We start from the raw sequence: 144,179 nt of genomic DNA, 5'->3' as shown, positions 1-144,179 counted from the left end.
GTCTGCTCCTAGACCACAGGAAGTAGTTACAGAGCGTTTCCTGTGGAGCAGTGGAACTCAGACCTGCTCAGCCAAGGAGCCAGAAGATCCACAGTCCACGCCTGAGCAAGATCTTTGAGTTGGTTAAAGTAATTATCTACAACCCCAACTCCAAAAAAGCTGGGACACTGTCTGGACTGTTGAACTGTTTGGCTTCAATTCTAACATTATGTCTGGAGGAAACCAGGCCCCGCCCATCATCTATATGCCCAATCCCATCAGTGAAGCATGGAGGTGGCAGCATCATGCTGGGGGGGCAGCAGCAGGGACTGGGAGACTGGTAAGAGTTAAGTGGAAGCTGAATGGAGAAAAGTACGGACATATCCTTAGTTTTTCATAGACTGGTGAACCTCAGCCCATCTTTACTTCTGAGAGACTCTGCCTCTCTAAAATGCTCCTTTTATACCCAGTCATGTGACTGACCTGTTGATAATAAACATAATTAGTGGGGATGCTGAGTAAGCATCCACACTATTGATATTTGCATCAGCCATTTGTTGATTAATGGAGATGCTGAGTGGGCATTTCTCAAAGTTCACCCATTTAAGCATTGACCTTTTGTCATTAAATAGCACTGTTTTTGTAGTTTTTGCCCATTGAAGCCACTTCTTGTTGCCACTTTTATCCCATTTTTGCCCTTTTTTACCACTTTGTTGCCATTTTTCACCCATGTAAGCTACCTGTTGCCATTGAACACCACTTGCTTCCTCTTTTTTTGCCCGTTTTTGCCACTTCTTTTTGCCACTTTATCCCATTTTTGCCTTTTTTCACCACTTTCACCCATTTCAGCTACCTTTTGCTACTAAATACCACCTGTTTCCTATTTTTTGCCCGTTTTGCCACTCTTGACTGCTTGTTGCCCATTTTAGTCAATTTTCACTCATTTTTTTGCCACATTTGGACCATTTAATGTCACCTATAACTCATTTTTTGTCACTTCTTACCCATTTTTGTTGCTTTTTGACCATTTTTGCCACTTTAACTTATTGTTATTATACTTCAAGCTGTTTGTGCTTCACCACTTAGATTGTGGCTCTTGCAGAGGTATTTTCCAACAGTTTGGCTCTTTGGTTGAGTAGCACTGCTGTGAACAATATCCCCACCATCTTTAGCACAATCTCACACACCTTTAGCCTTTAGACCCAAGAGGCTACTCTGTCAATAAGACAGTGTTTAATTTTTTTGTTAACTAAATTCTATATTTTAAACAATGATTTAACATTCTTCACCAATCAGGTTTTGCACTCCTCAGCTTTTATGTTATTTTCATGCTTATTTAAGCTAGTTCTATGATTTTTCAGGCAGTGAAAGCCATTTTTCAGCTACTTTTAGGCTACTTTCAGCTATTCTTAAGCTATTTTCAGGCTATTTTCAGCTATTTTTAGGCTACTTTCAGCTATTCTTAAGCTATTTTCAGGCTATTTTAAGCTATTTTTAGGCTACTTTCAGGTATTCTTAAGCTATTTTCAGCTATTTTAAAGCCATTTTCAGCTATTTTTATGCCATTGTATGCTATTTCATGCTGTTTTTATGCTATTTTCAGCTGTTTTTATGATACTCTCAGCTATTTTTAGAATATTTTCAGCAATTTTTAGGCTACTTTCAGCTTTTTTAGGCTATTTTCAGCTACTGAATGCCATTTTCAACTACTTTTATGCCATTTTATTTCATGTCATTTTTATACTATTTTCAGCTATTTTTGTGTTTTTGGCTATTTTCAGCAGTTCATCCACAATTCAGCGCTCAGCATCCCCGAGCAATTTGAGCTGAAATTGCAATGTTAATTTTATTAGTGTTAAAATGCTCCTCCAGCTGTTTTTCATTAGTACCACTTACTTTTCCAGCCTTCTGTAGCCCTGTCCCTACTTTTTTGAGATATGTTGCTGCTGTCATATTCAAAATGAATTAGTATTTTTCCTGAAATGGTAAAATGTCTCAGTTTAACATCTGATATGTTGTTTATTGTGAATCAAATCTGTGTTTATGAGATCTGACAATCCTTGACTTCCGTTTCATTTACATTCACACAGTGTCCCAACTTTTTTGGAGTTGAGGTTGTAAAAAGTTTAGAAATAGAGGCCCTGTTATTGCTGATTTAAGTCTGTAATGAAGCCTCCTGCCACTCTGGTCTGAGGGTTCCTTTCAGTGTTTAGTGTCCTGGTTCTGAAGTGGTCCAGGATCAGGACTCACCTACTCCTCCATCAGAGCGAATCATGTGACTGAAGGAAGAGCTGCAGACACGTCCTTCAAAATAAAAGCACATAACGGGCTTTTTGCCAAACTTTTTTTCCAGGGAACACTCCCGACCCACTGCAAATGGCTTTGGGACCACTTATGGGTCCTGACCCACCAGCTGAGAACCAAGGGTTCAGAGAAAGACCTCTAACAGCTGAACCACGATGGAACAGTGATGGCGTCTCACCCCTCTCTGCCTCTGTTGTGGATGGCGAGCTCCTCCGTGATGCCCTCCTCGGATTTAAAAGCCTCCCAGTCCATCTTGGACTTCTCCAGCGTGCTCATCTTCGGTTTCTTCCCCCCGATCCGGCTCAGCAGGCTGTTCATGCCCGCGGGACGCTTCACGCTGAAAGCACAGGAGAGGAGACACTCAGCAGTCACAGCCAGAAAACTTCATTTATGACCACGTATGAAAGTCCACTACGTCTTTACTAACAGTCCTGGTCTCTGCTGGACACATATGAAAGTCCACTACGTCTTGACTAACAGTCCTGGTCTCTGCTGGACACATATGAAAGTCCACTACGTCTTGACTAACAGTCCTGGTCTCTGCTGGACACATATGAAAGTCCACTACGTCTTGACTAACAGTCCTGGTCTCTGCTGGACACATATGAAAGTCCACTACGTCTTGACTAACAGTCCTGGTCTCTGCTGGACACATATGAAAGTCCACTACGTCTTTACTAACAGTCCTGGTCTCTGCTGGACACATATGAAAGTCCACTACGTCTTTACTAACAGTCCTGGTCTCTGCTGGACACATATGAAAGTCCACTACGTCTTGACTAACAGTCCTGGTCTCTGCTGGACACATATGAAAGTCCACTACGTCTTGACTAACAGTCCTGGTCTCTGCTGGACACATATGAAAGTCCACTACGTCTTTACTAACAGTCCTGGTCTCTGCTGGACACATATGAAAGTCCACTACGTCTTTACTAACAGTCCTGGTCTCTGCTGGACACATATGAAAGTCCACTACGTCTTTACTAACAGTCCTGGTCTCTGCTGGACACATATGAAAGTCCACTACGTCTTGACTAACAGTCCTGGTCTCTGCTGGACACATATGAAAGTCCACTACGTCTTTACTAACAGTCCTGGTCTCTGCTGGACACATATGAAAGTCCACTACGTCTTTACTAACAGTCCTGGTCTCTGCTGGACACATATGAAAGTCCACTACGTCTTTACTAACAGTCCTGGTCTCTGCTGGACACATATGAAAGTCCACTACGTCTTTACTAACAGTCCTGGTCTCTGCTGGACACATATGAAAGTCCACTACGTCTTGACTAACAGTCCTGGTCTCTGCTGACCACATATCCCTGATTTAAGAGGCTCTTAGACGGTCTAACACCCGTATTCTCCCGTCCCCTCTGATACGGTCATCTGCTCCATAGACCTGGACCAACACCGCTCACTTATGAGGGTAAGGTAGTCCCTGTAGGAGAGCTTACTGTTCTAGACTTCATTCACAATCTCAGCCAAACTACAATACCCACAATCCTTCAGCATGGCAGCAACATCTGTGATTGGTGGAAATGTCTAGCGAGACTGTTAATGACAAAACCATCTAAGCTGAAAGCTGCTTTAACGACCCTCCTCCACCCCAGCTCCTCCTTCATTCTAACTCTGACTAATAAATAATAAATATGAGAGACAGAACGTTCATCCAATCGGTTTTATTTTGAAAGGTCCTTCCCAGACACCGTCTCTGGGCTGTAGTCCATGTGGATGTGAAATCTAAGACCATGGAGATGTCCTTTATGTATCTTTGAGTTTTTGGCTGAAAGTACCTACATGAGGAAGCCAAGCGTTAACACGCTGCGATTTAAACACGTGAGCCAGTTTCTCATGGCTGTGTAATTGTGGAACGCCAGAATGAAGTGGCGTTTAATGTTCATAGTAATTAACGCCGTCTGAGCCCGGTCAGGCTGCAGAAAATGAGAAACCAACTCTGCTGTGGTCTCACATAGAAAATCATTACGTACCAGGACATGATGAATGACTTTTATTTAAAAACGCTTTATTCTGTTGAAATCACTGCAGAGAAAAAGCAGCTTTCTGACTAGCAGACGGAGCAGTGGAACGGTCTCTAAGAGGATTATTCTACCTTTAAAACAGAAACCAGGCTGAAGTTTAAATCAGATGTGTGAATTTTCATGTTTTCAGTTTAATACATGGTGAAGACTGTGAGGGTGGTGACGCACGACGTCATTAGTTCATGAAATTCTAGATGTTTCCATCAGTGGAGTCTAGTTCTGCTTCATCTACCTTAGAATGGACCCTGATAAACCCAGAGACTGGACCCTGATAAACCCAGAGACTGGACCCTGATAAACCCAGAGACTGGACCTGATAAACCCAGAGACTGGACCCTGATAAACCCAGAGACTGGACCCTGATAAACCCAGAGACTGGACCCTGATAAACCCAGAGACTGGACCCTGATAGACCAGAGACTGGACCCTGATAAACCAGAGACTGGACCCTGATAAACCCAGAGAATGGACCCTGATAAATCAGAGACTGGACCCTGATAAACCCAGAGAATGGACCGTGATAAACCCAGAGACTGGACCCTGATAAACCAGAGACTGGACCCTGAAAAACCAGAGACTGGACCCTGAAAAACCAGCTGGACCCTGACAAACGGAGACTGGATCCTGATAAACCAGAAATGGACCTGATAAACCCAGAGACTGGACCCTGATAAACCCAGAGACTGGACCCTGATAAACCCAGAGACTGGACCCTGATAAACCCAGAGACTGGACCTGATAAACCCAGAGACTGGACCCTGATAAACCCAGAGACTGGACCCTGATAAACCCAGAGACTGGACCTGATAAACCCAGAGACTGGACCCTGATAAACCCAGAGACTGGACCCTGATAAACCCAGAGACTGGACCCTGATAAACCCAGAGACTGGACCCTGATAAACCCAGAGACTGGACCCTGATAAACCCAGAGACTGGACCCTGATAGACCCAGAGAATGGACCCTGATAAACCCAGAGACTGGACCCTGATAGACCCAGAGAATGGACCCTGATAAACCCAGAGACTGGACCCTGATGGACCCTGATAAACCCTGATAAACCCAGAGACTGGACCCTGATAAACCCAGAGAATGGACCCTGATAAACCCAGAGAATGGACCCTGATAGACCCTGATAAACCCAGAGAATGGACCCTGATAGACCCTGATAAACTCAGAGACTGGACCCTGATAGACCCAGAAAGCTCTGCCTTTTATCCCCTGTTCTGGGATGCCCCGCCCCCCTAGCATCTGCTGCCATCTGTGTATAACTGTAGTAAACAGCACAGCTCTGTCTCTGGGAGGTTAATAAGGGAGGGTGCTGATGGCTCCTTCCTGCTCTGATTCCTGACCCCCTACCTCTCAGTCTACAGAGATAAGGAGGAAATACTTTGTGGTCCTAGTGTACTTCCTGTCTGATAAAAGATGATTTCCTGTTTCCTGTCTGTCGTCTGGGGCTTTGGTGGGAAAAAGGGCACATCCATAAGACATTAATTACCATGGCAACCAAAGAAAGGAGTCACACATGAACAGTCTCCTGGTAATAACATGCAGTTCCTCTCATGTCCACTAGAGGCAGTGTTTAAAAGCAGCACTGGTCCCATCCACCCCATGTTTATTTCTATGAGGGGTGGCAGTAACAATAATAAAAGTGGACTACACCCTGAAAATTCTCTAGTAATGATTCTAAATGTTCTTCTGGTTCTCAGCCATCGTGTCTGTGATAGTACCTGGGTCCTGGAGGAGTAGGAGGTCCACTTGGTGATAGGTTCTTCTTCTCTTCTTCTTCACTTTCTTCCTGTTTGGTGCTCTGACTCTTCAGGAAACTCTTTGCCTCCCTGGAGTCTGCAGACACCTCTTTATTTACCCTGAAAGACCGACACAGACACAGAAGGCTGAACTCAGACAGGAAACACCCAAAACTCCACCAGTCTGATGTGCAAAGGATGACATCACGAGAAAGGCTAGGGAGGAATGTTTTTAAACTCCTAAGGATTACATCATCACAAAGGCTAGGGAGGAATGTTTTTAATCTCCAAAGGGTGACATCATCAGAAAGGCTAGGGAGGAATGTTTTTAAGCTCCTAAGGATGACATCATCAGTAAGGCTAGGGGGGAATGCTTTTAAGCTCCTAAGGATGACATCATCAGTAAGGCTAGGGGGGAATGTTTTTAAGCTTCTAAGGATGACATCATCAGGCTAGGGAGGAATGTTTTTAAGCTTCAAAGGATGAAATAATCAGGAAGGCTAGGGAGGAATGTTTTTTAGTGTCAAAGGATGACATCATCAGAAAGGCTAGGGAGGAATGTTTTTAAGCTCCTAAGGGTTACATCATCAGAAAGGCTAAGGAGGAATGTTTTTAAGCTCCTAAGGATCACATCATCAGAAAGGCTAGGGAGGAATCTTTTTAAGCTCTTAAGGATTACATCATCACAAAGGCTAGGGAGGAATGTTTTTAAGCTCTAAAGGACTACATCATCAGAAAGGCTAGGGAGGAATGTTTTTAAGCTCTTAAGGATGACATCACCAGAAAGGCTAGGGAGGAATGTTTTTAAACTCCTAAGGATTACATCATCAGAAAGGCTAGGGAGGAATGTTTTTAAGCTCTTAAGGATGACATCACCAGAAAGCCTATGGAGGAATGTTTTAAGCTCCTAAGGATTACATCATCAGAAAGGCTAGGGAGGAATGTTTTTAATCTTCAAAGGATGACATAATCAGAAAGGTAAGGGAGGAATGTTTTTAAGCTTTAAAGGATGACATCATCTTAAAAAGCAAGGGAGGAATGTTTTCAAGCTCCTAAGGATGACATCATCAGTAAGGATAGGGGGGAATGTTTTTAAGCTTCTAAGGATTACATCATCAGACTAGGGAGGAATGTTTTATAGCTTCAAAGGATGACATCATCAGAAAGGCTAGGGAGGAATGTTTTTAATCTTCAAAGGATGACATAATCAGAAAAGCAAGGGAGGAATGTTTTTAAACTTCTAAGGATGACATCATCAGAAAGGCTAGGGAGGAATGTTTTTAAGCTTCAAAGGATGACATCATCAGAAAGGCTAGGGAGGAATGTTTTTAAGCTCCTAAGGATGACCTCACCAGAAAGGCTAGGGAGGAATGTTTTTTTAGTGTCAAAGGATGACATCATCAGAAAGGCTAGGGAGGAATGTTTTTAATCTTCAAAGGATGACATAATCAGAAAGGTAAGGAATGTATTAAGCGCTTTAAAGGATGACATCATCAGAAAGGTAAGGGAGGAATGTTTTTAAGCTTTAAAGGATGACATTATCTCAAAAAGCATGGGAGGAATGTTTTCAAGCTCCTAAGGATGACATCATCAGGAAGCCTAGGGAGGAATGTTTTTAAGCTTCAAAGGATGACATAATCAGGAAGGCTAGGGAGGAATATTTTTTTAGTGTCAAAGGATGACATCATCAGAAAGGCTAGGGAGGAATGTTTTTAAGCTTCAAAGGATGACATCATCTGAAAGGCTAGGGAGGAATGTTTTTAAGCTCCTAATGATTACATCATCACAAAGGCTAGGGAGGAATGTTTTTAAGCTCCTAAGGATGACATCATCAGTAAGCCTAGGGAGGAATGTTTTTAAGCTTCTAAGGATGACATCATCAGTAAGGCTAGGGATGAATGTTTTTAAGCTTCAAAGGATGACATAATCAGGAAGGCTAGGGAGGAATATGTTTTTAGTGTCAAAGGATGACATCATCAGAAAGGCTAGGAAGGAATGGTTTTAGGCTTCAAAGAATATCATCATCAGAAAGGCTAGGGAGGAATGTCTTTAAGCTCCTGAGGATGACATCACTAGAAAGGCTAGGGAGGAATGTTTTTAAGCTTCAAAGGATGACATCATCAGAAAGGCTAGGGAGGAATGTTTTTAAGCTTCAAAGAATGATATAATCAGAAAGGTAAGGGAGGAATGTTTTAAAGCTTTAAAGGATGACATCATCAGAAAGGTAAGGGAGGAATGTTTTTAAGCTTTAAAGGATGACATTATCTCAAAAAGCAAGGGAGGAATGTTTTTAAGCTCCTGAGGATGACATCACTAGAAAGGCTAGGGAGGAATGTTTTTAATCTTCAAAGGATGACATAATCAGAAAAGCAAGGGAGGAATGTTTTTAAGCTTCTAAGGATGACATCATCAGAAAGGCTAGGGAGGAATGTTTTTAAGCTCCTAAGGATGACATCATCAGTAAGCCTAGGGAGGAATGTTTTTAAGCTTCTAAGGATGACATCATCAGTAAGGCTAGGGAGGAATGTTTTTAAGCTTCAAAGGATGACATAATCAGGAAGGCTAGGGAGGAATATGTTTTTAGTGTCAAAGGATGACATCATCAGAAAGGCTAGGAAGGAATGGTTTTAGGCTTCAAAGAATATCATCATCAGAAAGGCTAGGGAGGAATGTTTTTAAGCTCCTGAGGATGACATCACGAGAAAGGCTAGGGAGGAATGTTTTTTAGCTTCAAAGGATGACATCATCAGAAAGGCTAGGGAGGAATGTTTTTAAAGCTTCAAAGAATGATATAATCAGAAAGGTAAGGGAGGAATGTTTTAAAGCTTTAAAGGATGACATCATCAGAAAGGTAAGGGAGGAATGTTTTTAAGCTTTAAAGGATGACATTATCTCAAAAAGCAAGGGAGGAATGCTTTCAAGCTCCTACGGATGACATCATCAGGAAGCCTAGGGAGGAATGTTTTTAAGCTTCAAAGGATGACATAATCAGGAAGGCTAGGGAGGAATATTTTTTTAAGTGTCAAAGGATGACATCATCAGAAAGGCTAGGGAGGAGTGTTTTTAAGCTTCAAAGGATGACATCATCTGAAAGGCTAGGGAGGAATGTTTTTAAGCTCCTGAGGATGACATCATCAGAAAGGCTAGGGAGGAATGTTTTTAAGCTCCTAAGGATTACATTATCAGAAAGCCTAGGGAGGAATGTTTTTTAGCTTCAAAGGATGACATCATCAGAAAGGCTAGGGAGGAATGTTTTTAAGCTTCAAAGGATGACATAATCAGAAAAGCAAGGGAGGAATGTTTTTAAGCTTCTAAGGATGACATCATCAGTAAGGCTAGGGAGGAATGTTTTTTTAATCTTCAAAGGATGACATCATCAGAAAGGCTAGGGATGAATGTTTTTAAGCTTCAAAGGATGACATAATCAGAAAAGCAAGGGAGGAATGTTTTTTTAGTGTCAAAGGATGACCTCATCAGAAAGGCTAGGGAGGAATGTTTTTAAGCTTCAAAGGATGACATAATCAGAAAGGTAAGGGAGGAATGTTTTAAGCGCTTTATAGGATGACATAATCAGAAAGGTAAGGGAGGAATGTTTTTAAGCTTTAAAGGATGACATTATCTCAAAAAGCAAGGGATGAACGTTTTTAAGCTTCAAAGGATGACATAATCAGGAAGGCTAGGGAGGAATATTTTTTTAGCTTCAAAGGATGACATCATCAGAAAGGCTAGGGAGAAATGTTTTTAAGCTTCTAAGAATAACATCATCAGAAAGGCTAGGGAGGAATGTTTTAAAGCTCCTGAGGATGACATCACCAGAAAGGCTAGGGAGGAATGTTTTTAAGCTCCTAATGATTACATCATCAGAAAGGCTAGGGAGGAATGTTTTTAAGCTCCTAAGGATGACATCATCAGTAAGCCTAGGGAGGAATGTTTTTAAGCTTCTAAGGATGACATCATCAGTAAGGCTAGGGATGAATGTTTTTAAGCTTCAAAGGATGACATCACCAGGAAGGCTAGGGAGGAATATGTTTTTAAGCTCCTAAGGATGACATCATCAGAAAGGCTAGGAAGGAATGGTTTTAGGCTTCAAAGAATAACATCATCAGAAAGGCTAGGGAGGAATGTTTTTAAGCTCCTGAGGATGACATCACTAGAAAGGCTAGGGAGGAATGTTTTTAATCTTCAAAGGATGACATAATCAGAAAAGCAAGGGAGGAATGTTTTTAAGCTTCTAAGGATGACATCATCAGTAAGGCTAGGGAGGAATGTTTTTTTAATCTTCAAAGGATGACATCATCAGAAAGGCTAGGGATGAATGTTTTTAAGCTTCAAAGGATGACATAATCAGAAAAGCAAGGGAGGAATGTTTTTTTAGTGTCAAAGGATGACCTCATCAGAAAGGCTAGGGAGGAATGTTTTTAATCTTCAAAGGATGACATAATCAGAAAGGCTAGGGAGGAATGTTTTAAAGCTTCAAAGAATGACATAATCAGAAAGGTAAGGGAGGAATGTTTTAAGCGCTTTATAGGATGACATCATCAGAAAGGTAAGGGAGGAATGTTTTTAAGCTTTAAAGGATGACATTATCTCAAAAAGCAAGGGATGAACGTTTTTAAGCTTCAAAGGATGACATAATCAGGAAGGCTAGGGAGGAATATTTTTTTAGCTTCAAAGGATGACATCATCAGAAAGGCTAGGGAGAAATGTTTTTAAGCTTCTAAGAATAACATCATCAGAAAGGCTAGGGAGGAATGTTTTTAAGCTCCTGAGGATGACATCACCAGAAAGGCTAGGGAGGAATGTTTTTAAGCTCCTGAGGATGACATCACTAGAAAGGCTAGGGAGGAATGTTTTTAAGCTTCTAAGGATGACATCATCAGTAAGCCTAGGGAGGAATGTTTTTAAGCTCCTAAGGATGACATCATCAGTAAGCCTAGGGAGGAATGTTTTTAAGCTTCTAAGGATGACATCATCAGTAAGCCTAGGGAGGAATGTTTTTAAGCTCCTAAGGATGACATCATCAGTAAGCCTAGGGAGGAATGTTTTTAAGCTCCTAAGGATGACATCATCAGTAAGCCTAGGGAGGAATGTTTTTAAGCTTCTAAGGATGACATCATCAGTAAGGCTAGGGAGGAATGTTTTTTAGCTTCAAAGGATGACATCATCAGAAAGGCTAGGGAGGAATGTTTTAAAGCTTCAAAGAATGACATAATCAGAAAGGTAAGGGAGGAATGTTTTAAAGCTTTAAAGGATAACATCATCAGAAAGGTAAGGGAGGAATGTTTTTAAGCTTTAAAGGATGACATTATCTCAAAAAGCAAGGGAGGAATGTTTTCAAGCTCCTAAGGATGACATCATCAGTAAGGCTAGGGAGGAATGTTTTTTAGCTTCTAAGGATGACATCATCAGTAAGGCTAGGGAGGAATGTTTTTTAGCTTCAAAGGATGACATAATCAGGAAGGCTAGGGAGGAATGTTTTTAAATGCAGTCTGCATGCGTACAGAAGGTTAAACAGTCAGAGAAACCTCCATATTCATAAATAGCCACATAGAGAGCTCTAGATCATGGATAATCATCCACCCTGTGGCTGTTATCCTGTTTTCCCCAACCCTCTCTCCCTGATTTCCAGTCTATCCTCTGAGCTTTCTCTCAGATAGAGGTCTATAAAGACCCACAAATGAATCAAAACCAAACATCCTGGACAGAAAACCTGAAACCAGGACTCCAGCCTCGGCTATCGCCAGGAAAAAGGCATACAGACAGACAGAAAAGCACTCAGAGACCACCATCCATCAACAGGTATCTCTGAAAGCACCTGCAGAGCCCACTGTGGACCTGAACCTCCATGTAGACCAGTGATAGACCAGGAGGACTGGAGCACATCTGTGAGTGCTGGTGTTAGATATCAGAGCTATAAGAGGAAGTTCCTCTGGGAACATCAGCTCTGCTCCAACTCCACAAACACCAACATCCATCATGGCAGCAGTGAAGGGCTCTACATGTTCAGGATGCTGATTACACGCCACCATAATTACACCCCGGGAGAGGGAGAGCGCCGAGAAGAGGAGGATTTACACCGGGAGGAAGAACACCAGCGGAGACGGGATTTATAGAAGGTTCAAACTTTGGGATGATAACTGAGCAGACAGAACCAGGAGGGCGGGGCTGTGGGAATACTTTCTCATGTCTGTGTAATTACAGAGCTCTCAGAACCAATCAGAAGAATTATAGACAGAATAAAACTCAGATGGATGTAAACATGGAGGAGGAAGCATGCTTCCTGTCTGCGGGGCGAGGCGCTCCGTCACATCCGCCATGTTAGGCTGTCATTAAACCACTGAGGACCACATGGAGGACAGAGACCAGGGTCAGATCCTCTACAGGTTTAGAGGACTACATGAAAGACAGAGACCAGGGTCAGATCCTCTGCAGGTTTAGAGGACCAGGGTCAGATCCTCTACAGGTTTAGAGGACTACATGAAAGACAGAGACCAGGGTCAGATCCTCTACAGGTTTAGAGGACTACATGAAAGACAGAGACCAGGGTCAGATCCTCTACAGGTTTAGAGGACTACATGAATGACAGAGACCAGGGTCAGATCCTCTACAGGTTTAGAGGACTACATGGATGACAGAGACCAGGGTCAGATCCTCTATAGGTTTAGAGGACTACATGGAGGACAGAGACCAGGGTCAGATCCTCTGCAGGTTTAGAGGACTACATGGATGACAGATACCAGGGTCAGATCCTCTACAGGTTTAGAGGACTACATGGAGGACAGAGACCAGGGTCAGATCCTCTACAGGTTTAGAGGACTACATGGATGACAGAGACCAGGGTCAGATCCTCTACAGGTTTAGAGGACTACATGGAGGACAGAGACCAGGGTCAGATCCTCTACAGGTTTAGAGGACTACATGGATGACAGAGACCAGGGTCAGATCCTCTACAGGTTTAGAGGACTACATGAAAGACAGAGACCAGGGTCAGATCCTCTACAGGTTTAGAGGACTACATGGAGGACAGAGACCAGGGTCAGATCCTCTACAGGTTTAGAGGACTACATGGAGGACAGAGACCAGGGTCAGATCCTCTACAGGTTTAGAGGACTACATGAAAGACAGAGACCAGGGTCAGATCCTCTGCAGGTTTAGAGGACCAGGGTCAGATCCTCTACAGGTTTAGAGGACCAGGGTCAGATCCTCTACAGGTTTAGAGGACTACATGGATGACAGAGACCAGGGTCAGATCCTCTACAGGTTTAGAGGACTACATGGAGGACAGAGACCAGGGTCAGATCCTCTACAGGTTTAGAGGACTACATGGATGACAGAGACCAGGGTCAGATCCTCTACAGGTTTAGAGGACTACATGGAGGACAGAGACCAGGGTCAGATCCTCTACAGGTTTAGAGGACCACATGGAGGACAGAGACCAGGGTCAGATCCTCTACAGGTTTAGAGGACTACATGAAAGACAGAGACCAGGGTCAGATCCTCTACAGGTTTAGAGGACTACATGAATGACAGAGACCAGGGTCAGATCCTCTACAGGTTTAGAGGACTACATGGATGACAGAGACCAGGGTCAGATCCTCTATAGGTTTAGAGGACTACATGAAAGGACAGAGACCAGGGTCAGATCCTCTACAGGTTTAGAGGACTACATGGATGACAGAGACCAGGGTCAGATCCTCTACAGGTTTAGAGGACTACATGGAGGACAGAGACCAGGGTCAGATCCTCTACAGGTTTAGAGGACCACATGGAGGACAGAGACCAGGGTCAGATCCTCTACAGGTTTAGAGGACTACATGAAAGACAGAGACCAGGGTCAGATCCTCTACAGGTTTAGAGGACTACATGAAAGACAGAGACCAGGGTCAGATCCTCTGCAGGTTTAGAGGACCAGGGTCAGATCCTCTACAGGTTTAGAGGACCAGGGTCAGATCCTCTACAGGTTTAGAGGACTACATGAAAGACAGAGACCAGGGTCAGATCCTCTACAGGTTTAGAGGACTACATGAATGACAGAGACCAGGGTCAGATCCTCTACAGGTTTAGAGGACTACATGGATGACAGAGACCAGGGTCAGATCCTCTACAGGTTTAGAGGACTACATGGAGGACAGAGACCAGGGTCAGATCCTCTACAGGTTTAGAGGACTACATGGATGACAGAGACCAGGGTCAGATCCTCTACAGGTTTAGAGGACTACATGAAAGACAGAGACCAGGGTCAGATCCTCTACAGGTTTAGAGGACTACATGGATGACAGAGACCAGGGTCAGATCCTCTACAGGTTTAGAGGACTACATGGAGGACAGAGACCAGGGTCAGATCCTCTACAGGTTTAGAGGACTACATGGATGACAGAGACCAGGGTCAGATCCTCTACAGGTTTAGAGGACTACATGGATGACAGAGACCAGGGTCAGATCCTCTACAGGTTTAGAGGACTACATGGAGGACAGAGACCAGGGTCAGATCCTCTACAGGTTTAGAGGACTACATGGATGACAGAGACCAGGGTCAGATCCTCTACAGGTTTAGAGGACTACATGGATGATAGAGACCAGGGTCAGATCCTCTACAGGTTTAGAGGACTACATGGAGGACAGAGACCAGTCAGATCCTCTACAGGTTTAGAGGACTACATGGATATTAAGACCAGCAGATCCTCTACAGGTTTAGAGGACTACATGGATGATAGAGACCAGGGTCAGATCCTCTACAGGTTTAGAGGACTACATGGATGATAGAGACCAGGGTCAGATCCTCTACAGGTTTAGAGGACTACATGGATGACGAGACCAGGGCAGCATTGATCAGTGTGGCCTTGAAGTCAAATTCTGATAAGAAAATAAACTAAAAATGAAGTAAACATGATATGAAAGCATGAAAAATTAAGATTTCCAATCATTTCAGGTATATCTTAATTTTTAGCAAGAATTTGTTTTATTATATTTTAGAATTGGTTAAACAATAAAGAGATAAAAATGTTATAATTGCTTTAAGAAGAAGCATAAACTTTGATTCTTAGTTTTTCTGAGTGAATCTGAGATTAAATAAACACGCTGCTGTACTAAATTCTGGTTAGAGCTGTAGTTTCATTTAAAAGGAGACAGTGAAATCTAAATAAAGCATCATTCCTGGTGCATCCTGTTGGAGTCTGTCGACCAGCCCTCACTGAGCACAGCCTCGCTTTGCACGATAATTATGAATTTTTTTATATTTCCTTCACAAACACTCCGTTACTTTTCTCCAGAACGGTGATAGACTATGTGCGGCTCTTTTGTGATTATTTGTGTCTCTTTTATGTCTTCATTTTAAATATTATTCCCCAAAAAAACTTGAAAAAGGGAAACTTTTTTGCCCATTGTTAACATATTTTTGCCACCTTTCTCCAATTTAATCTACCTTTTGTTATTAAATATGACCTTTTTCCTACTTTCTGCCCATTTTTCTCAGTTGCTGCCCTTTATCACTATTTTCTTTGGCCCCTTTTTTGCCCATTTAAGTCACATTTTACCATTAAATAACAGTTGTTTCCTTTTCCCCATTTTTGCCTCTTCTTTTGCCAATTTTTTTTAAGGTTTATTTTTGGGCATTTTTGTGCCTTTATTAGACAGAGGAGGACTGTGGATAGAGTCAGAAACAGGATTAAGAGTGGGGGAGAGGCATGCGGTGAAGGGCCTCAGGCCGGATTCAAACCCGGGCCGCCCGCGTACATGGGTAGCGCCTTCAACCACTAGGCCACCTGCTCCCCTTCTTTTGCCAATTTTTTAACCATTTTTGCCCCCCCCCCAACCACTTTTTGCCCTTTTAAGATGCCTTTTGCCATAAAATACTACTTTCTTCTTTTTTTTACAACTTTTGCTACTCTTGACTGCTATTTGCCCATTTTAGTCACTTTTCACTCATTTTTTTCCTTGTTTTTCCCACTTTTGGACCATTTTTTGCCAGTTGTAACTATTTTTTTGTAACTTCTCACCCATTTTTGCTACTTTCTTACTCTTTTTTTCCACTTTTTCTCCCCTATTCATTCATTTTTGCTGTTTCTGGACCATCTTTGCCATCTTAAACTTATTTTTATTCCAACTTTAAGCAATTTTTGCCACTTTTAACCTGTTAGATTGTGGCTCTTACGGATGTATTTTTCAACAGTTTGGCTCTCTGGTTCATCAGGGTTGAGTAACGCTGCTCTAGAATATCTGCGTACAGGAAGTGAAGCGGTGGTACCTTTGGCGTCTTACCTGACTTCTTCTCCAGCGAAGTCAAAAACTTTAGTGATGGTGATTTTAGCAGCGTCTTTAGTTTCTGTTCTGGACGGAGTAACTTTCAACGACGGCGACGACGACGAGGAATCCTCCTGAGGAGCGAAGAAGAGTCATCAGAGAGGAGACAGAAACAGTATGGACCATCAGTGCTCTGGTTTATGGTCAGCCAACGGGGTTTAGTCCGACATGAGAGATCCAGAATAAAGAAACAAGCCGTTTCCTTATCACTGATTAAAACAGGAGGGCAGAAAATGAGAAAAAACCTTCTTTGATCCGTTCAGGCTGATCAGGAACCAAAACCTGAAAACAAAAACCTGAACCATTTTCAGTTTTTATTTCCAAAAAAACAACTAAAGAATTTTAAAATGGTTTAATTTTTATTTTATTGTTTTTGTGTCCTGATCAAAACAGGAAGGTTTAAGAACGGAATAATGTAACATTCTTTTATCAGAACACCTGAAGCAGGTCACAAATGTAGGGGAAAAGAACGTTACATCCCCAGTGTTCTGTTCTTTGATCTTTCTTTAATGATCAGAGCAAGAAAACAATCACACAAAAAACTTTTGTTTTTCAAACATTCTTTTCTTTAAAAAAACAAAAACAAAAACAAGCTTGTTTCTTGATTTCTCATGTCAGATTAAGTCTCAGTCGGCCGTAAACACACGGACCGGTTTAGTACCTTCTGCTGTACGCCTGGTTCCTACAGGGCCGTCTAAACGTTCTGGTCACAAACACGCCCCCTACAGGCTACAGACATATTTACCGTGTGCGTGGTGCTCGGCTGGGAGGCTGGTTCGGACTCTTTGGGTCTGGATCCGACGTCAGACAGGAAACTGGCCCAGAGGTCGTCGGATTTCTTCTTTTGTCTCTCCTCATCGTCTTCCGTCACCTTGGTGGGTTTCTCCTCCTCCTCTGGTTTCTGCTGAGCCTCCTCTTCTCCATCGCCCCCCTCCTCCTCTTTGTCCACTTTCAGGACTCCTTTCTTCCTCTTCCTGTGAGAACAATCATCATCAGACACCAAAGATCATCAGAATGACCTCTGACGAAAGAAGCCCAGGCTCATATTTACAACCTGATTCAATGATCATTCTCGACTGAGCCTAAACATTTGAAACAGATGATCTTGTTTGTGGTTCCTCCTGGAAACGACATTTTAACTGAGCGTAAGACCTGACACCAACCCCACACACATTTGAACAGACTAACTCCACGGCTGCATGCCCTACCTCACGCTGAGATCTTTCCTCTTCTTCTTTTTCTTCTTGTCGTCTCTGTCAGGATGGGGGACGTCATCGTCTCGATGCAGAGGCTCCTCCCTCTCACACTCATTAATGTCGTCCTCGCTGAGGTTATCATCTGAGGACAACGACAAGCAGCAGGAATTACAGACAAGCCTTTAAAATCTGCTAAATGTCAGCTGATAGACCCAGAGACTGGACCCTGATAGACCCAAAGACTGGACCCTGATAGACCCAGAGACTGGACCCTGATAGACCCAGAGACTGGACCCTGATAGACCCAGAGACTGGACCCTGATAGACCCAGAGACTGGACCCTGATAGACCCAGAGACTGGACCCTGATAGACCAAGAGACTGGACCCTGATAAACCAGAGACTGGACCCTGATAGACCCAGAGACTGGACCCTGATAGACCCAGAGACTGGACCCTGATAGACCCAGAGACTGGACCCTGATAGACCCAGAGACTGGACCCTGATAGACCCAGAGACTGGACCCTGATAGACCCAGAGACTGGACCCTGATAGACCCAGAGACTGGACCCTGATAGACCCAGAGACTGGACCCTGATAGACCCAGAGACTGGACCCTGATAGACCAGAGACTGGACCCTGATAAACCAGAGACTGGACCCTGATAGACCCAGAGACTGGACCCTGATAGACCCAGAGACTGGACCCTGATAGACCCAGAGACTGGACCCTGATAGACCCAGAGACTGGACCCTGATAGACCCAGAGACTGGACCCTGATAGACCCAGAGACTGGACCCTGATAGACCCAGAGACTGGACCCTGATAGACCCAGAGACTGGACCCTGATAGACCCAGAGACTGGACCCTGATAGACCAGAGACTGGACCCTGATAGACCCAGAGACTGGACCCTGATAGACCCAGAGACTGGACCCTGATAGACCCAGAGACTGGACCCTGATAGACCCAGAGACTGGACCCTGATAGACCCAGAGACTGGACCCTGATAGACCCAGAGACTGGACCCTGATAGACCCAGAGACTGGACCCTGATAGACCCAGAGACTGGACCCTGATAGACCCAGAGACTGGACCCTGATAGACCCAGAGACTGGACCCTGATAGACCCAGAGACTGGACCCTGATAGACCCAGAGACTGGACCCTGATAGACCCAGAGACTGGACCCTGATAGACCCAGAGACTGGACCCTGATAGACCCAGAGACTGGACCCTGATAGACCCAAAGCTGATAGACCCAGAGACTGGACCCTGATAGACCCAGAGACTGGACCCTGATAGACCCAGAGACTGGACCCTGATAGACCCAGAGACTGGACCCTGATAGACCCAGAGACTGGACCCTGATAGACCCAGAGACTGGACCCTGATAGACCCAGACACTGGACCCTGAGAGACCCAGAGACTGGACCCTGATAGACCCAGAGACTGGACCCTGATAGACCCAGAGACTGGACCCTGATAGACCCAGAGACTGGACCCTGATAGACCCAGAGACTGGACCCTGATAGACCCAGAGACTGGACCCTGATAGACCCAGAGACTGGACCCTGATAGACCCAGAGACTGGACCCTGATAGACCCAGAGACTGGACCCTGATAGACCCAGAGACTGGACCCTGAGAGACCCAGAGACTGGACCCTGATAGACCCAGAGACTGGACCCTGATAAACCCAGACACTGGACCCTGAGAGACCCAGAGACTGGACCCTGATAGACCCAGAGACTGGACCCTGATAGACCCAGAGACTGGACCCTGAGAGACCCAGAGACTGGACCCTGATAGACCCAGAGACTGGACCCTGATAGACCCAGAGACTGGACCCTGATAGACCCAGAGACTGGACCCTGATAGACCCAGAGACTGGACCCTGATAGACCCAGAGACTGGACCCTGATAGACCCAAAGCTGATAGACCCAGAGACTGGACCCTGATAGACCCAGAGACTGGACCCTGATAGACCCAGAGACTGGACCCTGATAGACCCAGAGACTGGACCCTGATAGACCCAAAGCTGATAGACCCAGAGACTGGACCCTGATAGACCCAGAGACTGGACCCTGATAGACCCAGAGACTGGACCCTGATAGACCCAGAGACTGGACCCTGATAGACCCAGAGACTGGACCCTGATAGACCCAGAGACTGGACCCTGATAGACCCAGAGACTGGACCCTGATAGACCCAGAGACTGGACCCTGATAGACCCAGAGACTGGACCCTGATAGACCCAGAGACTGGACCCTGATAGACCCAGAGACTGGACCCTGATAGACCCAGAGACTGGACCCTGATACACCCAGAGACTGGACCCTGATAGACCCAGAGACTGGACCCTGATAGACCCAGAGACTGGACCCTGATAGACCCAGAGACTGGACCCTGATACACCCAGAGACTGGACCCTGATAGACCCAGAGACTGGACCCTGATAGACCCAGAGACTGGACCCTGATAGACCCAGAGACTGGACCCTGATAGACCCAGAGACTGGACCCTGATAGACCCAGAGACTGGACCCTGATAGACCCAGAGCTGATAGACCCAGAGACTGGACCCTGATAGACCCAGAGACTGGACCCTGATAGACCCAGAGACTGGACCCTGATAGACCCAGAGACTGGACCCTGATAGACCCAGAGACTGGACCCTGATAGACCCAGAGACTGGACCCTGATAGACCCAGAGACTGGACCCTGATAGACCCAGAGACTGGACCCTGATAGACCCAGAGACTGGACCCTGATACACCCAGAGACTGGACCCTGATACACCCAGAGACTGGACCCTGATAGACCCAGAGACTGGACCCTGATAGACCCAGAGACTGGACCCTGATAGACCCAGAGACTGGACCCTGATACACCCAGAGACTGGACCCTGATAGACCCAGAGACTGGACCCTGATAGACCCAGAGACTGGACCCTGATAGACCCAGAGACTGGACCCTGATAGACCCAGAGACTGGACCCTGATAGACCCAGAGCTGATAGACCCAGAGACTGGACCCTGATAGACCCAGAGACTGGACCCTGATAGACCCAGAGACTGGACCCTGATAGACCCAGAGACTGGACCCTGATAGACCCAGAGACTGGACCCTGATACACCCAGAGACTGGACCCTGATAGACCCAGAGACTGGACCCTGATAGACCCAGAGACTGGACCCTGATAGACCCAGAGACTGGACCCTGATACACCCAGAGACTGGACCCTGATAGACCCAGAGACTGGACCCTGATAGACCCAGAGACTGGACCCTGATAGACCCAGAGACTGGACCGTGATAAACCCGATACTGGACCCTGATAGACCCAGAGACTGGACCCTGATAGACCCAGAGCTGATAGACCCAGAGACTGGACCCTGATAGACCCAGAGACTGGACCCTGATAGACCCAGAGACTGGACCCTGATAGACCCAGAGACTGGACCCTGATAGACCCAGAGACTGGACCCTGATAGACCCAGAGACTGGACCCTGATAGACCCAGAGACTGGACCCTGATAGACCCAGAGACTGGACCCTGATAGACCCAGAGACTGGACCCTGATAGACCCAGAGACTGGACCCTGATAGACCCAGAGACTGGACCCTGATAGACCCAGAGACTGGACCCTGATACACCCAGAGACTGGACCCTGATACACCCAGAGACTGGACCCTGATACACCCAGAGACTGGACCCTGATAGACCCAGAGACTGGACCCTGATAGACCCAGAGACTGGACCCTGATAGACCCAGAGACTGGACCCTGATACACCCAGAGACTGGACCCTGATAGACCCAGAGACTGGACCCTGATAGACCCAGAGACTGGACCCTGATAGACCCAGAGACTGGACCCTGATAGACCCAGAGACTGGACCCTGATAGACCCAGAGCTGATAGACCCAGAGACTGGACCCTGATAGACCCAGAGACTGGACCCTGATAGACCCAGAGACTGGACCCTGATAGACCCAGAGACTGGACCCTGATAGACCCAGAGACTGGACCCTGATAGACCCAGAGACTGGACCCTGATAGACCCAGAGACTGGACCCTGATAGACCCAGAGACTGGACCCTGATAGACCCAGAGACTGGACCCTGATAAACCAGAGACTGGACCCTGACAGACCCAGAGACTGGACCCTGATAGACCTAGAGACTGGACCCTGATAGACCCAGAGACTGGACCCTGACAGACCTAGAGACTGGACCCTGATAGACCCAGAGACTGGACCCTGATAGACCCAGAGACTGGACCCTGATAGACCCAGAGACTGGACCCTGATAGACCCAGAGACTGGACCCTGATAGACCCAGAGACTGGACCCTGATAGACCCAAAGCTGATAGACCCAGAGACTGGACCCTGATAGACCCAGAGACTGGACCCTGATAGACCCAGAGACTGGACCCTGATAGACCCAGAGACTGGACCCTGAGAGACCCAGAGACTGGACCCTGATAGACCCAGAGACTGGACCCTGAGAGACCCAGAGACTGGACCCTGATAGACCCAGAGACTGGACCCTGATAGACCCAGAGACTGGACCCTGATAGACCCAGAGACTGGACCCTGATAGACCCAGAGACTGGACCCTGATAGACCCAGAGACTGGACCCTGAGAGACCCAGAGACTGGACCCTGATAGACCCAGAGACTGGACCCTGATAGACCCAGAGACTGGACCCTGATAGACCCAGAGCTGATAGACCCAGAGACTGGACCCTGATAGACCCAGAGACTGGACCCTGATAGACCCAGAGACTGGACCCTGATAGACCCAGAGACTGGACCCTGATAGACCCAGAGACTGGACCCTGATAGACCCAGAGACTGGACCCTGATAGACCCAGAGACTGGACCCTGATAGACCCAGAGACTGGACCCTGATAGACCCAGAGACTGGACCCTGATAGACCCAGAGACTGGACCCTGAGGCTAGCTGGTGTAGTTCTGACGTCTTTGTCGTGTTTTTTATATTTCCGCTGGGCTCGGTTATTATAATAATAAATATAATAATGATGATAAATCTCACCTGAGGGGACGTAGTCTGCGTCCTCATTAGAGGAGTATCCATCAGAGTCATAGTCAGAGTAGTTCATCTTCGTGGATCTGGTCTCCAGACTAACCTCGGTCTACTGAAGGGTTAATTTAAGACCGAGAGGAGGGTTCAGTCTGACGGAGACAAACGGAGATAACCGGCTAGAACCAGGGCTAGAACCAGGACTAGAACCAGGACTAGAACGCGGAGAAACCCTGAACACACCGCTGCTAACAGAGATATCCTCACACTGAGACACACGGTGGGACTTCCTGCAGCACGACGGCAACCCGAAAGAGTCAAAACGGTCCTCTTCGCTTTGTTTGTGTGGACGACGAGGCGCTGTGGACCTGGACTACCGCCCCCTACCGGCCTGGAGTGAGAGTGTGGATTTATTGATAGACTGGTTTTACTCCAGAGCAGGACTACTGAGGTCCCAGCAGAGAGACTAGACCTGTGGCTCTGTTATGTTTTAATCTCCAGAATCATTCCCCCAGAAAACCTGAGACAAGAGAAACCATGAGCTCAGAAATCCACCAGTTTGTCTCTCAGACTTTCACACGGCTTTAACTGTCAGACTTCATTTCACATTTGACCCATTTCCCCCTTTATACTTTTCACCCATTTAGCTACCTGTGCCATTAAAACACCTTTCCCTGCTTTTTTAACCTATGTAAACTACCTTTAACCATTAAAACACCTTTCCCTGCTTTTTTTTAACCATTAAAACACCTTTCCCTGCTTTTTTAACCTATGTAAACTACCTTTAACCATTAAAACACCTTTCCCTGCTTTTTTAACCATTAAAAACACCTTTCCCTGCTTTTTTAACCATTAAAAACACCTTTCCCTGCTTTTTTAACCATTAAAAACACCTTTCCCTGCTTTTTTAACCATTAAAAACACCTTTCCCTGCTTTTTTAACCTATGTAAACTACCTTTAACCATTAAAACACCTTTCCCTGCTTTTTTTTAACCATTAAAACACCTTTCCCTGCTTTTTTTTAACCATTAAAACACCTTTCCCTGCTTTTTTAACCATTAAAAACACCTTTCCCTGCTTTTTTAACCTATGTAAACTACCTTTAACCATTAAAACACCTTTCCCTGCTTTTTTAACCTATGTAAACTACCTTTAACCATTAAAACACCTTTCCCTGCTTTTTTAACCATTAAAAACACCTTTCCCTGCTTTTTTAACCATTAAAACACCTTTCCCTGCTTTTTTAACCATTAAAAACACCTTTCCCTGCTTTTTTAACCTATGTAAACTACCTTTAACCATTAAAACACCTTTCCCTGCTTTTTTAACCATTAAAAACACCTTTCCCTGCTTTTTTAACCATTAAAACACCTTTCCCTGCTTTTTTAACCTATGTAAACTACCTTTAACCATTAAAAACACCTTTCCCTGCTTTTTTAACCTATGTAAACTACCTTTAACCATTAAAAACACCTTTCCCTGCTTTTTTTTTACCTATGTAAACTACCTTTAACCATTAAAACACCTTTCCCTGCTTTTTTTTTACCTATGTAAACTACCTTTAACCATTAAAAACACCTTTCCCTGCTTTTTTAACCTATGTAAACTACCTTTAACCATTAAAAACACCTTTCCCTGCTTTTTTAACCATTAAAACACCTTTCCCTGCTTTTTTTAACCTATGTAAACTACCTTTAACCATTAAAAACACCTTTCCCTGCTTTTTTAACCATTAAAACACCTTTCCCTGCTTTTTTTAACCTATGTAAACTACCTTTAACCATTAAAAACACCTTTCCCTGCTTTTTTTTAACCATTAAAACACCTTTCCCTGCTTTTTTAACCATTAAAACACCTTTCCCTGCTTTTTTTTAACCATTAAAACACCTTTCCCTGCTTTTTTAACCATTAAAACACCTTTCCCTGCTTTTTTAACCATTTTTTGCCATTTCTTGCCCATTTAAACTACCTTTTGCCATTAAGTACCCATTCTTTCCCATTTTGTCACATCTTTTTGATACCTTGTTCACATTTTACCCCTTTTGTCCCATTTTTAACCATTTTTAAAATCATTTTTTCACAACTTTTCGCCCATGAAATACCACTTGTTTCCTCTTTTTTTGCCCTATTTTGCCACTGTCGACTGCTTTTTGCCCATTTCAGTCACATTTCTATCATTTTTTGCAACCTTTAACTTATTTTTATTGCTACTTTGAGGCGTTTCTGCCGCTGTTCACGTCTTAGATTGCGGCTCTTGTGAAGCTATTTGTCCCTTTAATTGAGCAGGGTTGAGTAACGCTGGGTTACAGAGAGGGAATCTTTAATTTACTGTATTTATTAATGAATTAAAACAACATTAAACAAATTACAAATGTTGACAGTGTTTTTATAAATTCTATCCATTTTTACAGAAGTAAGCATGAACCAATCATCAGAGATTGTCAGTGAAACATTTCTATTTTCATGGAGGGTTTAGTCAGAGTTCATATTTATAATGATTGTATCTGACGCTGACTCAGGCTCAGGTTCCTGTCCCAGCACTAACTAGTTCAGCAGAGTCTGAGGGGTTGTTGTTTCAGTAATGGGCTCTTCATCTTCCTAACTTCCTCTGACTTTGTGGTCAAAAACATTTTTATCTGTCCCGCCAAAGTAAAATAACCTTGATCTGCTGCGGCGCTGTGGACGGTCAAACTGGAGAAAATCCAGTTAAACAGACGGAAATAAAGAAAAAGAGGGACGGAACCAAAGCTGGTTAACGAACATAAATGAACAGCAGGTCTGAGGAGACTCCGGTCTATGTTCAGAGCTGGTCCAGGACTTTTAGATCTACAGACTTTCAAACCCAACAGCAGGTCCTCCTGGAGTCTGAATGGTTCATGTTCATGAGCAGCAGGGGGCGCTGTGTGTGTATTCATCATTACTGACACACACTGATCCACTAGGGCTGAATGCATGGAGGGTTTTAACATCAGACAAAGACCGGCCAGGCCTGGGCCCCGTTCTCCATGTGGTCCTCAGGTCCAGTCAGGTCTAAGGTAAACGTGTCACTCTGTATGATGAAGACAGTCAGGTTAAACGTAAAGTTAGGGGCCGACAGAGAATAAAAGCATCAGAGAGAGAAATAATAAAGTCCCTGTAGAGGACCCTGGTCCCAACGCCAGGTCCAAGACCCTCATAAAGCCCCCAGATGTCCTCACATCAGTCTAATGAGATTCTAATCTGAGATTAAACCTCAAAATCTGAGATTAAGAATAAAAATCTGAGATTAAAAATAAAAATCTGAGATTAAAACTCAAAATCTGAGATTAAACCTCAAAATCTGAGATTAAAACTAAAAATCTGAGATTAAACCTCAAAATCTGAGATTAAAAATAAAAATCTGAGATTAAACCTCAAAATCTGAGATTAAACCTCAAAATCTGAGATTAAAAATAAAAATCTGAGATTAAAACTCAAAATCTGAGATTAAACCTCAAAATCTGAGATTAAAAATAAAAATCTGAGATTAAACCTCAAAATCTGAGATTAAAACTAAAAATCTGAGATTAAACCTCAAAATCTGAGATTAAAACTAAAAATCTGAGATTAAACCTCAAAATCTGAGATTAAAACTAAAAATCTGAGATTAAACCTCAAAATCTGAGATTAAAAATAAAAATCTGAGATTAAACCTCAAAATCTGAGATTAAACCTCAAAATCTGAGATTAAAAATAAAAATCTGAGATTAAAAATAAAAATCTGAGATTAAAACTCAAAATCTGAGATTAAACCTCAAAATCTGAGATTAAAAATAAAAATCTGAGATTAAACCTCAAAATCTGAGATTAAAACTAAAAATCTGAGATTAAACCTCAAAATCTGAGATTAAAAATAAAAATCTGAGATTAAAACTCAAACTTAAATCTTTTAAAGGTAGAAATATGAAATCTAAAGTCAAAATAATGTTTTTAACAGGTAAAATATGGGATAGAAAACTGAATCCATGATTTTTAACAGACAAAAATGAGATAAAATTTCAAATTCATTAGTTGTAAAAGTCAAAATATGAAATAATGTTAAAAATCGTGAGTTTTAAAGGAACAACATGAGATAAAAGTCAAAATCAGGAGTTTAAAAGGTCAAACAGGATTTAAAATTAAAAATCTGAGATAAAGGTCAAAGTTAGGAGTTATAAAGGTTAAAATAGAAATAAAGGGCCAGAAGCAGAACTTTTAGTCAGATGCTAAACTGAAAATATAGAGAAATGCTAATTTCTCCCACATTCCTGACTTTTATTAAATTATTTTTGCTGTTTCTAATGTTTATGACTCACTGGGGATTTTATAAATCATCCAGCTTTAGTTTATATTTTTATACTGGAGGAAATCTGCAGGCCTCAGACTGGTGGACCAGTTCTAATAAAGATATGATCTGGTGGGCCGGGGATAACTGCTACATGGCCGGATTTGGCCCCCGGGCCTTGAGTTTGACACCCCCAGCTTAAACTAAAGAAATGCTGTGATTAATCATGATTAATCATGATTAATGGAGTAGCATGAGTGCCTATAAAGGGTTAATGAAAGTCTTTCTGAAGGAGGCGAATGAAAACAGCAGAACTCTGATTAGACAGGAGACGATGCGTTCAGGGACACGTGTGAGAAAGTGAACAAACAGAGGTCTTTAGTCCTCGTTCCTGGCTCTGATCCAGGACTAAAGACCACAGAGGAGGACTACAGGTGAGACGGAGGAGCTGCTGAAACGCTCAGACTCCGCCGTCCCCTTTATTCTGGACTGTCGGGACAAAAACAGGCCGTTTGGTCCCCAAACAAAGGAAAGTCATCATCTGTGTTTGTGAGTGTCCGCCTCCGTCAGAAGACGTCCTCACAAAGACAGCGCCCATTAGAGCGTCTCTAAATGACACATAATGAGCGCTGACGGAGGCGCCGTGGAGGTGAAAGAGCCGTGATTACCGTCATTAGCACATATTAGTAAAAACGAGGGGGGTCAGGCCCCCTTTAATGGAGGATCCTGATCCGTCGCTTCTCTCACGTTCTCCTAACCCCGGAATATTTTCACCAAATCAAACTGCTGCTGACGCTGAAACAGGATGTAAAACCAAGAATCTGAGCTAAGAACGTCAGAATGTTTCATCAGAGACAGAAGAGAGGAGCTGGGGATGATTTTAAAGTTCTGACGCTTTTAAAAGAGAAACGAAGACATTTTATCAGCTAAACAGTTAGCACGGGTTCAATTAGCACTGTTAGCTCGTTAGCCAACATGAGGGAACTATTTATACGCCAGTTCAGTTTTACTGAACCAAAGAGCCAGACAGCTGAAAATACCGCAGCTAGAGCCCCAGTCTAAGAGGGTAGAAGTGTAAAAATGTGTAAAAGTGGCGGTAAAAATACGTTAAAGCTGGCAGAAGAGCGTCCCCAGAGTCTAACACTTTGATTTTGGGGTCATGGCCTGAAAGTTTGAGAACCCCTGGATTACCGTAGCAAATAGCTCTACCAATGATGTTTCAGGGGCGGAGCCAGTGGTAACCAGTGGAACAGGGCCGTCTGGAATCTGATCGGCCTCCTGAAATCCCGTTTACCTTGTCAGCCGTTAACCATTTAGGAGTTCTCAGTAACTCAGCGTCTCTCAGCAGATTATTGCTTTAAATATCCACGAGGAGAGGAATATGAAAACCACCTGAAAACTGTGAAAAACTGGGTTCAAGGGGCAGAAAAAATACGTGAAAGCTGGAAAAAAGTGGCAAAAAATGGACGACAAAGCTGGAAAATAGGCATTAAAAGGCAAACTGTGTGAAAAGTGACAAAAATGGGCAAAGAAGTGGCAGAAATGGTGTGAAAATGTGGAATTCACTGACAGTAGAAGAAAAACACTTTCAGTTTAAGAAGATGTATAAGCCGACAACATGGGAATTATATAAAAGCATGTCCTGATGGAACAGCTGTATTTATGGATTTTTCAGGGTTTATTTGATTTGGACTGGGCTTTATTATAATGCCAACTGGTCTGATGTAAGCGGTTACTGGTCTGATGTAAGCGGTTACTGGTCTGATGTAAGCGGTTACTGGTCTGATGTAAGCGGTTACTGGTCTGATGTAAGCGGTTACTGGTCTGATGTAAGCGGTTACTGGTCTGATGTAAGCGGTTACTGGTCTGATGTAAGCAGTTACTGGTCTGATGTTAGCAGTTACTGGTCTGATGTAAGCAGTTACTGGTCTGATGTAAGAGGTTACTGGTCTGATGTAAGCGGTTACTGGTCTGATGTAAGCGGTTACTGGTCTGATGTAAGCGGTTACTGGTCTGATGTAAGCGGTTACTGGTCTGATGTAAGAGGTTACTTGTCTGATGTAAGCGTTTACTGGTCTGATGTATGCGTTAACTGGTCTGATGTAAGCGGTTACTGGTCTGATGTAAGCGGTTACTGGTCTGATGTAAGCGGTTACTGGTCTGATGTAAGCGGTTACTGGTCTGATGTAAGCGGTTACTGGTCTGATGTAAGCGGTTACTGGTCTGATGTAAGCGGTTACTGGTCTGATGTAAGCGGTTACTGGTCTGATGTAAGCGGTTACTGGTCTGATGTAAGCGGTTACTGGTCTGATGTAAGCAGTTACTGGTCTGATGTTAGCAGTTACTGGTCTGATGTAAGCAGTTACTGGTCTGATGTAAGAGGTTACTGGTCTGATGTAAGCGGTTACTGGTCTGATGTAAGCGGTTACTGGTCTGATGTAAGCAGTTACTGGTCTGATGTAAGAGGTTACTGGTCTGATGTAAGCGGTTACTGGTCTGATGTAAGCGGTTACTGGTCTGATGTAAGCAGTTACTGGTCTGATGTAAGAGGTTACTGGTCTGATGTAAGAGGTTACTGGTCTGATGTAAGCGGTTACTGGTCTGATGTAAGCGGTTACTGGTCTGATGTAAGCAGTTACTGGTCTGATGTAAGAGGTTACTGGTCTGATGTAAGCGGTTACTGGTCTGATGTAAGCGGTTACTGGTCTGATGTAAGCGGTTACTGGTCTGATGTAAGCGGTTACTGGTCTGATGTAAGCGGTTACTGGTCTGATGTAAGCGGTTACTGGTCTGATGGCGGTTACTGGTCTGATGTAAGCAGTTACTGGTCTTATGTAAGTGGTTACTGGTCTGATGTAAGCGGTTACTGGTCTGATGTAAGCGGTTACTGGTCTGATGTAAGCGGTTACTGGTCTGATGTAAGCGGTTACTGGTCTGATGTAAGCGGTTACTGGTCTGATGTAAGCGGTTACTGGTCTGATGTAAGCGGTTACTGGTCTGATGTAAGCGGTTACTGGTCTGATGTAAGCGGTTACTGGTCTGATGTAAGCGGTTACTGGTCTGATGTAAGCGGTTACTGGTCTGATGGCGGTTACTGGTCTGATGTAAGAGGTTACTGGTCTGATGTAAGCGGTTACTGGTCTGATGTAAGCGGTTACTGGTCTGATGTAAGCGGTTACTGGTCTGATGTAAGCGGTTACTGGTCTGATGTAAGCGGTTACTGGTCTGATGTAAGCGGTTACTGGTCTGATGTAAGCGGTTACTGGTCTGATGTAAGCGGTTACTGGTCTGATGTAAGCGGTTACTGGTTTGAAGAAAGGTGCAGGTGTTATAAGCTCGCTTCATCCTGCTCCTTTCCAATCACCGTAATGGAATGAATAAATAAAATGAAATGAAAATAAAAAATGGTGAAAAGTCTGAAAAAAGTGGCTTTAAATGGCAAAAGGCAGCTTCAGTGGGAAAAAACAGTAAAAAAGGTGAAGTGTAAATAGCAAAGATCAGAATGAAAGAGAGAAAAACTGGGGAAAAAGGGCAGAAACGGGATAGAAGTGGAAAAATGGGCTCAAAGCTGATTAAAAGTGTCAAAAAAGGGAAAATGCAGCTAAGGAACGTAGAGACAGAAACAAAGGCCGACATTACAGCTGAATCAGCGTGGGAAACAAACTGATACATGCGACGGGCTACGGAGCATTTCTGAGGTCAGAGTTTCTCTGAGTGAAGGTTTTAGAATAAGACGTAAAAGAGACACACGCTGAGTATCACTGATCTAGGTCCAGGGCCGTAGCACAGGGGGAGAGGGTCCTGACCACCCAGGCCCACATTAGGGAGGGGGCCTTGAGCAGTCTGGAATGAACAGTTTGATTTAATCTACTTCTTTAGTCATTACTGTCATTACTGAATCAAAGTGAAGTCAAAAATCTGTCAGACTGAAGTCTGTATCAGTTAGAGTAAAATAAATCCTGGGGGCTCTGCCCCTCCCTTAAAAATGTCCACATGGTTTAGTCCAGCTCTGCGAAATAATGCAAGTAAATTCAGTTTAACCACAGTGAAAATATCACTCATAAATGTGGAAATCATTCTTCAAAAATAAATATATGCATAAATATTTGTAAAATGTGATACATTTGTGGCCTGGCTGACCAGTTGGGGGGGGGGGGGGGGTAATATCTTTCTAGGAGCCCTAAATCCCTAGGTACGCCCCTGCCTGGTTCTGGTAAATCCTGCTCATTTATCTCTGGGTGCTTGGTCTGACCTCCTTCGTCATGAACTCCAACATCTCTGCTCGTGTCATGGAGCCAATCAGTCCGTGGTCCTGCTGGGGAGTTTGGAAGTCCAGGTTCCCTGATAGTACTGGGTCTACAGACGCCCTGAATCTGCGTCGATACGGTTTCTAAGAAAGTCCTGTCCTTCCGTTAATGACCTTCTTGGAGCAGAACTTCCTCATGGATGGGGCCAGGGGTTTTCTTCTGGACATCAGTGCAGTCAGAAGTTTTCCCGGACTAAGGCTGGTCCCAGCAGCTACTTCCTGTAGAATGATCGAGGGGCGGCTTATCTCTGTTTTAAGTCCTCTTTATTGTCAGCTCCAAACAGACAGTTCTTCCCACAACATACAGCAAATCCCCGAGGTTTTCACACTGCCCCAAAACATCCGGTCTGCTGTCGTAAAAGCGCAACTGTCGCAAAACTGTAACCATTAACACCGCTCAGTCTCATATGATCAATATATGACACTTCCTGCTGATTGAAGGTCCTGATAACCCATCCCAGATGGGGGGTGGCGGTGAAACAGATGAAGATGACTGGTTTAGGTACGTCAGAGAAGGGTGTCTCTGCTGTTAGAGAACTTTTCTCCATGAGGAGGTGGGGTGTGTTCGTGCTGTTGTGTCTCCATGTTTGCTCCGTAACCAGGAAGAACGTTCCGGCTGGTTACAGAGACACGAAGGACTGAAGCGTCTCCATGTTTGCTCCGTAACCAGGAAGAACGTTCCGGCTGGTTACAGAGACACGAAGGACTGAAGCGTCTCCATGTTTGCTCCGTAACCAGGAAGAACGTTCCGGCTGGTTACAGAGACACGAAGGATTGAAGCGTCTCCGCAGCACGCCGTCCTGATGTGCCCTCCTCCTGAGCAGCTCGCTGACACTCGTCACCGACCCGAAATAGACTTTTAATCTGAAACTTCTGCTGCGTTTCCTGTTCCTGCCTTTGTGTGAGAGCCGGCAACTGTGGCGGATCCCGGGATGATCCCAGCCTCTCTAAATGCTAATGAGCTGTTTGTGCGGCCTGCTTCACACCAGCAGGGAGGAACAGGAAATAGAACCTCGCCTCTCCGAGGAGAGGCCACAAAGACGCAGCACGAGCTTCGATGTCAGCCTCAGATTTAAGAGCCGGATCACCCGAAGAGACCTGAGGAGCTTTTTAAAAAGTTGACATGATTACAGAGGCTCTCAGCGGGATGTGGTGGAGATAAAGGAACGCTCTCATTCTTCATGGTGCATGTGTGACAGGACGAACATGGAGATCTGGTAGGATAGAAGCCAAACAGGCTGAACCATCAGATGTGTCAGAGACTCTGATTGGCTGATCATACAGAAACATGATGATCAATAATCAGACCGATCACTAGACGGTCCCAGATCTGCTGTAGAGGGTCAAACATGAGGGTCAGTTAGGAATGAGTCCATCACATCCCTACATGTTCCTCTGTTACCATGACGATGGGTGCGTTCATCCCTGAGGGGGAAATTACATGTTTGTCCTGGTTTCCTGTAGGGAGCGCTATAACAATTAATAAAAATCATAAAATTCTGAAATATTTTCAATTTTTACAAATTAAAGTTGTTCATGATTGACATTTTCAAGGCTGTGATAATCCCCTTAAAAGAATAATATAAAAATATGGAGCATCAGAGTTATAAGGGTTATATAAATACGTTTGATAGGATCAGGTCTGACCGGATTAATTTAAACAAAATTATTCATTTCCCACCCTCTGAGAGTTATTACAGATACGTTCCCCTGCCTGGATATCAAAAACAAAATCCTGTTTTCATGCATGAGTTTCTCTCCTATCAGAGTTTGACATCTTTGACTCAAACCCAGAGAGGAAACCGAATATCTCCAGTTATCTAAGTCCCCTCTTTAGCATCCTTTAGTAGACAAAGTCTTATAAAGTGCCCTCTTTAGCATCCTTTAGTAGACAAAGTCTGATAAAATGCCCTCTATAGTATCCTTTAGTAGACAAAGTCTTATAAAGTGCCCTTTTTAGCATCCTTTAGTAGACAAAGTCTGATAAAATGCCCTCTATAGTATCCTTTAGTAGACAAAGTCTTATAAAGTGCCCTCTTTAGCATCCTTTAGTAGACAAAGTCTTATAAAGTGCCCTTTTTAGCATCCTTTAGTAGACAAAGTCTTATAAAGTGCCCTCTTTAGCATCCTTTAGTAGACAAAGTCTTATAAAGTGCCCTTTTTAGCATCCTTTAGTAGACAAAGTCTGATAAAATGCCCTCATTAGTGTCATTAAGTAAACAAAGTCTTATAAAGTGCCCTCTTTAGTATCCTTAAGTAGACAAAGTCTGATAAAATGCCCTCATTAGTGTCATTAAGTAAACAAAGTCTTATTAAGTGCCCTTTTTAGCATCCTTTAGTAGACAAAGTCTGATAAATTTCCATCATTTTTGTCATTAAGTAAACAAAGTCTTATAAAGTGCCCTCTTTAGTATCCTTAAGTAGACAAAGTCTGATAAAATGCCCTCATTAGTGTCATTAAGTAAACAAAGTCTTATAAAGTGCCCTCTTTAGTATCCTTAAGTAGACAAAGTCTGATAAAATGCCCTCATTAGTGTCATTAAGTAAACAAAGTCTTATAAAGTGCCCTCTTTAGTATCCTTTAGTAGACAAAGTCTGATAAAATGCCCTCATTAGTGTCATTAAGTAAACAAAGTCTTATAAAGTGCCCTCTTTAGCATCCTTTAGTAGACAATGTCTTATAAAATGCCCTCTTTAGCATCCTTTAGTAGACAAAGTCTGATAAAATGCCCTCTTTAGTATCCTTAAGTAGACAAAGTCTTATAAAGTGCCCTCTTTAGCATCCTTTAGTAGACAATGTCTTATAAAATGCCCTCTTTAGCATCCTTTAGTAGACAAAGTCTGATAAAATGCCCTCTTTAGTATCCTTAAGTAGACAAAGTCTTATAAAGTGCCCTCTTTAGTGTCCTTTAGTAGACAAAGTCTTATAAAGTGCCCTCTTTAGTGTCCTTTAGTAGACAGAGTCCTATTAAGTGCCCTCTTTAGTGTCCCTAAGTAGACAAAGTCTTATAAAGTGCCCTCTTTAGTGTCCCTAAATAGACAAAGTCTTATAAAGTGCCCTCTTTAGTGTCCCTAAGTAGACAAAGTCTTATAAAGTGCCCTCTTTGTTGTCCCTTAATAGACAAAGTCTTATAAAGTGCCCTCTTTAGCATCCTTTAGTAGACAAAGTCTTATAAAGTGCCCTCTTTAGTGTCCTTTAATAGACAAAGTCTGATAAAATGCCCTCTTTAGCATACTTTAGTAGACAAAGTCTGATAAAATGCCCTCTTTAGCATCCTTTAGTAGACAAAGTTTAATATAGTGTCCTCTTTAGCATCCTTAAGTAGACTAAGTTTAATATAGTGTCCTCTTTAGCGTCCTTAAGTAGACAAAGTTTAATATAGTGTCCTCTTTAGCATCCTTAAGTAGACAAAGTTTAATAAAGTGCCCTCTTTAGCATCCTTTAGTAGACAAAGTCTTATAAAGTGCCCTCTTTAGCATCCTTTAGTAGACAAAGTCTTATAAAGTGCCCTCTTTAGCATCCTTTAGTAGACAAAGTCTTATAAAGTGCCCTCTTTAGCATCCTTTAGTAGACAAAGTCTTATAAAGTGCCCTCTTTAGCATCCTTTAGTAGACAAAGTCTTATAAAGTGCCCTCTTTAGCATCCTTGAGTAAATATCTCCATCACCCCCTTGTGGCTGGCTGCTGAAATGGCAAGAGGGACTAAAATCATGGCTGATATCTAAAAAAAAAACCAAACAAACAAAAAAAACAAAAACAAAAAAGGTACACTTCAAAGTAAATTTAAAACATTTAAATCGATCTTATTTCAGTAGAAAGTGAAATAAATATTTGATTTAAAAAAAAAAGAATTTTCTGGCTATAATTTGTGTTTTCAGGCTTTAAAGCATGGTTGTCAAACTCAAGGCCCGGGGGCCAAATTCGGCCGGTAGTACTGTTATACCTGGCCCGCAGGATCAGATCATATTTTTATTATAACTCGCCCGTCAGTATGAGGTCTGCAGATTTCAAAATATCCTTGTTAAATCATAAAATATTGAAAAACTAAAGAGTAAAAATGTATCAGATAAAAAGTCAGGAATGTGGGGGAGAAACGTATTTGTGTTTTCAGTTCATACTTTCAATATTGCGTCTCAGAATCACAACTCAAACCTATGATTTTGACTTTTTATTTTATAACTTAACCTTTCCAATTCATAATTTTAACTTTCATCACACATTTTGACCTTTTTGATTCACAATTTGAAATTTAAGTCATATTTTGACCTTTTTAACTAAATATTTCAATTTTCATCTCATGTTTTGACCTCCTAATTCCGAACTTTCAATTTTAATCTCATATTTTACCTGTTAGACTCAAAATGTATGATTTGAACTCATATTTTGACCTTTTAAACTCATAGTTTTCATATATTTACTTATAAAACATTATTTTGACTTTTGATAATGTGTTTTTACCTTTTGAACTCATTCATTTAATTTTTTAATCTCTGAGTTTGAACTCTTAAACTTATCATTTTGAATTTTTCAAATTTCGAAAGGTTTTTTGCCCATAATTTATCACTGGTGAAAATGAGGTTGAGAGTTTATGGTTGACCCTGTTAGACCTTCAGGTTAGACCTAAAGTCAGGACCCGGCCCCTGCTTTGACTGAGTTTGACACCCCTGCTTTAAAGGGTTAAGATGTGGAGATCCTTCCTGTCCCCCAAACTGTTCCTAACTAGGGATGTTGTTTAAATAATGATGAGGATCTGAATAAACCTGGATCTTTATCAGAGGAAAACAGAGTAAATAATCTAAGAAGCAGCAGTGTTGTTCTTTCTTCAAACGGGACGGCTCGTCACCCTCGGGGCTGCAGATCTGGGCGTCCTGCTGAGGACTTCCTCTGTACCCGTGCTTTCTGTAAATGATCCCATCAGTGCTGGCCTTTCCTCCTCCCCTCCGTCAGACCTCTGTTCCCGCTCACCCTCAGGTCTGTCTCCTTTGATGATGAGGACAGGACGACCCGTGACGAAGACGCTGGAGACGACCCCGTCCCCTAAGTCTGAGCAGAGACTAACAAGGCTTTGGAGTACCAGCTCAGGTACCGGTCTCTGTGTGCTTCCATTAGATACGTTCTGATTTTAACCCCTTAGGCCTTTCAGAGTAATGAAGAACACAGGGCCCACCAGTCCAGACCAGACCCCCTGAGGATGATTATACCTGTATAAACGAGGACAGAGAGAGGCTGTCAGAGCGGGAATTTTGTGCAAACAGAGGAATTTGTGAAGCCGTTGTGGTTTTTGTTCTCTGTTGAGAGGAACGTGAAACAAATCCACCACGCAGAGCGAGCAGCGACCTCAGAGACTCTCACTGAGCAGAAACACCCGTCCGAGGATTTATCAGAGGGACTGGTCCTGCTGTGGTTCATTCTGGTCTCAGTCTGAGATCCAAAGCTGATTTAAGGACACAGATCAATGCAGATCAATGATAACTGTGTTCACATCTGTTTATACCTTCACTGTGACTGATTCAGAGCTCAGCAGCGCCCCTTATTGACAGGGGGGGGGGGGGTGGAGAAAAACCAGAGCAGGTATCTAAACCCTGACCGATGTTAACCTCATTAACCCCGCAGCACAGAGACAGTCTCAGAAACTGTCTCAGAGACCGCTTGTTTTAATCTCCATCACATCAGACATCAGCTGATGAGAGGAGCAGAGTAATGGAGGTCACCGTTAGGTCGGTACCTCGACTTTAGGATCACAGTTTGGAGGATTAATAAAAAAACAACATAAATCCTGGATCTAAAGTTCTAGGTTAGGCTCACAGTTCAAGTGTCTCTGAGAATGACCTGTGATAGCCGTTACAACCTGGTGAATTTAACACGAGACAGCTCTGTCAGTGGACAAGAACTGATAAAGGGCCCTATAAAGCATCCTTTAAGAAGTCAAAGTCATGACAAGGGCCCTCTAAAGAGCCCTTAAGGTAGTCTAAATCTGACCAAGCTAAATATCTACTGCCCTACAAGTGGACAAAATACAACAAAGGAGCCTCTTTAGTGTCCTTCAACAAGACAAAGTTTAATATAGTGTCCTCTTTAGCATCCTTAAGTAGACAAAGTTTAATATAGTGTCCTCTTTAGCATCCTTAAGTAGACAAAGTTTAATATAGTGTCCTCTTTAGCATCCTTAAGTAGACAAAGTTAAATATAGTGTCCTCTTTAGCATCCTTAAGTAGACAAAGTTTAATATAGTGTCCTCTTTAGCATCCTTAAGTAGACAAAGTTTAATATAGTGTCCTCTTTAGCATCCTTAAGTAGACAAAGTTTAATATAGTGTCCTCTTTAGCATCCTTAAGTAGACAAAGTTTAATATAGTGTCCTCTTTAGCATCCTTAAGTAGACAAAGTTTAATATAGTGTCCTCTTTAGCGTCCTTAAGTAGACAAAGTTAAATATAGTGTCCTCTTTAGCATCCTTAAGTAGACAAAGATTAATTTAGTGTCCTCTTTAGCGTCCTTAAGTAGACAAAGTTTAATATAGTGTCCTCTTTAGCGTCCTTGAGTAGACAAAGTTTAATATAGTGTCCTCTTTAGCGTCCTTAAGTAGACAAAGTTTAATATAGTGTCCTCTTTAGCGTCCTTGAGTAGACAAAGTTTAATATAGTGTCCTCTTTAGCGTCCTTGAGTAGACAAAGGTTAATATAGTGTCCTCTTTAGCGTCCTTAAGTAGACAAAGTTAAATATAGTGTCCTCTTTAGCATCCTTAAGTAGACAAAGATTAATTTAGTGTCCTCTTTAGCGTCCTTAAGTAGACAAAGTTTAATATAGTGTCCTCTTTAGCGTCCTTAAGTAGACAAAGTTAAATATAGTGTCCTCTTTAGCATCCTTAAGTAGACAAAGATTAATATAGTGTCCTCTTTAGCGTCCTTAAGTAGACAAAGTTAAATATAGTGTCCTCTTTAGCGTCCTTAAGTAGACAAAGTTTAATATAGTGTCCTCTTTAGCATCCTTAAGTAGACAAAGTTAAATATAGTGTCCTCTTTAGCATCCTTAAGTAGACAAAGTTTAATATAGTGTCCTCTTTAGCGTCCTTAAGTAGACAAAGTTAAATATAGTGTCCTCTTTAGCATCCTTAAGTAGACAAAGATTAATATAGTGTCCTCTTTAGCGTCCTTAAGTAGACAAAGTTTAATATAGTGTCCTCTTTAGCGTCCTTGAGTAGACAAAGTTTAATATAGTGTCCTCTTTAGCGTCCTTAAGTAGACAAAGTTTAATATAGTGTCCTCTTTAGCGTCCTTGAGTAGACAAAGTTTAATATAGTGTCCTCTTTAGCGTCCTTGAGTAGACAAAGGTTAATATAGTGTCCTCTTTAGCGTCCTTAAGTAGACAAAGTTTAATATAGTGTCCTCTTTAGCGTCCTTGAGTAGACAAAGTTTAATATAGTGTCCTCTTTAGCGTCCTTGACTAGACAAAGTTTAATATAGTGTCCTCTTTAGCGTCCTTAACTAGACAAAGTTTAATATAGTGTCCTCTTTAGCGTCCTTAGGTAGACGACGTCTTATAAAGTGCCCTCTTTAGTGTCCTTCAAGAAGAGTAAGTATTTTTAAAGGCCCTCTTTAGGGTCCTTGACTTGTCCTGATGACCTTTGAACTCTGTTGAAGACAGCAGATGATGTCAGGACTGCTCTGTACAATGATTGGTCAGGATCACTCTTGTGTGACAGGTGTGGGCTGAGAGGGGACTAGATAATTATTCTGTAGTCTGACTTTCTGCCATCATACGAGACAACCAACAATTGTGAGGTCTGACGGGGCCCCGAGGACAAAACAAGGGCCGACCCTAACATGACGGCCTAATCCCATTGGCTGATCAGATCCTGGTTTACCCTCCACCAACACTGAAACACTCCCACTCCCATGAACGGCTGTAGTCAGTGGACACAGATGTGATCCAGACCCAGAGGGAGGAAAACCATGGAGGGAAAAGGCCACAGTCTCTCCTCCTGTGTTCTCTCTGACGGCGTGTTCAGTGATCACACTGAGAGATGATGAAGAGGAGCAGGAGCTCGTCTTTTTGTTCCTTCAACAATGAACATAATTGGTCTTCATTTACAGCTAATGGTTTCTTCTGCTGGACAGCGAACATGATAATAAGACGACCATTACCTCTGAGGGTTTGTAGGTGACGCTTAGAGATGTTATTCAGCCTGTTCTAACAGGTTTACTCTGCTCTTCACCTCGTAACTCTTCATCACCTGCTCTTACACACCTCTGCCTGATCTCCTGGGCTGAACCAATCAGAGATCACACATAAACCAGGTTCTGACCTGCCCTGGTTGAAGGGAGTCCTCTATAGTCAGTGTGCTCTTTGAGTTTCTTAGGTCTGGAAAATAAAAGCAGAGTATGGGAAACCTAATCATGGAGTCAGTCCGCTTTAATTCACCTATGACCAAATCCTAACAGTTTTAATTCACCTATGACCAAATCCTAACAGTTTTAATTCACCTATGACCAAATCCTAACAGTTTTAATTCACCTATGACCAAATCCTAACAGTTTTAATTCACCTATGACCAAATCCTAACAGTTTTAATTCACCTATGACCAAATCCTAACAGTTTTAATTCACCTATGACCAAATCCTAACAGCTTTAATTCACCTATGACCAAATCCTAACAGTTTTAATTCACCTATGACCAAATCCTAACAGCTTTAATTCACCTATGACCAAATCCTAACAGTTTTAATTCATCTATGTCCTAACAGCCTGTCATGACTAAACGTGACAGTAGAGAGTATCAGGGACAGGTCTGCTCGATTACACTGATTTATTTTGTAGATTTCCTCTCTAGGTCCATCATCTTCTCTCTCTGAGGTCCGGTTGTGATGGCAGCAGGGGAAGAAAGTCCACCGAGATGTTCCACTCTCCAGCGGTGTTTTCCAGATCCTCCCGAAGGATTCTGAGGCGCTCCTAAACCAGACTGGATCTATTATCCCTCCAGAGAGTTCTGGGTCTGCGCTCCCAGTTGGAACTCCCTGGAAGACCTCCACAGGGGGGCACGCACATCTATGAATGTTTGACAGGCACGACTAAACATGCAACAGACATGGTTCCTGAAGACACTGCCCCCTAGCTTTAGGGGGAGTAACAGTTACACAGATGCACCAGACGTTTCAGCGTCACGCTCCTGTCAGGTTCTGTCTGTTCAGCCGTCCACGGTGAAACCTGACTGAGCCTCTAGGATAAGACCATAGCTACAACCCTGACCTGCAAATGTAGCAAAGAAAACAGTCTGGAAAAGCTCGTCCTCCATGTAAACATGCTAACACAGCTATGTAGCTACAGCTAAAGCTTACAAATCTACGTTAGCTTACATAGTTAAAGCTAGCCTGGCAAAAGCAAATGTAGCATAAGCTAAAATAACTACATTACCATTAGTTACATCGCCTTCTGCTAATGTAGCTACAGCTAAAGCTTACAAATCTACGTTAGCTTACATAGTTAAAGCTAGCATTGCTAAAGGAAATGTAGCATAAGCTAACATAACTACATTACTGTTAGTAACATATGCTTCTGCTATTGTAGCTAAAGCTAAAGATAATACATCTATGTCAGCTTACATAGCTAAAGCTAAGTTTTCTAAAGCTAACATTGCTTAAGCTAATGTAGCTTAAGCTAACATAACCACATTATTGTTAGCTACATCTGCTTCTGCTAATGCAGCTAGAGCAAAAGCTAATACATCTATGTCAGCTTACATAGCTAAAGCTAAGTTTTCTAAAGCTAACATTGCTTAAGCTAATGTAGCTTAAGCTAACATAACCACATTATTGTTAGCTACATCTGCTTCTGCTAATGCAGCTAGAGCAAAAGCTAATACATCTATGTCAGCTTACATAGCTAAAGCTAAGTTTTTCTAAAGCTAACATTGCTTAAGCTAATGTAGCTTAAGCTAACATAACCACATTATTGTTAGCTACATCTGCTTCTGCTAATGCAGCTAGAGCAAAAGCTAATACATCTATGTCAGCTTACATAGCTTAAGCTAAGTTTTCTAAAGGTAACATTGCTTAAGCTAATGTAGCTTAAGCTAACATAACCACATTATTTTTAGCTACATCTGCTTCTGCTAATGCAGCTAGAGCAAAAGCTAATACATCTATGTCAGCTTACATAGCTAAAGCTAAGTTTTCTAAAGCTAACATTGCTAACATTTTAACTTCAGGTAATGTAATTAGATTACTTTGAGCTACATCTGCCTGTGCTAATGTTGCTAGAGCTAAAGCTAACAAACCTATCTTAGCTAATATAGCTAACACTGTGGAAGCTTACCTTGCTAATGTTTACCTTGCTAAAGCCTACATTGCTAAAGCTAATATCTCAAAATTGGCTTGTTTTGTTTACATCTGATGCATGTGGGCTACGTAGTTCTATCATGTGGTTGGTGTGTGAGTGCTTTAGTCTGTCTGGAACTCTGTTCATTCTTGAAAAAGAGATTTTTGATGTCAGTGAGGTTTTCCCCTGCTTAAATAAAGGTTAGATTAAAAAATGGCTTACAGAAAAACTTTACTGATATAGCATGCCCTCATTATCTTTGGCTACATCTGCTCCTGCTAAAGCTAACAAACCTATGTTAGCTTACATAGCTTAAGGTAACATTGCAAAAGCTTACATTGCTAAAGCTAATGTTACCAAAATTGTTAATCCTGTGTTAGCTTACATAGATAAAGTTAACATCGCTAAAGCTAACATTGCTAACTCTAACAAACCTGTTAGCTTACATAACTGAAGCTAACATGGCTAAAAATAAAGCTAATGTTACTACATTGGCTAATGTTGGCTAAGTAGCTAGCGTAGCTCTGTTAGCTTTCGCTAAGCAGTGAAGACGGATTTATAGAGCAGAGAATTTTATGTTTTTACCGCTGACAGAGATTTCACTATAAAACGCTCTCTTGGTGCTAATGCTAACAGCCGTTACTCACCAGCGTCTGCTGTTTCTCGCCATCATTCCTCGTTCTTCACTCTGTCGCGGTCGTCCTTCCACGGCGTCATAGAGGCAGGGATGATGTCTGAGCTGGACAAACTCTTCCTCTGCCTCCTAAACTTCGTCACCGTGCTCCACCTTCAGCGTTAGCTTACATCTGTGACATCAGCAGAGCTTTCTCTACTCTCATTGGCCAATGTCACTGAAGGCGCAGAACAAGGCAGAGAGAAAACGCCAACATTGTAGACTTCCTGTTAGGAAGCTGGCCCTGATTGTTGTTCACTAGGACACGCAGGATGAATCCATCCATTTTGGGGCCCACAGGTCCCAGAGCCCAGCCACTGCCAGGATGTAATTGTGGTGTCTGATGGAGTCTGACCTCAGCATTAGGGGGGCGCTTTTAGTCATTAGGAGGCCTCAGACAAAGACCAACATGAGGCCTTTCCCCGCTTATCTAAAATCAGTCAGAATAAAAAACAAATATTCTGAATCAGCTCTTTCAGGTCCCAAATCCAGAGAACTACAGGACAGACCCAAACGGTTAATCTGAACCCCCCAGGATCCCAGAGTCCTTCATCAGAGCTAAGAAGAGCAACAGAACCCAAACATCTTTAATTATGAAGATCCGGGTTCCTCCTGAGAACTAAAGTTATAAAACAGTCAGCACACCTCAGCTCTATCAGCAGACGAACAAACCAACAACCTCCTTTGGTAGAACCCACCGATCTAGAAGCTGCTGACTACAGCCAGAAACAGGGTCCAGTCTCTGGGTCTATCAGGGTCCAGTCTCTGGGTCTATCAGGGTCCAGTCTCTGGGTCTATCAGGGTCCAGTCTCTGGGTTTATCAGGGTCCAGTCTCTGGTTTATCAGGGTCCAGTCTCTGAGTTTTTCAGGGTCCAGTCTCTGGGTCTATCAGGGTCCAGTCTCTGGTTTATCAGGGTCCAGTCTCTGAGTTTTTCAGGGTCCAGTCTCTGGGTCTATCAGGGTCCAGTCTCTGGGTTTTTCAGGGTCCAGTCTCTGAGTTTTTCAGGGTCCAGTCTCTGGGTCTATCAGGGTCCAGTGTCTGGGTCTATCAGGGTCCAGTCTCTGGGTCTATCAGGGTCCAGTCTCTGAGTTTATCAGAGTCCAGTCTCTGGGTTTATCAGGGTCCAGTCTCTGAGTTTTTTCAGAGTCCAGTCTCTGGGTTTATCAGGGTCCAGTCTCTGGTTTATCAGGTTCCAGTTTCTGGTTTATCAGGGTCCATTCTCTGGTTTACCAGGGTCCAGTCTCTGGGTTTATCAGGGTCCATTCTCTGGTTTACCAGGGTCCAGTCTCTGGGTTTATCAGGGTCCAGTCTCTGAGTTTATCAGAGTCCAGTCTCTGGGTTTATCAGGGTCCATTCTCTGGGTTTATCAGGGTCCAGTCTCTGGGTTTATCAGGGTCCAGTCTCTGGGTTTATCAGGGTCCAGTCTCTGGGTCTATCAGGGTCCAGTCTCTGGGTTTTTCAGGGTCCAGTCTCTGAGTTTTTCAGGGTCCAGTCTCTGGGTCTATCAGGGTCCAGTGTCTGGGTCTATCAGGGTCCAGTCTCTGGGTCTATCAGGGTCCAGTCTCTGAGTTTATCAGAGTCCAGTCTCTGGGTTTATCAGGGTCCAGTCTCTGAGTTTTTTCAGAGTCCAGTCTCTGGGTTTATCAGGGTCCAGTCTCTGGTTTATCAGGTTCCAGTTTCTGGTTTATCAGGGTCCATTCTCTGGTTTACCAGGGTCCAGTCTCTGGGTTTATCAGGGTCCATTCTCTGGTTTACCAGGGTCCAGTCTCTGGGTTTATCAGGGTCCAGTCTCTGAGTTTATCAGAGTCCAGTCTCTGGGTTTATCAGGGTCCATTCTCTGGGTTTATCAGGGTCCAGTCTCTGGGTTTATCAGGGTCCAGTCTCTGGGTTTATCAGGGTCCAGTCTCTGAGTTTTTTCAGAGTCCAGTCTCTGGGTTTATCAGAGTCCAGTCTCTGGGTTTATCAGAGTCCAGAGTCTGGGTTTATCAGAGTCCATTCTCTGGTTTACCAGGGTCCAGTCTCTGGGTTTATCAGGGTCCATTCTCTGGTTTACCAGGGTCCAGTCTCTGGGTTTATCAGGGTCCAGTCTCTGAGTTTATCAGAGTCCAGTCTCTGGGTTTATCAGGGTCCAGTCTCTGGGTTTATCAGGGTCCAGTCTCTGAGTTTTTTCAGAGTCCAGTCTCTGGGTTTATCAGAGTCCAGTCTCTGGGTTTATCAGAGTCCAGAGTCTGGGTTTATCAGAGTCCAGTCTCTGGGTGTATCAGGGTCCAGTCTCCTTCCTAGTTTACAGGTAGATCTTTAGACCGGCTCACATGGACAGCAGTCTGTCTGAAGTTTTTTGTGAGTTCCTTCCTCTCTTCTCTTTGTTCTAGTCCTCTTTTCATCTCTGACTCCTCATGTGACCTCGGCGTGACCGCCCCCCTCTCTCCTGGCGTCTGCTCCATCATCATCATCATCATCATCATCATCCGGTGCCCTGGCTCTGTGATAATAATGCCCACCATCATGTCTGATATCTGTGACCGTCATTACGGCTGGTGTCAGTAAATCCTGAGGGAGGGGGTTCCAGGAAGGTGTTTGTTATCACAGCTTCCTCTCTCTCTGTACTGAAGCTGCTAAAGCATCACCTGAGGGTTGATAACATCAATGTGGAATAAATATAATGATTTTAGTGCTCTTCTCCCCTCACAGGACATGTTGGGATGAATGTCTTCAGTGTTTTCTTGCTCTGAGCGTCAGTACAGGTGCTAATAACCTTTAAATGTTAGCGTGATTATAATTAAACTAATACATTAACTGTTATGGAAGCAGGAAAGTGCTCCTCTCATTATGAGCTCAATAAAGCCAGAGGAGAAACCAGCACATCTGTGTTAGAACCATGTGTATGGAGTCATTATTGTCGCAAAAATCAAGAGCAAATTTTCAGAGTGTGGCGTACTGATTTTAAAGAAGCAGAATGGATGTGAGGGGAAGAGAATGTTTGACCTCTAATCAGACATTTAGAGCTCTAACAGAGAAGATCTCAGACCAGGGAGGCCGTCTAGACCACAGAGGGGGTTTGGATGGAAAGACTGGAGAAAATCTGATCCAACATCCATACGTCATGACCTCAGGACGTTAAAATGTGTTCCTGAGTTTTACAGCCATAATGACCATACCTTTCTCTTTGAGGTCCTCAGGTTCCTGCAGGTGGCTCTAAGTTTGAGTCCATGCAGACTCCGGTGGATCCTGTCTCTGTGTTGGACTCTGGTTTGTGGCGCCACCTGTCTGCCTGTTCTCTCAGGTAGAACCTCTGTGGTCTGAAACAAAGAGATGAAACATGGTTTTAATCTTCTGTTTAGTCTGAGGGTGTTTTACTGCTCTGCTACAGGAGGGAGAGGTTTGATGATCCACAACAGCCGTCTGATTAAAACCTGCTCAGAAACCTCAGATTTACACTCTAATAAAGCTCCAGTCTCAGGGAACGTGGACTTTCATCAGGACGGATCAGAGGACTGCAGATAAGCCACGGCAAGAACACAGCAACAGTTTCAGCAACGCTTAGCAAATAAATGGATAAATAAAAAAAGATAAATGAGTAAATAAATAAATAACAAACAAAAAAAATAGATAGATAAATAAACAAACAAACAAATAAATGAATGAAAAAAATTAACTGATAAATAAATAAATTTATAGATAAATAAATAAACAAACAATGAATGAATGAATGAATAAAGGAATGAATGAATAAATAAATTGATAAATAAATAAATGAACGAATGAATAAATACATAAATAAAAAAGTAAATAAATAAATACATAAAAAAATTGATGCAGAAATAAGTTAATAAACTCATAAATAAATAGATAGATAAGTAAACAAACAGACAAATAAATAAATAAATTAAAAATAAATAAATAAGTAAATGAATAAATCAATCAATCAATAAAAGCTCATCTTAGATCTGGTTGATAAACAATAATCTAATCTACTGGACAAAACCGGACTGGACCAAACCGGACTGGACCAAGCTGGACTGGACCAAACAAGACTGGACCAAACCGGACTGGACCAAGCTGGACTGGACCAAACCGGACTGGACCAAACCAGACTGGACCAAACCGGACTGGACCAAGCTGGACTGGACCAAACCAGACTGGACCAAACAAGACTGGACCAAACCGGACTGGACCAAGCTGGACTGGACCAAACCAGACTGGACCAAACCGGACTGGACCAAACCACACTGGACCAAACCGGACTGGACAAAACCGGACTGGACCAAACCGGACTGGACCAAACAAGACTGGACCAAACCAGACTGGACCAAGCTGGACTGGACCAAACCAGACTGGACCAAACAAGACTGGACCAAACCGGACTGGACCAAACCGGACTGGACCAAACCGGACTGGACCAAACAAGACTGGACCAAACAAGACTGGACCAAACAAGACTGGACCAAACCGGACTGGAAAAAAACGGACTGGACCAAACAAGACTGGACCAAACAAGACTGGACCAAGTCAGACTGGACCAAACTAGAATGGGACAAACTAGAATGGACCAAACCGGACTGGACCAAACTAGAATGGACCAAACCGGACTGGACCAAATCGGACTGGACGGAACCGGACTGGACCAAACCGGACTGGACCAAACTAGACTGGAGCAAACCGGACTGGACCAAGCTGGACTGGACCAAACCAGACTGGACCAAACCGGACTGGACCAAACCACACTGGACCAAACCGGACTGGACAAAACCGGACTGGACCAAACCGGACTGGACCAAACAAGACTGGACCAAACCATAGTGGACCAAACCAGACTGGACCAACCCAGACTGGCCCAAACAAGGCTGGACCAAACCAGACTGGACCAAACCAGAATGGTCCAAGTCAGAATGGACCAAACCACATTGGACCAAACCATACTGGACCAAACAAGACTGGACCAAACATGACTGGACCAAGCTGGACTGGACCAAACCAGACTGGACCAAACCAGACTGGACCAAACCGGACTGGACCAAACCGGACTGGACCAAACAAGACTGGACCAAACCAGACTGGACCAAAACAGACTGGACCAAACCGGACTGGACCAAACCAGACCCAAGTCAGACTGGACCAAACTAGAATGGGACAAACTAGAATGGACCAAACCGGACTGGACCAAACTAGAATGGACCAAACCGGACTGGACCAAATCGGACTGGACGGAACCGGACTGGACAAAACCGGACTGGACCAAACCAGACTGGACCAAACCTGACTGGACCAAACCAGACTGGACATAACTGGACTGGACCAAACCAGACTGAACCAAACCAAACTGGACCAAACCACATTGGACCAACCCAGACTGGACCAATCCAGACTGGACCAAACTGGACTGGACCTATCCAGACTGGACCAAACCATATTGGACCAAACCAGACTGGACCAACCCAGACTGGCCCAAACAAGGCTGGACCAAACCAGACTGGACCAAACCAGAATGGTCCAAGTCAGAATGGACCAAACCACATTGGACCAAACCAGACTGGACCAAACACGAATGGACCAAACCAGACTGGACCAAACCGGACTGGACCAAACCGGTATGGACCAAACACGAATGGACCAAATACGAATGGACCAAACCAGACTGTACCAAATCGGACTGGACCAAACCGGACTGGACCAAACCAGGCTGAACCAAACCAGACTGGACCAAACACGAATGGACCAAACCAGACTGGACCAAATCGGACTGGACCAAACCGGACTGGACCAAACCAGGCTGAACCAAACCGGACTGGACCAAGCCAGACTGGACCAAACCAGACTGGACCAAACCGGACTGGACCAAACTAGAATGGACCAAACCGGACTGGACCGAATCGGACTGGACGGAACCGGACTGGACAAAACCGGACTGGACCAAACCAGACTGGACCAAACCTGACTGGACCAAACCAGACTGGACATAACTGGACTGGACCAAACCAGACTGAACCAAACCAAACTGGACCAAACCACATTGGACCAACCCAGACTGGACCAATCCAGACTGACCAAACTGGACTGGACCTATCCAGACTGGACCAAACCATACTGGACCAAACCAGACTGGACCAACCCAGACTGGCCCAAACAAGGCTGGACCAAACCAGACTGGACCAAACCAGGCTGAACCAAACCAGACTGGACCAAACACGAATGGACCAAACCAGACTGTACCAAATCGGACTGGACCAAACCGGACTGGACCAAACCAGGCTGAACCAAACCAGACTGGACCAAGCCAGACTGGACCAAACCAGACTGGACCAAACCGGACTGGACCAAATCAGCCTGGACCAAACCAGACTGGACCAAATCGGACTGGACCAAATCGGACTGGGCCAAGTCAGACTGCACCAAACCACATTGGACCAAACCAGACTGGACCAAACCGGACTGGACCAGACAGGACTGGACCAACCCAGACTGAACCAAACCAAACTTGACCAAACCAGGCTGCACCAAACCAGACTGGACCAAACCAGACTGGACCAAATCGGACTGGACCAAATCGGACCAAACCAGAACAGACTGGACAAAATCAGTATGGACCAAACCAAACTGGACCAAACCAGACTGGACCAAACCACACTGGACCAAACCGGACTGGACCAAACCAGACTAGACCAACCCAGACTGGACCAAATCGGACTGGACCAAATCGGACTGGACCAACCCAGACTGGACCAAATCGGACTGGACCAAATCGGACTGGACCAAACCAGACTGGACCAATCCACACTGGACCAAACCAGACTGGACCAAACCAGACTGGACCAACCCAGACTGGACCAAACCAGACTGGACCAAACCAGACTGGACCAACCCGGACTGGACCAAATCGGACTGGACCAAATCGGACTGGACCAACCCAGACTGGACCAAATCGGACTGGACCAAATCGGACTGGACCAAACCAGACTGGACCAATCCACACTGGACCAAACCAGACTGGACCAAACCAGACTGTACCAAATCGGACTGGACCAAACCGGACTGGACCAAACCAGGCTGAACCAAACCAGACTGGACCAAGCCAGACTGGACCAAACCAGACTGGACCAAACCGGACTGGACCAAATCAGCCTGGACCAAACCAGACTGGACCAAATCGGACTGGACCAAATCGGACTGGGCCAAGTCAGACTGCACCAAACCACATTGGACCAAACCAGACTGGACCAAACCGGACTGGACCAGACAGGACTGGACCAACCCAGACTGAACCAAACCAAACTTGACCAAACCAGGCTGCACCAAACCAGACTGGACCAAACCAGACTGGACCAAATCGGACTGGACCAAATCGGACCAAACCAGAACAGACTGGACAAAATCAGTATGGACCAAACCAAACTGGACCAAACCAGACTGGACCAAACCACACTGGACCAAACCGGACTGGACCAAACCAGACTAGACCAACCCAGACTGGACCAAATCGGACTGGACCAAATCGGACTGGACCAACCCAGACTGGACCAAATCGGACTGGACCAAATCGGACTGGACCAAACCAGACTGGACCAATCCACACTGGACCAAACCAGACTGGACCAAACCAGACTGGACCAACCCAGACTGGACCAAACCAGACTGGACCAAACCAGACTGGACCAACCCGGACTGGACCAAATCGGACTGGACCAAATCGGACTGGACCAACCCAGACTGGACCAAATCGGACTGGACCAAATCGGACTGGACCAAACCAGACTGGACCAATCCACACTGGACCAAACCAGACTGGACCAAACCAGACTGGACCAACCCAGACTGGACCAAACCAGACTGGACCAAACCGGACTGGACCAAACTAGACTGGAGCAGGGAGCAGCTTTCATAGACAACCATGTACCCCCCACATCCAAAAATCCCCCAGATATCTCTTTAATGTTTTATCTGAATGTTCCTGTCCTCTCTGGACCCAAGCATAGTTTAAGCATGAACACTGTTTTTATTTTCACTCCGAACCCTCGGCATCGTCAGAAACGGCCCAATCGTGGCCTTTCAGTGGAGTCTATATGCAGAAATCACTACTTGCCCCCCACCAGGAGATCTCTGCTGCTGTTTGAACTAAAACCAGAGTCTGGAGCTTCATGAAGAGTTCTCAGCGATCACTGATCAATATTTTTATAAATCTAAATGTGTTTTTGTGATCAGATCTTTGAAACTGCTCTGACATGTCCAAAAGCGTGTGTGTTCCAGGTTTCAGTCATGTGGACAGACAATCATGGACGAATTTTTCCTGGCTGAAATGTAATCTCGGTCTCCGACGGCGACAAAGAGCAGAGTGATGACTGTATTATGGGCTGTATTATAGGATATTATTATGGCATATTATTATTGACTTTCATTATGGATGTGTTCGTGACCTGCAAGAGGGAGGGGGGAGGAGGGGGGGTGCTGACGTGCAGAGGAGGGAGGGAGGCTGGAGAGCATAAAAGCTGGAGGAGACCTGAAATCATCCCAAACTTCACCAAGAACAGACTCACTGCTGAAACACGCCGAGACAAAGACAAAGGTGAGATCCTGCTGCTGTGACCCGGTCTGGAGTCAGAGTTAAGAACCAGATCCTGCTGCTGTGACCTGGTCTGGAGTCAGAGTTAAGAACCAGATCCTGCTGCTGTGACCCGGTCTGGAGTCAGAGTGAAGAGCATCTTTATGGGTTATTGCGTTCATCTGAAGTCTTCTTCTCTGTCTTTCAGATGCAGAGGTGTTTGGGTTTCTTCTGCGTCTCTCTGATCTTCTGTGCAGCTCTCTCTGAGACCATCGGGCTCGTCATCGCGGTAAGGACGGTTTCTTTTTATACTGAGAAGTTTAAATCTAAATTATTAACAAAAAGAGGATTGTTTTTATTTTGATGTGCTTCAAATAGAACTGCATAATGTGCCTAAGGAAAAAAAAAGACAAAATTAAACAAATAAAATCAAAATAAAGCTGAAACAATATTTGGTGAATAAAATGGAAATGTTCAGAAAAAACATCAAAACTTTACTATAACCTTATTCTGATCAATCTGACTTTATTCTGGACATTTTGACCGACCAATCAGAGCAACAGAGGCTGGCTGCAGCAGTGTTAATTTGGTCGACTAAAACTCTGACTAAAACTATTCAACAGTCTTTATTTCCATGACAAAAACTAGACTGAGACTAACAAAACTAGATCTGTGATGACTAAAACTAGTCTAAGACTAACAAAAATAGATCTGTGATGACTAAAACTGACAAAAACTAAGTTTAATTTTCTTCAACTATAACTAGACTAAAATGTTTTGAGTTTTTCTGTGACTTAAACTAGACTAAAATGTTTTGAGTTTTCGTCGACTAAAACTAGACTAAAATGTTTTGAGTTTTCGTCGACTAAAACTAGACTAAAATGTTTTGAGTTTTTGTCGACTAAAACTAGACTAAAATGTTTTGAGTTTTCGTCGACTAAAACTAGACTAAAATGTTTTGAGTTTTCGTCGACTAAAACTAGAGTAAAATGTTTTGAGTTTTCGTCGACTAAAACTAGACTAAAATGTTTTGAGCTTTTGTCGACTAAAACTAGACTTAAATGTTTTGAGTTTTCGTCGACTAAAACTAGACTAAAATGTTTTGAGATTTCAAACTAGACTAAAACTTAAACAGGAAGAAATGACTAAAATCTGACTAAAACTAAAATGCATTTAATTTAAAACTAAAAATAGCTGCCAAATTTAACACTGTTTTGCAGACTTAAACACATGTCCATTACCTACTTGGTTTTTGTTAATGATTTTTTTTTTTTTTACATTTTGAAAATATTTTTGGTTATTTATTTTTATTTGATTTTCATATTTTTTTAATTATTTTTATTTCTTGTTTAGTCTTTATGTTTACTTCTATGTTTTTTATAAGGTAATACAGTGTACAGCAAACAACAGTGTTTCATCGTTGTTAATAAATTTCACATTTTTAGGGAGAAAATATTTTCAAAAGTGCCGATGTATTTTGACCTTCTGCTGTTCCCAGAATGCTTTGCGTGTAGCTCCCGTCTGCTGGAAGCAAAGCTGGAATACGTCGGCACTTCTAGAGCTTGTCCATCAAAAATCAACAGAGAGGAGAGCTGGTTTTCTGTTTACCCCCTGAGCTGATGGAGTCCAGTTTTAATAGAAAGATAAGAGTACAGCAGACATCTATGAGGATGGAGCCATCTTTAAATAAAAATCAAATGTTCATTAGAGCTGCAGATCACAGATAAAGATGTCTAAGTGCTCGTGTGTTTATGGATGTGTGCAGAGAGGTAAAGCTCCATCAGAGAGTAAAATGTCTGGTACTGGTTGATCCAGTTAGGGCTGAACACTTTTAGAAAATAATCTAATTACAGTTTTTCCCTAATATTGTAATTTGATATGTGATTATTCCTTACCTTTCTTTTATTCCTAAACAAGGGCTGAACAATTCTTTAGAAGTGTAAAACTGGATATGAATTATTGCATTGAAGGGTTTTTGTCATAAGAAAAAAGTACAAAAATGAAGAAGGTAGGATTTTTGTAGACTATTCAAAAAAAGGACCTGAATGATTGCATGATATTATAAATATCATCTCTGCTGCTGCAAAAAGAGAAAAATAAAACTGGCATTTTTTTTTATTAATTGTCCAGCCCTAGATCCAATCAGCTTTTATTTCCTGTATAACCTGTAAAAAACAAACAAACAAAACAAACAAACAAACAAACAAACAAACAAACAAACAAAACAAAACAAAAAAAAAAACCCAAACAAACAAGGACAACAAAAATATGAAATTCTCAAACTCAGAGATCACTAAAACTCTAGAGATCCTAATTTAAGCTAAAAGTGTGTAGAACCGATAAAGTCTGACTGAAACAGGATGTTTTTGAAAATCCCTCTCTACGGTTGAATCACTCAGAAACAGGAGAACAGTCATTTTATGCCTCTTTTTTCTCACATTCCTGAAATCTGTGATCCTGTGATTTTAACTCACCTGTATGAGCTCATCCAGGTGGCCGGTTAATAGATTTTTACTGGTTCTTACAGCATTGTTACCCATAATCAGAGTAAAATATGTCTTAATGCTGTTTTAGTAATGCTGTTTTAGTGACGCTGTTTTAGAATGCTGTTTTAGTAATGCTGTTTTAGTAATGCTGTTTTAGTGACGCAGTTTTAGAATGCTGTTTTAGTAATGCTGTTTTAGTGATGCTATTTTAGTAATGCTGTTTTTGTGATGCTGTTTTAGAATGCTGTTTTAGTGATGCTGTTTTAGAATGGTGTTTTAGTAATGCTGTTTTAGTGACGCTGTTTTAGAATGCTGTTTAAGTAATGCTGATTTAGTAATGCTGTTTTAGTGACGCTGTTTTAGTGATGCTATTTTAGTAATGCTGTTTTTGTGATGCTGTTTTAGAATGCTGTTTTAGTGACGCTGTTTTAGTGATGCTGTTTTAGAATGCTGTTTTAGTGACGCTGTTTTAGAATGCTGTTTTAGTAATGCTGTTTTAGTGATGCTGTTTTAGAATACTGTTTTAGAAAGCTGTTTTAGAATGCTGTTTTAGTAATGCTGTTTTGGAATGCTGTTTTAGTAATGCTATTTAAGTGATGCTGTTTTAGAATGCTTTTTTAGAATGCTGTTTTAGTAATGCTGTTTAAGTGATGCTGTTTTAGAATGCTGTTTTAGTTTTGCTGTTTTAGTGATGCTGTTTTAGAATGCTGTTTTAGTAATGCTGTTTTAATGATGCTGTTTTAGAATGCCCTTTAGAATGCTGCTTTAGTAATGCTGTTTTGTCCTGATGATCCTGCAGGCCAAGGAGAAGCGAGGCTGGACTCTGAACAGCGCTGGGTACCTGTTAGGCCCACGTAAGTCCTGCAGACCCCCTTATCTACCCAGACTGACTCAGACTGTCTCCTGTCATCATGTGATCTAGATTTATTTTCATCATTCTGAATGGGAGACAACAGTAACCTGGACTAAACTCCTCCTCTTCATCGTCTGCATGTTTTAGTTTTGCTTTCTTGTCCTCTGTCTCCTCTTCATCTCTTCCTCTGTCTCCTCTTCATCTCTCCCTCTGTCTCCTCTTCATCGTGCTCTCACAGCTGCTCCCGACCATTGTTGGTTCTGCTCTCTAGACTCTCTGGTCTCTCTGTGTTCCTCCAAACTTTTCCTGTCCTCTAGTCCTCTGAGGACCTCTGCTCCTGGGGTTTTGTTAAACCAATAAGCCAATAGGAAACAGGTGGAGGATGAACCAATCACGTTAGCTCTGCGCCTTGTTGCTATGCTGTTTTCAAGGAGACAGGTCTTTGAGTCCCAACAGTCTGTCCTGTTGGGTTTTAATGCTGGGTGTTTAAATAGTCATAATTATTAGAATTTTTAACCCTGAAGAGTTTCTTTAATATCCAAACACTTTTATATAATATATATAAATACTTTCTCCACTTTAAACCGGTCTGTCTTTAAAACTACTCCATATTTAATATTAATTATATTTCTGGGGATTTTAACCCTTAAAAGGCCAGTATGTTTAAACAGCTTCACTGTTTTTAACTAGAAAAGCACTCAGAGAGCGCAGACCTCCGCCGTTAGCCCTATCTCCTAATAGTACAGAATCCCAGCATTGTGAGCATTCTCGCTACGATTCAAAACTTTGAATAGAAACACACCCAAAAATGCTGCTGGGATTGAAGTTACTCATGTCCGTCATCTCCTGGTGTAAAGTGGTAACAGCGCAGACCTCCGCCATTAGCCCTATCTCCCAATAGTACAGAATCCTTAAAAAAATTCCTGGATCCAGACGGTGATCCGGATCAGTCCCAAAATCTAATCAGTTCTTACTTATGCCATTTCTGACATTTCCTGAATATGTCATCAAAATTTGTCGATTACTTTTGAGTTATGTTGCTAACAAACAAACAAACAAACAAACAAACAAACAAACCCACCTGATCACATGACCTCCTTGGCAGAGGTAATAAAACAAAATCACAAAAACTCAAATAATAAAAAATACACACACTCCATTATCCATCATCAACAATGGCACAGTTATCATTTCAGCAGCGAGGCACGCTCACAGAGAACAGGAAGTGTGACATTTTCAGCATGCTTTGAATAGGAAAACATAGTGCCACCTGGTGGACACATATAGAAATGTTAAATCAAAAGCCAGCAGTCCAAAATAAAATTTTTGCATAAAGGAATATATTAGTTTAAGTTAAGGTAAATGTGTATCAAAAATGTCATTTTTAGTGGTTTTCAATGGGACATTTTTGGTCCTTCAGAACAAACGTGTCAGTTTTTGTAGCTTAGCCTTTTTAAGCTAATTTAAGGAACTGAGGTGATAATTCTAAACATTTTTAAAAATGAATATCCTCTGGAAAATTTGAGCTTTATTTATTCAACACAGCCTAAACAGCTTCAAAAAACACTGAATGAAAAAATCTTCCTAGGATGTCTTCAGGGTTAAATACGTCCTCAGCGCTGTTTTTACCACGCTGCTCTCTGTCTGAAGGACCCAGGGATGACGTCCTTTATTATAAATACAGGACATATATGCATGTACAGAGCTTAACAAATGTTTGAGACCACCCTAACCCTAACCAAAGTCAGGTTTCTGCCACAGCTGCCCTAAATGAACAGCATTGGTAATTACCAAAATCATTTTTGATCTTTCTGCAATGGTTAATACACCAATATGTAGAAGCTCTTTAACCCAAATGATATTTTTAATGCTAAAATAGAATTATTATTGTTATCCATGAATTTTCAAATTTACTGATTTACAAAGAAACTGAAAAAACAGTAAAGCACATTAATATTTCTGATTAATATGTCAGATTATAGTTATTTACTGTCATTCCTGAAGAGAATGAGTTTTAGTGGTTGAATGTTATGCTTGATTCATTTCTGACTTCTCAGAGAAGCCCAGTGAGCCGGCTCAAATTTGGGTGAATTCAGTTTGAAATTCCCCATTCCTGTTCAAAATGGTAAAACGTGGAGAGCTGACTGAAAACGAAGAGTCCGCATTAAAGCACTTCATGATGCTGGATGGTCTCTGAGACAGATATGACAGGTGGGCTAATACGTTTGTTAAGCTCTGTAGATACACATCTATAACGTTAATATAAAGAGAGCGATGTTAGAGCTTCTTATCTGAAGGTGGTGTTCCTTTAACACAGGGGTGTCAAAGTCTACCACAGAAGGGGCCGGGCTCTGAATTAAGGTCTGGCCTAACTGGGTCCACATTTAACCAAACTGTCCACCAAATTTTCACCAGTAATGAATTATGGGGGAAAATAACACCGATGATAAATGAGTTTGAGATTAAAAAAGTCAAAATGATTAGTTAAAAGGCTCAAAATCTGAAATAAAATGTCAAACGTATTAGTTCAAAAGGTCAAAACACAAAATTGAAAAGGTTAAAATACAAGACAAAAAGCCCAAACAATCAATTGAAGCCATAATTGTCTAATGCAAAATTAAAAATATGAAGTGAAAACACAAATGAATTTCTTTTTCCACATTTCTTTTTGTCTAATTATTTTTATTCTCTGTTTTTTTCATGTTTATGACTGAAGGATGTTTGATACCATCCAGGTTAAGTTTACGTTTTTATACTGGAGGAAATCTGCAGACCTCGTTATTTAGGGCCAGTTATAATAAGGATAGGATGTGGTCTGTAGGGCCGGGTCTAACTGTACCACGGGCCAGATTTGGCCCCCGGACCGTGAGTTTGACACCCCTGATTTAACAAACATGATCATCTGTACTGATATGAAGCTAATGAGGTTAGCTAAACAAGCTCGTCTGAGGCAGATTCTTCATGTTGTCCTCTCCAGCAGAGAGCAGATAAATAATATTCTCTGGTTTCTGGTGGAACACAGGAAGTCTGGTTAAGTCCACTCGGACAGAAAGAACCGGAAGTCGCACCCACATTTCATGCAAAGGATCATGGGAGTTAGAAATAAGGTGCATAGATCAGTAAAATGATTAACCAATAACAGGACACCACCCTGGAAACTCAGTCTGAGGATAAGGAAGGGTCTGGGTCTCCTTCAGGGTTTCTGGGATGATGGGGGTCTGGATCTCCTTCAGGGTTTCTGGGATGATGGGGGTCTGGATCTCCTTCAGGGTTTCTGGGATGATGGGGGTCTGGATCTCCTTCAGGGTTTCTGGGATGATGGGGGTCTGGATCTCCTTCAGGGTTTCTGGGATGATGGGGGTCTGGATCTCCTTCAGGGTTTCTGGGATGATGGGGGTCTGGATCTCCTTCAGGGTTTCTGGGATGATGGGAGGGTCTGGATCTCCTTCAGGGTTTCTGGGATGGGGGTCTGGATCTCCTTCAGGGTTTCTGGGATGATGGGGGGGGTCTGGATCTCCTTCAGGGTTTCTGGGATGATGGGGGGGGTCTGGATCTCCTTCAAGGTTTCCGGGATGATGGGGTCTGGATCTCCTTCAGGGTTTCTGGGATGATGGGGAGGTCTGGATCTCCTTCAGGGTTTCTGGGATGATGGAGGTCTGGATCTCCTTCAGGGTTTCTGGGATGATGGGGTCTGGATCTCCTTCAGGGTTTCTGGGATGATGGGGGTCTGGATCTCCTTCAGGGTTTCTGGGATGATGGGGGTCTGGATCTCCTTCAGGGTTTCTGGGATGATGGGGGGGAGGGGGTCTGGATCTCCTTCAGGGTTTCTGGGATGATGGGGGTCTGGATCTCCTTCAAGGTTTCCGGGATGATGGGGGGGGTCTGGATCTCCTTCAGGGTGTCTGGGATGATGGGGGAGGTGGGCTGGATCTCATTCAGGGTTTCTTGGATGGGGGGGGGGGGGCTGGATCTCCTGCAGGGTTTCTGGGATGATGGGGGGGGTCTGGATCTCCTTCAGGGTTTCTGGGATGATGGGGGGGGGGGAGGTCTGGATCTCCTTCAGGGTTTCTGGGATGATGGGGGGGGGGAGGTCTGGATCTCCTTCAGGGTTTCTGGGATGATGGGGGGGGGGTCTGGATCTCCTTCAGGGTTTCTGGGATTATGGGGGGGGTCTGGATCTCCTTCAGGGTTTCTGGGATGATGGGGGGGGGGTCTGGATCTCCTTCAGGGTTTCTGGGATGATGGGGGGGGGGGGTTCTGTGGGGCGTTAGCTGAACTTTCAACCCTCCCTGGCTGCCTGTGACCCAAACTCCCATCATTCATAGCTGTGTCTGTGTCCACTGCCACCGCTGTGTCTCATCATGTGACCCTGCACAGACCAATCAGGATGTGTGTGTGTGTGTGTGTGTGTGTGTGAGTGAAGCCCCGGTAAAGGTTGCTCCTGCCTCATCCTGTGTTTCAGGTCGTATTGATCACCTTATTCAGATAAAGGATTCTCCCAGTGCCAGAGGCAGAGACGAGCTGGTCGCTCCATGTAAGATAGAAACCACGGCCGCTGCGGGCTCTTGGCGTCAGGCCGGGAATTGTTGCGTCTGTCCGTCTGTCGCCCCCTGCTGTCTGCTGTAGCATGCTGCCACCTCATTTCTGTGTGTGCTGGTTTATTTGTTCTGACTAGACTGACCCCCCCCACCACCTACCGCTCTACATCTGTGCACACGACTGTACCTTAGCTACATTTGCTAAAGCTACATTAGCTACACTGGCTTAAGTAGTAATGCTAACTACCTAGCTAGCATAGCATTGTTAGCTATTGAAGCTGCTGAGACTAAAGTGAGCCACAGTTGACATACCTACTTCTAAAACAGGTCTTTACATAATTCTAACCCAGATTAGCCAGGTTAGCCAGGTTAGCCAGTTAGCCAGGTTAGCCAGTTAGCCAGGTTAGCCAGATTAGCCAGTTTAGCCAGTTAGCCAGGTTAGCCAGTTTAGCCAGTTAGCCAGGTTAGCCTTTGTTTATGAATAAAGTTTAATTTAAAAAAAAATGGAAGAACCAGAAAACGACAGAGACTCCCTGTCTGAGATCTGCGGTCCACAGCCAGACTGTCCTACATTAAGTTGATGCTAATGCTAGTTAGCTAATGCTATAGAATAGCTGCATTAGCTTACTAGCAGTGTAATGTTAGTTTGGTTTTCATAACCTTACGGCTCCTTAAACACATCGTCAGTGGAGTTCACTGAAATATGTAGCACTGATCTTCAACTGGTGGCCCGGGGGCCAAATCAGGCCTCCCAAAGCTTCCTGTCTGGCCCCCAGAAAATCTTTAAATTCAGAAAAACAGGAAAATAAGATGTTGTGGTTTTACAAGCATCTTTAGGTTTAAAAAGTCTTCAGCTGTTAAATCCACCCCAAAACAATTAATATTGAAACAGTTTTAGAATGACTAACATTTGATCTGTTTTACAGAAATTCTCTTGTAAATATTTAAAACATGTGTTAAAAATGGCAAAAATGTCCAGATGAAGAGGTGAAAAGGGGTTAAAGAGTGGCAACGATGGGCGAGAAGCGTCCAACTGGGTGGGGTGGCATAAAGGGACAAACACGTCCAGGACAGGTGGTGAAAAGAGGTTAAAATGTGGAAAACCATTAGTAAAAAAGGAAAAAAGGGCAAGAAGTTGATCAAATATGGGTCAAAGTGGCAAAAATGGATAAAGGAGTGGCACAAAAGGGATAAGACAGCCATCTAAAGTGGTTTAAAGGAGTTAAAGAATGGCAAAAAATGGGTTAAAGTGGCAAAATGGTGCTAAAATAGACACTGGCAAAGTAGCGAAAAGGCAGGAAAGTGGGTTCAAGGGTGATAAGACAGCAAAAGGGGCAGAAATGGACACAAAGTGGCCCAAAATGTTGCATAAATGTCAGAATGAAGCAGTGAAGTAGTGAAAGGTGAAACATGAGTTCATATTGGTGCTAAATCATAAATGTTGAGGGTCCAGTCTCTGGGATGTTCAGGAACCAGTTCTCTGGTCTACGGTGTTATAGATCAGGATAGATCTCACTGGGAAAGACTGAAAATGTCCTTTTCATTTAACCTTTGTTTGAAAGGAAATACCAATATTAACAGAATGATATGATAATCAGAACAAAATACTGATTTCATTTTTTTATTGGGAAGTCCGGACCCCAGAGACTCAGGACTGAATCTGGCCCTGGTGTAGATGTACCTGGTGACCCCTGACCTCTGACATTGAGCCCCCGGACTCAGCAACCCTAATGAGTTCAGATCACTCATGTTCACTCAACAGAAGGCGGGGTTTAGTTTCCACCACAGACTGTAGAGTTGGACTAACCCCTGTGACCTCAGTCCTCTGCCTACAATAGGCCGACTCAAACAGCTCTTGAAGCCAATCGGTGGAGGCTTCCATATTGAAATCGTGGTCTCAACGGAACTTTGGATCAACCTAATGGCCCGCCCACTAAGTGTGACTTCCTGTCAGCCTGCTAGCTAGCATTCTGGTTGACAGAAACGTAGCCTCTGCCTGCTGAGCTATCTGTCAATCAAATGAGACGCACCAATCAGCTTTCATCCAAAATATAATCCAAACTATCGTGGTACTACAATACCCCCCCCGGTACAGTGGGAGCACATTAAGACACTAGCTTAAGAGACAGGTTTGGTGGTTAAACCAGGCTGTAAACCAGTTTATTTCTAGAGTTAAACCAGGCTGTAAACCAGTTTATTTCTAGTGTTAAACCAGGCTGTAAACCAGTTTATTTCTAGAGTTAAACCAGGCTGTAAACCAGTTTATTTCTAGTGTTAAACCAGGCTGTAAACCAGTTTATTTCTAGAGTTAAACCAGGCTGTAAACCAGTTTATTTCTAGAGTTAAACCAGGCTGTAAACCAGTTTATTTCTAGTGTTAAACCAGGCTGTAAACCAGTTTATTTCTAGAGTTAAACCAGGCTGTAAACCAGTTTATTTCTAGAGTTAAACCAGGCTGTAAACCAGTTTATTTCTAGAGTTAAACCAGGCTGTAAACCAGTTTATTTCTAGAGTTAAACCAGGCTGTAAACCAGTTTATTTCTAGTGTTAAACCAGGCTGTAAACCAGTTTATTTCTAGTGTTAAACCAGGCTGTAAACCAGTTTATTTCAAGTGTTAAACCAGGCTGTAAACCAGTTTATTTCAAGTGTTAAACCAGGCTGTAAACCAGTTTATTTCTAGTGTTAAACCAGGCTGTAAACCAGTTTATTTCTAGAGTTAAACCAGGCTGTAAACCAGTTTATTTCTAGAGTTAAACCAGGCTGTAAACCAGTTTATTTCTAAGAGTTAAACCAGGCTGTAAACCAGTTTATTTCTAGTGTTGAACCAGGCTGTAAACCAGTTTATTTCTAAGTGTTAAACCAGGCTGTAAACCAGTTTATTTCTAGTGTTAAACCAGGCTGTAAACCAGTTTATTTCTAGAGTTAAACCAGGCTGTAAACCAGTTTATTTCTAAGTGTTAAACCAGGCTGTAAACCAGTTTATTTCTAGTGTTAAACCAGGCTGTAAACCAGTTTATTTCTAGAGTTAAACCAGGCTGTAAACCAGTTTATTTCTAGTGTTAAACCAGGCTGTAAACCAGTTTATTTCTAGAGTTAAACCAGGCTGTAAACCAGTTTATTTCAAGTGTTAAACCAGGCTGTAAACCAGTTTATTTCTAGTGTTAAACCAGGCTGTAAACCAGTTTATTTCTAGAGTTAAACCAGGCTGTAAACCAGTTTATTTCTAAGAGTTAAACCAGGCTGTAAACCAGTTTATTTCTAGTGTTAAACCAGGCTGTAAACCAGTTTATTTCTAGAGTTAAACCAGGCTGTAAACCAGTTTATTTCTAAGAGTTAAACCAGGCTGTAAACCAGTTTATTTCTAAGTGTTAAACCAGGCTGTAAACCAGTTTATTTCTAGTGTTGAACCAGGCTGTAAACCAGTTTATTTCTAGTGTTGAACCAGGCTGTAAACCAGTTTATTTCTAGTGTTAAACCAGGCTGTAAACCAGTTTATTTCTAAGAGTTAAACCAGGCTGTAAACCAGTTTATTTCTAAGTGTTAAACCAGGCTGTAAACCAGTTTATTTCTAGTGTTGAACCAGGCTGTAAACCAGTTTATTTCTAGTGTTGAACCAGGCTGTAAACCAGTTTATTTCTAGTGTTGAACCAGGCTGTAAACCATTTTATTTCTAGTGTTGAACCAGGCTGTAAACCAGTTTATTTCTAGAGTTAAACCAGGCTGTAAACCAGTTTATTTCTAGTGTTGAACCAGGCTGTAAACCAGTTTATTTCTAGTGTTGAACCAGGCTGTAAACCAGTTTATTTCTAGTGTTGAACCAGGCTGTAAACCAGTTTATTTCTAGAGTTAAACCAGGCTGTAAACCAGTTTATTTCTAGAGTTAAACCAGGCTGTAAACCAGTTTATTTCTAGAGTTGAACCAGGCTGTAAACCAGTTTATTTCTAGAGTTAAACCAGGCTGTAAACCAGTTTATTTCTAGTGTTGAACCAGGCTGTAAACCAGTTTATTTCTAGTGTTGAACCAGGCTGTAAACCAGTTTATTTCTAGTGTTGAACCAGGCTGTAAACCAGTTTATTTCTAGAGTTAAACCAGGCTGTAAACCAGTTTATTTCTAGTGTTGAACCAGGCTGTAAACCAGTTTATTTCAAGTTTTAAACCAGGCTGTAAACCAGTTTATTTCTAGAGTTAAACCAGGCTGTAAACCAGTTTATTTCTAGAGTTAAACCAGGCTGTAAACCAGTTTATTTCTAGTGTTAAACCAGGCTGTAAACCAGTTTATTTCTAGTGTTAAACCAGGCTGTAAACCAGTTTATTTCTAGTGTTAAACCAGGCTGTAAACCAGTTTATTTCTAGTGTTAAACCAGGCTGTAAACCAGTTTATTTCTAGTGTTGAACCAGGCTGTAAACCAGTTTATTTCTAGTGTTAAACCAGGCTGTAAACCAGTTTATTTCTAGAGTTAAACCAGGCTGTAAACCAGTTTATTTCTAGTGTTAAACCAGGCTGTAAACCAGTTTATTTCTAGTGTTAAACCAGGCTGTAAACCAGTTTATTTCTAGTGTTAAACCAGGCTGTAAACCAGTTTATTTCAAGAGTTAAACCAGGCTGTAAACCAGTTTATTTCAAGTGTTAAACCAGGCTGTAAACCAGTTTATTTCTAGTGTTAAACCAGGCTGTAAACCAGTTTATTTCTAGAGTTAAACCAGGCTGTAAACCAGTTTACTTCTAGAGTTAAACCAGGCTGTAAACCAGTTTATTTCTAGTGTTAAACCAGGCTGTAAACCAGTTTATTTCTAGAGTTAAACCAGGCTGTAAACCAGTTTATTTCTAGAGTTAAACCAGGCTGTAAACCAGTTTATTTCTAGTGTTAAACCAGGCTGTAAACCAGTTTATTTCTAGAGTTAAACCAGGCTGTAAACCAGTTTATTTCAAGTGTTAAACCAGGCTGTAAACCAGTTTATTTCAAGAGTTAAACCAGGCTGTAAACCAGTTTATTTCTAGAGTTAAACCAGGCTGTAAACCAGTTTATTTCTAGAGTTAAACCAGGCTGTAAACCAGTTTATTTCAAGAGTTAAACCAGGCTGTAAACCAGTTTATTTCTAGAGTTAAACCAGGCTGTAAACCAGTTTATTTCTAGAGTTAAACCAGGCTGTAAATCAGTTTATTTCTAGAGTTAAACCAGGCTGTAAACCAGTTTATTTCCAGTGTTAAACCAGGCTGTAAACCAGTTTATTTCTAGAGTTAAACCAGGCTGTAAACCAGTTTATTTCTAGAGTTAAACCAGGCTGTAAACCAGTTTATTTCAAGAGTTAAACCAGGCTGTAAACCAGTTTATTTCTAGAGTTAAACCAGGCTGTAAACCAGTTTATTTCTAGAGTTAAACCAGGCTGTAAACCAGTTTATTTCTAGAGTTAAACCAGGCTGTAAACCAGTTTATTTCTAGTGTTAAACCAGGCTGTAAACCAGTTTATTTCTAGAGTTAAACCAGGCTGTAAACCAGTTTATTTCTAGAGTTAAACCAGGCTGTAAACCAGTTTATTTCTAGAGTTAAACCAGGCTGTAAACCAGTTTATTTCTAGAGTTAAACCAGGCTGTAAACCAGTTTATTTCAAGAGTTAAACCAGGCTGTAAACCAGTTTATTTCAAGAGTTAAACCAGGCTGTAAACCAGTTTATTTCAAGAGTAAACCAGGCTGTAAACCAGTTTAATATTTTATTCTCAGAATATTAAGACTTTTTTCTCATTATATTACAACTTTTTTTTCTCGTATTATGACTTATTCTCGTAATATCAATATTTATATATTCTTTTTTTTCCCCTTCGTGCGGCCCTAATACTCCGTCGTACCGCTTGGTTCACACGTGACTCAGAACGAGGGATCAAAAAGGAACTTCCTTGTTCACGCTGGAGGCAAAGCTAGGACCAAGGTTATAATAGTTTGGGATTTTTCATTAGTTTTTATTTAGTTTATCAAAGCAGTAAACAAAACGCATCATCAGCATAAAAATGGCATGGGGCATTGGAAAATTCTGTCCAAGACAATCTATATAGAACCCTCAGGCACCTTCTACATTTGAGAGCCTTAGATCGGTGGTACTCAACCTGTGGCTCTGGAGCTGCTTATGGCTCTTTTATGTCTAAATTTGAAATATTATTCCCCAGAAAACCTTAAAAAAGGGAAACTATGACCTCAGAAATTAACTATTGCAGGTCTCATTATTCAGTTTGTTTCACACACTAATACGGTCAGCTTTAATAGCCAACCTTCATTTATTTGTTCATTTCCATTGCCCTTTGTTGCCTTTGTTACCACTTTTAATCCATTTTCACTGCTTCAAGTCTGCTTTTGCCATTTTTATTTGTCACTTTTTGTCTGGTTTTGCCACTTTTATTCCATATTTGCCACTTTTTCACAATTTTTTGCCTCTTTATCTTGCTTTTTGTGATTTTTTTCTGGGTTTTTTTTTGCCTTTTTTTGCCACTTTCCGCCTATTTAAGCTGAATTGCCATTAAAAGCCACTTTTTCTCAATTTTTTCCCACTCTTTTCTCATTTTTTTTCATTTTTCCCAGCTCTTTGCCCATTCTAGTCACTCTTAGGGCGCATTCACACCAGAGTTGTTTGGTCCGCTTTAAACGAAGTCTGGTCAGTTTCCCCGGATCATCCGGTTTGTCTGGAGTGGTGTGAAAGCTCACACGAACTCTGGTCGGGGTCTTGGTCCGCTTCCAACCGAACCCTGGTGCGGTTCGTTAGAGGTGTGAAAGCAGAGCGGACCAACTTGTGAACCAAAGGCAGGAAGTGGCATAAAGCGTAATGATAGACGGATTCATATGTGATTTAATACGCTCAAATACATGTCGGTACCTCTCTTCGCGTCTGTGTAGCCATGGCAACACGTCGTAGTCCGTGCTGATTTATTTGTGTCATGTAAAGAACGACATGCTGGAACGCTCACCGCCTCGCTGGCTGCTCCTAACGCCCCAATACAAGAGCAGAAACCCCAAGACAGTGAATTCTGTGTTTTTAAATGTTTATGTGGAAGAAAAGACTGGCAGAAGAAGTTTCGTCTTCTTCTACTTCTTCTGTTCTTCTTAGTTGCCATTTGTTCGTGGCGACAGCGCCCCTAGTGGGCAGAGGGTGTAGGTGTTCAGACGGTTTGGTCCGCTTGACAAAGAGAGCAGTGTGAATGTGAACCGAACCAAAGGAAAGTGCAACAACGCTGCAATTTCTGTTCCAAAACGGACCGAGTCCCCAGACTACCAGGTGTGAAAAAGACCTTACACTGGTTTTTTGCCCTGTTTTGTTGGGGTTTTGGACCATTTTTGCCACCTGTAATTCAATGTTTGGTAACTTGTTGCCCATTTTTGCCACTTTTCCCTCCCCATTTTTCACTTTTACCCATTGTTTGCCATTTTGCCCCATGTTTGCCTGTTTTTGCTGATTTTTGACCGTCTTTTCCACCGCGAGCATCTTTCAATGGCACTTTAGCCCATGTTCGCCACTTTTCACCTCTTAGATTGTGGCTCTAGCAAACGTATATTTTAACAGTTTGGCTCTTTGATGGAGTAGCACTGCAGTAGAGGTAACACAGATCTGAAACAGTGTATCATCAGCATAAAAATGAATAAGGAACTAGAAGTTCTGTCTGTGGTTAAGTATAGTGGATGGTAAATAAGAGTGGGCCCAGGACTGAACCCTGTGATACCAGTCAGATAGTTAGCTAACAACCAACAGAGAGCTCTGGAAACCTGGAGCTTTAAGACGGTCCAGTAAGATGATCCACAGCACCAGTGGACTTGGAGAAGTCCATGAAAAGAGACAGACCAGATTCCACCAGAGGAGATGGAGCCATCCTGTAGCATCAGTGTGAACCATGATGACTACAGAAAGGTGTTAACCTCAGACATAATGAAGAGACCCTCATGTCTCAGTAATCCTCCCTCAGGTCACATCAGCGTGATGGTTTTAAACACACGGAGCTCTGGTCACCAGTTCAGCCTCTTCTTTAAACGACGAGGACGTCTGAGGATGAGTGAAATAATGACGGCTAATTAACATTTGTCCTTTATAATCAGACATCAGGAGCTCTCAGAGTCAAGATGAGCTCTTTACACAGACGTACGCTTAGAGGAGTGATTCATGCTGCAGCCAGCCTCTGCATCAGAGGAGACCTAGAAAATACAGTAAATACAGAAAACACAGTAAATACAGTAAATACAGTAAACACAGTAAATACAGTAAATACAGTAAACACAGTAAATACAGTAAACACAGTAAACACAGTAAATACAGTAAATACAGTAAACACAGTAAACACAGTAAACACAGTAAACACAGTAAATACAGTAAACACAGTAAACACAGTAAACACAGTAAACACAGTAAATACAGTAAACACAGTAAACACAGTAAACACAGTAAACACAGTAAATACAGTAAACACAGTAAACACAGTAAACACAGTAAACACAGTAAACACAGTAAATACAGTAAACACAGTAAACACAGTAAACACAGTAAACACAGTAAACACAGTAAATACAGTAAACACAGTAAACACAGTAAACACAGTAAATACAGTAAATACAGTAAACACAGTAAACACAGTAAATACAGTAAACACAGTAAACACAGTAAACACAGTAAATACAGTAAACACAGTAAACACAGTAAATACAGTAAATACAGTAAACACAGGCATGCAGAGAGCTAATGTTCTTGATGTTCCACCACCCGGCAGGAGAGAGGAGGAAGGGCGGCCAGAGTCAGAGTCCACATGTTTGGCATGTACGTGTGTCGCTCAGCAGCAAAGGTCGAGCTTAACAGCATTTTTTAAGTTGCAGCCCTGGTAATACGCCTGGTAATATTTTTGTCTGGTCTTGAACAGCCTCAGAGTGACTGTTTCACACAACCTTAAAAATATAAAATATCAAAAACACGGAGCTCTTTAAGGACAATGAAGGAAGTTTAGATCAGCCCTTCTAACCACACATGTCCCATCTGATAACATAGAGGAGGCGGAGCTTATGACCTATCTTGTACCCCATCAGCAGGGGGAGGGGCTTCACTCTCAGGGAGCTGACACGTAATCCATCTTTGAGACCATGCTTCCTGACCTGACGCTGAAGGCGTGTTCTGCGCTCTCAGACGAACCCTAACCTCTGAAACGCCTCCACCGGAGCACACAGCCAACTCTACATCCACGCAGCATCACTCTGCTCCTCCATCCCTTTATTCCATCTTTTCATCCTTGTTATCTCATTATTTTGCAGTCCAGCCTCTTTTTATTGTGCTCTTCTGTTTCCTGCAATTCCATGAGCCAAGCCCTGCAGCTGGTCCTAAAACGTTTGGACACTGAGTCAAACACTGACAGCAAACGCCATGCTGAGATTAGAGCGTGCTCAGTACTGTCCTGAGTGTTGTGTGGGATGTTTGGGGTGTTTAGGAGTGTGTGGTTTCTGTTTGCATGTTAAATGTGCTCAAGTTCAGGGAAATCAAAATCTCTATGTGTAGGATATTTCAGGTTAAGAGTCCCTGTTCTTCAGAGCTGAGAAACTATAAATGTCTTTAGTAGACTCATGGTGAAAACAGAATAATAATTATGATATGATGATCATGTTTCACTACCATGACAACAGAAGAACAGGATTATTCTGGTCCTGTTTACACTTAGATTCTTCTTCTGTCATTCAGATACCAGGTGAGTCCCTTTAGTCCACGCCCATCCTCTGCAGTCAGCCAATCAGAACGCTCAGTCCCTCCTCTGATTCTGACCACAGCCCATACGTCGTCTCTGTGGCTCTCTCACCATAGCTCGCTATGGCTACATGCTAATAAGAATGAATGGGGGTTAATCAGCTAGGAGGCTGGTGGTGCCTCTTTACCAGCTTTTCTCCCTCATGGCTTCATACGTTTTAAAAAAAACACTGATGTAGAACTAGATAACAAACCATTTTAGGTTCTGGTTAGACTGGAATGACAACTGGAGGCAAGACTGGCCTGCATGGAAAGGCAAGGATGGAATGTTTTATAAGTCTTGATAATATCATCTATTAAGGCAAGTATGGAATGTTTTATAAGCTTTGATTATATCATCTTCAGAGGCAAGGGTGGAATGTTTTATAAGCTTTGATCATATCGTCTTCAGAGGCAAGGATGGAATGTTTTTTAAGCTTTGATTACATCATCTTCAGAGGATAGGATGGAATGTTTTATAAGCTTTGATGATTTCATCTTCTAGGGCAAGGATCGAATGTTTTATAAGTTTTGATTATATCATCTTCAGAGGCAAGGATGGAATGTTTTATAAGCATTGATTATATCATCTTCAGAGGCTAGGATGAAATGATTTATAAGCTTTGATTATATCATCTTCAGAGGCAAGGGTGGAATGTTTTATAAGCTTTGATGATATCTTCAGGGGCAAAGATGGAATGTTTTATAAGTCTTGATGATATCATCATCAGAGGCAAGGATGGAATGATTTATAAGCGTTGATAATATCATCCTCTAGAGCAAGGATGGAATGTTTTTTAAGCTTTGATGATATCATCTTCAGAGGCTAGGATGGAATGTTTTATAAGCTTTGATTATATCATCTTCAGAGGCTAGGATGGAATGTTTTATAAGCTTTGATGATACCATCTTCTAGGGCAAGGATGGAATGTTTTATAAGCTTTGATTATATCATCTTCAGAGGCAAGGATGGAATGTTTTATAAGCATTGATTATATCATCTTCAGAGGCAAGGATGGAATGTTTTATAAGCTTTGATTATATCATCTTTTAAGGCAAGGGTGGAATGTTTTATAAGCTTTGATGTTATAATCTTCAGAGGCTAGGATGGAATGTTTTAAAAGTCTTGATGATATCATCATCAGAGGCAAGGATGGAATGTTTCATAAGCTTTGATTATATCATCTTCAGGGGCTAGGATGGAATGTTTCATAAGCTTTGATTTTATCATCTTCAGAGGCAAGGATGGAATGTTTCATAAGCTTTGATTATATCATCTTCAGAGGCAAGGATAGGATGTTTTGTAAGTCTTGATGATATCATCTTCAGAGGCAAGGGTAGAATAATTTGAAAGCTTTGATCATATCATCTTCAGAGGTAGGGATGGAATGTTTTATAAGCTTAGATAATATCTTTGGGGGCAAGGATGAAATGTTTTATAATCCTTAACGATATTATCTTCAGAGGCAAGGATGGAATGTTTTATAAGCTTTGATCATATTATCTTCAGAGGCTAGGATGGAATGATTCATAAGCTTTAATTATATCATCTTTAAAGGCAAGGATTGAATGATTTATAAGCTTTGATTATATCATTTTTCAAGGCAAGGATGGAATGTTTTATATGCTTTGATCATATTATCTTTAGAGGCTAGGATGGAATGTTTCATGAGCTTCGATTATATCATCTTTAAAGGCAAGGATGGAATGATTTATAAGCTTTGATGATATCTTCAGGGGCTAGGATGGAATGCTTTATAAGCTTTGATTATATCTTTTCAGGCAAGGATGGAATGTTTTATAAGCTTTGATGATATCATCTTCAGGGGCTAGGATGAAATGCTTTTTAAGCTTTGATTAAATCATCCTTTAAGGCAAGGATGGATTGTTTTATATGCTTTGATCATATTATCTTTAGAGGCTAGGATGGAATGTTTCATGAGCTTTGATTATATCATCTTTAAAGGCAAGGATGGAATGATTTATAAGCTTTGATGATATCATCTTCAGAGGCTAGGATGGAATGTTTTATAAGCTTTGGTTATATCATCTTTTAAGGCAAGGATGGAATGTTTTATAAGCTTTGATCATATTATCTTTAGAGGCTAGGATGGAATGTTTCATAAGCTTAGATAATATCATCTTTTAAGGCAAGGATGGAATGTTTTATAAGCTTTGATGATATCATCTTCAGAGGCTAGGATGGAATGTTTCATGAGCTTCGATTATATCATCTTTAAAGGCAAGGATGGAATGATTTATAAGCTTTGATGATATCTTCAGGGGCTAGGATGGAATGCTTTATAAGCTTTTATTATATCTTTTCAGGCAAGGATGGAATGTTTTATAAGCTTTGATGATATCATCTTCAGGGGCTAGGATGAAATGTTTTTTAAGCTTTGATTATATCATCCTTTAAGGCAAGGATGGATTGTTTTATATGCTTTGATCATATTATCTTTAGAGGCTAGGATGGAATGTTTCATGAGCTTTGATTATATCATCTTTAAAGGCAAGGATGGAATGATTTATAAGCTTTGATGATATCATCTTCAGAGGCTAGGATGGAATGTTTTATAAGCTTTGATTATATCATCTTTTAAGGCAAGGATGGAATGTTTTATAAGCTTTGATCATATTATCTTTAGAGGCTAGGATGGAATGTTTCATAAGCTTAGATAATATCATCTTTTAAGGCAAGGATGGAATGTTTCATAAGCTTTGATGATATCATCTTCAGAGGCTAGGATGGAATGTTTTATAAGCTTTGATTATATCATTTTTCAAGGCAAGGATGGAATGTTTTATATGCTTTGATCATATTATCTTTAGAGGCTAGGATGGAATGTTTCATGAGCTTCGATTATATCATCTTTTAAGGCAAGGATGGAATGATTTATAAGCTTTGATGATATCATCTTCAGGGGCTAGGATGGAATGTTTCATAAGCTTTGATGATATCATCTTTTCAGGCAAGGATGGAATGATTTATAAGCTTTGATGATATCATCTTCAGGGGCTAGGATGGAATGTTTTATTAGCTTTGATGAGTCATCCTTGTAAAGCTAAATAAAGCCTTAAAAAGATAACAGAATCAAAGGCAGAGGAGTGAATGCTCGTGAAGCTGGGGATGTTGGGATAGAAGATTGCTGGTGTAACAGTGTTCTAACAATGAAAGTGTAATGAAAACAAACTCTAAGACGACAAGTTGTGAGGGAGTCAGGATGTGTCGTTCATGGACGAGTCAATTCTGATAGCCACTTCCTGTTTGAGAGATGGTTTCCTTTTTTCATTTTTGATGTTTTTAAAACATTAAAGCCAAACGTACCAGATGAAGATCTGTTTGAGAGCTGAAAGAGCGACTCTTATTACTGAGCTGGACAGATAATCCAGATCTCTAAAAGGAGCCACAATCCCCACCAATCTGAGCCGGGCTTGACAGACAGAGGTAAAGCACCAGCATCTTTACAACAGTCCAGTCTGGACTAGGAGATCCAGGACCAGCTCTGTGTGAGCCTGATCTCTCAGAGATCAGACTGTTTCCACACCCAGCATCAGGGACCACATGGTGTCTGAACGACTGATCTAAACCGTTATTAAAACCATCAGAGTAGTGAGTATTCAGACCAGACTAGCCGATGGAAGATGAGCGTAGAGATGAGAGCAGACTGATGAAGATGTGGGTGAACATGTGTGCTGTTGGCGTGACCGTCTGTGATCGCTCCTCGCTCAGATGGGATCGATGGACACCGGACCCTCGGAGACAAACCCGGCCTGGCTGGGAAGAGGGACATGGGCCAGGACGAGGACTTCAGAACAGGTCTGTCTGCCGACTCAGCGCTAACGCTATTTAACAAAATAAATTTATCAGTGAAATTTCATTTTGAGCTCATTTTCACTTTTAAAACGTTACTGTGACCTCATTTACCTCTGTTTTCTTCATTTTGACTGTTTTTAGTAGACTGGTTGTGACTTCAGTTCTGTCTTATTTTGATGATTATTTGAACCTCAGTCTGATTTCATAACTCTGTATTTGACGTCTTTGTTCTTGGTGTATTTCTCAGGTTAGCTCTGAGACTCTTCCTGTGTTTCTCTTAGTCTTCGTTTGTTCTTTCATGGTTTTGCTGCGTTTTATGTGAAGGATTTTTAGTTCTTTGAAACACTTTAGTTTCACTCTTTGTCTTTACATTTTTATTTCCTTTTTCCAAATATTCTGCACATTTTCCTCCACGCTGATGCTGACTGTTAGACCGGTTCAGCCTCCAGGCCAGGATGAGGTCTGGACGGTTTATGACGGTAACCGGCTGTGTTTGGATCCACAGGTTCCCTGAGAATAGCCGACGGAGACGTCATCCACACCATCATTGACTTCCTGTCCTACCTCAAACTTAAAGGTGCGTTCATCCGGTCTGTCGGTGGCTGGAGTCTGAACTAGAACCAGAGGTCAGGGGTTAAATCTGAGACCCGGCTGCAGTCAAAGGCTGCATCATGTTCTGGACCAGAGGCTGAACGATTCTGGAGAGTAATCTTATCGCAGTGTTTTCTTCAATATTGTGATTTGATGTGCAATCGTTTCTTAACTCTCTGATTCCTTAACAAGGGAAAAATTCTTTTAAATTATCTGATTCTGAGGATTTGGATATGAATTGTTGCATTAAAGGATTTTTGTCATTCTCATATTTGATCAGAGAAAAGTACAAATGATGATTTTTATAGAGTATTCTAAAAAAAGTTGGCACATGAACATCTCTGCTGCAAAAAGAAGTTGAAAACTGCTATTTTGACACAAATTTCAGGTCAGATAAATATATAAATATTACACCTTCTGCCATTTGAAAATTGCGGCAGGCCAAATTGTGATTTAATCTAAATTTCAATGAATTTCCCGGCCCTATCTGGACCACAGAAGTCTAAGAGTCCAGCAGAGTCTGGTGGGTAACAGGGATCTGGGTTTCATCACCACCACCCAGTCTGGATTAGTCTTCAGGATATCACAGATGGACCATGGGAAAAACGTGTAGAAATCTATGAGGAGGAAGCTGTGAAGCAGCGATAAATACGTGTCAGAATATAAAATACAGAGTTCAACTACGATGTGATCAAAAATCCCTCTGTTGTCTAGCCTGGGTTAATAAAGGTCATGGTTAACTTTATTTATAAAGAGATTTCAAGACAAACAGAGAAATTCTGTTCAGGATAATTCCATCAGAGTCAAAGTTCGTTTTTATTTTTATGTCTTTTTTTTCCTTTTGTTTTTGATTTCAGTTTAGTTTGATTTAGTTTCTTCTGCTGGGCTCTTAGTGGAGTTTTTATTCATTTTAGTGTTAGTTTTAGTTTTTTGGCGGGGGGGGGGGGTATAGGATACCAGTCAGGGGTGAGACCTAGAGCGGCGCTCCACTTTTCTTTTTCTTTATTCAGTTTTAACCCCTCAAAGCCTGTTGTACTGATACATACTTTTATGATACCTCTATCTAATCAATGTGGTCAATACATCACTAAAAAAACTTCTGAATGCAATCTGATAAATGATAAAAATGTCCTCAAGTGGATTATTAGCTACCAAAAACACATAAATGTTAAATTTATGGAGGTTTAGATTTTTTGGATTTCAGTAGAAAGTGAAATAAACATTTCAGTTCCAAAAAAAAAGAGAATTTTCTGGCTATAATTTGTGTTTTCAGGCTTTGATGGGTTAATGTTTGTATACAACTCCAGACCTAGAATGACCTCTGAGTGAAGTCTAAAGGTTCATTCACACCAGAACCGTTTAGCCTCTTTAAACGGACTCTGGTTCGTTTGGAGTGGTGTGAAAGTAAAGAGGACCAACTTGTGAACCAAAGGCAGGAAGTGGGCTAAAGCATAGTGACAAAGGCTCCAGATTTAAATGGGATTTCATACATTCAAATACATGTTGGTACCTCGCTTGGCATCTGTGTAGCCATAGCAACGCGTCATAACCCATAAGGACCCACCTTAACACAGGAGTCACATGACCTTAAAATGTCCTGTAAGGTAAGATAAGATAAGATAAGATAAGATAAGATATTCCTTTATTAGTCCCACAAGGGGAAATTCCAATTTACAGCAGCAAAAGAGTGTCTCAGACAAAGCAGGCGACAGAAACACAAAGGAAATAGAGGACAAATAAATACAAAAATACAAAATATAGAAGAAGAGACCTTGCAGAGCTTTTTCCTTGACTTAAACTAACAAAGCCCCTGATTGAAACACACCCAACATTCTGATGGGGTCATGTGATTGGTTGAATAATCTAAAAGTGGGAAAAATGAAATAAGTGTAGAAAAAAGTGTCATAACTTGTGAAAGCAGTGGTGAAAAGGGTTCAAAAGAGGCAAAAATGGGATTAAAATAGCAAAAAATATCATTATAGAAATGCAACAAGAGAAAAAATGTGAAGAAAATGGTGAAAAGTGGTTAAAAGAGACAAAAATGGGTAGAAAAAAAAAGCCAGATAAATTTGTAAAAACAGGTTAAAAACGGGCAAAAATGAGTTCAAAGTGGGAACAAATGGCTAAAAGTGAAATATAGTTGCAGATTTTTTTCAAAAATAGGCAAAAATGGAGAAAAGTGGCGAAAAATGCGAAAAGGGTGTCAAAATGGTTGTAAATTGGGGAAAAGCTGTTAAAAGTGTCAAAAAGGTAATAGTGGGAAAAAGTGGCATAAATGAACCTAAACAGTGGTGAAAAGCGGTTAAAAAGCTGCTCTTTCACGGATCCAGTGGGTGGCGTTGTGGTGTTACCAGGTCTCTGTGGTGAGAACCAGGTCTAGCTTGCTGGTGTGAATAGATCTAAGGATCTGACAGTCAGTAACCCAGTTTGGCTCAATCTGCTGAGCAGAGGCAGGAAGTGAGAAGGACCAAAGATGGCCGACAGCTTCCTGTCTTAATGTGGTGACTGGAGCTGGTGCAGTAGCTGTGGCTAACTCTAGCAGGTACCGTGACTCTATGGCGGGCAGATGATGAGGTCGTAGCGGGCGTGGGGGTGGAGCTGGCGAGCCCAGATCTCATCTGACTGGTTGAAATGCTTCCTGAGCTGCTGTACTGATGTTCTTCGTGTCTGTGCGTCAGCAGAGTTGGGCGCCTTGGACACCATGCCGGCCTCCGTGACATCAGAAGAACTGGCCAATCCCTGAAGCCTGAGTCTCCGTGTGGGCGTGGCCCGCCTGCGTCCAAACGTCCGATTCTTCAAGCCGCAGTCGTGTCCGGGGTCAGATCTTTGTGCTGCTGTAAATAAATCCTCTAACGACGGTGGATATTAAACAACAACGTTCCTTCACCTTCATGTTTATGATCGTCTGATAAATAAAAACATGGCACTGGACTCCGCCCACATCTGAGTCCTTCCTTTCAGTCTCTGTGGGGGGGGGGGGGGGGGGCGGGGTGTGTGACATATAAGGCTTTAAAAAGTCATCAAACAAAGATCTAATTCATGTTTTTAATGTAAAATGATATTCTTAAGTGTTTAAATTAATTTTAAAAATATTCAGCCTCTGAAATATCCAGGTTCAGCTCTGATTAGTGAAAATGTTTTTTTCTTTATTGACTGGTAATGAAATCTTTGGTAGCGACCCTGAAAGAGTCCACACACATTTATTCTGAGAGTCTTTGCTGTTTTAGGAATAATTCACTAATGTGGATCCTGTTTCCAGATTTTTAGTCTTTAGCAGAAAATTTTATATTAAAAGATGTAAATAAGACAATTTTATCTATAAATGCATTCAACGTTTTCAGCTGTTGCATCTAAATTAGCAAACTTATTTTTTTTGGTTTCTTTGACAGGGACAGATGCAGTAAACAGAGAAATGAACAGCAATTTTCCATGTACTACACCAACATTTGTAGCTAATGCTAATTTCCAATGCCTGTCCCTGAGAGGGAATCATGTAAAACATACGGGAAACATAATTACATAATTCATTCAATTTACTCCATATATTCAAGACTTGCAAGTGTACAGTACGTATCTTGTGCAAAGATCTATAATCATAGGTATACAAACATACGTTCACACATACATTTGAAAATAAAGAAGAAAAAATCACTAATTAGAAAATCTATTTATTCTGTCCTCAGTGTGTGTGATTGTACACAAATGGACAGATAGCTAACAGACTGAAGAGACGTCAGCGCTGGAGTAAAGTTGCAAGGTCTTTACTGTTGCTGTCATTCTCTTTCCTTTACATTTTTTTTTAAACTGAAAAAACACCAATAATTCTGTATCAGTTATATGATGCAATTATATACACATCATACATGCATACAAAAACAGCTGCTGCATAAATGTACTGTACAAGAATATCAATTAGAAATTAGGTTCACATATAACTGAATCACTGCAAACAGTCATAAAGTCGACATAAGTCAGTAGCCGTGCTACGTGCAAGTTAAAGCTATCAAAACTAGCGTCATGTACGGCTATCTCTCAGCATCATTAGCTCACTTCTAAATTTTGATTTATGGCAATATGAAACATAAACAGCAGAGATGAATCAATGAAATAAGCCACAGGTGAAAAATAAACTTACAAGCCATGCTTTCAGAGACAGGGAAGGAAAGACAGGCAGCTGATGAAGCAGGCTGACACATGGCAATGTCTCCCAACTACAGCTTCTACTGTGACTCAGCCAAGTCATGTGACCAAATGAACCAATCAGATCTGATGGCAAACTACACTACAAATATTCAATTACCTTAAATAACCAAAAGGGGGAGACAGATACTAAAAACGTTACACTATTATTCTAAGACATGACACTATTTATAAAGGTCTAAGATACATCCAGGACAAAAACGCAATCTCTGCTAAGACCCTATATATCTACCTATCTATCCATCCTATCTATCCATCCTACCTATCCATCCTACCTATCCATCCTACCTATCTATCCTATCTATCCATCCTATCTATCCATCCTACCTATCCATCCTATCTATCCATCCTACCTATCCATCCTACCTATCCATCCTACCTATCTATCCTATCTATCCATCCTATCTATCCATCCTACCTATCTATCCTACCTATCCATCCTACCTATCTATCCTATCTATCCATCCTATCTATCCATCCTACCTATCCATCCTACCTATCCATCCTACCTATCCATCCTATCTATCCATCCTATCTATCCATCCTACATAGCCATCCTATCAATCCATCCTATCTATCCATCCTACCTATCCATCCTATCTATCCATCCTATCTATCCATCCTACTTATCCATCCTATATATCCATCCTACCTATCCACCTATCTATCCATCCTATCTATCTACCTATCTATCCATCCTATCGATCCATCCTACCTATCCATCCTACCTATCCACCTATCTATCCATCCTACTTATCCATCCTATATATCCATCCTACCTATCCACCTATCTATCCATCCTACCTATCCACCTATCTATCCATCCTATCTATCTACCTATCTATCCATCCTATCGATCCATCCAACCTATCCATCCTACCTATCCACCTATCTATCCATCCTATCTATCCATCCTACCTATCCACCTATCTATCCATCCTACCTATCCATCCTACATATCCATCCTATCGATCCATCCTATCTATCCATCCTACCTATCCATCCTATCTATCCATCCTATCTATCCATCCTACCTATCCACCTATCTATCCATCCTATCTATCCATCCTATCTATCCATCCTATCTATCCATCCTACCTATCCACCTATCTATCCATCTATCTATCCATCCTATCTATCCACCCTACCTATCCACCTATCTATCCATCCTACCTATCTACCTATCTATCCATCCTATCTATCCATCCTGCCTATCTACCTACCTATCTATCCATCCTACCTATCTACCTATCTATCCATCCTACCTATCCATCCTACCTATCTACCTATCTATCCATCCTATCTATCAATCCTTCCTATCTACCTATCTATCCATCCTATCTATCCATCCTATTTATCCATCCTATCTATCCATCCTACCTATCTACCTATCTATCCATCCTACCTATCCATCCTACCTATCTACCTATCTATCCATCCTATCTATCAATCCTTCCTATCTACCTATCTATCCATCCTATCTATCCATCCTATTTATCCATCCTATCTATCCATCCTACCTATCCACCTATCTATCCATCCAACCTATCCATCCTACCTATCCACCTATCTATCCATCCAACCTATCCATCCTACCTATCCACCTATCTATCCATCCAATCTATCCATCCTACCTATCCACCTATCTATCCATCCAATCTATCCATCCTACCTATCCACCTATCTATCCATCCTATCTATCCATCCTATCTATCCATCCTACCTATCCTACCTATCTATCCATCTATCTATCCATCCTATCTATCCATCCTACCTATCCATCCTACATATCCATCCTATCCACCCATCCTATCTATCCATCCTACCTATCCATCCTATCTATCCATCCTATCTATCCATCCTATCTATCCATCCTACATATCCACCTATCTATCCATCCTATCTATCCATCCTATCTATCCATCCTACCTATCCATCCTACCTATTCACCTATCTATCCATCTATCTATCCATCCTATCTATCCACCCTACCTATCCACCTATCTATCCATCCTATCTATCCATCCTATCTATCCACCCTACCTATCCACCTATCTATCCATCCTACCTATCTACCTATCTATCCATCCTATCTATCCATCCTACCTATCTACCAACCTATCTATCCATCCTACCTATCTACCTATCTAACCATCCTACCTATCCATCCTACCTATCTACCTATCTATCCATCCTATCTATCAATCCTTCCTATCTACCTACCTATCTATCCATCCTATGTATCCATCCTATCTATCCATCCTATCTATCCATCCTATCCATCCTACCTATCTACCTATCTATCCATCCTATCTATCCATCCTACCTATCTACCTATCTATCCATCCTACCTGTCCATGACTCCATGATTGACCTACTTTTAAAAAGTCCTTTAGTTTTGATTTGAAGTTTTGGTGACTTTGGTTTACTTTAAGGTTGGTAGGAAGTTTATTCCATATGTTTATTCCCTTAATAGCAAATGAAGTCTGACCTAAGGAGGTACTTTGAAATGGTTCCTTCCAGTTTCTCGCAGCTTCATTCCTGCTTAAGGATCCAACTGCCTGTAAAGGTTGCACCATATCACACAGGGCCTGGGGGCTCGACCTTGTAAACATTTGTGGATAAGATTGGCATTTGCAAATAGGATGTAATTGTCAAAACTTAGCATATTTAGATTACTCAAAGCATGACAGTGGTGAGATCTTGCGGGCTGTTTATTTAGTATTTTTAATGCACGGTTATATAACCTCTCTAAGGGTTCAGTCACTGAGGTGACCACGGGGCGAGGCAATAACTGAGGTGTGAGACAATCATAGCGCGCAAGAAAGTTTTGGCTGCATCCAGTGTTAGGCAGTCTCTGATTGGTCTGAAGGTGTATGATAATAATTCCACAACTTTCCTGATGTGAATGCTGAATTTCAGTCAAGAATCCAACATCAGACCTCGAGATTTGACTTCAGAGACTTGATTCATTGACTGACCATTAATTTTTACATCGAAAAATTACATGTAACGTAGTTGAATTGTTAATTTTAACCCTTTATCTGCTGCTTTAAATGAACCTGTTCGCACCACCTGAATACAGGCGTCTCTGGTTTTACCAAACTGTTGGAATCTGTGGTTAAAAATGTGTGAAATAGCTTTAATCTGGCATATTTAGCAGCATTTAGATTTTTTGGTGACATTAATATTAAACACTCTTATAGGGCTCTGTAACAGAAGGTGGGAGTCCTGAACCTGAACCACTGGACTTCCTTTAACCTCCTAAGACCTGCGTCCACATATGAGGACTTTACATTTGGGCTTTCTCTGTGGTAATTATGTTTGGTATTAAAACTGATGAGATATTTATTAAAAATGTCCGTTCAAGTTTAAGGTATTTGCTGTTTATTTTAGGGAATTTGCTTCAAAATATCAAAGTATTTTTATGGAAATTAAAAGGATCTCTTTTTATATTTTGGAGAGTTTTATGGCTCTGAATTTATTTCAATTTTTCTTTTCTTTTCTTTTCTTTGCATTTTCATGGGAATATGAGGAATTTATTTCTAAATTTGGGGGAAATTGGGTTGGAAATTTTGGGTTCAGGATTGTCCTGTGAAATTTTCAGGATTTTTCTTAGGAATTTTAGGGGCTTGGGGATGTTTCCATCATTTTTATGGGGTTTTGAAGAATGTTTGTGAACATTTCCAGAGTTTGCCAAGAAATTTAAAGGAAAATTTGCTTGAAAAATTTCAGGAAAGTGCGTTGAAATTTTGGGGAAATCTTGACTGGAATTTTCAGACTTTCTGAGGGAGTTTCACTGAAAAATCTGAGGACGAGCTACAGAAATAATTGGGTATTTTTCACGGGACTCTTTAAAAATATGTTGAAGGATTTTCACAGGAATTTTAATATTTCTAATTATGGAACTTTTTCTTTTTGGAAAGGAAAATTTCCAAGAAATTCATTTTCAGTGACCAGACTGATGTTTGAACCTATCAGACCATATTCATCCCAAATAAGTGGGAGAAAGTAAAAATGCTCTCCAACAAAGGCTCAGGTCTCAGGAGGTTAAGGAGAATAATAATGAGGTAATAATGTCACAATTTCACACATTTTTCTGTTGCAAAAGAACTTTTCTTTTATATAGTTCAAGAAGTAAGAAAAAACAAAGATTTTATAGATTTTTCCTGACTGTAACACTGCTGTCACCACTGTAGCATTATCACACAAAAATAAAAACACTGAAACATCAGTGAAAACCCACAATAGTCAGTGAAATAACTCTAAACTGACAAAGTTATAATAAATAAAAATACAGAAAAAATAACTAAATCAGACATTGCTTTTGAATCGTTGTTCAACAGAATTATTTAAAATAAAACAACTTTAACCAATGAGACTCTCAGCCTGAGAGGATGGAGGACCAAACGACACAAAGAAAGTAAGGAGCATTACCTGGAATTACAACGACTAATAAAAATTAATTATACATGATTATCATTATTATTTGATTATTACAAATTACAGTGGCTGCTTTTCTACCCACTAACTAACCCACCTGTCTTTCTGCTCAAGCCTGACTTGTGTTAACTAATCATAAAACCACTAAACCGGTTTCCAAGTCAAGAAAAAGTCATTAGGGCAGTCCTACAAGAAGGATAGTTAGTTTACACAGTCATTGACAACAATAGGCTGAGAATCTCTGTTCTCCAACGCTCCTGAACTCACCACACAAAGGGCGGGAAAGGCGCGCTGCTCGTCTCCCTCAGTCTTCAGCTGCAGAGTTGTCCGTTGGTGAAAATGAAGGATAAATGACATTAAACCTCAACATTTTCTAACTATCCAGCGACATACGGACAGGAGAGACGTGTGGGTAAGTCTGGATTTACATCAAATTAATATAATGAACGTTTTAGGACAAAAATGGAGCGGTTTAAGTTGAGTTAGCTAGCAGGATGAGACAGAGCTAACGTTAGCATTAACCAACGGCTGCTGACAAGATGGCGGACCAACTGACAGAAATAAAGTTAGGAACATCATTTATCTTCATTTAGATTAAACTATGGTCAAAACTCTAAACACTGGTTCTGAATGAATATTAGATCATGTATCAGTAGTGAACATGTTTAAAATTCACAGCTAACTGTCTCTTCATGAGAGAATTTACTGGATTCTGGGTCAGAAAGAAAATATTTAACTGGCATTTGTTTTAAACTTAGTTTACTGGATATGATTTACTATTATCTGTTAGTTGCTCCTAATATGATAATATTTAGCTCATATCTGAATATTTAATCTTCATGCATCCCTTTAATTTTACATCCGTTTTTATCCCTTTTGACCAAAATGGCTCATTTCATACATTAGGCTATAAAGTATTATACGTTAATATATATCTGTTCTTATCATAAAAGTTAAAAATGTATACGTTTTGGGGAAAATTAACCCTTATTGTCCCGGTTCTGTCATGGAAATCCCTGGTGTTTCAGATGAGACAAGGGGAAATATTAGTTATTTTCATATTACTGCATGCAGAGTCATATTTTTCTGGTTATCAGAGCCTTGTATTTGCCACTGATTTTCAGTAACATTGATTTTCATGCATTATTATTCTTTAAAATGTGAAAAAGTCCAAAATTACTATCCCTAATAAGCCAAATGGCTCATTTCATATATATTGTTATTGTACATTATTTTTTCTCTTACTTCCTTTGAGTTATTTTTTAAGCTACATCTTGTTTAATCATAAAAAAATGAAAAAATCCATATTTGAACATTTTAAACCCCGTATTGACCATGTTTTCTCACAGTTACTTGTTACTACTTTTCCCTTTCAACCAGAAAGGCTCATTTCATACATTCGGCTTTATGATTATTATACATTAATAATTTTGTCTTTTTTATTTTTCATTTATTTTTGTAGACCAGTCTTGCTCATCTCATAAACATTAAATATTCATAACTTTTTAGAAATGTAACCCCTGAAATGCCAGGTTCCTTCACGGCAGCCCCACTGGTACAGTTGGACATTTAGTGGATATTTAAGGCAGATTTCTGATCTGTGCTGCAGAGATGTAGGCTGATTTATCAGCTGCCATGCAGATACTGTGATCAGTGATTCTGATCTAATGAAAATCAGTGATCTGTGTTCTGTAATGGTCAGCTGTTCTACAGTCCAGGCTCATACAGTAAAGGTATTTAGAGTCAAACACTCCTCTTCCTGATAAATCTGTAACTCACTGACAGCAGTCTAAAGAAGTCCTGTTTCAGAGGATAGACGTTGAATTTGTTCACTCACAGGTTCAGTCTTTTTTCAGATAAATCTAGATTTCTCTGCTTTAATTTCCTCTGATATTTCCCAAAGTGACTTTTTAGTGTAAATCTTCCACCTTGAAAACTGACTTGAAAAACTGTAAGATCTTTTTCCTACACAATACTGTCAAATATGCTGTGATAAAATTAATAAAAATTTAAGTTATAAAAAAACTTCAAGTCAGCAACATGTGAAGAGGAGAGCTGAGAGAGAGCGTGCTCCTTTACAGGATTACTGTGATGTGAGCAGGACTGAAGTCCCTGCTGCTCTTCTTACTGGATGTTCTGATCTCTGATAAGAACTCATCAAGTCCCTCACAGTCTCTCTCTCTCTCTCTCTCTTTTATATCCTCAGATGGAGGTAGAGTGAATAAAGAGAGGATCCTGATGGTCCTGCTGGTCAGAGAGGAAGAAGCAGCAGCAGTGTGTGTGTGGTGAGTCTGTAACTGGGCCGTGTTACTGGGAGACTGACAGACCAATCCCAACCAGTGGAGATGAGACTGCTCTGAGATCAGCTCCTCTGTGGACCTCCCTCATGTTTCTATTCTAACACAGATTCTCAGCGTAAACTGCTTTAGGACTAAATCACTGAAGATGAACGCCTCCATGTGGATACAGATGTTGAGCTTTCTGTCACAGCGCCCCCCTGTGGAAACACATGAACCAGGGTTAGCTCAACTTTGGTAGAGGCTAGCTTTGGCACACCACAATCTCCCAGTACCAAGAGAAACATTTTCTGATCCCTGATCTTTAACAGAGAGATCATTACCAAAATAAATGGGACAGCCATGTTTCTCCAGGGTTTAATCTCTGCTTTTATTTTCACCTTTCACTGATTTTATTCATATTATTGATCATTGGATTTTAGTCTTTATTTGCTGTATTCATTGTATTTCTTTTATCAGCTCATTTGAAAATATCTGGTGGCTTTTATTCTGATCTGACTGTTATTTTCTGTCTGTCTGTTCTTTGTGAAGTTCTTTAGGCTGGAAAAGGAAAAGAGGTGGACAGATATTGTTCTCTCTGGGCCGATACGGTTACAGATTATTAGTGAATGAGAGCCATAACTGATATTTGGAGCTGATATGTATTTAAAGTAAGGATGAGCCGTTGGTTTCAGTCATTTAAATGTTCAATTAGTGATACACAACATGTGGCTCTTTTATGTCTTAATTTGAAATATTATTCCCATTTTTGCCACTTCTTTTTGACACTTTCATCCTGCCTTTTGCAATTAAATGCCACCTATTTCCTATTTTGCCACTCTTCTTGCCCACTTTCCCACCATTTTTTTGCCCATTTTAGTCACTTTTCACTCATTTTTTGCCAAAGTTTTGTCACTTTTGGACCCTTTTTGCCATTTGTAATTCATTTTTTTCCCACTTCTCAACCATTTTTGCCACTTTTCTCCCAGTCTTTGCTGGTTTTTGCCATGTTTGTCACTTCTTTTTGTCACTTTTCACCCATTTTTAACACTTATTCTGCTTTTTGCAGTTAAATTCCACCTAATTCCAATTTTTTTCTACCTTTTTTCCTGATTTTTGCCCATTTAAGTTGCTTTTCACTAATTTTTCGCCAAGTTTTTGCCATTTTTTGAACATTTTTGCCACCTGTAACTCATTTTTTACCACTTTACCCCCAGTGATTGCCCCTTTTTGCCTATTTTTGCCACTTTCTGCCCATTTAAGCTGCCTTTTGCAATCAAATGCGACTTTTTACTCATTTTACCACCTTTTTTGAGGTTTTTGCTACTTTTTGACAATTTTTTTGCCAGCTTTAACTTATTTTTGGGCCAATTCCCGCCCATTTTTGCCACAGTCTAACTCTTTCTGCCATTTTTCTCCCATTGTTTGCTGCTTTTCAACCACTTTTGCCACCTTTAACTTATTTTAATTGCCACTTTTCACCACATAGATTGTGGCTCTTGCAAATATATTTTTCAACAGTTTGGCTGTTTGGTTGAGTAACACTGTGTTAGATTAACATCATGTCAGGGACATAAACGTGTCCGTTTTCTAACCCTGGCCTCCAAAGCTAGAAGTCAACTCTATTTCTGACATGTGCTGTTGTCTGTAAAGGAGAGCTACGAGGATCTGAACATTTAGCACAAAGGCAGGAGAGAGCAGCAGAGAGAGAGGCAGAAAAACAAGCCAGAGAAGCTAACTGCTAAGCTAAGCTAACAATTCAGCAGATGGCGCTAAAGAGCCAGAGTGCTTGATGATGACCTGCAGACGTCTAAACCAACAGCTACCAAACAACAGCAGTGATGAGAAATCAAGTCAAACCAACAGTTTAGCTCAGACTCTATCAACAGGAGAGACGGCACAGAGAGAGACGCTGAAGTGGTGGGAAAACAGGAAGTGATGTCGCACTCTCACTGTGACAGGCTCCTGTGTTTATTGGCTGTTAATGTGTGGTGTTTAACCAATCAGATATCAGAGCCAGAGAGAAAGGCTCACATCACAGCAGAGCCAAAGTAGCAGACTTTTTAACCAATGAATTTAATCAGTGATCAATCAAATAAAATACCAATACAGATCCTGATGAAAAGGTCAGACCTGGACCCTGATAATCAGCCAGATAGACCCAGATAGATATGTAACAGATAAAAGTCAGCGTAGGAGTGAACCGGGTCTAATGTAATGTACAGGCTCTGACTGGGCTCTACATCTGACTGAAAGTACAGAAGCTCATTTCCTCCTTGAACTAAACACAGTCATCCTTACTGTAAATCCTGATAAGGAGCTGATAAAGTCAGCTAAATATACTAGTGTCTGTGATCTGAGGCCATGTCTTCATATTGTTCTCTCATCCCTCCATAGAAGAAGGCAGAGGAATAATCCCATCCTCCTGTTTGAGCTCTAACAGATGATGCTCTTCATTTTGAAATGTCTTTCCTGGTAAACACTGCCCTCTAGTGTCCATATTCAGAGCTACATGCAGGTTCAGATTTGGACTCAAAGCCAGTGACGTTCAAGTGTTTTTGGTCCAGCATGGCTGAGCTCAGGTCGGCAGAAGCTTCAACAATGATGCAGCACAGTGAGCTTTACACAGCTCAGTGGGATCACTGTTAGTGGAGAGAAGCAGAGCTTCCAAAGTCTGGTCTGCTTGGCCTCCCTTTGGCATATGGAATACTTGCAGCCCTCATACTTTCGAGGGGAAAATCGTGTTGAAAGTCAGCAGGAGACTTAAAAAGTGTGGGCATCTTAAATTAAATTCAGTGTAACCTTTCTATTGTGCTTATCAAACATGGGATGTTAAAGAAAACCTGTGATTCTGCAATTAATTACAATTACTAGAAAAGCACTCGGAGAGCGCAGACCTCCACCATCAGCCCTTTCTCCCAATAGAAAAGAATCATTTAAAAAATTCCTGGATCCAGATGGTGATCGGATCACTCCCAAAATCTAATCAGTTCTTCCTTGTGCCATTTCTTAGACTCAGTAAGGTCACACACATAGCATCCAAAATCATCAATCTGCCCACCACAGACCTCTCCCACCTCAACCATAAAGCTGTGACCCGCATGGCTCGGACAGTCAGCAGGGACTCAGACCATCCTCTCTACACTCACTTTTCTCTGCTGCCCTCTGGCCAGAGGTACAGGACTCTGAGGTGGAGGTACAGGACTCTGAGGTGGAAGTACGGGACTCTGAGGTGGAGGTACGGGACTCTGAGGTGGAAGTACGGGACTCTGAGGTGGAGGTACGGGACTCTGAGGTGGAGGTACGGGACTCTGAGGTGGAGGTACGGGACTCTGAGGTGGAGGTACGGGACTCTGAGGTGGAGGTACAGGACTCTGAGGTGGAGGTACAGGACTCTGAGGTGAAACAGGCTCGCTTCAGTAAAAGCTTTGTCCCTTCTGCAACTGCTGCTCTCAACCATCTATAATCTTGTACCCACCCGTCTCTCACCTGCATGTGTGTTGTCCTATCATCCTGTGTCCAACTGTCTATATAATAGATGGATAAATCATTTCCTGAAAATTTCATCAAAATCCATCCATGACTTTTTGAGTTATATTGCTAACAAACAAACAAACAAACAAACCCTGCCGATAACATAACCTCCTTGGCGGAGGTAAAAATGTATTCTATATTCACATTATATTATGTTGTATTATATTATGCATTATATCATATATTATTTCATTATATTGAACTATGTCATATCTAGAGCTGTCATAAGATTGAGAATTTTTTAATCTCTTAATTTCTGTAGTTAATCGTGTCCTTTTTGTCAAATTTTTAGATCCCCCTATTTTACATTGAAAGACTGCTTTTGTGTCTTAACCCTCAGAGCTCACAGCTATTTTTTTCACTGTCATGTCTGGTCTGGACTTTTTGTAAAACATCAACCCTGTGGTGCACAGTCAAGCTCTATCATCTTTTTTTTCAGGACAATCTGGGCTTTAAGAATATATCTACTACAGTAATGTCACTTGAATTTTGAAAAAGTTTTAGGACTCTAAAGACAAAATAAAAAAAAAAATCAGAATTTGAAACTAAAAGATTGTTATTGATAACACACAGTAAACAATAGTGACAAAGAATTTTCTTTGCACAGACTTGTTCTCCCATCTCTTGGGGACAAAACAGTGAAAAAATAAACTTTCTGTGACTGACGGTTTTCAAAATATCTTCATATATACAAAAAATGTCCATGCGCCTTTTGCAGTTAGATTCATTTGTGCTGTTCCTTTAAGCAGTAGAGAAGCAACTGGTCAACTACCACTCCCACAATGCATTGCATGTCAACTTTGCCCTCAACAAATGTGGCACTACCCACTAAAAAAAGCCAAAGTGAATAATTAAAAATGGATTAAAAATGGACGAAAGATGCTTAGAATCAGATCTAACGCCATGGATTTATTCTGTGAAGACCCCGAAAAGTTACCAAAGTTCCGGGCTCGCTAGAACGGCGTCCTTAAGGGCTACGGAGACATCGAGGGTAAGGAACGAACGGCAACAATAGTCAGCTTTCAGAGGAAAAAATGAGTGTCTATGACGTATAGTTCAAAAGTTATTAACGTTTTTCTGAACCGGGTCACTTTTTGTTGTATACGACAACCCTGTCTTCAGAGACCCTGGGTGTCAATCAAGTTCTGGGCTCACAAGCAAATGTTCTGTAAGGGCTACCAATGCATGATTAACATGCATAGAAAGGCACAACACAGAGATTTCACAGGAAAAACAAGTTAGTGTTTATGAGTTATGGTTCAAAAGTTACCATTTACAAAGGGGTGTGCCTGCGGCACGGATCCGTGCTGCTGGAGCTCTGAGGGTAAAGATGCAGGGTGTAGAAGTGGGGAGTATTAACATCAGAAACATGCGAATATCCAAGATGAGTGTGAAATAAAGCGTTAAGGAGCAGTGGTGTGTTTACATCTCTGGGACTGAAGGGAGGCACTGCACCGGCTAAATGGAAATGTTTTCAAGGGTCAATAGATAATGTGATTAATAGCAAAATAACTACTGCACTTACAGTGCACCTGAATTAATCACAGTTTATTATCATTATCATTATATTATTGTATTATATTATATTATATTATTGTATACTATATCATATTATGTTATATTATTATATTATAAATATTCTGTTATTATTGTATATTCTACTCTATTCTATTATTGTATTTTATTATTATATTATAATATATATTATTTTACTGCAAACAATTTCGTTATACCTTGTATAATGACATGAATGATTGATTATACTATATTTTATTCTATTATTATATTATTGTACTTTATTATTTTATTATAATATATTAGATTAAACAATATTATACTATATTATTATGCTGTATTATATTATTTTATTACTATATTATATATTGTTTTATATTATACTATATTATATTAAATTATACTTTTTAAAAATATACTATAGATTTTTTTTTTTTTAAATGGGACAATATGCATTAATGGACATTTACATGTAAATACATGGGATTATAGCCCGATGGCTAATTTCCATCCTCAGTCCCATTGGCAGGTTGATGTAAAACACATAGAACAAAAACAAACAAACAAAAACATCAGTAAACGGGAATAAAACACACAGAGCGCATTAAAAGACAAGCAAGGACAACCTAAACGACATATAGTCTGAAATAAAAACAGGCTAGTTGGGGAACCAGAGTAATTATACACAGTAAACTGTAAAGTGCTAGTGCTTATTAAAGTGCATGGTGCTAGCTGCCTGTAACAGTCAGGTCCTCGTTTTATTGCACATTGCCGAAATTATATTATATTGTTTTATATTGTATTATATTACAGTATATTATGTTGTTCTATATTATATTAAATCATACTATTTTAAAATATATTGTATTATATTATTTCGTTATACTATATTACATTATATTGTTTTATATTATATTGTATTATAATACTAAACTTTGGTTTTGAACTCTGATTATTTCTATAATAAATGTATCAATAATAAAATAGTAAGCTGCTGTGTCTGTAATCATCTATAATTGCTCCACTATAATATCTAGTTTTAACCATTCTGCACTGTCCCATGTTTATCTAATGTTAATGATGACTACCATGTCAGTTCATATCAACTCTATTATAGAAAGTTTTATGTGCTGAGATGTGATTAGAATAAAACTTAATGTAATTTCAAACTGTGACATTAAATTATCAACTTTTAGATGAAATCAGTATTGAAAACCTTTTAGCTCTTTATAAAAAGCAAACCTTTCAGAAAATAACGAACGATAATTTTATGAAAGTAAAGCAGTGTAGAGACCTAAAAAGCTCATGTACAGCTGCTAGAGTCACTAATAAAAATTATTCAGGTGTATTTTTCATCATTTTACTAAATTCCTGTGTTTTCGTGGATGTAAATCGTTCATTGACTCCTTTATGTAATTTAACGTGGGTCACATTGCTAACATGTCATCGCCGCCGGAGTGGGCGGGGTCGGCTATGTTAACGGGCTCCTCTGTTAACGGGGCGGACTGTGTACTAAATCGAACGCACCTATTAGGAGCCCAGCCTCGCCGCGCTTCATGTGATCATCCGGGTTCTTCAGAGTGTCCACATAACTGCGTCCCCAGCCTCCGATTAGCTGCTTTAAAACACACTTTAGGCGCTTTTTCAGCCTCTGTCCGCTACAGACGAGCTGTACCAGATAAGAGCTATAAAACACAGCTGAATGCTGACATGTCGGCCATTTTAAACGGTGTTATACAACACTACAGCGAAGGGAGGAAAGCACATTACGGAAACGTGACAGGGGAACGGTTGTATAACGGCGGATTCTGACCAATAGGAAGGCGCCATTTTTGTCCTGCGTGTTCCTGTGGGTGGAGATGTTGGTACACAGAGGACGAGTGGCATGGCCGGAGAGTTTACCAGGTGTGAGTTTATACTTTTTACATTTCTGTGACAAGTTGGCGGACTTACTTTGTTCGGACTATCTTTACTGGCGGAGGGATATAAAGGTACCGGTGCGTTTGTACGTAGTTTTGAAATACCGTGAGTGAAGGCTCCTGTTAGTCTCGTGCGTTAGTTTAATGTTATTAGACAGACGTTTGTAGTTGCTGGCTGTAAACTGGTGTCTCTGGATCTAGTTCCTCATACTCGGTGGTTCTTCCATCGTCTCTAATCAGGACTACAGTCCCACCGATCCTCGGGACCTCGGCGGTCACCTGCTCTCACACATGCTGCCTCCGCTGCTCCGGAACTGTGGGGATGAATTCATGGAGCAAGGCTAGAGCAAGAAACGCCAGAAAAATAACAAGCAACAATTTATAAGCACAGTCAACGAGTGCTGAACTGTCGGGAGAGCATCCTATTATTGTCGGGGAAACCTCCCCCCTTATTCCACCTCACCTGGGATCAGTAAGGACGGCAGGTGACATGGTGGTCAACACCATCCACTGGTTCAGGAAGGGACTGCGGCTGCACGACAACCCGTCTCTGAGGGACTCCATCCGGGGAGCGGACACCCTGCGGTGCATCTACATCCTGGACCCCTGGTTCGCAGGCTCCTCCAACGTGGGCATCAACAGGTGGAGGTGAGGAGGGTGGGGGGTAGGGGGGTAGGGGGGTCTTTATCTGCAGGATGTGATGGGGCAGAGGGTCTTTATCTGCAGGATGTGATGGGGCAGAGGGTCTTTATCTGCAGGATGTGATGGGGCAGAGGGTCTTTATCTGCAGAATGTGATGGGGGGCAGAGGGTCTTTATCTGCAGGGTGTGATGGGGGGCAGAGGGTCTTTATCTGCAGGATGTGATGGGGGGCAGAGGGTCTTTACCTGCAGGATGTGATGGGGCAGAGGGTCTTTATCTGCAGGATGTGATGGGGGGCAGAGGGTCTTTATCTGCAGGATGTGATGGGGGGCAGAGGGTCTTTATCTGCAGGATGTGATGGGGGGCAGGGGGTCTTTATCTGCAGGATGTGATGGGGGCAGAGGGTCTTTATCTGCAGGATGTGATGGGGGCAGAGGGTCTTTATCTGAAGGATGTGATGGGGGCAGAGGGTCTTTATCTGCAGGATGTGATGGGGGCAGAGGGTCTTTATCTGCAGGATGTGATGGGGGCAGAGGGTCTTTATCTGCAAGATGTGATGGGGGCAGAGGGTCTTTATCTGCAGGATGTGATGGGGGCAGAGGGTCTTTATCTGCAGGGTGTGATGGGGAGGGGTTGTTTGTCCTGTTTATCCTCATCTGGCTTCACTGGTTAGAGCTGTGAGCCCACCAATGCAAAGATGGGGGTCCAGCTCTAGGGTTCAGACCTAGGGTCCAGATCTAGGGTTAAGACCTAGGGTCCAGCTCTAAGGTTCAGACCTAGGGTCCAGATCTAGGGTTTAGACCTAGGGTCCAGCTCTAGGGTTCAGACCTAGGGTCCAGATCTAGGGTTAAGACCTAGGGTCCAGCTCTAAGGTTCAGACCTAGGGTCCAGATCTAGGGTTAAGACCTAGGGTCCAGCTCTAAGGTTCAGACCTAGGGTCCAGATCTAGGTTTAAGACCTAGGGTCCAGCTCTAAGGTTCAGACCTAGGGTCCAGATCTAGGGTTAAGACCTAGGGTCCAGCTCTAAGGTTCAGACCTAGGGTCCAGATCTAGGGTTAAGACCTAGGGTCCAGCTCTAAGGTTCAGACCTAGGGTCCAGATCTAGGGTTCAGACCTAGGGTCCAGATCTAGGGTTAAGACCTAGGGTCCAGCTCTAAGGTTCAGACCTAGGGTCCAGATCTAGGGTTAAGACCTAGGGTCCAGCTCTAAGGTTCAGACCTAGGGTGATAAGTTCCGTTTCTTAAATACACTGATATGATTGAACCAGTCAGAGCAGTTATTTCCACCCCCCCCCCCCCCCACACTCCTATCTAAGAAAAAACAAATTTACATATTTTAAACTCCAAATTGCTCTAGTAATCATATTTAGCATCTCGTTTCTTTGCAAAATACCCTTTAGACCAGTGTTACTCAACCCTGTTCAACTAATGAGTTAGATTGTTGAAAAATACCTGAGCAAGAGCCACAATCTAAGAGGTGAAAGTGGAAAAAATGGGTTAAAATAGCAATACAAATTAGTTAAAGGGGGCAAAAATGGTCCAAAAGTAGCGTAAACGTGGCAAAAAACGTGAGAAAAGTGACTAACATGGGCAAAAAGCAGTCAAGAGTGGCAAAACAGTCCATATATATGGGAACAGAGTGGTATTCAATGGCAAATGGTAGATTAAATGAGCAAAAATTGGTGGAAAAAGTGGCACTAAAGGGGCAAAAATGGGGAAAAAGTGGCAAAAAGGAGTGGCAATGAGGGAAAAAGGGTTCTAAATGGCAAAAGGTAGCTTAAATGGGCTAAATATGGCAGAAATAGGGGAAAAGTGGCAGAAATGGGAATAAAGTGTTTTTTAAGGCAAAGGTAGCTTGATTGGGTGAAAAGTGGCACAAAATGGCTTGAAGTAGCAATAAGTATTAATTAAAGAGGGCCAAAATGGTCAACAAGTGGCAAAAACGTGGCAAAAAATGAGAGAAAAGTGACTGAAATGGGTAATAAGCAGTCAAGAGTGGCAAAACAGGCCATAAAATTAGGAACAGAGTGGTATTTAATGGCAAATGGTGGCTTAAATGGGCAAGAAATGGTGAACAGTGGCAAAAATAGGACAAATGTGGCAAAAAGAAACGGCAAAAATGGTTAAAAAGTAGGGAAAAAGGGTACGTAATGGCAGAAGATAGCTTTTTTGGGGCGAAAAATTGGGAAATGGGGGAAAGTGGCAAAAAAGTGGCAAAAATTGGTGAAAAAGTAGGGTAAATTGTTTTTAAATGGCAAAGGTAGCTTAAGTGAGTGAAAAGTGGCATAAAATGATAAAAAAGAGGTAGAAATATGAGAAAGGGAGGAAACAAGTGGTATTTAATGGCAAAAGGTAGATTAAATGAGCAAAAATTGGTGAAAAAAATGATGAAAATGGCAAAAGAAGTTTCAAAAATGGGTAAAAACGTAGGGGAAAGTGTTCTTAATGCAAATATAGCTTTATTGGGTGAAAAGTGGTGAAAAAAACTGTGAAAAATGGGATAAATGTGGCAAAAAGGAGACAATTGTGTTTGACAATTACAGCCTTCTGTATAAGTCTGGGAAACAAACTAATGTGATTAATTTCTGAGGTCAAAGTTCCCCTTTTTAAGGTTTTCTGGGAGAGTAATATTTCAAATTTAGACATAAAAGAGCCCTAAATAATCACTGAAGAGCCACAGGTTGACTATCACTGCTTAGACACTTTATGGGCCGCGCCTGAAACCACTCAGCAGCAGTATTTCTGATAAATGATTATAATGTGTGAGAAGTTTCTTGTGGGTCCATGGCCCGCTAGAAGACGAGCTTCGTTTTGTTCATGACGTGAAACAGACTGAAATAATTCTAACATGTCGGGATGCAGACTGTCTGACAGTCCGTGTGTGTAGAAGAGGAAAAAGAGAGAATATGGATGAGTTCATCAGTCATGAAGGCTGTCCAGACTGATGGAAATCAATGACTGATATCAGTAAAACTCAACTATAGTGAACTACAGCTCATCAACAGTGAGATTGTCATTGACACACTGATGCATCAATGTCAGAATTAAAGAATACATTTATAAATATTCCTAAATGTCCAATCATACCTGTAGACAACAAAACAACAAATACTATAACGTTCAGCTTAGAATAATATTTAGCTGATGCCTGACTCAATAAAGGAGAAGTATTGACTAAAGTGAGGGTTTATTCCTCAGACTCTCAGACTCTCTCAGAACCTCTCAGACCCTCGCAGACCCTCTCAGACTCTCTCAGACCCTCTCAGACTCTCTCAGACCCTCTCAGACCCTCTCAGACTCTCTCAGACCCTCTCAGACCCTCTCAGACTCTCTCAGACTCTCTCAGATCCTCTCAGACTCTCAGACCCTCTCAGACCCTCTCAGACCCTCTCAGACTCTCTCAGACTCTCTCAGACCCTCTCAGACTCTCTCAGACTCTCTCAGACTCTCTCAGACTCTCTCAGACTCTAAGACTCTCTCAGACCCTCTCAGACTCTCAGACCCTCTCAGACCCTCTCAGACTCTCTCAGACCCTCTCAGACCCTCTCAGACTCTCTCAGACTCTCTCAGACTCTCAGACTCTCTCAGACTCTCTCAGACTCTCTCAGACCCTCTCAGACCCTCTCAGACTCTCTCAGACCCTCTCAGACTCTCTCAGACCCTCTCAGACTCTCTCAGACCCTCTCAGACTCTCAGACCCTCTCAGACCCTCTCAGACTCTCTCAGACTCTCTCAGACTCTCTCAGACCCTCTCAGACCCTCTCAGACCCTCTCAGACTCTCTCAGACCCTCTCAGACTCTCTCAGACCCTCTCAGACCCTCACAGACTCTCTCAAACTCTCAGACCCTCTCAGACTCTCAGACCCTCTCAGACCCTCTCAGACCCTCTCAGACTCTCTCAGACCCTCTCAGACCCTCACAGACTCTCAGACCCTCTCAGACCCTCTCAGACCCTCTCAGACTCTCTCAGACCCTCTCAGACCCTCACAGACTCTCTCAGACTCTCTCAGACTCTCTCAGACTCTCAGACCCTCTCAGACCCTCTCAGACTCTCTCAGACCGTCTCAGACCCTCTCAGACCCTCTCAGACTCTCTCAGACTCTCTCAGACACTCTCAGACTCTCAGACCCTCTCAGACCCTCTCAGACCCTCTCAGACTCTCTCAGACCCTCTCAGACTCTCTCAGACTCTCTCAGACTCTCTCAGACCCTCTCAGACCCTCTCAGACTCTCACACTCTCAGACCCTCTCAGACCCTCTCAGACTCTCACACTCTCTCACACTCTCAGACCCTCTCAGACTCTCTCAGACCCTCTCAGACTCTCTCAGACCGTCTCAGACCCTCTCAGACTCTCTCAGACTCTCTCAGACCCTCTCAGACTCTCTCAGACTCTCTCAGACTCTCTCAGACCCTCTCAGACCCTCTCAGACTCTCTCAGACTCTCTCAGACTCTCAGACTCTCTCAGACTCTCTCAGACTCTCTCAGACTCTCAGACTCTCTCAGACTCTCTCAGACTCTCAGACTCTCAGACTCTCTCAGACCCTCTCAGACCCTCTCAGACTCTCTCAGACTCTCTCAGACTCTCTCAGACTCTCTCAGACTCTCTCAGACTCTCTCAGACTCTCTCAGACTCTCTCAGACTCTCTCAGACTCTCTCAGACTCTCTCAGACTCTCTCAGACCCTCTCAGACCCTCTCAGACCCTCTCAGACTCTCTCAGACTCTCTCAGACTCTCAGACTCTCTCAGACCCTCTCAGGAATCAGGTTGGTGTCACCCACCCTTCCTAGTTTTACTGGTATTGCTCCAAAGTTTAAAATCCTGGGACCAAATGAAGAGAAACAGTTTAGATTTCCTTGATCTGATCCTGGAGTTACAAACATCACTGTTAGGTGCTGTTTAAACTCACAGCTCTGTTTCTCTGCTGTCTGATAAATCTCTGATGGTTACAGAGACCGTGGAGCTTCAGGCAGTCAGACCGCAGCGTAACCACCATGACCAGCATTTCTCCTGCTCCCTGACTCGGCCGCTCCCTCCTACAGGAGGGCTGAGAAAGTGGGTCAGTGTGTCGTTCTGCTCCGAACGTCACCACTTCCTCCCCCTGAGCTGACCTACATTAAACACACAACCCCCCCGCTCACACAGCGCCCCCCTACACACCGCTAAACAACAGCTACCACTCTATTAGAGAAGGCAGGTTTGTTTATAGAGGTGCATTCATACCTGGAGCATTTCACAGTGTTTTAAAGCAGTGGTTCTTAACTGGTGGATGGTGACCCAAAAGTGGGTCGTGGAGCGGTTTTCAGTGGGTCGCCAATGTGTGTCTACTAAAAAATGGTGGCAAAATTCTATGAAGAACATGCAGCCATACTGTTTATTATCTTCTTTTTTATGATAATGGGTAAATTTGAATATTTAATCAATCTTTCAACTCATTTATCTCCTTTTCTTGCTGTAAAAAAGCTGTTTTTATCCCGTTAAGGAAGTCATTTCTCAAAATCACTGGAAAATTGGCTCAAATTTCCAGGTAACCACAGGGAAAAGAGGGGTGTAAAACATGTCAGTTTTGTCCTGTCTCTTGTTCCTGTCATAAATTCTGTTCCATCCAAGATCTTTAGTACAACATTTTTATTTATTGAACATGCATTGTTGAAAATCTTTGGAAATTTGGGTCACCATCTGTCATTAAAGATATTAGTGGGTCCTGAGGCTAGACCAGTTTTAAAGAGTTAATGATAAATATCTATGACACCATGGGCATGGACAGATAGATAATAGACATTCAAATGAAATTTATTTAAATAAAAGACCAAAATACCGTATTTTCCAGACTGTAAGTCACTCCGGAGTGTAAGTCGCATCAGTCAAAAAATGCATCATGAAGAGGGAAATACATATATAAGTCACACTGGACTATAAGTCGCATTTATTTAGAAACTGACACACCGTTGTGTGTTGGTTGTGTTGTGTTAAGCGGTAACACCAAGAAGGCCCGCCTGCAAAGTCATTTATATTCCTCTCCTTGGCAACTACCAGGGCGTGGAGACGTAACGCACCGTTGACAAGGCAGCACGTTGTTCAAGCGCCCATCTGTGGACTCGTTCCTCCAGCTCTGGCCGTCTTCCTTACAGCCTGCGATTAGCTTTCTTTGTTTTCTTCATTGCGGTAAGAGTAACCTCTGCTTTTTGCCAGTCCCTCACAAGTTTCTCACTCATTCAAACTTTCTTTCTGCTGCTCAATTATCGTTTTCGTTAATTCTTTTAGTGGAACAGGAGCATATAGCATATAGTTATCACAAGCCTAGAGCGCCCTCTTGCGGCTGTAGACGGTAATGTTTACTCCTTGTGCATGTCAGTCAGTATGAATTAACATTCAAAAACATGTTAAGTTATATATATATTTTGATATAAGTCGTACCTGACTATAAATCACAGGACCAGCCAAACTATGAAAAAAATTGCGACTTATAGTCTGGAAAATACGGTACATTAGAGCTCTGACATTTAACAAAAACAGAAACTTAGAATATCCTCATGGAGTATTTCACACTACTAGATAATCAGGCCAGTCTGGACCTGGTTCCCTCCTTCTGACCAATGTCAGCAAAGACTTGATTATCTGATGGTGTAAAATAAACAGGGACAGGTTTTCCTGAGCTTAGAGGCGTCTTCAGAGTAGGGATGCCCGATATTATTGGTCTGATATCGGTATTGACAGATATTAGCTAAAAAAAGGCAGATATCGGTTTCGGCTGATATTAACATTTCTGCCGATATTTAAGTCCCATATTTTGGCCGTGAATATCAGCATAGATCTACTGTAAAATTGACCATACTAATAAATCAGTAGAGTTTTAGGCTGGACCAACAGACCTGTGTCAGTTGAGATCTTTCTTTATTCATCCTCATTCTTTAAACTTAAAAGTGTTTTTTAAGAAAAAAGTTAGTTTCTTTATTCATCCTCAAACCTTAAATTGTGTTCAAAGGACTGAATGAGTTGAATTAGTTCTGTGAAACATACTTAAATATCGATGTCGGCTAAAATGAATCTGTAGATATCGTAATATCAGTATCAGCTAAAATCCAATAGCACGCATCCCTAGTTCAGAGTGTTCTTACTAGGGCTGGCAGTTAATCACAAATGAGATTAAATCGAATTATGGCATGCTGCAATTTTTGAATCGCAGACAGTGCAATAATTCTTTAACCTGAAATGGATGGACATGACTGTGTTTATGGAGCTGACCAGGAGGGGGCGCTGTTTGTCCACATTTTGGTGTTTTTATTTTATGCATGGACTTTATTTAGTTACAGGAGTTTGCTGCCTTCTTTAGGTGAGAAGTTACCAAAATAAAAGTCTGGCTTCCTGTCAGTTAAAGGTGACTTTTTTCTTTAAGGTAGATCTGATCCAGGTGCTTCTGTGCTACATTGTTAGAGCTTCATCCTGCTGTCAGTCTGGTTTTCTGTCTCATTATTGGTGCGATTTAACCTCCATACATTCAGAGAAACATACTGTAGCCCTGACTCCAGGACTCTAGATGAGCTTAATGTCTAAGTCCAGTCAGCAGGGTCCACATGGGGCCTCGTGTTCTGGTTTAGATCATGCTTCATTAATGTTCTGGCTTTTCTGTGAAGCTCTCTGCAGCTCTGTGTGTAATAGAAGACAATAGACTTTTGTCCCCTTGGAGGAATGTGGCGTGGATTCCAGTGAACACGTCTCTGCCGTTCAGTAGAGCAGGAGTCATCAAGTAAATTTGCACAAAGGCCAGATTTAGATTTGTCAGAGACTCTGGGGGCCGGACTTTCAGACAAATACAAATTAAATACATATTTTGGGTAATTAACATAATATTTTATTAGTATTAGTATTGTCTTTCAAATCTCAGAGAATGGACCTCCCAAATTGTGATTTAGCACCAATATGAACCAATTTTTGACACTTTTTAATCTCTTCTAACTACTTTGCTCGGCCGTTTCTGCAACTTTTTTTGCCAGTCTTAACCCATTTTGGTAATTTTTGACACTTTTTGCTCTCTGACCTCTCTTTAAACCACTGGCTTGTGGGTTATTGCCCCTGTTTGCCATTTTTAACCCCATTTTAGGCTATTTTTGATATATTTTCACCACTTTTAGATCATTTTAGATATTTTTGCCAATTTTTCCCGTTCTTTAATCCTTTTTTACAACTTCACCTTCATGATTTATCCCCTTTGTGCTGCTTTTTTATTCATTTTTTGCCACTTTTCATCTGTTTTGTCAATTTTTAATCAATTTTCATTTCTGGGTTTGCATCATTTTTGCCACTTTTAACCCATTTTTGATACTTTTTGCCCTTTTATACCTCTTTTACCAAGTTTTGCTTCATTTTAACCTCTTTTCACCGCTTTTCCAGCCAGTTTTTGTCCCTTTGTGCAACCCCACAACCCTTTTGCTGCTGTCTAACCCTTTTTTCAGCACTTTATCTGGACATTTTTACAACATTTCTGCCAGTATTAACCCACTTTTTGAGATATGTTTTAAAAAATGTTCTTATAATGGCTGACAAGTGAATTTCTGTAAAAAACAGATCAAATGTTTAATCATTCTAAAACCTTTTCAATATTAAATGTTATTATATTAATTTTAGGGGGGATTTAATGTCAGAGACTGGCACTAATTAGTAGAAAATGGCAAAAACAGCGGGAAAAGTGGGGATGAGGGGTTAATAGAGGCAGCAATTAGTTAACAGAGGCAGCAATTGGCAGATTGTGGCAAAAATTGGTTAAAGTAGGGAAAACTGGTCAAAAAGGATAATTTTAACCCATTTTCATCACTTTTTCCTACCAATTTAAGAAGTTTTACCACATTTTGGTCATTTTGAACCCTTTCCAACATTTTTTTTTCTGCCTGTTTTTGCCACCTCTAGACAAATTCTTGCGACCCTTTGCCCATTTTTGCCTCTGTCGACCCCATTATCGCCTCTATTAACCTCTTTTTACCACTTTTCATGCCAATTTTTTCCCATTTTAATCACATTTTACCATTTGTTATGCCTATTTTTTCCAGTTTAACCAATTTCTGCCTACTTTACTCAGTTAATCAATTGTTGCCCATTTAAACCAATTTTTCATGCCATATCACCAAATTTTCCACCCATTTTTGCCACTTGAAACCAATTTCAAGCACTTTTTAATCTGTTTTTACTTCTTTTTATGCCTGTTTTTTGCCCCTTTTATCTAGTTTTTGCAACTATTAGCCATTTCCTCCCATTTTAACATTTTTTAACCCCCTTTTGGACGGCCTTGTCTGCACACGACTATTCTAGGATGTTCATGGCTGTGTTCAACCACCCTCATGTCCAGGCGGGGTCCCCGGTCTCTGGCACCTTTATTTTGGGGGGTCCCCGGTCTCTGGCACCTTTATTTTGGGGGGTCCCCGGTCTCTGGCACCTTTATTTTGGGGGGTCCCCGGTCTCTGGCACTTTTATTTTGGGGGGTCCCCGATCTCTGGCACTCCTATTTTGGGGGCCCCTAGTCTCTGGCACCTTTATTTTGGGGGTCTCTGGTCTCTGGCACCTTTATTTTGGGGGTCCCTGGTCTCTGGCACCTTTATTGTCGGGGTCCCTGGTCTCTGGCACCTTTATTTTGGGGGTCCCTGGTCTCTGGCACTCCTATTTTGGGGGTCCCTGGTCTCTGGCAATCCTATTTTGGGGGTCCCTGGTCTCTGACACTCTTATTTTGGGGCATCCCTGGACTCTGGCACCTTTATTTTGGGGGTTCCTGGTCTCTGGCACCTTTATTTTGGGGGTCCCTGGTCTCTGACACTCTTATTTTGGGGCTCCCTGTTCTCTGACACTCTTATTTTGGGGGTCCCTGTTCTCTGACACTCTTATTTTGGGGGTCCCTGTTCTCTGACACTCTTATTTTGGGGGTCCCTGGTCTCTGGCACCTTTATTTTGGGGGTCCCTGGTCTCTGGCACTCCTATTTTGGGGGTCCCTGGTCTCTGGCAATCCTATTTTGGGGGTCCCTGGTCTCTGACACTCTTATTTTGGGGCATCCCTGGACTCTGGCACCTTTATTTTGGGGGTTCCTGGTCTCTGGCACCTTTGTTTTGGGGGTCCCTGGTCTCTGACACTCTTATTTTGGGGGTCCCTGTTCTCTGACACTCTTATTTTGGGGGTCCCTGTTCTCTGACACTCTTATTTTGGGGGTCCCTGGTCTCTGACACTCTTATTTTGGGGGTCCCTGGTTTCTGGCACCTTTATTTTGGGGGTCTTGTGCTGAAAAGGTTGAGGACCCCTGCTCTAGATACCAGTGACCCCCACAGACGTACTGAGGATGATATCAGAGGCAGATGTGAAAATTTGTGCTGATAGTTACCGTGGATGCTTCAGCCGTACGGATCAGCAGGATCAATCTTTATCAGCTGTAAATATCAGTAACATGTCCAAGTGGACCATCAGGTGTAGGTGGTTCCTCAGGGCCCCCTGTCAGTCCAGTAAGGTTAACACCAGTTTGGCTGCTGTTGCTATGACAACAGAGGTAATACCATGGGACAGGAGAAACCAGTGCACAGTGTGGCATTACAGTCCCAGAATGACCTGAGGTCATTTCTGTTTGTCTGAAAGGAAACAGCAAGAAAATCCTCTAAAATCCTCCGTTTCATAAACTCCACCTTCATGTGGACCAGGTCTTTAGATTGTAACATGTATGTAGCTGCTGTCTGGTCATGGGCTCTCTCAGGTGAATAGAATAAATAAATAAACCTTTATTTGGGCTGCGTTTCAGATTTCTGCTGCAGTGTTTGGAGGACTTGGACGCCAGCCTGCGGAAACTCAACTCTCGTCTGTTCGTCATCCGAGGACAGCCCACGGACGTCTTCCCTCGTCTGTTTAAGGTGAGACAGAGGATGCCGTTTTACATCAACATTATTTTTCATTGTTTTGTCGGCTTATTCACAGATAATGATGCTCATTTCTCTCCCTTTAAATAAATCAAAATGAGATAATTTCTGCCCCACAAAGGCAGGACGGCAGCCAAGGTCTACAGTTCATGGATCCACAAGAACCCCTCTAGAGCTCGACACCTTTACCCACATGTACACCACGTTCCACATTATTATGCAAACAACGTTTTTCTCTGATTTTCTAAATATCAATGCAAATGACAGTCAGAATATTTTTCAAGTCATCAACAGTTAGAGTATAATTCAAATTTTTTTGAACAAACTTCATAATAAAAACTATTTAAAAAAATAATAAAAACCTCAAAATGTACTTTTCCACATGTCACAGGTTTCAGCAATGTGGGAAAGAAAAAGGATCTCTGCTGCTGAAAAGTGTCAGATAGTGTAATGCCTTGGACAAGGAATGAAAACATGAGATATTTCAGGAAAAATTAATCATGATCATCGTACTGTGAAGACATTAGTGTCTGATTCAGAGCACAGATGAGTTCCTGCAGATAAAGGCATAATGAGGAAGGTTTCTGACGGACTAATTCATCAGATTCAGAGAGCAGATGCTAAAATACCATTACAAAGCAGCAAACAGGTATTTGAAGCTGCTGGTGCCTCTGGAGTCCCACCAACCTCAAGGTGTAGGATCCTCCAGAGGTTTACAGTCGTGTATAAACCTACTATTCAGCCCCCCTAACCAATGCTCACAAGCAGAAACGGTTGCAGTGGGCCCAGAAATACATGAAGACTCATTTTCAAACAGTCTTGTTGACTGATGAGTGCCGTTAAACCCTGGATGGTCCAGATGGAGGAGTAGTGGATGGTTGGTGGATGGCCACCATGTCCCAACAAGGCTGTGACGTCAGCAAGGAGGGGGCGGAGTCATGTTTGGGCTGGAATCATGAGGAGAGAGCTGGTAGGCCCCTTTAGGGTCCCTGAAGGTGTGAAAATGACCTCGGCAAAGTATCTAGAGTTTCTGACTGACCACTTTCTTCCATGGTACAAAAAGAAGAACCATGCCTTCTGTAGCAAAATGATCTTCATGCATGACAATGCTCCATCTCATGCTGCAGAGAATCCCTCTGTGTCATTGGCTGCTATGGGCATAAAAGGAGAGAAACTCATGGTGTGGCCCCCATCCTCCCCTGACCTTTAACCCTACTGAGAACCTTTGGAGCATCCTCAAGCTAAAGATCTATGAGGGTGGGAGGCAGTTCACATCAGAACAGCAGCTCTGGGAGGATATTCTGACATCCTGCAAAGAAATTCAAGCAGAAACTCTCCAAAAACTCACAAGTTCAATGGATGAAGAATAGTGAAGGTGATATCAGAGAAGGGCTCCTATGTTAACATGGAACTTGGCCTGTTCAGATGTTTTTGATTGAAATAGCTTTGATTTCAGTAAATATGACCTCCTGATGCTGCAGATTCAACACATGACCATTTTCAGTTCTTTACAACCTATAAAATGTTTTAAAAAGCTGTTGTGCTTAATAATGTGGAACAGTGCATTTTGAGGTTTTTATTTTTAAAAAATAATTTTTGTCATTATGAAGTTTGTTCAAAAACATTTGAATTATGCTCTAATGGCTGATGACTTGAAAAATATTCTGACTGTCATTTGCATTAATATTTAGGAAAATCAGAGAAAAATATCATTTGCATAATAATGTGGAACGCGGTGTAAATAGACTATAACACTTAGAAAAAAATATTGGTAAGGACGTTTAAAAAACGTCTCCACTCTGTCTAAACAACGTCTAGATTTAATTGAAAAGTAAACGGTGAAATGCTGTAAATTTCAGGTCGCTGAAAAGACGTCTCTATAAAGACGTGGCTGTAATATTGTCATTTTTTAACGACTATTATTGGGCTAAATTTGGACTAAATTAGACGGACAAAACATGGCTCACTTTCCTACGACTATCTTGTTTAAATTAGGGCTGTGATGGACTGAATGTAGAAAAAATCCTCTAAATGTTGTCGGTGTTTGGTGGGAAAAGGAAGATTTATATCTGAATCTTTAGATTTTATGAGCTGTTAACATGTTTTATGTTTGAAGGTGAATCAGAAAACAAATCAAATATTAAACTCCACTGATTCACTCTTTCTTACTGATTTTATTTATTCTTAATATTTCACTGTTAATGCTTATTTCAAACACTTATTTTAAATCCCAGCCCATCAGTTATTGAGCCTTTTAAACTTCTGATGTTTATATTCTGTTTAGAGTCCGTTTATCGTCTGTAATAAACTCTGTTTCTCCTCCATTATTTATCTCTGCTGCTGCTGTAAAGTTTCGCTGTGTAGCAGCGTCCAATCAGAGAGAGATATCCAATAAGTGGGCGTGCTTCTGAGTAAAAAGAGTTCCGGGAAGCCTGCTCTGATGTGTCTTTGCGCATCGGTCTTCAAATCTCAGTCCTCGGTCTTATGGCTTGAGTCTTAAAACCTTGTAAGGGCTTTGGCACAGCCGTCAAGATGGCGGATCGGAAACTACTTCCAGTTCGAGCGAATCCGTAGGATCTGAGACCGATCTATAAGCGACTTGGGATCCGGCCACTCTCTGTGTCTGCAGGTCACTAATATTACAGCCCCAGAACACTGACTGACAGCTGACAGTGATGCTGACTGTATCGTTAGCTAATGCTAACTAGCTAATGCCCAGCATCACTGGAGCTAAGTTCTGACTGTCTCTGATTTTACTAAATCGTGTCTGTTTTTCTGTGATGTAAATGTGTTTTATTTTAAACAGATTGGGAGTAACATACCAGGTCCTGCAGCTCTGTGTAGCGGTCAATGCTAGCTGCTACTGTGCTAAACTCTTTTTGCCCTCCAGGCCTCAGCATGGATGAAAAGTGTGTGAAAGAGAGTTGTGTTAAGATGGTGCTGTGTACTCCATCTTTGACTCGTTCTTCTTCACAGATCATAAAAACATTTCTGTTTTCTCCTCAGGAGTGGAAAATCACTCGCTTGTCTTATGAGTACGACTCTGAGCCGTTTGGGAAGGAGCGCGACGCCGCCATCCAGAAGCTGGCCAGTGAAGCGAAGGTGGAGGTCATCGTGCGGATTTCTCACACACTTTACGACCTGGCCAGGTGAGTTTAACAAGGGCTTAGCTGAACGACGAACACGTTTAAACACACTAAGACTGTATTTTCTCTGTTTTTAAGGATCATCGAGCTGAACGATGAACACGTTTAAACACACTAAGACTGTATTTTCTGTTTTTAAGGACAATCGAGCTGAACGATGAACACGTTTAAACACACTAAGACTGTATTTTCTGTTTTAAGGATCATCGAGCTGAACGATGAACACGTTTAAACACACTAAGACTGTATTTTCTGTTTTTAAGGACAATCGAGCTGAACGATGAACACGTTTAAACACACTAAGACTGTATTTTCTGTTTTTAAGGATCATCGAGCTGAACGATGAACACGTTTAAACACACTAAGACTGTATTTTCTGTTTTAAGGATCATCGAGCTGAACGATGAACACGTTTAAACACACTAAGACTGTATTTTCTGTTTTTAAGGATCATCGAGCTGAACGATGAACACGTTTAAACACACTAAGACTGTATTTTCTGTTTTAAGGATCATCGAGCTGAACGATGAACACGTTTAAACACACTAAGACTGTATTTTCTGTTTTAAGGATCATCGAGCTGAACGATGAACACGTTTAAACACACTAAGACTGTATTTTCTGTTTTTAAGGACAATCGAGCTGAACAACAAACACGTTTAAACACACTAAGACTGTATTTTCTGTTTTAAGGATCATCGAGCTGAACGATGAACACGTTTAAACACACTAAGACTGTATTTTCTGTTTTAAGGATCATCGAGCTGAACGATGAACACGTTTAAACACACTAAGACTGTATTTTCTGTTTTTAAGGACAATCGAGCTGAACAACAAACACGTTTAAACACACTAAGACTGTATTTTCTGTTTTTAAGGACAATCGAGCTGAACAACAAACACGTTTAAACACACTAAGACTGTATTTTCTGTTTTTAAGGACAATCGAGCTGAACGATGAACACGTTTAAACACACTAAGACTGTATTTTCTGTTTTAAGGATCATCGAGCTGAACAATGGTCAGCCTCCTCTCACTTATAAGCGCTTCCAGGCCCTCATCACCCGCATGGACGCCGTGGAGCTTCCAGCAGAGACAATCACGCAGCAGACCATCAAAAACTGTGCTACACCAATCAGAGACGACCACGACGACAAGTTTGGGGTGCCGACCCTGGAGGAGCTGGGTGAGCCGGTCTTCCTTTGTGGTGTAACACAGTAGGGGAGTCAGGACTATCTGAATCTGATTTTCTTACAGTCAGCTGATTGTTGAACGCCTTTTTGTGTGCTTATTGATCCCTAATCCATCCTGGAGGAGATCTCTCATAGTAGTGTTTGTCTTGGTCCAACTATTTCCTGGTTGGAGCCGTCCTTTCTCTTTCTCACACGCTGATCCATAAAAACAGTTTCTATGGAATAAAACGGGATCAGACATTTACCTTTGTGCCACCCTGCTGAGGGATTTTGGCGTTTATATCTCTTCCAGAACATTTTTAATCCAGACACAAAGCGCGGTGTTCATTCATAGCTTTGATACTCCATATTTAAAATAATGGGACTATTTATTACGTTCTTTACTGTATAAAACTTAGCAGTCTCCTGTGAGCCTGTCGGCCAATCACGATGCTCCAATTCCTTCTTCTATGGTGATAGTGACCAATCAGGGTCAGCCATAGATAAACAAGAGGCAGGATAGTTATGAAAAGAGCATGTTTGGCTCCTAAAAATGGGATTAATGAGTATTTTATGCACAAAAAGTGACTGGTTTTATAAAGATCAATGACAGTGATAGTTTCTGTTGTAGATATATTAGAAAGTTGTTTTTAAGGCCTGTAGGAACTGAATAAAGATTTGAAGAAGGTCCTCCATAGTATTAACTTCTATGAGATTCTGTTGCTGTTTTGTTTACCTGGTCTTTCTGGTCACATGACACAGTCCTCTGACATCTTTGCATCATATTCTGATCGTCCAGGTCCTCCTGATGATTTAGATTTATGTCACTTTGTGCTTGAATAGGTTGAGATTTTACTGCAGTGTTACCCAACCCTGCCCAACCAAAGAGACACATTGTTGAAAAATACATTTGCAAGAGCCACAATCTAAGAGGTGAGAAGAGGCAAAAACAGCTCAAAGTAGTAATGAAAATAAGTTAAAGGTGGCTAAAAAGGTAAAAAAAAAAAAAAAGCAGCAGAAATGGGTAATAAAAAAACAAAAAATGAGTTACAGGTGGCAACAAATGGTCCAAAAGTGGGAAAAATTAAGCAAAAAATGAGTGAAAAGTGACTAAAATTGTCAAAAAAAACCAGTCAAGAGTGGCAAAATGGCCAAAATATAGGAAAACAAGTGGTATTTAATGGAAAAAGGTAGCTGAATGGCTTAAAAAGTGGCAACAAAAATGGTGAAAAGGGCAAAATGGGATAAAAGTGGCAAAAAGAAGCGGCAAAAATGGGGAAAAAATGGTTAAAATGTGGTATTTAATTGCAAAAGGTAGCTTAAATGGGTAAAAAGTGGCAAAGAATGGGGAAAAGGGCAACAAAAGTTTCCATTTTTTAGGGTTTTCTGGACTAATAATATTAAAAATGAAGACATTAAAGAGCCACACGTGGAGTATCACTGCTCTACAGACATGTTAGTATGAAAATACAGGTGGACCAAAAATACCAAAAACTGTCTTGGCTAAGGGTCAAGGCTGTGTTATGAAGCTCCCAATGATTATTTCTTTATAAAGATATCCATAAAGACTTAACCCTGCAGTCTGAGAGCTCTTTTTCAGTCTTCTGTTTTATTTGCAGGCTTTGAGACGGAGGGTCTGAGCACAGCTGTGTGGCCGGGGGGAGAAACAGAAGCTCTGATTCGTCTGGAGAGACACCTGGAGAGGACGGTAAGACACGAGCAGATGTATGTGAACACACGGAAATACACAGTAGGCTCCTAACTATAATATATCTGAGAACCAGTTATTCTCTGCATCTGTGTAACAGACAGTTTGCTTTGCAAAGCGTGTCTGTCGGCCCGTCTGGGGCTTTAGCACATGCAGCATGGGACCATCGTTGGACCGTCATGGTTCATCTTGAGTCCAGCACTGCAGCGGTTCATCTTATAAAATCTTAATCTGCTGTTTAAAGGTGTTTAAACCATGTCTCGCTTGTTTTACTTCCATGATGACTCAAAGAGTCAGGCTATGGTGTTAAAGAAGGTCAGGAAGCAGCTGTAAACTCTCCAGGACTGCTGCTAAAACCAGTCAAACCAACAGTAAGCCCACAGTCACCCATCCTCTCAGGTGTTTTTATTGTCTGTGGTGTGATTGGTTTATTCCTGCTCGCATGTACCAGTGCACACACAGACATGATGGGAGGGACAGAAAAGGGTTAATTACAAAAACTGGGGAAAAAACACATTCAACAGAGAAAGAGAAAACAGAACTAGTGGGAAAAACTGCAGAACTGTAGTAACACGGACATGACACAAGCTAATGGACAACCAGATCAGTGAAAGAGTTACAGACAGATGAAGGCTCAGGATCTGCACAGGAGCACCAGGACACAGGGCAGAAGCTTGAAACCCTCACCACACAGGTCAGGCCTCTACAGAAGACAGGGTGTGATTTTGTGTTTGATCAGTTAAAGCCTTTAACTCAAAGACCGGGTACCAGAGAGATCCCAGGAGCGGTCCTCAGCGTGGCAAACCTCTGAGACCCTGCAGTCTTGGTGGTTCTAGTCCAAACCAGGGGTTCACATATTAGACTCATCCAGGATCAGATCTCCTCTGTCTTTATGTTTAACTGAAATCAGGCTGATGGTCTTTTTCAGGCCTGGGTGGCGAACTTTGAGCGTCCTCGTATGAACGCCAACTCCCTGCTCGCCAGTCCCACCGGCGTCACACCCTACCTACGCTTTGGATGTCTCTCCTGCCGACTCTTCTACCACAAACTCACCGACCTGTACAGGAAGGTACGTACGGCAAACTCAGACAACACGTGACGGACCATGAAACAGCTGACGGGTTATGACTTCGACGTTTCTCACTGCCGAAGACTTAGATAGGGATGAAGGAAGCTGATTTTCAAAATGTTATCGTGGCTGATTTTAATCAGGAAAGGTTAAAGAGATATGCACTCATCTAAACTCTGATTATTGCACTTCAATCATTCTTAGTTTTACTCAACAACACTACTAAACATCTGTAGGTTTATAAGATAACTGCTGAATATTTCTATCCATGGATTTACAGCTGGGAAAGGAGCAGTCTGAGGGTTTAGTCTTTAATAAACCAGCTCAGATAAACCTGAGTATGTTTAATCTCCTCCTACAGGCCCTGATCAGGTGACTGAAGTTGATACCAAACTTACTAGCTTTGTTTGCTCCGACCAATCAGGTGAAGAGGAACGACGCCCCCCCGCTCCTGCTCTACAGCCAGCTTCTATGGAGGGAGTTCTTCTACACGACGGCCACCAACAACCCCTGCTTCGACAAGATGGAGGGAAACCCCGTGTGCGTGCAGATCCCCTGGGACAGGAACCCCGAGGCCCTGGCCAAGTGGGCCGAAGGTCAGACGGGCTTTCCCTGGATCGACGCCATCATGACCCAGCTGAGGCAGGAGGGATGGATCCATCCTCTGGCCCGGCGCTCCGTGGTCTGCTTCCTGACCAGAGGAGACCTGTGGGTCAGCTGGGAGGAGGGCATGAAGGTACCATCAGACAGGACAGTGTTATTTTCATCCACCTTATTCCTCTGTAGATGGTTGGAACCTTTGGGGATGGAGACAAAACACGCCGCTACCAATGGCTCCTCATAGTTTTTATAGAAGGAAATCAGCCTTGAGTTAGCCCAGGAATGTCCAGACTCCTCTTACTGAGGGCCACACTCAGAAAAATATCAGCCTGACAGGGAGCGATGCTCTGAGAGAGGAGACGCTGACTCATCTCCTCATTCAGACACTAAAGAGCTGGTGAACTGTAAAGACGTGTTGGTGCTTTAAGATTAGAGCAGCGTGATTCAGAAATCAGACCCTGATACAGAGCAGAGTGTTAGCGGCGTTCACGCTGCTGTCATCTGTTTGTCTTTATTCTATTGTTACTGAAACTATCAGACGGCGTTCGTCAGATTAACCCTCCCGTTTCATCTCTGTGGCGTGTTCAGGTGTTCGAGGAGCTTCTCATCGACGCAGACTGGAGCGTAAACGCCGGCAGCTGGATGTGGCTCTCCTGCAGCTCCTTCTTCCAGCAGTTTTTCAACTGTTGCTGCCCCGTCGGGTTCGGACGTCAGATGGACCCCAACGGGGACTACATAAGGTCGGTGACCTTTCATCTGCTGCACTGCAGTATTAAAGGCCTGGCCAGGACTCCCTTGTGAAAAAGATTTTTATATCTCAACTGGAATAAATCCTGGTTAAATAAAGGTTAAATAAAAGAACCCGGCTGTTACCAGACCATGGTGACGGGGTCTGGTTGACCCCCCTGCATGATTTAAGGAGTACATAAAGGAACACAGTGAATAATCAGCTTCTTAACATGAAGATGTATGAATTCTGAAATATTACAGATGTTAGGATTCATGATACGGTGGCTAGGAGGGGTCAGACAAAGGCATATCTAACCACATTTATCCACTGATTGACCTTAAACACACCAGTGGTCTAAATGATGATCCCATCATTTAGACCACTGGCTCCTAACCTGGGGTCTGGGACCCTTGAGGGGGGTGCTGCCAAAATTAGATAAATCTTGTCTAAAACCAGATTAAACAGTTACTCAGTAGTTAAAAGGGTTATTTTGATATTAAAAGTGTGCACGGGCATTTTTAGGGTTTTATCAATGAAATTATTAAATCTGTGTGGATTTTTGACAGCAGTGTCACTTTTTCTCCTCGTTTGGGTCCTGGGGCATTTCTTAGGTAAATGTAGGGGGTCTAAGGAAAAATGGTTGTGAAACGCTGATGTAGAGCCTGCTCCATCATTCGTGTCTTCTCATTGGTCCTCCTCTGTCTCCGTCTTTGCTTCCAGGCGCTATCTGCCCATATTAAGAGGCTTTCCAGCGAGGTACATCTATGATCCGTGGAACGCTCCGGAGGAAGTTCAGAAGGTAGAGAAGTGTATCATCGGAGTCCACTACCCTAAACCCATGGTGAACCACGCCGAGGCCAGCCGCATCAACATCGAGAGGATGAAGCAGATCTACCAGCAGCTGTCCTGCTACAGAGGACTGGGTAACGACGCCACAGCTTTGTTTAAAACACCCGGATGTTTCTGGAAGAGTCCTTTATTCAGCCAATTAAAAGGTCCTCTAGTAAATAGTAAATAAAGGGCTGAATATTTATGCAGTCTCTTATTTTACATTTCAGATTTTTATTTAGTTGCCTTTATTTTGTAGAAATCTGTTTTTATGGAAAAAAGCCAAATGACATTGAGCATGATTGATTTACAAAATTAATAAAATGCTAAAACATCCAAAGGGCTGAATTCTTTTTTCTGCACTGTAGATGCAGAAAAAAAACCTTTTATTTCAGAGAGTAAATACTGGGAGAAGAATTTCTTATTCAACTGATTTTTCTCTCATTCTTGCACATGCTCCTCTCTCTATTTACTGATGATAAAACCTGCTAATTTAAAAAAAGAGTGGCTGTTTAACTGTTTAATGCACAAACAGTGCAGGCAGAAGAACATCAGTTTGACTCTTAAACTCAAAGAGTGGCTAAAATGGTCTTCAGCTGCTGAATCGTCCTGGTTTTTATAAACAGGCAGCTGTGATTCTCTCTGTATCTGATGGTTTCTTCACTGAGGAGGTTTAACGCCTCTCAGGTTTCCACGGAGCTTTAAAGAAAGCATGAGTCATTTTATCATTTTCTCTTTAGGTCTGGTGAGTAAAGATTTTTGTGTTTTCAGGTCTTCTGGCTTCAGTTCCAGCCAACTCCAGCAGTAACATGAGAGGAGTCGGAGCCGGGACTGGCCCGGGTTCAGGAAGGACCTCTGAGAAAAACCCCACCCAGGAAGGAACACGTCAGACAGGTACGGACTTTAAACCTGGTAGTGTCCAGATTTATGTCTGCCATCAGGTGGATCCATCTCATTAAAAGCTGATATGCTCTGAGAACGACCAGACAAGTCCGAGTCCGAGTCTTTAAGGAGATAGAGGCGAGGTTTGGCTGAGTCTGTAAACCCGTGATACTCAACATGTGGCTCTTTGTGAGGATTTGTGGCTCTTTTATGTCTAGATTTGAAATATTTTTCCCATATTGTGGCCCGTGGCCCCTGCTTTTTGCCAAATTTAGTCACTTTTCACTCATTTTTGCCACATTTTTTCAGCTTTTTTTTACCAATATTGCCACCTGTAAGCAATTTTTTGTCACGTCTCACCCATTTCTGCCACTTTTTCTCCCCATTTTTTGTCACTTTTCAGACAGTTTTTGTCATTTCTGCCTATTTTACCCCTGTTCACCCATCTTTGGCCACATTTTTTTGCAGCTTTTTCACCTCTTTTGCCAGCTTTAACTTATTTTTATTGCCACTTTCAGCACTTTTCACCACTAAGATTGCGGCTCTTTGTTGGAGCAGGTTGGAGTAACGCTGCTGTAAACGACGGCGGCCGGTGAAGAGGTTAGCGTGGCTGCGGCTGTAGCAGCAGTTTGATCAGAACAGGACTAAAAAGGTGTGCTACAGCCTTTTCATGGGAGATCAGTAGAAGTAAAACAATGAGGCCACATCGGTCAAACTTTCTCCACCTTTGAAGGAAGCGGTGGTAAATGACAGCGATCCAAAGCCTCCATCAAATATAAGACGTAAAAGATTAAAACAGTCTTGACATATTTCCCCCTGAGAGAAATCCAGAATATGTGGAAGTCTCCCTTCTAGAATAAAAGATTAGAGAAAAGTGAACTTTTAATTGATTTGGGTTTTAGACCTTTATTCATAGCAGAGAACAGTGGATAGAGTCAGATACAGGGACAACAGAGAGAGGGAGAGACGTGCAGGAAAGGAGCCACAGGCTGGACTTGAACCGGGACCACATGGGGGCCACCTAGGCCGTCAGAGCCCCCTTCATGGCATCTTAACAGGGATTTGTAGATGTTTATAACCACATTTCTTAGTTGTATACAGCCAGAGCTCAGATTTGGTGCCCTCTAGAGGTTTCCTGCAGTAGCACATGTTGAATATGATCTAGTTTTCTAAAAGCATCTCTGCATGTGTGAGGTTAAACTACAACACTTCAAACACTTAAATACAGAGATGATTGTTGTTTATCCGGGCCTTGTTTACACGACAACGTTTGAAAACCATCTCCGTCTACATGAGAACGCAGGAAACACAAAAACGCTGCAGTGAGGTGATTTACTGCACAATAAAACTGTCTCTACAACAAAGACGGTTCACTGCTGTTCACTGTTTTTATGTGTTTTTGAGAATATGTGACATTTTAATCACACACAGGTGCCTGAGAGTAATTCATCATTAAATCCTCCTCATCATCACCATCGTAGCGCGGCAGTGAAATTTAACGGCACATATAAACACAGAAATGCTGCTGGACCAGTGGAAGATATCCGCCCAGACTGTTTGGTTTTCCAGGGACAGTTTTTCTCTCTTTGATTTCTCCTGGATTTTCTCAGAAAGTGCAGCGTTTCCTGCTTTTAGCGCATCAAAAGAATGATAGCTTTTCTAGAGTAATATTTCTACTTCCCCTTTTTCATTTTTATCTGCTTCTGAAAGTGATGAACTCTCTTTAACCTTAACACAGAAGCTTCAATCCTGTCTCCTCCATCAGCTGAGCTCTGATGTTCAGCCGTTAGAGGAGGAGAGTCTACGGCTGAAGTTGGTTATTAAAACTTAAAGAAAGATAAAGTCTTAATCATGTCATGTCTGAAAGGAAAATAGAAATATCATTCTGAAAAAAAGCTCCAGCTACGCTCATGAGCAGCGCCGCTTTATGAGAAAATCCATGAAATCAAAGGCTGAAGCTGAGTTTGTCTGTAAATCCGTTATTCTCAGCAGATCTACGTTAGAACCAGACTGATCTACCATAGCGTTTATGTGTTAATATGAGCCGTGAAATTTCTCTGCCTCACTACGATGATGATGACGGCGATTATCACGATGATCGATAAAAAAGGTAAAAGTAATCTTTTCCAAAATGAGTATCATGACTTTATCTAAAGAAACACTGATAGCCGTCTAGATAGAATAATGTTTCTGCTTTTCTAAACCCATCTGTCTGTGACCTGACAACCTAAATCTACATCAGACGGCTCGGGTCAAACGGCCACGGCTCGTTCAGAGCACTGCGACACTCAGGCTGACAGCTGACTGCAGCCGTAGCGAGCATGTGCCTTTTCAGAAAGTGTCGTTTTCCCCGTTTTCACCGAGACGAGGGCGTTTTGAGAAACTTCCACCCTGGAGCCTGTTTCCTAATTGTTCTGTTTTCAGGCACCACGTTTTGACGTTTTGCGTTTTTACCTGAAACTGTCGTCGTGGAAACAGGGCCTCAGAGTGCTCACCATCACAGCTCACATAAATATCCCTGAGGCTCCGGTTTGTTGGCTTTATGGTGTTAAATGTCGACTCTTCTCTCCTGCAGGACGGCTGAGAGTGATTTTAAACTTCTTACTGAAAATGTGACCTGATTTCAGAGCAAACTTTGACCTCTGATGTCGGCAGGAACGAGCCTGTACCATGAAAACACCTAGGGATGTGTAGAGCCATCCTGCTTCACCGTAGAGCAGTGATACTCAGCATGTGGCTCTTTCATGTCTTAATCTGAAATATTCCCCAGAAAACCTTAAAAAAGGGAAACTTTAACCTCAGAAATTCATCACATTAATCAGTTTGTTTCCAAGACTCATACAGAAGGCTTTAAATGTCAGACTTGATTGTCCCATTCATCCCATTTTTTGTCACTTTTCACCCAGTAAAGCTACCTTTGCAATAATACCACTTTCTTCCTATTTTTTTGCCCCTTTTCACCATTTTATTGCCACTGTTTGCACATTTAAGCTACCTTTTGCCATTCACCTTTTTCCTACTTTTTTTTTACCCATTTTGACATTTTTTTGTCACTTTTATTCCATTTTTGCCCCTTTTCACCAATTTTCCTCTGTTTGCTATTTTCCTTTTGATTTTGCTGCTCCTTGACCATTTTTGCCACCTTTAACTTGTTTTTATTGCTACTTTAATCAATTATTGCCACTTTCCACCTCTTGGATTGTGGCTCTTTCAAAGGTATGTTTCAATAATTTGGCTCTTTGGTTGAGTAACGCTGCTATAGAGATTTTTATAAGCGTCCGTAGTTTTTCAGTTTTACTGATGAGTTTTAGTTTGCCGTTGTTTTCACACAAAGACGTTTCTCTCTTTTATCATGTGTGTTTTTTTGTCTCAAAGCAGAACGAGGCCAGACGACGCTGAAGCGGCGCCGTGAGGAGGCGGCGCCTGAAAGCAGCTGTAAAACCATGAAGCAGAGCAAATAAAAGTGAAAGGACTCATATAAAAGTTCAGCTCATTGATGTGAACGTCGTCGTCTCTGCAGGACTCTCAGACACAGCAGTGACTGAAAACGACTGAAAATATTCTCCACCTCACATGTTTCTGATCAGTGTTAGTCGTCAGAGATCAGACTGGACAGTCAACTGGGAACATTCTTTATCTCCTGGAAATATCCCAGTAACAGGAGAGAGAACGCCGACCCTGCAGAGGAACAACCTCCACGGCTCATCTAAGCTCCATGTTTCAAATGTCAGGATACAGATGGAGTCTCCCTGTGCTCTGTGCTCATCTCATCTCTATTTCTGCACGTTCTCCTCAAGCTCAAGCCGCTGTCAGACCAAAGACTGGCAAAGAGACTGGTGGAAACTGCCTGCCTGCTCAGGCTGCTGTGGGACGCTCCAGATGCCTCCCAGTTCCCACCGATATGAGTGCAAGAGACGATATATCTTTTTATAGCAATGACTCTCAGCTATTTCTTTAATAAGTGCAGAATAAACCTGTCTCTACTAAAGAGGCAGTTCTGCAGAATAAACCTGTCTCTACTAAAGAGGCAGTTCTGCAGAATAAACCTGTCTCTACTAAAGAGGCAGTTCTGCAGAATAAACCTGTCTCTACTAAAGAGGCAGTTCTGCAGAATAAACCTGTCTCTACTAAGACACAGTTCTGCAGAATAAACCTGTCTCTACTAAAGAGGCAGTTCTGCAGAATGCTTTTCCATGGACGGTTTCATCACTAAACCGTCGTTCTCTTCTCCATCATACGATGGAATGCAATCTCTGTGCACGTACGGTGCTGTGCAGAACTTTTAGGCATGTTTTAGGCAAGGGGTGGATGTGGGGAGTAAGAACAGACCAGGGTACCGTCAGGGTGGGTAGGAGGGTTGTCGCAGACCTCTGGTCATGCCGGATGTTCCAAGGTCTCTGGGCCTATCAAAGGTCTGGACAGTAGCCGTTAAGCCTGACCTTTGCTGCAGCATGTGTTGAGACTTAAGCTACTCTCATACTGCCTCTCTTTTCCGTGTCTGTTACGCCTTCATTCAGCAACGCCGTTCTGTATGAAAGCGACCGTTCTGCAATAGTGGGGGTCGATCTCGCCCCCCCTCTGATCCGGATTGAGAGGTAGAATCAGAGTGAAAACAGACTTTTCTGGAACGAGTGTGAAAGGACGTCACGGCAACCCATAACGGCGAGTGTGCGCTGCTGTCTCCATAAACGGGAGATTTAAAAACCAGTGCGGTTTAATCGAGCGGCATTTCATCAGAGAAAACAGCAGCAGGATAAAACAAAGAATGATGTGGATTAACTGGAGAGACTGAGGTTAGAGAGCTGGTCACACTCTGAACAGGAGAGAGCAGACACGTCTCTGCTCACAGCAGCGGCTGAAAACTTCCATGATGTGTTCAAGTGAGCTCGGTACTCTGAAGTTTCCTCAGACGTAAATACGTGTAACACTGCTTAAAGTCGGACCTCCAACTCAGAAACATGGAGGAAAAACGTCTGTTGGATATAATCGATCAACATGAATGTTCATGTTATTTTCCCCGTATGTCATTTAGAAAATACAAAGTTTTGAACGGAGAAATCCAGAGTTTTGAGTTTCATTGAAAGCAGCAGCTAGGGCAACGGCTGCCATCGGATTACGGGACGCCGGTGTGTGTGTGTGTGTGTGTGTAAGCTCGGGCGTGCACGGCTCTGGTACACCTTTGTGTGAACAGAGACGATCATTCCTTTTCGCCTTCATTGTGGAATCTCTGTGTGAAAACGGCTCGACTCTGACTGCACCCCCCCACCCCCCACCCCCCACCCCAGCCCGGGTTCTGGTGCATCCTTAGCCCCCTATATGCCTAAAAGTCATGCACATGACTGTATAAACACAGAAATGCATTACTAACTGGGTCTGGTTCTAATGAGGACATCTGCTGAGAGAAATGAATTCTCCACAGACAGATTCAGCTCCTGCAGCCTCGACTCTCTCCTCTGTCAGCTCAGGAAGCGCCGTGTTTCTGCTTACAGCTGATGGAGGAGACAGAAGTGTTGACAGGCTGAAGTTTCTCTGAAAAGAATGAGATTTAATATTTGACTTTGCACAGATATTTACCGGCAACAGTAGCCTTTTAAATAGGACGTCCCCTTCACATTTATCTGTGCTACTTCCTGTTACCAGCTGTCTGCGACTTGATGAACCGAGTCAAAGCTACATCATCAGACGGCTGCATCACTCTGCACATGCTCTGAAACGATCAGGAGTCTTTGGTCTGACTGGGCTTTAGATAACAGGAAGTTCATATCAGCTTCATGGTTCCAGAAACGCAAAAACCTCCTCAGAGAGAGCCGGGGTTAGTAGTGCAAAAAAAAAAAAAGAAACAATCATTGTCTGTGGTCTTCCAGAGTAAACAGTAACGTAAGGATGGGTCCATGTTTCTGATGACCCTGTTTTTATGCTCTAAACTTCTCAGATCATCAGGATTCTGGGACTTTAACATCTGTGGTTCTAAATCCTGACAGCTTTGACCTCTGCACCTTAACATGCTAACACTTTTAGCACCTGGAAACGTCTAACGCCACCAGGAGGAGAGAAGGCTTTCTACTCTTTCAGATGATTTTAGACCCATTTAAAGGCTCCACTCAGACATGTATGATAGTCACAGTTCCAGACCATTCTGCCTTTAGAGGAAAACTCATGATAGCTGATGAGAGGAAGTAGAGGGGCGTGTCTGCCAGCAGGAGTGTGGTGTTCTTTTACAGCTGGAGGCCGTGGTGGCCCTGAGTTGTCCCTTCCTTCACAAAAGCGCTGATGTACTCCATCAAAGCTTGTGTCCAAAACATCCTCTCTGAGCGTTCACTATAGGTGTGATTGTGATACGGCTCAGAGATACCAGACATGCTGGACCAGTGATACTCAACGCCTGGCTCTTAAATGTCTTCATTTGAAATATTATTCCCTCAGAAAACCTTAGAAAAGGGAAACTTTTTGCCCTTTTTTCACCATTTTTTGCGACTTTCACCCATTTAATCTACCTTTTCCCATTAAATACCACCTCTTTCCTACTTTTTTGGCCATTTTGACACTTTTTTGCAACCTATACACATTTTTTTGCCACTTTTATCAAATTTTTGCCCCTTTTCCTTATTTTTCTCCTAATTTCACCCATTTAAGCTACTCTTTGTCATTAAATACCACTTTTTTCCTAGTTTTTGCTCATTGTAGCCACTTCTTTATGCCACTATTATACAGTTTTTGCCCTTTTTCACAATTTCTTTTTGCCCATTTCAGCTACCTTTTACCATTAAATACCACTTGTTTCATCTTTTTTTGCCAGTTTTTGCCACTTTATCCGATTTTGCCCTTTTTCACCACTTTATAGAAATGAGCTTGCATTAACTGAGGAGGGCGTATGCGGCCCCAGTGGCCCACCACTGTTCTAGACCTTAATAGGGGCGGGGCTTTTTGGGGCACAGATGGTCCTGTCCCTCACGTCTCCATTTCCATCTGCCCTCCTCTCTGAATAAAGAAATAAAAGCCCAAATATATCTTAAAAAAGGGAAGGACATTTTCAGTAAATAATAAGATGTCCTGCCCTTAACAAACTGTCTTTGAATTTTATAATCATGAGTATTTAACATGTTTGACATGCGTGATTCCTGTTCTGGCTGCCTCATGCTGAATGAGAGCGAGCAGACAGGATGTAGTTTTAAAACGTCTCATGGCAGCAAATAAAGCCCAGCTACACGCCTTCTTCTCCTTCTCCTTCAGGATTTCAGCCTCGCTTTTGTTGCTTTTGCTCCTGAACAGAATGCGAGCCAGGACAGCTGAAGATTTCAGTCGTCCTCCATGTTTGTTTTTCTCAGAGCTCTGGCTTCTGTAATCTGTTAGATTTCTGACGTTAATCCAGCCTCAGTGGTAGAGCTGACACATGCCGCTCACTCCTGATCAGACCTCTAAATCTGAACAGGAAGTCCCCGTGGAGACTGTAAATAAAGATCTCTGATGTACAGAATAAAACACGCTGAGGTTTCACCTCACGTTTGTAAAGACTTGTACATATTTATTGTTTTTGATTCCAGGTTTTTGTACATTTGGTCACATTCACGGCTCCTTTTTGTAAAAACATGTAACCAAAGCTCAAAGACCAGCTGTGAAAGCTCTGTGTGAGATCTTGTCTCTTATTTTTGTATAACAGAAAATAAAACTACAATCATAGTTTTATCCTGTCAGTGTCCAATATTTGATTCTTCATACGTCTGATTATTTATTTATTTATCAGGGCAGTCAAACCGTTCACATTTTTAACTCTGGTTAATCTCAGATTCCTGTAGTCAATCAAGATTCTTTAAATTTTATTTCAAAATTCCTCAATTTTCATGTTAAACAGTTTTTGTGCCATTTTGTATTTTTCTGCGGTTTTAAACTGAAGGGTAACTGACTTCCTGTCTGGTGACAGACCTGCTACTATAAGAAGATTATAACCACAGAGAAAGGAGGATCTTAGTTAATCATAAATAATGCGATTAATCTTGACCACCTTAATATGTGTGTATGTACACTGCAAATTATTTGGTGCTCAACCAGATTTAAAAACTTAGATAAAGAAGTGTTAGATCATTTATCTTGTTTTAAAAGTAAATCTCTTATTTTTAGCGTGTAACTTTTAACAACTTACTTATTTCTAGATTTAACAATCTTATTTCAAGATTTCTTATTAAGTCAAATTATCTGCTGCATGGACAGATATTTTCACTAGTTTTGAGTATCTTTCTTCTCATATTTAGTGTTTTTATCAGTGTTAATCTTGGCAGCTATTGTCAATTTTAGTTTTAGTCTTTAAATGAAATGCAAGTCTTAGTCACATTAGTCATTTCTATCCTTTTCAGTTTTAGTCTAGTTTCAGTCGACGAAAACTCAAAAACATTTCAGTCTAGTTTTAGTTGACAAAAATTAAAAACATTTTAGTCTCGTTTTAGTTGACAAAAATTAAAAAACATTTTAGTCTCGTTTTAGTTGACAAAAATTAAAAAACATTTTAGTCTAGTTTTAGTTGACAAAAATTAAAAAAAACATTTTAGTCTAGTTTTAGTTGACAAAAATTAAAAAAAACATTTTAGTCTAGTTTTAGTTGACAAAAATTAAAAAACATTTTAGTCTAATTTTAGTTGACAAAAATTAAAAACATTTTAGTCTAGTTTTAGTTGACAAAAATTAAAAACATTTTAGTCTAGTTTTAGTTGACAAAAATTAAAAAACATTTTAGTCTAGTTTTAGTTGACAAAAATTAAAAAACATTTTAGTCTAGTTTTAGTTGACAAAAATTAAAAAACATTTTAGTCTAGTTTTAGTTGACAAAAATCAAAAAAACATTTTAGTCTAGTTTTAGGTGACAAAAATCAAAAAACATTTTAGTCTAGTTTTAGTTGACAAAAATCAAAAAACATTTTAGTCTAGTTTTAGTTGACAAAAATTAAAAAACATTTTAGTCTAATTTTAGTTGACAAAAATTAAAAACATTTTAGTCTAGTTTTAGTTGACAAAAATTAAAAACATTTTAGTCTAATTTTAGTTGACAAAAATTAAAAACATTTTAGTCTAGTTTTAGTTGACAAAAATTAAAAACATTTTAGTCTAATTTTAGTTGACAAAAATTAAAAACATTTTAGTCTAGTTTTAGTTGACAAAAATTAAAAAACATTTTAGTCTAGTTTTAGTTGACAAAAATTAAAAAACATTTTAGTCTAATTTTAGTTGACAAAAATTAAAAACATTTTAGTCTAGTTTTAGGTGACAAAAATTAAGAAACATTTTAGTCTAGTTTTAGTTGACAAAAATCAAAAAAACATTTTAGTCTAGTTTTAGGTGACAAAAATCAAAAAACATTTTAGTCTAGTTTTAGTTGACAAAAATTAAAAAACATTTTAGTCTAGTTTTAGTTGACAAAAATTAAAAAACATTTTAGTCTAGTTTTAGTTGACAAAAATCAAAAAAACATTTTAGTCTAGTTTTAGTTGACAAAAATTAAAAAACATTTTAGTCTAGTTTTAGTTGACAAAAATTAAAAAAACATTTTAGTCTAGTTTTAGTTGACAAAAATCAAAAAACATTTTAGTCTAGTTTTAGTTGACAAAAATTAAAAAACATTTTAGTCTAATTTTAGTTGACAAAAATTAAAAACATTTTAGTCTAGTTTTAGTTGACAAAAATTAAAAACATTTTAGTCTAGTTTTAGTTGACAAAAATTAAAAAACATTTTAGTCTAGTTTTAGTTGACAAAAATCAAAAAAACATTTTAGTCTAGTTTTAGGTGACAAAAATCAAAAAACATTTTAGTCTAGTTTTAGTTGACAAAAATTAAAAAACATTTTAGTCTAGTTTTAGTTGACAAAAATCAAAAAACATTTTAGTCTAGTTTTAGTTGACAAAAATTAAAAAACATTTTAGTCTAGTTTTAGTTGACAAAAATCAAAAAACATTTTAGTCTAGTTTTAGTTGACAAAAATTAAAAAACATTTTAGTCTAGTTTTAGTTGACAAAAATCAAAAAACATTTTAGTCTAGTTTTAGTTGACAAAAATTAAAAAACATTTTAGTCTAGTTTTAGTTGACAAAAATTAAAAAACATTTTAGTCTAGTTTTAGTTGACAAAAATCAAAAAACATTTTAGTCTAGTTTTAGTTGACAAAAATTAAAAAACATTTTAGTCTAGTTTTAGTTGACAAAAATTAAAAAAAACATTTTAGTCTAGTTTTAGTTGACAAAAATTAAAAAACATTTTAGTCTAATTTTAGGTGGGTTAAAAAATAGAATAACCAAAAGTTCAGTTTTTCTTGTGATTTACTTCAGAAAGTTTATCTTAAGAGATTCCTTTATTAGTCCCACAAGGGAAAATTCTTTTGTCAATTGTAGATATGATATAAACTACTACTAGTCTTGATGATTAAGGCCCACAGCTGAACAAATCCCCTACCTCAAACCCTGCAGAGCCTCTGCAACAGTCTGGATAGTTCTAAACCGTTGAACCGGTCCCCGGTCTCCCCTACTGCCTCCTGCTGCCTGGTAACGGAGCTGAACTCTCTCTCAGACCCATTAAAACACACAGGAGACCTTTAATCAGCCTTTGGTTAATCATTGATCTTAAATCGGCGATCGAGTCACGTGATTCCTCGTGGGATCTCGGTGTTTGATGGAAACGTTCACAGGAAGCACCGAGAAGAGCTCCGTGTCCAATCACAGCTGGAGGTCCGTGGGTGGAGGAGGAGGAACATCAACCCTCCAGAGGGATCCTGCCGCTGTCTTTGAGTCTTTTTAGAGGGACAGAGATGGAAACGGGCCGGGACAAAGTCCAGAGGAAGCCCGTCCGCCTCATCGCGGCCGTCTGTAACGGCAGAGGCATCGGGAAGAACGGGAAACTGCCGTGGAGTTTACCGTAAGTCTGGAACCATCTGATCGGCTCTGTGTTCATGTGAGGCTCCTGAGGCTAAAGCTGCGGTTAGGCTCAGTGATACATGCGTGTTAGCGCATGCTTCTGTCGGACTGTCCAGAAAACAAACCGGTAAAACCCTTTAACGATGATTAAAGCGGAAACAGCTGGAACTAGCGCTGGTGGGAAGTTCGGCTCTTTTTAAGTGATCGGATCTTTTGACTCAGCTCAGTAAAACGAGTCGATTCTTTTTTAACAACTCTTTTGTAAAATCAAGCTTGACTTTTTAATTCTCTTTGATGCTGTGGCTACAACTGATTTATGTCCCTACTTTTTTAGATGTGTTGCTGCCATCAAATTCAAAATTAGCTAATATTATTTCACGAAATGGTTTAACGTCTGATGTTGTTTATGTTCTTTTGTGAAGAAAATATTCACTACTTTTTGGAAGTGGGATTGTATATGACAGTGGTAATCAACTAAAATTCAAAGAGGTCCAGTCAGAGAAAAACTTCATAACGTCTAACTGGACAGTTCATTGGCCGAGTAGCATCACATGAGATGCTTAACGCCATGCACCTCCTGATCTGCAAAACCAGTACCGTAAATCCTAGAATAGCTACGCTGGTTAAAATAGAAGCACCCTGTTAATTCTAAAGTTCTCTTTTAATCTAATTATTTTAGGTCTGGGTCCTGGTCCGTATTGGATGGCATCTGGGTCCGGACCCGGACTGCGGTCCACCCGTTAGTGACCCCTGGTTTATGAGTTATATCATGTAGAGGAGAGAGGGGGCAGCACTCTCACTGAGAAACCAGATAGGGATGTCCAAACTCAGCAAAGTGGAACATGACCCACGTTAGAACAGGAAACGTCTGACTGACTCTATTGTACTCCCCAGTTTAGCCACAGGGTGGTGCTGCTCTGTTAATCCTGTAAACAAACATTTTGACAAGCAGAATCCACTGATGGTGGTCGTCATGACTGAAGGTTTATACTCCCTCTATGAACTCAAACATCTGAACATAACTGAGTGTGGGGGCGGTGAGGGTTGCACTGATTTACTTCTATGAATAAAGGGAGCCTAGATCAACTCTTATTCCATTCAGACAAACATGCTCCCTGACTTTAATAGTCAGTTCTAGTCCTGCTGACACATTAATGGGACTTTTTCTAGAACTGACTGTTCTTGATTATGATTTAATGTCAGTATTGTGTCTGTTTCAGGTCAGAGTTCCAGTACTTTCTGAACACCGTCACACGAGTGTCCAAACCAGGTACCTCCCCAACTTTACAGCCTTCTTCACACATGAAACCCTGGAAATTTCTAGAACGCTTCTGAAGGGCTGTCTCTGAACTTCCAGAGTCCGTAGTCCAGACTTTCACCACCAGAGGGTGAGAGGGAGTGTCCAAAAACAGGCAGCAACCTTTGTTTCAATGAAGACTGTTCCTAGAGCGTCCACTAGAGTAAAATGCTGCTGTTCCTAGAGTGTCCACTAGAGTAAAATGCTGCTGTTCCTAGAGTGTCCGCTAGAGTAAAACGTTGCTGTTCCTAGAGCGTCCACTAGAGTAAAATGCTGCTGTACCTAGAGTGTCCGCTAGAGTAAAACGTTGCTGTTCCTAGAGCGTCCACTAGAGTAAAATGCTGCTGTACCTAGAGTGTCCACTAGAGTAAAACGCTGCTGTTCCTAGAGTGTCCACTCGAGTAAAACGCTGCTGTTCCTAGTGTCCACTCAAGTAAAATGCTGCTGTTCCTAGAGCGTCCACTAGAGTAAAATGCTGCTGTTCCTAGAGCGTCCACTAGAGTAAAAGTTGCTGTTCCTAGAGTGTCCACTAGAGTAAAATGTTGCTGTTCCTAGAGTGTCCACTAAAGTAAAACGCTGCTGTTCCTAGTGTCCACTCAAGTAAAATGCTGCTGTTCCTAGAGCGTCCACTAGAGTAAAATGCTGCTGTTCCTAGAGCGTCCACTAGAGTAAAAAGTTGCTGTTCCTAGAGTGTCCACTAGAGTAAAATGTTGCTGTTCCTAGAGTGTCCACTAAAGTAAAATGTTGCTGTTCCTAGTGTCCACTCGAGTAAAACGCTGCTGTTCCTAGAGCGTCCACTAGAGTAAAACGCTGCTGTTCCTAGAGTGTCCGCTCGAGTAAAATGCTGCTGTTCCTAGAGTGTCCACTCAAGTAAAACGCTGTTGTTCCTAGTGTCCACTCGAGTAAAACGCTGCTGTTCCTAGAGTGTCCACTCGAGTAAAACGCTGCTGTTCCTAGTGTCCACTAGAGTAAAACGCTGCTGTTCCTAGAGTGTCCACTCGAGTAAAACGCTGCTGTTCCGAGTGTCCACTCAAGTAAAACGCTGCTGTTCCTAGAGCGTTCCCCAGAGTAAAATGTTGCTGCTCCTAGAGTGTCCACTCGAGTAAAACGCTGCTGTTCCTAGTGTCCGCTAGAGTAAAATGCTGCTGTTCCTAGTGTACGCTAGAGTAAAATGTTGCTGTTCCTAGAGTGTCCACTAGAGTAAAAAGCTGCTGTTCCTAGTGTCCACTCGAGTAAAACGCTGCTGTTCCTAGTGTCCGCTAGAGTAAAACGCTGCTGTTCCTAGAGTGTCCACTAGAGTAAAACGCTGCTGTTCCTAGAGTGTCCACTAGAGTAAAACGCTGCTGTTCCTAGAGTGTCTGCTAGAGTAAAACGCTGCTGTTCCTAGAGTGTCCACTAGAGTAAAACGCTGCTGTTCCTAGAGTGTCTGCTAGAGTTAAACGCTGCTGTTCCTAGAGTGTCCACTCGAGTAAAACGCTGCTGTTCCTAGAGTGTCCGCAAGAGTAAAACGCTGCTGTTCCTAGAGTGTCCACTAGAGTAAAATGTTGCTGTTCCTAGAGTGTCCGCTAGAGTAAAATGTTGCTGTTCCTAGAGTGTCCACTAGAGTAAAATGTTGCTGTTCCTAGAGTGTCCGCTAGAGTAAAATGTTGCTGTTCCTAGAGTGTCCACCAGAGTAAAATGTTGCTGTTCCTAGAGTGTCCGCTAGAGTAAAATGTTGCTGTTCCTAGAGTGTCCACTAGAGTAAAATGTTGCTGTTCCCAGAGTGTCCGCTAGAGTAAAATGTTGCTGTTTCTAGAGTGTCCACTAGAGTAAAATGTTGCTGTTCCTAGTGTCCAGAAATGAAGACGTTTACACATGTTTACATCAGAAATGAAGACGTTTACACATGTTTACATCAGAAATAAAGACGTTTACACATGTTTACAACAGAAATAAAGACGTTTACACATGTTTACATCAGAAATAAACACGTTTACACATGTTTACAACAGAAATAAACACGTTTACACATGTATACCTCAGAAATAAAAATTTTTACACATGTTTACAATAGAAATAAACATTTTTACACATGTTTACAACAGAAATAAACTTTTTTACACATGTTTACAATAGAAATAAACATTTTTACACATGTTTACAACAGAAATAAACTTTTTTACACATGTTTACAACAGAAATAAACATTTTTACACGTTTACACATGTGAGCCAACATTCTGAATGAGTTACAACAGCACGGCTTCACATTAGAAATGTGTGGTTGTATAAGCTTTAAAGAATGTCATCATCTTTAAAGGCTAGTAGTGTTGGTGAAGCCAGGGTTTTGGGGACTTTTCCCCCCATTTTTGCCATAATAGTAGGCCATGGGTATGGGGTTACTAGGAACTCTTAGACCCACTTTTACAGAAGTTGCTGCTGCAGGACAGTAAACATGAGTAAACAGCTGCTTTATATGTGATCTAATGAGAGAGGGATCCCCACTCTGGCCTAAACCTCAGTGTTTCTTCATTTCTATAAATCTTTCTGGGATTCAGCTGAGAATATTTGATGGTATTTGTGAAGCATTTATGGTTTAAGGTGATTTTAAGTGTTAAGGCTGTTTGGAAATATTAGACAGGAACGTTAGGTAACAGGATGTCAGAGACGCTGTGAAAAAGCAGAAGTTGCTAAAGCTAGTTTCACAAAGGTATCTGAGCTTAGGGAGGAAGAATCAGAGAGACTGCATTACAGAATGACTCAGATGTAACAGCCAGTCAGACACAGGGATACATGGATGTGGAAGATATGGGATGAAAAATCCTCAGATCAGAAGTTTGTACCAAAAAAGGAAAAGTTTGGATGGACTTGAGTTCATAAAGATCCTTATGAAAGACACTGAACAGGGACCCTCTGTGGTCTTCTGCCCCGGCTGTGGATCACCAAAGGTCGGGTCACTTCTGGGAGGACCTCACCAGAGGACTTCAGTCCTACTAGACAGGGTTCTGGTTCTGCAGAAGAATCTTTGTTCGTTTTTAATGGTTAAATAAAAACTTGTTTTCAAGCTAATGTGTCAATCATTCCATCCTCTACCGTTTGCCTGCAGGCCAGTCTGGGCTCAGTCGTCATTCCAGTCTAACCAGTACCCTCAAGGTTGGTTTTCTTAATAGTACACCAGTGTTTCCAGTAAAAGCAGGTTTATGACAAAACAAGGGAGAAAAGAGTTAAAGAGGCCTAGCTAGACTCTGGTCTCAGTCCTAGACTCCTCTAGGCTCTGGTCTCAGTCCTAGACTCCTCTAGACTCTGGTCTCAGTCCTAGACTCCTCTAGACTCTGGTCTCAGTCCTAGACTCCTCTAGGCTCTGGTCTCAGTCCTAGACTCCTCTAGACTCTGGTCTCAGTCCTAGACTCCTCTAGACTCTGGTCTCAGTCCTAGACTCCTCTAGACTCTGGTCTCAGTCCTAGACTCCTCTAGACTCTGGTCTCAGTCCTAGACTCCTCTAGACTCTGGTCTCAGTCCTAGAGTCCTCTAGACTCTGGTCTCAGTCCTAGACTCCTCTAGACTCTGGTCTCAGTCCTAGACTCCTCTAGACTCTGGTCTCAGTCCTAGACTCCTCTAGACTCTGGTCTCAGTCCTAGACTCCTCTAGACTCTGGTCTCAGTCCTAGACTCCTCTAGGCTCTGGTCTCAGTCCTAGACTCCTCTAGACTCTGGTCTCAGTCCTAGACTCCTCTAGGCTCTGGTCTCAGTCCTAGACTCCTCTAGACTTTGGTCTAAGTCCTTGACTCCTCTAGACTCTGGTCTCAGTCCTTGACTCCTCTAGACTCTGGTCTCAGTCCTAGAGTCCTCTAGGCTCTGGTCTCAGTCCTAGAGTCCTCTAGACTCTGGTCTCAGTCCTAGACTCCTCTAGACTCTGGTCTCAGTCCTAGACTCCTCTAGGCTCTGGTCTCAGTCCTAGACTCCTCTAGGCTCTGGTCTCAGTCCTAGACTCCTCTAGACTCTGGTCTCAGTCCTAGACTCCTCTAGGCTCTGGTCTCAGTCCTAGACTCCTCTAGGCTCTGGTCTCAGTCCTAGACTCCTCTAGACTCTGGTCTCAGTCCTAGACTCCTCTAGACTCTGGTCTCAGTCCTAGACTCCTCTAGGCTCTGGTCTCAGTCCTAGACTCCTCTAGGCTCTGGTCTCAGTCCTAGACTCCTCTAGACTCTGGTCTCAGTCCTAGACTCCTCTAGGCTCTGGTCTCAGTCCTAGAGTCCTCTAGGCTCTGGTCTCAGTCCTAGACTCCTCTAGACTCTGGTCTCAGTCCTAGACTCCTCTAGGCTCTGGTCTCAGTCCTAGAGTCCTCTAGGCTCTGGTCTCAGTCCTAGACTCCTCTAGGCTCTGGTCTCAGTCCTAGACTCCTCTAGGCTCTGGTCTCAGTCCTAGACTCCTCTAGGCTCTGGTCTCAGTCCTAGACTCCTCTAGGCTCTGGTCTCAGTCCTAGACTCCTCTAGGCTCTGGCCTCAGTCCTAGGCTCCTCTAGACTCTGGTCTCAGTCCTAGACTCCTCTAGGTTCTGGTCTCAGTCCTAGAGTCCTCTAGGCTCTGGTCTCAGTCCTAGACTCCTCTAGGCTCTGGTCTCAGTCCTAGACTCCTCTAGGCTCTGGTCTCAGTCCTAGACTCCTCTAGGCTCTGGCCTCAGTCCTAGGCTCCTCTAGACTCTGGTCTCAGTCCTAGACTCCTCTAGGTTCTGGTCTCAGTCCTAGAGTCCTCTAGGCTCTGGTCTCAGTCCCAGACTCCTCTAGACTCTGGTCCCCCTTCCTCTGTCTAGACCTGTAGTAGGAGGTCTGCAGTCCTAGAGTCCTCTAGGATCTGGATCAGCTCCTCTCCTGTAGACCAGTCCCCCTGTGGTAAATCTCTCAGTGTAGAGGTCTCAGGTATTAACCCCCCCCCCCCCCCCCGTCTGAATCTCAGTATTTAACGTCATTTTTTGCCTCCTGCTGTTTCAGGAAAGATGAACCTGATGGTCTGGGGCAAACTGTGCTGGTACTCCAACCCTGAGACTCTGTTCCCATTGGCCAACAACCTCCATGTGGTCCTCAGCACCACTCTGAAGTGAGCACAGAAACGGTTCAGCTGAAGTCCTGGATCCTGATTAGGTAATCTCACAAACCTCTCTCCTCTTTCAGCACCGTTCCAAAACACGCTCACTTCCTGTCTCAAGACTTTGAGAGCGCCGTCCTCCTCGCCACTCGGCCCCCCCTCGCTGACATCATAGAGACTATCTGGGTCGTTGGAGGGACACAGGTCTACAAGGTAACCCTGGTCTCTAAAGCCCGTTTACCACCCACCACCACCTGGTAGTTTTTGTGAATTCATTTTTAACAGCACCTGTGAGATAAATGAAATGTTCATGTGGGCTAACAATCTTCTCCTGTATGTTTATTACTCAGGAGGCGCTGAAGCACCCGTGGTGTGACCTGGTCTACCTGACAGACATCATGGCCGACTTCGACTGTGACGTTTTCTTCCCTGAGTTCGACAGAGGACTCTTCAAAGAGCAGGAACGGTTTGTGTCTCTCCTCTTACAGTCAGACAGTTTTTAAAAATCTAAAACCGCGTCTGCTTCCGCTCCATGAAGACTTCAGAGAGGTTTAACATCAGGAACCCAGACCTGAACTGATGCACGCTTGACCCCAAAGTCTGGTCTCCTGCACCGTCCCCGCAGCCTTGCTCAAGTACGGGGTCTTTGTCAGAGTGGGGTCTTAAAGTTCACTAGACGTCTCCTGTCTCATAAACCGTGGTACTGCTGCACCATGGGCCTGTTTCTGGGTAGATGTTACTTACTGGTCCAAAGTCCTGGACAGGGTTGACCCGTTCTTTTGGGCTCTACAGGGTGAGACTGGGTGACACAACTCAGAGAATAATGGTAGTCCATCACCAGTAAGCTTAAAGCATGAAGGCGGTACAGCAACAGAACAGCAGCGACAGATTAAAGCATCATTATGGAGCAGTGAGAAACGACACGACCCGTGACTGCAGTAAAAACGAAGAATTTCTCCTCCTCAGCTCAAACATAAATACATAACACAGTTTTAGTTATGATTTACTAGTGTGGAGGTTTCAGTGGTGAAATCTACCAAACTAACTGGACTTGTTTGTTTCTGTTTCCAGATTTCCAGGAGTCCCCAGTGAGATCCAGGAGGAGGACGGCATCAAGTACAGGTTTAGAGTTTTTCAGAGAGAGACGGCTGATGAGGTCTAGAGGAGTCTGCTCTGAGAGACGCTTTAACCGCTGTTTGCTCTGGTTTTATTCTGAGCTTTAGGAGATCCTGATTGGCTCAAAAGCCCTAGTTACCGTATCGCCATCAGCCTTCAGCCTTCGATTTTTTACCGCTCCTCGATATCCTCATCCTGATCTTCATCCTTGTCATCCTCACTGGGCCTCATTCACCAACATCTTCCTCAGGTTCTTCCTCAGAGAGCCCTACGCAGGATTCATGACACGTTTACACCGCTCCCCTGTTCTCAGTAGCATAGAGAGAGACGCCCCTTTATGCCCATATAAGGACATGAGGCTGCAGGGCAGTGTGCAAACACAGATGTTGAGATTAAAATAACAGTAGAACCAATCAGAGTGCTCTGATGGTTCTAAAGTGGATGAAGCGCTGCTGAGAATGACCCCAGAGGAGATTTAGAGTAGGGATGTTCCTAAACCGTTTTTACTCCCTGATTCTGATACCGAGGGGTTACGTATCGCTGATACCGAGTCCTGATCTGATACCAGTGTGACCTTTCTAGACTGACTGTGCAGACTAGTGAATCATTTCAGACCTGTATTTGACTCAGAACAACTAGAATCATGTCCAGCATCTCTGTGAGCCTAAAGCTGTTTCTCTGATTATTGAGTTTTACTGCTAAATATTAAAATAATAATAATACAGGGGGCTGCCGCACTCTCTCTCCTTTATGCTCGATTCAGGCAGCATCACATGATTACAGAACAGCCTGCTATTGGCTGACAGACCCTCAGAAAGGGTAACAATATGGTGGTTAGCATTCAAGCTAGCATAAATGATCATAACTGGGTTTAAATGGTTAAAAAGACGTCCAGTTTCAGGTTTACTGGTGTGGATTTAACCATTAAAGTCCCCGAAAGTCCCACCAGTTCCAGGCTCTCTGAAAATGCTGCTGTAAGGATTCAAAGGCATCAATGCAGGAACAGCGGCTAGCTCCAAGAGGAAAAACAAGTAAGAGGTTCAAAAGTCATCTAACTTTTTATGAACTGTGTCACTTCCTGTCGTGTACGACGGCGCCGGTCTGGAAGGCGTTTTAACGATCACATTCAGAGAGAAACTGTCACACAGCCTCCTTTGGTTCTTCTTCTCTGCTCTAAAAACGGTAGCTCATGCATGCAGTGTTTTCCAGCAGTGAAGAAGAACTGATTTCTGGTTTATAGCGCTAACAGTTAGCATGGCTAAAGGAAGCTAAAAGGCTAAACTAACGGTATCTGTCGGTGCATAAACTCATGAACACCTGCATTTCAGCAGAATCAGACGTTTTTCTGACACTGGTATCAGAACCAGAACAACTCACAGAAGGATTTAAAGGTGCAGTTAGCAACATCTCCCAGATTAAACTCCACAAACTCGCTGAGATTATAACGCGTTTCTTCTGGTGAAGCCTCTCAGACTCTGGACCAAATCTGTTTAACTCTTTAATGACTTATTCTGTTGATTTTTTTATACTGTATTCAAAATAAATCTTTTTTTAACAGAGAAACCGTTAACTTTGTGACTTTAATAAAAGGATTTTTATTCATGTGGTTGTATGTGATGCTTCCTGCCACTAGATGGAGCCACTTCACTAAGAATCGTTCTGGATGGTTCCTCGTGGTTAAAGGTGTTGTGGAAACGCCTGATATCTGTGGCTTGATGTGGTAGTTTTATAATAAATCAGTGCATTTTCCTTCAGATAAACCTCCATGGTAGCTGGAGGATGAAGACCAGCGTGGCAAACACGTCAGCCTGTGGCTCTTTTGTCTTCATTTTAGATATTATTCCCCCAGAAAACTTTAGAAAAGGAAACTTTTATGCCCCGTTTTACCATTTTTTCACCCCTTTTAGCTACCTTTTGTCATTAAATACCACTTTTTCCTACTTTTTCCCCATCTTTGCCTATTCTTTCTGACATTTTCTTTCAAATTTTTGCACCTTTTTCACCATTTTTTGCCACTTTCCACCCATTTAAGCTGCCTTTTGCCATTAAATACTACTAGCTTCCTATTTCTTGGCTGTTTTTGCCCTTTCACCTCTTAGATTGTGGCTCTAAAGGTATTTTTCAGTAATTTTGCTCCTCGGTTGAGTAACACTGCTCTAAATGACTTGGTCAGTATAATTTCGGCTTTTTAAACATTTCCTTCATCAGTTTTGTTGTTTCCTGGTTTTCTCTGTTGTTTAACCCTTTCACTCCCTAATAAAACATCCATGAACAACAATGTTTACAGTATATATTTATACTGTCCTAAACTCACCCTCACTTCCTCCTACAGACTTTATTTTGACTTTAAAAGGTAGAAAATGATTCAGATATTTAAGCCGGGTTTATCTTTTACAGATTTGTAATAATAAAGTTAAAGTTTTAGGAGGGTTGGCCTTCAGACTTCTGTGTGTGTGTGTGTGTGTGTGTGTGTGTGTGTGGGGGTGGGGGTGTGTGATAGAATTTTGGGACCTCCTAACAGCCGGCTCAGACTACACTTTTATTGGTCGTCCACGGCGGGACCATGTCAGACTACGCTACAAAACTCATGATGGTCTAGGACAGGGGTGTCAAACTGAACCACAGCAGGGGCCAAAATCTGAATTCAGGTCTAACCTGAGGGTCTAACAGGGTCAGGATTTAGCTGAAAACTGTCTCAGGTAATGAATTATAGGAGAAATTAAACAGTGATGATAAAGGATTTTAAGATCTCTAAAAAAAACAAACAGTCAAAATGATTAAATATCACAGCACCAATGTTACTGTGTCCATGCCAAAAAATGATAAACAAATAAATAAATGAGTTAAAGGCTCAAAATCTGAGATAAAAAGTCAACTTTATAATTCCTAAAGGTCAAAACACAAAATTAAAATGAAAATAAGTTTTTTAAAAGGCAAATATATGAGATAGTTAAAATTATGAGTTTAAAGCTCAAGATATGAGATAAAACAAAAAATCAAGAGTTTAAAAAGTCAACCTAGAAGATAAAATTCAAAATAGTGACTCTAAAAGGTCACAGTATGAGAGAAAAGGTCAAAATGGTGAATTTAAAAGGTCACAGTATGAGAGAAAAGGTCAAAATGGTGAATTTAAAAGGTCACAATATAAGAGAAAAGGTCAAAATGGTGAATTTAAAAGGTCACAATATAAGAGAAAAGGTCAAAATGGTGAATTTAAAAGGTCACAATATGAAAGAAAAGGTCAAAATGGTGAATTTAAAAGGTCACAATATAAGAGAAAAGGTCAAAATGGTGAATTTAAAAGGTCACAATATAAGAGAAAAGGTCAAAATGGTGAATTTAAAAGGTCACAATATAAGAGAAAAGGTCAAAATGGTGAATTTAAAAGGTCACAATATAAGAGAAAAGGTCAAAATGGTGAATTTAAAAGGTCACAATATGAGAGAAAAGGTCAAAATGGTGAATTTAAAAGGTCACAATATAAGAGAAAAGGTCAAAATGATGAATTTAAAAGGTCACAATATGAAAGAAAAGGTCAAAATGGTGAATTTAAAAGGTCACAATATGAGAGAAAAGGTCAAAATGGTGAATTTAAAAGGTCACAATATAAGAGAAAAGGTCAAAATGGTGAATTTAAAAGGTCACAATATAAGAGAAAAGGTCAAAATGGTGAATTTAAAAGGTCACAATATGAGAGAAAAGGTCAAAATGGTGAATTTAAAAGGTCACAATATAAGAGAAAAGGTCAAAATGATGAATTTAAAAGGTCACAATATGAAAGAAAAGGTCAAAATGGTGAATTTAAAAGGTCACAGTATGAGAGAAAAGGTCAAAATGGTGAATTTAAAAGGTCACAATATAAGAGAAAAGGTCAAAATGGTGAATTTAAAAGGTCACAATATAAGAGAAAAGGTCAAAATGGTGAATTTAAAAGGTCACAATATGAGAGAAAAGGTCAAAATGGTGAATTTAAAAGGTCACAATATAAGAGAAAAGGTCAAAATGGTGAATTTAAAAGGTCACAATATGAGAGAAAAGGTCAAAATGGTGAATTTAAAAGGTCACAATATGAGAGAAAAGGTCAAAATGGTGAATTTAAAAGGTCACAATATGAGAGAAAAGGTCAAAGTTTCAGTCATAATCTTAGGATGCAAAATGAAAATATGAAACGAAAACACATATTACTTTCTTTCCCTCATTCCTGACTTTCTATCTTATTATTTTTACTCTCTACTTTTTTAGATTTTTATGACCAAACAAGGTTTTTTTTTTTCTAAAAAACCTTGGGGGGGGGGGCATAGCTGGAACAGAAGCGTTGGGGATTCTTGTGGTCTTTTGCTTTGAAAAATAAGAAAACAGACAAGAAACAATCATGGACTCATCCTGATGTATCTGCAGGACTTACAGGACCAAGAAAACTGGCCTAGCTAACCTCGCACTATAAAATGAACACAGCTTCACTGGACGTACACGTAAAACCCCGGGGGAGAGAAGGAGGGGGCTTGTATACAGTCCCACTGGTAGATGTGTGCAAAGATAAGGAGCAAGCGCTCTCCTATTGGTCGGTGTCAGGATTCATGTCACAGGTCAGGGGTCAAACTAGACGACGGCGTAGGAAATACCCGGACATGCTAGTCTTGTTGAGTCGTGGTCGTGGAGACCGTTTGTTGTTTCCAGGACTCAAAATCAGATCTAACCATGAGCTGCGTTGTAGTCGGGCTGAACGGGTCTGAATCCGTGCAGCCTGGGCCGGCCTTCAGTGACATCAGAGCTGACGTCTGCTGGAGAACGTAGCAACAACGGGCAGAGCTACAGGATTGGTCCATCCTCTACCTGTTTCCTATTGGTTGGGTCATTAAACAACTCCAGGAGCAGAAACACGTTTCTAGGGCGTAGAGATCGTTTCGAACGCCACAGAGAAAAATCAGGATCAGGAATAAGAGAATGGTTTGAGCCTGGGCAACTACAGATCTGGAGGGACTGGAGAAAAGCCTGAGCCCAGAACCAGTACGTCATGATCTTAAAGGTGCAGTGTGTAAAATTGGGACTATCAACATCTAACAGTCAATTCTGGAGTGTGATGCTCATTTCTCTGGTGATAACTGTGGGAACCAGTGAAGTTGAAAAATCAATACATGCTTAACTGTTATTTGGTTCCCTCTATGGAGCCATAGAAACAGGCAAAATGCAAAAGTCCAAGATGGCAGCGTCCTTGGAGGGGACCCTCCCTATGTATGAATAAAAGGCTTATTCTGAGTTAATTTAAAATATAAATTTAAAAAATGTGTCATCAGATGTCAACACTAATTTAGATCAATCTACTTATAAATGGTATGTTTCATTTTAACCAAGCTTGTTTTGCTAAATGCTAATAGGCTAAATATTACACACTGCACCTTTAAACCAGGGGTGTCAACCTCAGTCACAGCAGGGGCCGGATCCTGACTGTGGGTCTAACCTGAGGGTCTAACAGGGTCAACATTTAACCATAAAATGTCAACCAGACTTTACCAGAAATTAACTACGGGGGGAAAACTTAGCACTGATGATAAAAAGTCAACATGAAATGTCTAAAGGCTCAAAATCTGAGATGAAAAAGTCAAACTTATTGGTTCAACAGGTAAAAACATGACATCAAAAGTCAAAATCATGTATTTAAAAGGCAAATATATGAGATAGAAAGTCAAAATCATGATTTTTGATGGTGAAAATATGAGATAAAAGTCAAAATCACAAGTTTAAAAGGTCAGCTATGGGATAAAATTCAAAATTGTGAGTTTTAAAGGTCAAAACAATAAGATACTATTCTTATTCATTAGCTGTAAAAGGTCAAAATAAGATATAAAAGTCAACGTTAATAGTTGAATATGTCAAAATATGAGAAAAAATTCAAAATCATGAGTTTTAAAAGTCAAAATGAGAGATTAAAAACAATCATGAGTTTAAAAGATCAAATTTTTACTTAAAATTTAAAATTGTGATTCTAAAAGGTCAAAATAGAAGACAAAAATGTGAAACCATAACTCTGAGTCACAACTGTGAGATACAACATTTAAAATATAAAATGAAAACACAATTCTTTTCCACCTTCCTGAATTTTAATCAAATAATTTTTACTCTTTACTGTTTATAATTTTTAGGACTCACCAGGATGTTAGAAATCATCAGGTTAAGTTTACATTTTTATACTGGAGGAAATCTGCAGACCTCAGACTGGTGGACCAGTTAGAAAGAATATGATCTGGTGGGCCGGTAAAACTGCATGATGGGCCGGCTTTGGCCCCTGGGCCTTGAGTTTGACACTTTTGTCTTAAACATTAAAACCAGCTGTTGAGTTCTGCATCAGTAATGACTCCATATAACTGACCTTTTACTAGAGGACCGTCTCTCAGCCTCTGCTCTCATCATTCCTGACGGTACTTCTTAAAAAGCTGACGTTAGTGTTGAATGAAAACATCTCTGAGAATATTTCTGCCAGGTTGTACTGACTTTAATGTGACAGTGAGATCATTTAAGTATAAATAACCACATGAACACATTCGTGACAGTCTGACGCCACTCGTTCTCGCCGTCAGTCGTCTCCTCTTAACGGAGCGACCGGGTTGAACAGCGGCCTCTCTCTGCGGATCTGAAGTTTCCCACAGCTCATCTCAAAGTCCTTCTTGGTCCCGTTTAAAGCCTGCAGACTTCCTGTCCTTACGTCATAGCCGTGCGCCTTCAGGCGCTGAATCCGGTAGCTGACTATCTGCGTGGTGAGCTCCAGCACGGTGGGCGTCTCTCTGATCTGGGACATGCTGACGCCGGCGTCCAGGAGGCCTTTGAAGCGCTCCGACAGGATCTCCTCAGGGTAGTAGAGCAGAGCGGGACAGCTGAGTACGATTCCCCTCAGCTCCTCCTCTGAACAGCCCGTGGCGTCCCGGGAGAAGGCCAGCGTTCGGCGCATGCTGTCCGGGTTGAGCTCGGTGACGAAGCCTCTGAGTTTGGAGAGGAGGCGGAGCAGCTCGGCTGTGGTGAAGCCGCGGTCCCTGAGGAACAGCAGGTTCTGTCTCAGCGCCTCGGGGGGCTTCAGCAGAACAAACGGGTTCTGACTCAGCAGCTTCTGGAGCCAGATCTTCATGTTGGCGTCCTCGCCGCCCAGCTCCCTGTATGCCTGCTGCAGCGTCTGCACCATCAGCTGGTTCTCCGCCACCGGCCGGCTGAAGCTCTGCGGGGCGCTCGCCATCAGCTTGGTGACGATCCGTTTGTTGAGGTTCAAGCTCTGGAAGTAGGCGATGTTGTCCCGCTGGTTGTCATGGTGACTGGAGGAGGTGAAGAAGGAGGCGGGGAATTTCTCGATGATGCTGACCAGCTCCTTCTGGTTGGGGCACACGGACATCCACAGCGCCCTCTGGGCCTTCACCTGCTCCGGGGGACAGAGGACGGACTCAGGGTGGACGGCCAGGATCCGAGCGATGACGGAGCCGGACGCCCCCATGTCCCTCAGCAGGTCGGCCACCTCCTTAGTGTAGGCGGGGCTCTGGTGCAGCACCCAGCCCTTCAGTTTACGAACCTTCTGGATGTCCACGGAGAGGTCGTAGAGCGCCGCCACCGTCTGCTGGTTCTCCGCTGAGCTCAGCGTCACACATGGTCGTAGGTTCACCGGCAGAGCGGGAGGGCGCTGACACCGCAGGCACAGAGAGGACGCAATCAGACGCAACATGGAGGCCGGGCCCCGGAACTGACCACCTGCGGAGCAAGAGAAGAAGAAACAACCACCAAGCAGTCAGCGTGAGTAATGCTGCGTTCCAGGCAACCCGTTACTCGGAAATTTCCCAGTTGAAACCTCCAAGTTCCGACTTGAAAGTGTTCCAGGAAAATTACGACTTCGGTTTGAGCGCAAGGAATTCTGGTATGTAAACAAACCAACATGGCAGACATTATAAGATTCATGCTTAATCATTTCAATCACCAAAGGAGCCTGCAACTTGCTCATTTGAGTGAAACGGAGGAGGGGAAACAGCGCAAAAGGTAACAGAAGCTTATACTTTATATTTTACGGTATTTGTCGTTATTTTGAAACATGTTTTGTATTGAATAATGCACTGAAAACTAGCTAACGCCAGAGCAGCTGCCAATGATGCGTTAACATTAGCAGATGAATAACGTTAGAGCAATACCTTGCTATGATAAACTTTTTCTAACGTTAGAGGCAGTGATGTGACGTCACAAGTCGTAACTCAGAGCACATCGATCTGGTACGAGTTCAGGGTGGGAAGTTACGAGTTCGACTGCCGTTCCAGTGCACGTTCACGAGTTATGGGTGGGAAAAACATGAGTTACGGTTTGCCTGGAACGCAGCATAACCACTCTCTGAAAGAACCGACTGATCCTTCTGGAGCAGCAGAGACGAACAGAACCAGCACAGAAGGAGAGTCCAGACGGGGTCCACTGAGGACCACAAACAGGGAAATATCAGGCTGACGGTCCTCTGATGTCCTTTAGCTTTAGTGGATTTAAGCTAGTTAATCGAGATTAATCGCACCCCTAATTAACAGGGTCCGAGATTAACGGTTAACTTCCAAATTTAAACGTTTATCATTTTAAATCCGTCGGACGTGCTCGACGGAGGAGTGTGTAAGAGAAGAGAGCAGAGGAAGTCCGCCGGTGGTGTTTGCTCAGTTCGCTCATTCATTGAGCTGTGCTGTCGTGTTTAATTTAAAGCTTTCCATTTCCTCGTTTTAACTTTTTCTCCAGCCACTTCCTGCCGATGCTCCCTCACACAGATCTGTGGACAATTATGCCAATGCGCATCATCACTGATCACAACTCACACGGATCACACGTGGAGATGACGTCATATCTAGTGAAAGTTGTCCAAACGTGGGTGTTTGATTTGATCTTTAACGCACTAATGATCATAATTACTGTCAAAAGAGCAGAAAGATAAAACCAAAGCTCCAGAATGAGGCAGGGTGAAACGAAGTGTCTGGAGGAGAGAGGCAGGCCTGGTTTTAGTCATTTGGAGGCCCAGGGCAAAGACCAACATGAGACCCCTCCCTCTTTAACTAATGGCCCCTTAGCTAGTGATGAGCTGTTCATGTACGAGCCTGTTCTACTAAACGACTCTTTAATGTGAGCCGTTCATGAAAGAGCCTGTTCTTTCATGAACGAGCCTGTTCTACTAAACGACTCTTTAATGTGAGTGTTCATCAATGAGTCTATCATTTATCATCAGTGCTAAGTTTTTTTACTCCCATATTTAACTTCTGGTGAAAGTGAGGTTGACATTTTATGGTTAAATGTTGACCCTGTTAGACCAGAAGTCAGGATCCGGCCCCTGCTGTGACTGAGTCTGACTCTCCTGTTTTAGACTGAGGATTTTTAAAGTTAAATTCCTGCTGCTGCCATTTCTCTGTGGCTTTTTAAAACTTTTGTTTTGTCCTGAATATTTCACTACTTTCAGGACAGAGGTAGCCTAAGGATTCAGAATGTTTTAATTTTCACACTCAGTGTGCCCTCAGCTCAATGTGGCCTTTTTGGTAGATGCAGAAATCACTTCTTGCCCCCCAGGACGATTTCTCTGCTGCGTGACGCCATCTGTAAAGAACCTGCAGGTTGGAGCCCTCAGTAACACCCCTACTGACGACACAGATGTCCCATAAAACACTACAGCAAAGACATTCTTATTTGGCGACCCATAACAAATCTCCTGATCCCTAACCGTGGGTCCTGACCCAGACTCTGAGAGTAAGTGGTCTAGTGTGTGGGTTCAGAGGACCGTTGATGAATAATAGTTTTAGATTGTCGTTATGTCTGTGGTCTCCCACATCTATAAAACTGTTAAAGATGTGAAATCGTCTGGTGAGTGCCAGCCTTAGGAGCTCTTTAGGAGCAAAGATGTTTGGTGAATAAGTTTAATCTTTATTTAATTTGTATAAAAACTCATGATTCTACGGATTTCCTCAGACTTTAGTCACTAGGAGAAACTCTTCAGACTCAGGAAGCTTTGTGAATCCAACCAGAGAAGTCGATGAAACGACCCTGACAGTGACGGTCTTCGCTATAATCATGCTGGTTCCAGTGTTCACATGAAGATCACGCAGAGGAAAGTCCGTCTCCAACAGCCAGAGGGAGTTTCTGCAGCTTCCTGATGACTGAGCCACAGAGATGAGAAGATAACAAGCAGAAACAGAGGAGCTGCTTTTATTCTGCTTCAGTGTTAACTGAGGACGAGCACGAGGACTCACACTGGTACTGAGCACTAAAACGACCATCAGTGCTCTTTAAATGACTGTGGAGGTTTGTTTTAGTTCCACCAGATCTTCTTCATCCCTCCTCTTCACAGTTTATTCACTCTCCTCTACTTCTGTCTACCTCGTTTATGTTCAAACATCACCAGACAGCAGACGTGGCTCTGACTGACTACAGACTGACAGACGGAGAGTTTAACAGCACGCTTTAACCCAGGAGGGTCAAACCGAACCACAGCAGGGCCCAAATCTGGATTCAGGTCTAAGCTGAGGGCCTAACAGGGTCAACATTTAACTGAACACTGTCAGTCGTGTTTTCACAGCCAATAGATAAAAAAAATAGAAAAAATAGAAATAAAAAAAAGAGCTGGTCAATAGAAAAAAATAGCTGGTCAATAGAAAAAAAGAGCTGGTCAATAGAAAAAAGAGCTGGTCAATAGAAAAAAAGAGCTGGTCAACAGAAAAAAAGAGCTGGTAAATAGAAAAAAAGAGCTGGTAAATAGAAAAAAAGAGCTGATCAACAGAAAAAAAAGAGCTGGTCAATAGAAAATAAAGAGCTGGTCAATAGAAAAAAAGAGCTGATCAACAGAAAAAAAAGAGCTGGTCAATAGAAACAAAAGAGCTGGTCAATAGAAAATAAAGAGCTGGTCAATAGAAAAAAAGAGCTGGTCAATAGAAAAAAAGAGCTGGTCAATAGAAAAAAAAAGAGCTGGTCAATAGAAACAAAAGAGCTGCTCAATAGAAAAAAAGAGCTGGTCAATAGAAAAAAAAAGAGCTGGTCAATAGAAAAAAAGAGCTGGCCAATAGAAAAAAAGAGCTGGCCAATAGAAAAAAAAAGAGCTGGTCAATAGAAAAAAAAAGAGCTGGTCAATAGAAAAAAAGAGCTGGTCAATAGAAAAAAAGAGCTGGTCAATATAACAAAAGAGCTGGTCAATAGAAAAAAAAAGCTGGTCAATAGAAAAAAAAAGCTGGTCAATAGAAAAAAAAAGCTGGTCAATAGAAAAAAAGAGCTGGCCAATAGAAAAAAAAGAGCTGGTCAATAGAAAAAAAGAGCTGGTCAATAGAAAAAAAGAGCTGGTCAATAGGGAAAAAAAGAGCTGGTCAATAGAAAAAAAGAGCTGGTCAATAGAAAAAAAGAGCTGATCAATAGAAAAAAAAGAGCTGGTCAATAGAAAAAAAAAAGAGCTGGTCAATAGAAAAAAAGAGCTGGTCAATAGGAAAAAAGAGCTGGTCAATAGAAACAAAAGAGCTGGTCAATAGAAAAAAAGAGCTGGTCAATAGAAAAAAAGAGCTGGTCAATAGAAAAAAAAGAGCTGGTCAATAGAAACAAAAGAGCTGGTCAATAGAAAAAAAGAGCTGGTCAATAGAAACAAAGTAGCTGGTCAATAGAAAAAAAAAGAGCTGGTCAATAGAAACAAAATAGCTGGTTAATAGAAACAAAAGAGCTGGTCAATAGGGAAAAAAAGAGCTGGTCAATAGAAAAAAAGGGGCTGGTCAATAGGAAAAAAAGACCTGGTCAATAGAAAAAACAGAGCTGGCCAATAGAAACAAAAGAGCTGGTCAATAGAAAAAAAAGAGCTGGTCAATAGAAAAAAAGAGCTGGTCAATATAACAAAAGAGCTGGTCAATAGGAAGAAAAAAGAGCTGGTCAATAGGAAAAAAAGAGCTGGTCAATAGGAAAAAAAAAGTTGGTCAATAGGAAAAAAAGAGCTGGTCAATTGAAAAAAAAAGAGCTGGTCAATAGGAAAAAAAGAGCTGGTCAATAGGAAAAAAAGAGCTGGTCAATAAAAAAAAGAGCTGGTCAATAGGAAAAAAGAGCTGGTCAATAGAAAAAAAGAGGTGGTCAATAGGAAAAAAAAGAGCTGGTCAATATAACAAAAGAGCTGGTCAATAGGAAAAAAAAGAGCTGGTCAATGGAAAAAAAAGAGCTGGTCAATAGGGAAAAAAAAAGAGCTGGTCAATAGAAAAAAAGAGCTGGTCAATAGAAAAAAAGAGCTGGTCAATAGGAAAAAAAGAGCTGGTCAATAGAAAAAAAGAGCTGGTCAATAGAAAAAAAGAGCTGGTCGATAGGAAAAAAAGAGCTGGTCAATAGAAAAAAAGAGCTGGTCAATAAAAAAAAGAGCTGGTCAATAGGAAAAATGAGCTGGTCAATAGAAAAAAAGAGCTGGTCAATAGGGAAAAAAAGAGCTGGTCAATAAAAAAAAGAGCTGGTCAATAGGAAAAAAAGAGCTGGTCAATAGAAAAAAAAGAGCTGGTCAATAGGAAAAAAAAGAGCTGGTCAATAGAAAAAAAGAGCTGGTCAATAGGGAAAAAAAGAGCTGGTCAATAGGAAAAAAAAGAGCTGGTCAATAGAAAAAAAGAGCTGGTCAATAGGGAAAAAAAGAGCTGGTCAATAGGAAAAAAAAAGTTGGTCAATAGGAAAAAAAGAGCTGGTCAATAGGAAAAAAAAGAGCTGGTCAATAGAAAAAAAGAGCTGGTCAATAGAAAAAAAAAAGAGCTGGTCAATAGAAAAAAAGAGCTGGTCAATAGAAAAAAAGGGGCTGGTCAATAGTAAAAAAATAAATGGTCAAAAGAAAAAAAATAGCTGGCCAATAGAAACAAAAGAGCTGGTCAATAGAAAAAAAAAGAGCTGGTCAATAGAAAAAGAGCTGGTCAATATAAAAAGAGCTGGTCAATAGGAAGAAAAAGAGCTGGTCAATAGGAAAAAGAGCTGGTCAATAGGAAAAAAGAGTTGGTCAATAGGAAAAAAGAGCTGGTCAATTGAAAAAAAGAGCGTCAATAGGAAAAAAGAGCTGGTCAATAGGAAAAAAGAGGTCAATAAAAAAAGAGCTCAATAGAAAAAGAGCTGGTCAATAGAAAAGAACAGGTTGGTCAATAGGAAAAAAAGAGCTTTATCAATATAACTAAAAGAGATGTATTCAATAGGAAAAAGAGCTGGTCAATAAAAAGAGCTGGTCAATAGGGAAAAAAAGAGCTGGTCAATAGAGAATATTTGGAGAAAAAGAGCTGGTCAATAGGAAAAAGAGCTGGTCAATAGAAAAAGAGCTGGTCAGTCATAGAAAAAAGAGCTTTCAGGTGAAAAAGGTGGTTTTCAATAGAAAAAAAGAGCTGGTCAATAAAAAAGATCTGGAATACAGTGGAAAAATGAGCTGGTCAATGTTTTAAAAAAGATGATTCTCATCAATTCTGCCTAGAAAAAAAGGCTGGTCAATAAAGAGGAAAAGCTGGTCAATAGAAAAATCTGATTTCAATAGAAAAAGGATCTGGTCAATAGAAGAAGAACATTTGGACTGAGAGCTGGTCAATAGGAAAA

The 144,179-nt window shown here is 41.8% G+C and overlaps 5 protein-coding genes across 7 annotated transcripts in view; 3 read left to right on the top strand and 2 right to left on the bottom strand.

Moving 5' to 3' along the window:
- cfdp1 (craniofacial development protein 1) overlaps positions 1–22,721 on the bottom strand; it is a 23,495-nt gene extending 774 nt beyond the window's left edge. The window contains exons 1-6 of the mRNA XM_041795870.1: positions 22,624–22,721; positions 17,578–17,707; positions 17,115–17,343; positions 16,328–16,443; positions 6,053–6,190; positions 2,462–2,620 (exon numbers count right to left, since the gene is read on the bottom strand). Coding sequence (XP_041651804.1) covers positions 2,462–2,620; positions 6,053–6,190; positions 16,328–16,443; positions 17,115–17,343; positions 17,578–17,707; positions 22,624–22,690 — 839 coding nt within the window. The 5' untranslated portion in view covers positions 22,691–22,721. The remainder of the gene's footprint in view (positions 1–2,461; positions 2,621–6,052; positions 6,191–16,327; positions 16,444–17,114; positions 17,344–17,577; positions 17,708–22,623) is intronic.
- Positions 22,722–50,706: 27,985 nt separating this feature from the next.
- Positions 50,707–75,616, top strand: gal (galanin/GMAP prepropeptide). The gene is made up of 6 exons (XM_041796327.1): positions 50,707–50,744; positions 50,929–51,009; positions 54,006–54,060; positions 72,064–72,150; positions 72,653–72,724; positions 75,420–75,616. The coding sequence occupies exons 2-6, from the start codon at positions 50,929–50,931 to the stop codon at positions 75,479–75,481; spliced, it is 357 nt and encodes a 118-aa protein (XP_041652261.1). The 5' UTR covers positions 50,707–50,744; the 3' UTR covers positions 75,482–75,616.
- Positions 75,617–90,290: 14,674 nt separating this feature from the next.
- cry1b (cryptochrome circadian regulator 1b) lies at positions 90,291–115,793 on the top strand. 3 transcript variants are annotated; one of them, XM_041795151.1, is made up of 11 exons: positions 90,293–91,273; positions 102,031–102,139; positions 105,152–105,294; positions 106,293–106,477; positions 108,083–108,171; positions 109,100–109,240; positions 109,665–109,976; positions 110,429–110,580; positions 111,291–111,493; positions 112,170–112,292; positions 115,656–115,791. In XM_041795151.1, exons 1-11 carry the CDS (start codon positions 91,116–91,118, stop codon positions 115,739–115,741), a joined length of 1,701 nt encoding a protein of 566 aa, XP_041651085.1. In that variant the 5' UTR covers positions 90,293–91,115; the 3' UTR covers positions 115,742–115,791. The 3 variants fall into 3 exon arrangements, with proteins under 3 accessions (XP_041651087.1, XP_041651085.1, XP_041651086.1); XM_041795152.1 differs by having other exon boundaries at positions 90,294–91,273; positions 115,659–115,793; XM_041795153.1 differs by lacking the exon at positions 109,665–109,976 and having other exon boundaries at positions 90,291–91,273.
- Positions 115,794–122,928: 7,135 nt separating this feature from the next.
- zgc:153031 lies at positions 122,929–132,495 on the top strand. The gene is made up of 6 exons (XM_041794927.1): positions 122,929–123,170; positions 124,390–124,439; positions 129,428–129,533; positions 129,608–129,734; positions 129,872–129,987; positions 130,593–132,495. Exons 1-6 carry the CDS (start codon positions 123,064–123,066, stop codon positions 130,681–130,683), a joined length of 597 nt encoding a protein of 198 aa, XP_041650861.1. The 5' UTR covers positions 122,929–123,063; the 3' UTR covers positions 130,684–132,495.
- Positions 132,496–137,111: 4,616 nt separating this feature from the next.
- mterf2 (mitochondrial transcription termination factor 2) overlaps positions 137,112–144,179 on the bottom strand; it is a 9,039-nt gene continuing 1,971 nt past the window's right edge. Inside the window, exon 2 of the mRNA XM_041795779.1 lies at positions 137,112–138,362. Within this exon, the coding sequence (XP_041651713.1) occupies positions 137,209–138,336 (1,128 nt within the window). The 5' untranslated portion in view covers positions 138,337–138,362 and the 3' untranslated portion in view covers positions 137,112–137,208. The remainder of the gene's footprint in view (positions 138,363–144,179) is intronic.

This window comes from Cheilinus undulatus, linkage group 9 (assembly GCF_018320785.1).
Source record: "Cheilinus undulatus linkage group 9, ASM1832078v1, whole genome shotgun sequence".
In the NCBI taxonomy this organism is placed as follows: domain Eukaryota; kingdom Metazoa; phylum Chordata; class Actinopteri; order Labriformes; family Labridae; genus Cheilinus; species Cheilinus undulatus.
This window is presented reverse-complemented; position numbering and strand designations above follow the sequence as displayed.

Coding starts and splice junctions, on each gene's coding strand:
- cry1b (XM_041795151.1), top strand. CDS start 91,116: ATGGTGGTCAACACCATCCACTGGTTCAGGAAGGGACTGCGGCTGCAC. Junction 110,581..111,290: donor CCCAACGGGGACTACATAAG/GTCGGTGACCTT, acceptor CTTTGCTTCCAG/GCGCTATCTGCCCATATTAA. Junction 112,293..115,655: donor GGAAGGAACACGTCAGACAG/GTACGGACTTTA, acceptor TTTGTCTCAAAG/CAGAACGAGGCCAGACGACG.
- zgc:153031 (XM_041794927.1), top strand. CDS start 123,064: ATGGAAACGGGCCGGGACAAAGTCCAGAGGAAGCCCGTCCGCCTCATC. Junction 123,171..124,389: donor AAACTGCCGTGGAGTTTACC/GTAAGTCTGGAA, acceptor TGTCTGTTTCAG/GTCAGAGTTCCAGTACTTTC. Junction 129,534..129,607: donor GTCCTCAGCACCACTCTGAA/GTGAGCACAGAA, acceptor CTCCTCTTTCAG/CACCGTTCCAAAACACGCTC.
- gal (XM_041796327.1), top strand. CDS start 50,929: ATGCAGAGGTGTTTGGGTTTCTTCTGCGTCTCTCTGATCTTCTGTGCA. Junction 72,151..72,652: donor GGACGAGGACTTCAGAACAG/GTCTGTCTGCCG, acceptor TTGGATCCACAG/GTTCCCTGAGAATAGCCGAC. Junction 72,725..75,419: donor GTCCTACCTCAAACTTAAAG/GTGCGTTCATCC, acceptor GTGCGTCAGCAG/AGTTGGGCGCCTTGGACACC.